The following is a 144,179-nucleotide window of genomic DNA, read 5'->3' on the forward strand; positions in this document are numbered from 1 at the left end:
CAATATGCCATTGAAGCATATTTTGCGATGGCCCCAACACCAGATAAACATACATAGATACATGCAAGTAAAACTACAACATATAGGTCTCATATAATTGTAGCAATTTAATACTGTGGTCTGTAGCATTCAGGACACTATCTATGTCAAACTTCCTATCCTCCAAAAACAAAAGGCCTAACTTAAAGTTAGTGGCAAAGGTGCAAGTGTACAATTACAAAAACTTGAAAAAGAAAGCTAATCTAGATAACATATACAACTCGTAGGATAGGATACTTTGGAATATATTTTTTTTAGTTAGCTGGAAGTCAATCAGATTTGTTTTCTGCATTTTGAGAAAACTATTATTAAATGTACTGACATACTTTCCTGTTTTAGTGACCAGAGTAAATGAAAATTTTTATTTTCAAACATTTATAGTGCCTGAGGTGATACTTATGCATGATTTACAATTTTAGAGAAATATAGCCAAGAGAACTGTATAGTTCAGTTCAGTCGCTCAGTCGTGTCTGACTCTTTGTCACCCCGGGAAGCACAGCATGCCAGGCCTCCCTGTCATCATCAGCTCCCAGAGTTTACCCAAACTCATGTTCATTGAGTCGGTGATGCCATCTAACCATCTCATCTTCTGTCGTCCCCTTCTCCTCCTGCCTTCAATCTTTCCCAACATCAGGGTCTTTTCAAATGAGTCAGCTCTTCGCATCAGGTGGCCAAAATATTGGAGTTTCAGCTTCAACATCAGTCCTTCCAATGAACACCCAGGACTGATTTCCTTTAGGCTGGACTGGTTGGATTTCCTTGCAGTCCAAGGAACTCTCAAGAAAGAGTCTTCTCCAACACCACACTTCAAAGGCTTCAATTCTTCTGCACTCAGCTTTCTTTATAGTCCAACTCTCACATCCATACATGACCACTGGAAAAACCATAGCCTTGAATAGACAGATCTTTGTTGACAAAGTAATGTCTCTGCTTTTGAATATGCTGTCTAGGTTGGTCATAACTGTCCTTCCAAGGAGTAAGTGCCTTTTAATTTCATGGCTGCAGTCACCATCTGTAGTGATTTTGGAGCCCCCCAAAATAAAGTCTGACACTGTTTCCACTGTTTCCCCGTCTATTTGCCATGAAGTGATGGGACCGGTCGGGAGCCACGTTAGGCATTACTGACAAAATGGAGGCACGGCCCCAACCACCTCTCCTCATCTCACAGGCAGGGTCCCAGGATGAAGGAGTTAGGCCTTGTGATTCTGACTTGTTCTTTCCTTTCTTCAGTTGAGTTGGCTGGAAAGAATGTTAAGGTGCTTGAGAGAAGCGTGATAAAGCACAAGGCCTTCTGCAGTTGTGCCCAGAAAATAATCTATAAAATAACCATTGACATTTGTTCAAGGATCTTTACAAAGAATGTCCCAGGATGAGCACGTAGGCCACAGCTTGAGGCCATGTGAAGGATTATTTTCTGAGACCTGTTTGTGAGGGAAATATTTATGGCAAAAGAAGTTTGCTGAGTTTAGAGTTTAGGAATAATTAAGAATAGCTAGAAGCCTTTTTTTCACTCTCCTCTTTCACTTTCATCAAGAGGCTTTTTAGTTCCTCTTTACTTTCTGCCATAAGGGTGGTGTCATCTGCATATCTGAGGTTATTGATATTTCTTCCTGCAATCTTGATTCCAGCTTCTTCCAGACCAGGATTTCTCATGATGTACTCTGCATATAAGTTAAATAAGCAGGGTGACAATATACATCCTTGACGTACTCCTTTTCCTATTTGGAACCAGTCTGTTGTTCCATGTCCAGTTCTAACTGTTGCTTCTTGACCTGCATATAGGTTTCTCAAGAGGCAGGTCAAGTGGTCTGGTATTCCCATCTCTTTCAGAATTTTCCATAGTTTGTGGTGATCCACATAGTCAAAGGCTTTGGCATAGTTAATAAAGCAGAAATAGATGTTTTTCTGGAACTCTCTTGCTTTTTCTATGATCCAGCAGATGTTGGCAATTTGGTCTCTTGTTCCTCCGCCTTTTCTAGAACCAGCTTGAACAACTGGAAGTTCACAGTTCACGTATTGCTGAAGTCTGGCTTGGAGAATTTTGAGCATTACTTTACTAGCGTGTGAGATGAGTGCAATTGTGCAGTAGTTTGATGAAAGTGAAAGAGTAGAGTGAAAAAAATTGGCTTAAAGCTCAACATTCAGAAAATGAAGATCATGGCATCCGGTCCCATCACTTCATGGGAAATATATGGGGAAATAGTGGAAACAGTGTCAGACTTTATTTTTGGGGGCTCCAAAATCATTGCAGATGGTGACTGCAGCCATGAAATTAAAAGACGCTTACTCCTTGGAAGGAAAGTTATGACGAACCTAGATAGCATATTCAAAAGCAGAGATATTACTTTGCCAACAAAGGTCCGTCTAGTCAAGGCTATGGTTTTTCCAGTGGTCATGTATGGATGTGAGAGTTGGACTGTGAAGAAAGCTGAGCACCAAAGAATTGATGCTTTTGAACTGTGGTGTTGGAGAAGACTCTTGAGAGTCCCTTGGACTGCAAGGAGACACAACCAGTCCATTCTGAAGATCAGCCCTGGTGTTCTTTGGAAGGACTGATGCTAAAGCTGAAACTCCAATACTTTGGCCACCTCATGTGAGGAGATGACTCATTGGAAAAGACTCTGATGCTGGGAGGGATTGGGGGCAAGAGGAGAAGGGGACGACAGAGGATGAGATGGCTGGATGGCATCACCGACTCGATGGACGTGAATTTGAGTGAATTCCGGGAGATGGTTATGGACAGGGAGGCCTGGCGTGCTGCGATTCATGGGGTCACAAAGAGTCGGACACGACTGTGCGACTGAACTGAACTGAACTGAGAAGGCTTTTTACAAGATAGTGATCTTAAGATGCTAGGGGCAAACAGGATTTAGAAAGATAAGAAATAAACTGAGGAATGTAGCATGAGTTACAGTGTAATCACAAGTTAAGTATAAGACACATAAGAGAAAGTAGATAATAGATAGTAAAGCCAATTCTGAGAGAATCGCTGAAACAGGAACTCTGTAGGGCAACAATAATTTCTGGAGACAGTAAATCTGGGTGGGGGAAACTAAAACTGTCAAACCTCTGACCTAATGCTTTTGTCAAAGTATAAAAGAAAACCGGAAGCTTGAAATAAACATGTAGTTCCTTACTATGAGTCAGAGGCTACATCATCGTCTGCCGACACCACTCACCCCTTCAGGCTGATTCCCTGGCTGCTGGAGCTGGACTCTGGCAGGGACCGGATACCATGATCTTAGGTTTCTGAATGTTGAGCTTTAAGCCAACTTTGTCACTCTCCTCTTTCATTTTCATCAAGAGGCTTTTTAGTTCTTCTTCACTTTCTGCCATAAAGGTGGTGTCATCTGTATATCTGAAGTTATTGATATTTCTCCTGGCAATCTTGATTCCCGCTTGTGCTTCATCCAGCCTAGTGTTTCTCATGAGGTACTCTGCATATAAGTTAAATAAGCAGGGTGACAATATACAGCCTTGATGTACTCCTTTTCCTATTTGGAACCAGTCTGTTGTTCCATGCCAAGTTTTAACCGTTGCTTCCTGACCTTGCATACAGGTTTCTCAAGAGGCAGGTCAAGTGGCCTGGTATTCCCATCTCTTTCAGAATTTTCCACAGTTTGTGGTGATCCACACAGTCAAAGGCTTTGGCATAGTCAATAAAGCAGAAATAGATGTTTTTCTGGAACTCTTGCTTTTTCAATGATCCAGTAGATGTTGGCAATTTGATCTCTGGTTCCTCTGCCTTTCCTAAAACCAGCTTGAACATCTGGAAGTTCACGGTTCACATATTGCTGAAGCCTGGCTTGGAGAATTTTGAGCGTTACTTTACTAGCGTGTGAGATGAGTGTAATTATGTGGTAGTTTGAGCATTCTTTGGCATTGCCTTTCTTTGGGACTGGAATGAAAACTGACCTTTTCCAGTCCTGTTCGCCACTGCTGAGTTTTCCAAATTTGCTGGCATATTGAGTGCAGCACTTTCACAGCATCATCTTTCAGGATTTGAAATAGCTCAACTGGAATTCCATCACTTCCATTAGCTTTGTCCATAGTGATACTTCCTAAGGCCCACTTGACTTCACATTCCAGGATGTCTGGCTCTAGGTGAGTGATCACACCGTCATGATTATCTGGGTCATGAAGATCTTTTTTGTCCAGTCTTTTACAACTTTTCTTAATATTTTCTGCTTCTGTTAGGTCCATACCATTTCTGTCCTTTATTGAGCTCATCTTTGCATGAAATGTTCCCTTGGTATCTCTAATTTTCTTGAAGAGATCTCTAGTCTTCCCTATTCTATTGTTTTCCTCTATTTCTTTGCATTTATCACTGAGGAAGGCTTTCTTATCTCTCCTTGCTATTCTTTGGAACTCTGCATTCAAATGGAAATATCTTTCCTTTTCTCCTTTGCTTTTTGCTTCTCTTCTTTTCACAGCATTTGTAAGGCCTCCTCAGACAGCTATTTTGCTTTTTTGCATTTCTTTTTCTTGGGGATGTTCTTGATCCCTGTGTAGAATGTCATCTAAATTGAAGACATAACCTTGAAAGTTGCTTATGACCAAGATTGTTTATTTTTGCTTTTGTCTTCTGGATTGCGTTTTGTGTGTGTTCCTTCAATAACTATGATGCTTAAATAATTTTTCAAGGTACGTGAAGGTGCTATTATTTTTCAAGTATAGTAAACCGAAGCATACTATATTATTATATTAAGGTTTGAATGAAGGTATCTTTATATTTATGGAAGTAGAAGTAAAACTTCTAACTTCCCTGGTGGCTCAGACAGTAAAGAATCTGCCGGCAATGTGGGAGACCTAGGTAAACTAAGTAAAACTAAAGTCCAAATATCTGTCAGTGTTAACAAGCTAGGCCATTGTTAACTCTCAAAACGATTGGCTATGAAAATGCAGCCATATAATGTCATCCTTTAATAGTTCGTTATTTAAAGTTTTAAATGTCTGCTTATTCTTTTTAAGACTTAGTTTTAACTAATATTGACATTATCAAGAATTTAGACAACAGCTGCAACAGACTTCAGAAGGAGTGAAGACTTCCTAGTATCATGGAACTGTTTTAATACAGTGCTATTTCCAGACTTTTTTCCAATATATTGTAAGAAGAGTGGAAATATGTACATATCACATGAATATTTCAGTCACTTCAATACTTAGAAGAGACATCATCATAAGCTATTAAAGATAATAAATGTCAAGCTTACTTTTTAAAGAGTATTATTTTCATGCAGGAAACAAAAGTAAAAACTTAGGTTGTGGTTAGAAGTTTTGAAACTCAAAAACATCTTTAAAAAGTGAGGTATTTGTTTCTACTATTCAATCCTATATATTTTTGATCAGTTATTTTCAATTATATTCAAAAATCAATAAGGAATACTATTGTGAGCCTAGATGGGAAGAATCAAATGAAAACAAAGCATATTATTGGTATCCAAAGTAATGTTATTTATGTATGTGTGTGTGTTGCTTAGTTGTGTACAACTTTTTGCTAACACATGGACTGTAGCCCCCCAGGATCCTGTATCCATGGAATTCTCCAGGCAGCAATCCTGGAGTGGGTTGCCATTCCCTTCTCCAGGGGATCTTCCCGACCCAGGGATCAAACCCAGGTTTCTGCATTGCAGGCAGATTGTTTACCATCTGACCCATCAGTGAAGCCCAATTGGTTATAAAGAAGCTTGAATTCCCTTGCTACATCATAAATGTTTAAGTTATTTTGTCTTGAGATCAGTTATAGATAGTTACATACTGTTTTATTTCCCACTGAATTTTATAATTTTATTATGTTTATGAGTCTTTTCATGATATTTGTGGGGGAAAGAACAAAAATGACTTTTAAAAAAATAACAAAATCAATCTACTCACTAGTTTAAATAAAGGTATAAATTATGTAAAAATATTAAAAACTTAGAGGTTTTTAAAAATTGATGCTATTCCTCTGATATATTGGGTTGGCCAAAAACTTCCTTTAGTTTTTAGGTAAAAATAAAAGACATACTTTTCATTTTCACCAAGAACCTATTGAACAACATATTCACCATTTTATTCCACTATCTTCTGACATATTTCAGGCAACTTCATAATTCCATCTTTCCAAAACTTTATATTTTTGAGCAAAGAACTGTTCCAGGTGTCTTTTATAGTTTTCCAGGGAATTGAAATTTTTTCCATTAAGAGGATTCTGTAAAGACCAAAATAAATGGAAATCTGAAGGTGCAGTATCTGGTTAACACAGCAGAGGAATCAGAACTTCTCCAGCAAGTTGTAACAGTTTTTGCCTGGTCATCAAAGAAACATGTGGTCTTGAGTTATCCTGATGGAAGACTATTCCTTTTCTGTTGACTAATTCTGGATGCTTTTCACTGAGTGCTGCTTTCAATTAGTCTAATTGGGAGCAGTACTTTTTAGAATTAATCGTTTGGTTTTCTGGAAGGAGCTCATAATCAGGACTCCCTTTCAATCCCACCATATACACAATATCAACTTCTTTGGATGAAGACCAGCCTTTGGTGTGGTTGTTGGTGGTTCATTTTGCATGCCCAACAATTTTTTTGTTTCACATTATTGTACAGGATCCACTTTTCATCACCTGTCCCATGTGTTTTAAAAATGGAATGTTTTCATTACATTTAAGTAGAGAATTGCACTGTGGAAATGTGGTCAAGAGGTTTTATTTTAACTTATGTGGAACCCAAACATCAAAGCGATTAACATAACCAAGGTGGCACAAATGATTTTCAGTGTTTGCTTTGGCTATTTTGAGTATGTTGGCTCTCTCTGAGTTGTATAACATTGACTGTTCTCAATTAATATCTTGACTTGATAACTATCAACTTCAGCTGGTCTACCTGACCATGAAGCAGCATCCACTGAGAAATCTCTGGCATGAAAGTTCATTTTTGACACATTTGATCAGTCACAGTACTTTCTCCATACGCTGCACAAATCTTTTTTAGGGTTTCAATTGTGTTTTTACCTTTTGTGAAATAATGAAGCATAATATGCCAAAAAATTTAGTTTTTTTTCTTCTATCTTCAATATTAAAATAGTTACACAAAAATTCACTGATTTTTGATAAGTTCCTTTTTAAATGCACAATGATATGACAGTTATCACAATACAATGTAACAAAATTATTTTGAATGAAATTAGACAACTAAGCACTGCTAGAGCCATCTTACAGAAAAAAGCCAATTTTCTGGCCAACCCAATAAATTTGCTTATATGTTTGGATAGGTGATTGAGCTTACTATAGCTAAATGGCCTATGTGTTAAAGAATTAAGCACATGAGTAATGTTACAGCAGAGAATAGAAGATATACACTAAGAAAATAATGATATAAATAAAACTGTCCAGCAACATTGCTGCTGCTGCTGCTAAGTCACTTCAGTTGTGTCTGACTTTGTGCGGCCCCATAGACGGCAGCCCACTAGGCTCCTCTGTCCCTGGGATTCTCCAGGAAAGAGCACTAGAGCGGATTGCCATTTCCTTCTCCAATGCATGAAAGTGAAAAGTGAAAGTAAAGTTGCTCAGTCATGCCTGACTCTTAGCGACCTCATGGACTGCAACCTACCAGGCTTCTCCGTCCATGGGATTTTCCAGGCAAGAGTACTGGAGTGAGGTGCCGTTGCCTTCTCTGGTCCAACTACATTGGATCACTTCTATTTCATGACATCATAGTTTTATTATTCTATTTATAAAAGATGTACACATCACCAGTTTGGAAACCCAATCAGTTACATACAATATCTTATCAAATTTTCAGATGATCAGACTATACTACAAAGCTATAGTAATCAAAACAGTATGGTATTGACATAAAGACAGACACATAGATCAATGGAACAGAATAGGGAGCCCAGAAATAAACCCACATACAATGGTCAACTAATTTACAACAAAGGAGGTAAGAATATACAGTGGAGAAAAGATAGTCTTTTCAGTAAATGGTGCTGGGACAACTGGACTCTCTTTAGTTGCTAAGTTATGTCTGACTCTTGCAACCCCATGGACGATAGCTGACCAGGCTCCTCTATCATGGGATTCTCCATGCAAGAATACTTGGGTGGGCTGCTGTTTCCTTCTCCAGGGGATCTTTCCAACACAGGGATCAAACCCAGGTCTCCTGCACTGCAGGCAAATTCTTTACCAACTAAGCTATGATGGAAGCCCAGGGACAATTGGACAGCTACATGTAAAACAATGAAATTAGGGCATTTCCTCACATTAAAAAACAAACAAACAAACTCAAAATTGATTACAGACATAAATGTAAGACCTGAAAACAAAACTCCCAGAAGAGAATAAAGGTGGAACACTCTGACGTATATTGTAGTGATATTTTTTGAATCTGTTTCCTAACACAAAAGAAATAAAGGTAAAAATAAACAAATGGGGCCTAATTAAAGTTTTTGCACAGCAAAGGAAACAACAAAATGAAAAATTTGTGAAATTAGAGAAAGTATTTGCAAATGATATGACCAATAAGAGGTTAATATCCAAAATATATAAACAGCTCCAATATAAAAAAAAACTAACATAATTAAAATATGGCCAAAAACCTAGGTAGACATTTTTCCAAAGAAGACATATGGATAGCCAAAAGACATATGAAAAAATGTTCAATATCACTAATCATCAGAGAAATGTAAATCAAAATCACAATAAGATATCACCTCATACCTGTCAAAATGGCTATTATCAGGAAGTCTAAATATAAAAAATGAGATGAGGACACGGAGAAAATGAAACCCTAGTACACAGTTGTTGGGACTGTAAATTGTAGTCACTATGGAAAATGGTATGGAGTTTCCTCAAAGAATTAAAAGTAGAAGCTTCACTACTGGGTATATATCCAAAGAAAACAAAAATACTAATTTGAAAGGATATATTCACCCCAATGTTCAAGGCAGCATTATTTATATAGCTGTTGCTAAGTCACTTCAGTCGTGTCCGACTCTGTGCAACCCCATAGACGGCAGCCCACCAGGCTCCCCCGTCCCTGGGATTCTCCAGGCAAGAACACTGGAGTGGCTTGCCATTTCCTTCTCCAATGCATGAAAGTGAAAAGTGAAAGTGAAGTTGCTCAGTCGTGTCTGACTCTTCGCGATCCCATGGACTGCAGCCTACCAGGCTCCTCTGTCCATGGGATTTTCCAGGCAACAGTACTGGAGTGGGGTGCCATCACCTTCTCCGATTTATATAGCTAATATGTTCTAATTAGCTATTATAAATAGCTAATATGCTTCCACAACCTAAGTACCCATCAACAGACACATGGAAAAAAAAGATATGGGAATTTAAGGAATTCTAATTCCTTGTTTCTTACATTGCTATGGACCAAGAAGTTTTATTCTGCACAAAAAGAAAAGTGAGATTAGAACTAAGAGTCAACACAGTCATTCCTGGCTCCCATCAAGAATCATACTGACTCCCCAGATAGAGATAACTGAATCATATATCTGGTTTTTCTCAGATGAAGCAGAAAATGCCAGAATTTAACATTTGCACATAATTTTTCCTGTATCTTCCATAAAGCATTTCAATCATTTTTTCAACCCACTGTTGAAAAGAATTTCTAATCAGGTTCATATTTATAGATGTTTGTTTCTAATCAGAGTATATAATTTTCCCCTGCATTCAAAAGACTGTGTGACATAATAAGAAATATATTTAGTCTTTCTCTCTGGCTCCTGTCATAAAGCTCCTAAAACCCTTGGAACTTCCTGAGTGATAGGAGTGTCTTTTGTCATTCATAAAGAGCCCCTTTAGAGCACAACAGAGTTTATACTAACAGATTACTTGGAGCTGAGTCCTGGATAGTTTACACTAATGAGATAACCTAAGGTGATGACCTAGGAACTGGTCACCAGAAAGACCAAGTAACTAGTTAGAGTTGGAACTTTCAAATCCATCTCCAACTTCTGGGAGAGAAAGAGAAGTGAGGGTTGGAGATTAAAGATCTACAACAATGCTTTAACAATGAGGGTTTGATGAGCTTCCAGGCTAGTAAACACTTCCATGTGGTGGGAGGGTGATGCCATCCAGATCCATGGGACAGAATCTCCTGTGTTTGGGACCCTTCTGGACCCCACTCCATGTACCTCTTCATCTGTATCCTTTATAATGTCTCTCATAATAAACTGGCAAACATAAATGTTTCTGAGTTTTGTGAGCCACTCTCGCAAATTGATTAGTCCTGACGAGAGGGTTGTGGGAACCTCCAGTTTATAGGCAGTGATCAGAAGCACAGGTAACGACCTGATATAACAATTGGTGTTTAAAGTGAACATCCTTACCCTGTGGCACCTGATACCATCTCCAGAGAGATAGTGTCAGAATTGATTTCAATTTGTAGGACATCTAGTCAGTGTCTCCAGACAAAAATGCTTGGTGGTATGGGGGAAACAAACATATTGAAGTGTGTGAAGAATACTGAAGGCTATCCAAATACCACAGTAATAATTATTGCAGATAAAAATCATCTATGGATACTAAAATTAGTAGATGGCAGAACAAATTTGTATATTTGAATGGTCTCTAAGAATTTCCCCACAAGATACTTTTTCATTACGAATAGAAAAATAGAACCTTTATTGTAGAAAAAGATTGTTCTATCTCAGGGAATGCTATGCTAAGTCACTTCAGTTGTGTCCAACTCTGTGCGACCCCATGGACTGCAGCCCACCAGGCTCCTCTGTCCATGGGATTCTCCAGGCAAGAACAATGGAGTGGGCTGCCACTTCCTCCTCCAATGCATGAAAGTGAAAATTGAAAGTGAAGTCATTCAGTCGTGTCCGACTCTTAGCGACCCCATGGACTGCAGCCTACCAGGCTCCTCCATCCATGGGATTTTCCAGGCAAGAGTACTGGAGTGGGGTGCCATTGCCTTCTCCATTGGACAATGTTACTAACTCTTAATTATCATTTTATTGATGCTTTATGTGTAGGAGTAAAACTATAATTAAGCCAAATTACCACTGTATTTCACACATTCTTCATGAAATTGGGGGTTCAGGAAGGTCTTAGGGATCTTCTGAATTTTATTTTCATATCAGAATCAACAAGTAATACAGTTTATTTTAAAATATGCCTTCCTTTCATGAGAGCTTAACTCATTATGAAGTCATGATATTTTTTAAAAAACTGATTAGCAATTTTTGGTAAGGAAATTTAACCACTCTATTCAGGGAACTAAAATAAGTACAATTATACAATAAAAAACTTTATAATTACCAAAAAAAGATTTTTTATTACAAAAGAAGCACTATTTGGGGGGTTTTTTGTTTCAAGGTTTTACTCTACTAATTAATTGAACTAAAAATCTACAAAGTAGTACTAGAACAAAAACCAAACCATGTCTTAGCTACAAAGATGAGAAATTAGTGACATAGCTTAGAAGAAGTGGTAATTGTGGAGGAGACAGTTAGTTACCACTCAGCATCTGTTCTGTCATTCTCCTGTAGTAGAAGAACTCATTATTAGAGAGGCATAGTGTTTCTCCTGCGTTAAGGGTGACTATTTGTTTCGGCCAGTGACATACACGGGCTAGCGTTGTATGGAAACTTCCTGAAAGTCTCCTTAAAAAGGAAAACAGTATCCCTTTCGTCCATCCTGTGGTATAGAATAAGAATATGATGGAAGAGCTCTAGCTCGATAAGGAGAGAAAAGACCATAGGGAGGATGGCATAATAAAATGGATGGACCCACCAGCCCATGTTCAGTGCAGCTCAGTTCAATCGCTCAGTCATGTCTGACTCTTTGTGACCCCGTGGATTGCAGCACACCAGGCTTCCCTGTCCATCACCAACTCCCAGAACTTGCTCAAAATCATGTCCATTGAGTCAGTAATGTTATCCAACCATCTCATCCTCTGTCATCCCTTTCTCCTCCCTGCTTCAATCTTTCCCAGCATCAGGGTCTTTTCCAATGAGTCAGTTCTTCGCATCAAGTGGCCAAAGTATTGGAGCTTCAGCTTCAGCATCAGTCCTTCCAATGAATATTCAGGACTGATTTCCTTTAGGATTGACTGGTTTGATCTCCTTGCTGTCCAAGGGATTTTCAAAGGGTCTTCTCCCAACACCACAGTTCAAAAGCATCAATTCTTTCACATTCAGCTTTCTTTATGGTCCAACTTTCACATCCACACACTTCTACTGGAAAAACCATAGCTTTGACTAGACAGACCTTTGTCAGTAAAGTAATGTCTGCCATACTAACCCTGGAACACCTAAACCCAGATCTATTCTATATGGCAGAGAAATAAATTTATACTTTATTAAACCATCATCGCTATGATGTACCTGTTACATGAAGTTCAACCTATTCCTAACTGATTCAGGAACATTACCAGAAAAGAGATGCAAAGGACTTTTATATTAACATCTTAGCAGACAATTATGACTCAGTGATAATTGAGAAAGAAAGCAAAGAAGAAATGTAGATCTTAGGGAATAGCATAAAATGGAGGATAAAAAATGAAGGCAGGAACTGGTTTTGAATGAGTTATATTAGACGGTCACTGCAAAGTCCTTTAGTATCAGTATAATGGGGGAGAGGGCATAGAAGAACAATCTCTAGAATTACAATCTATTAAATACATTAAGATGAAAAAGGAATCATACTTAAATTCACCACTTTAAATTCTCTACAGTCCATGGGGTTGCAGAGAGTCTGACATGACTGAGCAACTAAGCACAGCATATGTATGGATGTGAGTTGGACCATAAAGAAAGCTGAGCACCGAAGAATTGAAGAATTGATGCTTTTGAACTGTGGTGTTGGAGAAGACTCTTGAGAGTCCCTTGGACTGCAAGGAGATCAAACCAGTCAACCTTAAAGGAAATCAGTTCTCAACATTCATTGGAAAGACTGATGCTGAAGCTGAAGCTCCAATACTTTGGCCACCTGATGTGAAGAACTTACTCATTGGAAAAGACCCTGATGCTGGGAAAGATTGAAGGCAGAAGAAGAGAGAGACAGAGGATGAGATGGTTGGATGGCATCACTGACTCAATAGACATGTTTGAGCAAGCTCTGGGAATTGGTGATGGACAGGGAACCCTGGCGTGCTGCAATCCATGGGTTGCAAAGAGTAGGACATGACTGAGCAACTGAACTGATTGAACATAGTATAAAGTGGGTATACTAGACTATGAACATTATTCCTTTTGTCTACCCAGGTAATTCCTTCCCCCCACCCCTTTCTTCAGATTCCTTTGGGAACTGCTCCTTGACTCTATGTGTTACTACTGGGGCTGCTGACCATAGGGGTGGGCACACAGGACCTGGAATTGAGATACAGACCATGAGAGAGAGCTCTTTATTTCCTCCACAGCAATTGCTTAACCATGAGGATGTGAGTCTGAAGCCTCTGAAGGTATTTGTCTGCCACTAGGAGAAAATCTCGGATAAAGCAATGGCACCCCACTCCAGTACTCTTGCCTGGAAAATCCCATGGATGGAGGAGCCTGGTAGGCTGCAGTCCATGGGGTCGCTAAGAGCCAGACATGACTGAGCGACTTCACTTTCACTTTTCACTTTCATGCATTGGAGAAGGAAATGGCAACCCACTCCAGTGTTCTTGCCTGGAGAATCCCAGGGATGGGGGAGCCTGCTGGGCTGCTGTCTATGGGTCACACAGAGTTGGACATGACTGAAGTGACTTAGCAGCAGCAGCAGCAGGAGAAAATCTATTTGAAGAATAAAATAAAGCAAACCAAGAGATGGAGAAAGTCTTGACAGTGGTATTTGAGTCTCTGGTTGCAGTCTTTCCTTTAGATCTACCCTAGGACTTCTCAATTACATAAGCCAATAAATCTTTTTGAAAGTGAATGAGTGAAAGTGAAAGTCACTCAGTTATGCATGACTCTTTGTGACTCCATGGACCGCAGTCCACCAGGCTCCTCTCACCATGGAGTTCTCCAGGCAAGAATACTGGAGTGGGTAGCCATTTTCTTCTCCAGGGGATCTTCCCAAGCCAGGGATCAAATCTGGGTCTCCTGCATTGAAGTAGGATTTTTTACCTTCTAAGTCACCAGGGAAGTCCAATATAAATCCTTTTAGGGGGTTCAATTTCTCTCATTTGCAATCAGAAGTGTCCCGAGTGTAATGCAAAAGATCTAGAAGATAATATTGTCTCTATTTTGAGTCCTATAAAGAAAGAGTAATTTGAAAAAATATAATTCCCTCTCTTCCTATCGGGGAAGTAGAAAGGATATTTGGGCACCAATTCACAAAAGATGAAGCACTAAAAAAAGTTCAAAAAGTAGATTAGTTTTAAAAGTAAAGGAAATGCATCTTCTCTAAGCATCAAAGGAACTAGGCTTGCAAAAAGTTGTGACATTAACAATTGCTTGAATAAGTCAAAAGCAGAAGTAAAGACTTAGATTTAAGCTATACCATAGGAAATTCATGTCTGATATAAGAATTTCCTGGGCTTCCCAGGTGGCACTAGTGGTAAAGAACCCACCTGCCAATGCAGGAGACAAAAGGGACTCAGGTTCAATCCCTGGGTTGGGAAGATCCACTGGAGGAGGGCATGGCAATCCATTCCAGTATTCTTGCCTGGAAAATCCCATGGACAGAGGAGCCTGGTGGGCTACAGTCCATAAGGTTGCAAAGTGTCGAACACGACTGGAGCGACTTAGCACACAGCACATAGGAAATTCATGTTTGATGTAAGAATTTCCTAGTAGAAAATAAATAATTGAATGTTTCATAAGATTAATTTTTTAAAAAAAGATTAGAATCTGGCTTGCTTGACATAGTATAAAGTTTAAATAACATTGTAATAAAAGTAAAGAATCAGACACAACTGAAGCAACTTAGCACAGCACAAAAATAAAGGCATCCATTCTAGTCATGTCGATCATTATCTGTCTATACGATCTTAAGTTCTCTGTACCCCTGGTTTTTCACCTCTAACACAAGCATCTCTTTCACCTCTAAATTGTGACTAAGCATTCAAAGCTCATTTTGGTCTCACAATTACATCTTTGTAAACTACCAACATATATGCGCTTAGAAAATTATGACAAATAAACAGGATAGATTTCAAATCATTAATTTGAGAATAATATTGGGTAGAATTTGGTGATGTTCATTTTAAAAATTATTTTTCCAACTACATTATGCACTTCATTTTTTTATTGTCATGTACTCTTAAATCTACTAACTCTACAGACTAACTCTCTTTTCAACTTCAGACACATATCTAGGAATCCATTCATAACTTGGGACCTCTTCTTAAAAAGTTTTCATTGTAGTAAAATATACAACATGAAATTTACCATTTTAACCATTTTTATTTTTTAATTGTGGTGAAAAATACATACAATTTACCATCTGAACCATATTTACTTGTACAGTGCCAGTGGCATTAAGTACGCTTACAGTGTTGCACAACCATCTATCTAGAACTCTTTTCACCTTGCAAAACTGATATTCCATTGTAATAATATTCCATTTTAATTATAGAACATATTTTGCCTATCCATTCATCTATTGATGGACATTTGGTTTGTTTCTACCTTCTGGCTATTGTGAAATAATGCTGTTATGAACACCACTGTAAAAGTATCTGTTCAAGTCCCTGTCTTCAATTATTTTGGGACTATACCCAGAAATAGAATTTCTGAATCATATGGTAATTTCAAATTTAATTTTTCTGAGGAACCACCATATTGTTTTCCACAGCAGCTGCACCATTTTATTATTCTAATCATCAGTGCACAAGGGCTCCAGCTTGGGAAAACGTTTATACATTAAAGTAGTAATTATTTTTAAAATAATATACCGTGCTTCCAAAACAAACATTGAAATGATCATCTAAAACACCACCATGCTAATACAACTATCATTTAAAAAAATCCAAGTGTTTTCTCACTTGTATATTTTTACAGAATTACACTTTACATAACTTTTGTTTTCACATTATAAATCTAAGCATTTTCCATATTAGAGCACAATTAACATTTTAATGTTTGAATTACATTCAACTAAAGAGAAATATTTTCTTAATCATACCTTTGAATATTCAAATTGCTTCCAATTTTATATCACAAGAAATATGCAATAAACACATACAGATATAAATCCTTTTTCTTCTGTTGAATATTTTCCATGCTGCTGCTGCTGCTGCTAAGTTGCTTCAGTCGTGTCCAACTCTGTGCAACCCCGTAGACGGCAGCCCACCAGGCTCCCCCGTCCCTGGGATTCTCCAGGTAAGAACACTGGAGTGGGTTGCCATTTCCTTCTCCAATGCATGAAAGTGAAAAGTGAAAGTGAAGTCGCTCAGTTGTGTCCGACTCTTAGCGACCCCATGGACTGCAGCCTACCAGGCTCCTCCATCCATGGGATTTTCCAGGCAAGAGTACTGGAGTGGGGTGCCATTGCCTTCTCTGGAATATTTTCCATAGGAGGTATTAATCAGCTAAAAGTTATGCACTTTTTATAGAAGTGTTGATAAATATCACTAATTTTTTTTTTTTAACAAAGGGATTATATACTTTTGCTTCACCCCAGCACTCTCACCAGAAGCTGTGATGGGTAGTATTGTTATCCTTCTTTATATCACTAATTCTCTAACATTTATCACCTTATAAACACATAAAACATGTTTACTAATGGCATTCATGAATTAATGAGAATGCCATTTAATTGAATCCTATCACTGAATCTTATTTTGTTTGTTAAAATAAGAGAAACCTCTTGTGGCTCAGCTGGTAAAGAATCCGTCTGCAATGTGGGTTCCCTCCCTGGGTTGGGAAGATCCCCTGGAGAAGGGAAAGGCTACCCATTCCAGTATTCTGGCCTGGAGAATTCCATGGACTATATAATCCATGGGCTCGCAAAGAGTTGGACACGACTGAGCGACTTGCACTTTACACTAGTACATTTTGGACTGGTTTAAACTATTTTAACACAATTAAAAATTCAGCCTTCAAGTCAGGAGGTCCATAAAAAATGACAATATGTAGGCCTTCTTGGCATTTAAACATTTTTCTATGCATTTCTAATGTGTAAGTCTTCCTGGTATTTAAACATTTTCCTATACATTTCTAAATGTAACATAATTCCACTCAATTATAACCTTTCTTTCTAAACATAAAATATGATTGTGGGACCACTTTCCTAACTTCCCACAGTTTATAGTATTAGGTAAAAATAGATTCTATTTCAGCATTTATGTATAAGAAAATGAAACAGTATCAACCACACTCACCTTATCATGACCAAAATGTAATTGGCTCTAAGTTTTGTTTGTTCTTTGGTCTTGTGAATTTTCTATTGATTAAACAGTTGAGTCCTTTGACATTAAATGTGCTTCTTTCTATCCTTCTATCTGCAAAACTGACTAGCACAAAAAAGGATCTACACATGGTAGGTATCAGTAAAAATTCTGGTATATTTATTATGCTATATATTTTCTACTTGATCTAGTTGAGAATAGTTTTAAAGAATCAAGATAAAAATAAATTATATATGCATTAAAAATACACATGACAAAGATCCCCTCTTTATGTTAAAGTAGTAGAATAAAACTATCAGATGAAAAGGAAGCTTTAAACTCTCCTGACGCTCAAGGTAGTATTCAATTCTTCTTCATAGATTGTAAATTATAATGGGAATGTTACTAGAACTGTCAAATTCTTCCCAAAGCAATCTTCAAGCTAATCAACATAGACAATCACCCTTTCCATTTCTATAGCAATAAGAAAATGTTAAGCAATATCTTTTGACTATCTTGAAAATTGCTTAGTTGGAGGCTTTATTTTTAAATGCAATAAGCCTGAAATATTTAACACAATTTGCAATACAACCTAGAGAAAGAATGAAACATTTGGTAAATTTTTCCTAATTGTTTCTGATTGCTGCCTGGGTAGCTCCTGCACTTCTCCTTCTTGAAAATCACCTCTGAGGATTTCAAATCTTTTGACCACTGCTTTTAATCAAAGAGGCTAAACATAAAATAATTGGACTATTATGTGGCAAAAATCCTAACAACACTGGCTTTCACAATTTTATTTAATTGACCTTAAAGAGATATTCCTCAGAAAGTAAATTGTTGGCACTTAATGAACTCTGATAAAGGTGACATGTTACCCGATGTTAACATTGACAGAAATCTCTCTTTCAGGAAAAGTGGTCAATAATGAAGTTTTTTCCAATGATAATTTAGTTTAGTTTAGTTTTCCAATGATAACTATGTTTGCTCTGGTCCGCTTAACAATAAATAAAACTTGCTCTTTTGTTAAAGCATTGTTACCTACAAAACTCATATAGCTTAAAACAAAATGCACACACAAAATTATCATCGCCTGTCTTTATTTCCACCCATACCATGAGACTTTTAACACATAAATAACACAAAAGCAGAAATACAGAATTAAATGGAAATTCAAGAAATGCAGCCTAGTCTCTTAAAAGGAGGAAAGTGAAGTCTGGAGAGTTTATATGTCTTGTTCAATGTCAAGTTATTGAGTTTCTCGCAGAGAGTGAATTATAGTTCAGATCTCATTATTTCTGATTAAATATGCTTTCTATAGTTCATGAAAATCACTGGCCTTGCCCTTCACACTAAGAGCACTGTTTTCTTAATTTTCCACTATTTTAATCTGTAATAAAGTTCCCACATCCATTTATCCAACATGGAAGAAGAAAGCAAATATTGAGTTCATGCTTTGGTTAGGAGTAAGGAAAATATTGCTTTAGTAAATGGAGGTTATGAAAAGAGGGCAAAATATTTCAGAATGTTGTCAGGTAGAGCTGCTTTTATTTCTGAATAGGAGTCATACTCTTTGGGAGGAGACAGTAATGGATGGAATATTGGTGCTATAGTTGAAAGGAGGAGAAAACCAGCTCAAGACCCTCCTCATTGTTCTTAAAGACTGTTCAGTCTAATAAGGCAAACCTATTCGCTGTATGCATCAGGAGAAAAAGGAATAAATTCTCCTTCTGGAAGAATCCATATTACCTTCAGGTTTGTATTTTTAATATGTACTATAATTTTAAAGAAAAGGTATACTGGAGAAAAGAGACATATATGAACAAAGGAAGTCTTTATAGAGTAAATGTAACTTTGGGCATATCAACATACAGAAACAAGTGGCCAAGGGATCCTGGATTGTGGAATTCAGAGTGGATGCCTCTACACTAACTGGGCCATTCAGGGGGAAAAAAATGTTTCATTTAATTTTTTTTAGTAGAGAGTATGAGTATTTGCTTGGTTTTACTACATGTATTAGGAAGAGCATATATGCATTTAAAAGAAAGCTTCTCTCTAAAATTTTATTCATTATTGTTGCATGGAGAAAAGGTTATAAGGAAAAAATCCATAATCCAGTTTTATATAAAAACCACAAATAAAATAAATTTTTCCTTAATAAATGGTTATTTCCACAAGTAAAGGCATCTCTTTCTTGCATGCTGCTATTTACTGATGTAGACATTTCTCACTAATTACAAAGTCTTTTAGGAGAAAAATTTCTATGTAAAAACATGAATCTAGTATTTGGCTTGAAAATTATAGACAGAATTTTTTAATAATTGTTCTGATATTCATTTCTATACACTTGGTTTTCATTTAAACCAAGAACCTAAAAAGCAGATCTAATAATATTTTAATGATTAGCATAAATTTTATTAAAAATTGTTATGTTTAAAATAATATTGCTAAAGACAACACATATGAAAGTTTCTTCCATTAATACCTAGTCATTGCTGGTTCAATAAAATAGGATTCCCATGTATTTTATTTTATAAGTTATATACAACATATACTTTTGATATATAAGTATTTTACATCTATATCTGTATGTATATACTAATATATGTATATTTTATGTATATACTAAAATTAGGATTTTATATCTTACATTAGAAAGAAATCCTAATAATCTTGAGCATGTATTCATAAATTCAGTAAATATTCTCATTTAGCATAAAATGAACTAACTTTAAGGATTCCTATTGATATAACACCAAAATGGTCAATATTCTAGGCAGTCTCTGGGCTCAAAATTTACCAGTACACCAAATGACTTATTGTAACTTTTAACTGTAATATAACACTAAAAACTAATATAGCTTTTCTCCCTAGGAAAGCATCATTGCTGTAATTTATTCACAGAAACTAGTAACTATATTTTTTAATTATTCTTTGGATAAAAGTGTTATTATAAAAACAAAAATCCACTATGCCAGTTTTCTAGTTATATAGCAGCTTGATGGGTTTGAGGGAGGGTATTTTTGATTGTCAATTTATTTTTGTTTGCTGGCTATTTTATTAAGATTATCAAAGCTACACATATTGATTAAAAATATATTACCAGCACAAGAGTAATGGTAAAAAGTAAAAGTCCCCTTCCTATCAAACCCCAGTTAGCCTCTTTAGAGGTTGAATTCTATCAGTTTCCTATGTGTCTATTAAAGGTAAGTATATACAAAGCATGCTCATGCATACATTTACTTTTTATATAAGATCACAGTAATTTAAAAAAATTTTACTTAGAAGTTGGACATGCCAAAAATGTACATTCTTTTAAATGTATTTAAAACTATCCCCTATTTAAGGATGTTTTGCATTTTGCTATTGCAAATGTTCTAAGTACATCTTTGTACAAATATCATTACATACTTAGGTGAGATATCTGTAAAGGAAGATATCTGTAAGGTATTTCTATAGATAAAACTTTTATCAAAGGGAACTGCATTTAAAATTTTGCTTGATAGAGTCAAGTTTCATATGTACCTCTAAAATGCCATCCCACCAAAGTTGATTATTGTTGATATTGTTATTTATATTTGATGTACAACTGTATTTGCCAAATATGGTTTCATTTCCCCTAAATTATTTATCTGTGCTGCTAAGTCACTTCAGTCGTGTTCGACTCTGTGCGACCCCATAGACGGCAGCCCACCAGGCTCCCCCGTCCCTGGGATTCTCCAGGCAAGAACACTGGAGTGGGTTGCCATTTCCTTCTCCAATGCATGAAAGTGAAAAGTGAAAGTGAAGTCGCTCAGTCGTGCTGACTCCTAGCGACCCCATGGACTGCAGCCCACCAGGCCGCTCGGTCCATGGGATTTTCCAGGCAAGAGTACTAGAGTGGGCTGCCACTGCCTTCTCCAATGAGTAACTTCCAATTTTCATGTTTTAAATATGAAGAGGGCATATTTTAAACCTGAAGAGGGCATCACAATGCAAGCTCTAGGAAATAATTCTAACCAGTGGACATTTCCATTCAACAGCAATAGTATCATGAGTCTGGAGACACTATGAGAGGGTATATTACCTTTACGCAAATTATACCCAACTCTCCCCCACTGTCACATTCTTACTTAAATACAACTTCAAATGGAAATTTTATCAGAGAATTTATTTACTGCATTTCCTTATACTAGATTCATTCTAGGAAACTGAAAATAATGTTCACACAATTCTAAACAATTGGTTCACTTATAAGCAAAAAAGTTAGCAGGCAAATGCCAGGAAAAGAACATTTACTTGAGGCTACCAACTTCAGTTTTAGCTTTAGAAATTAATATTACTAATAAGACATTGTAATTGTTGGTAAAACTGTCAATAAAAGAAGTTAACTAATGTTCCAAACTTAATACAGGAGACCAGGGATAAAGATTTTGAAATCTGCACAGTCAACACTTAATTATATATGCCAAAATAAAGGAAAATCATTATTAATTCATGTGGAATATAATTTAATTTTCATAAAGATTAAAATTGTAAATATGCCCATCGATATTTACAGAGTTTGGTTACTCTTAAAATTTGATCTTTTAGTGAAGTTATATTCACAAACTTTTACAAAATGTAACAACATGAAAACACTTTTAAATACTTCAATTTAGTAATTTTTCAGGCTACCAATAATTGTTCTCTTTTTAAATGACTCTAAAGTAAGTTCCAGTGGTGATAGCTTTTTAAAACAATATTAATTGAAAAGTTCTAAAATTTAAAAAATCTAAGCTATGAAGTTACTGATGTGAAATAATTAAATTTAAAAACTGCATAATAAAATTCAAAATTCTTCATCAAAATCAAAACCTGAGAAATTTTATCTATTCACCCTACACTTCTCACAAGAATTACTGTAAGATTTTCAGAACTATAATTTAAAATGCATTGTCTTTTATAACAAAGCATAAAACCAATTAATGGCAAAGCTATGATTACATTATATATTATTTGATGATTCTACTTATAAATACTTATGTGGTCTGAGACTTCTTTCTATAACAAAGAAAGTTTCAGTAGGAAACTGCAGTTAACTATTGGTTACTCCCTGTCTTTAATGTTGCCTAACCCACATGCCTGTAAATATGCCAGAACATTAAAATTTCTACTGATCACATAAACCCATTCACTTAATATATATTTATTATATATACAATATACATTTATTATACAACATACATTATATATATAATATATATTTATTATATATACAGTATACATTGTAATATATAATATACATTATATACATGAAATATACATTTCATACATATACAATATAAAATTTCTACCGATCACATAAACCCATTCACTTTGTATACATTTACATGCATATCATTATCTGTGATACAAAACCAATGAGATGAATTTCAATGGAAATCCATCATTTTATAGTCCCTTTCTTCTCTCCTGATGCTTTTCTTTGCAGTCAATAATATCCAAACCTTGGCATTCTCTTCCAATCTTGTGATTTCAACTTTATTTTAAATGTAGAATACTCCCAAATCTCTGTCTCTATCTCTATGACCTCACTCCCAAAGTCCAATCATATGTTTCTAACAAGACATATCTCATAAGCCTATCAATCACGTCTCAAAATGGATTATCTTCTTCTGTGCTTTACCTGAGTTGTTATTGCTATTTAGTTGCTACTCTTTGCAACCCCTAATCTGCAGCACACCAAGCTTCCCTGTCCCTCACTATCTCCCTGAGTTTGCTCAAACTCATTTCCATTGAGTCAGTGATGCCATCCAACTGTCTCATCCTCTGTTGCCCTCTTCTCCTCTGGCCTTCAATCTTTCCCAGCATCAGGGTCTTTTTCAAAGAGTCGGCTCTTCCCATCAGGTGACCAGAGTATTGGAGCTTCAGCTTCTGCATTAGTCCTTCCAATGAATATTCAGGACTGATTTCCTTTAGAATGGACTGGTTGAATCTCCTTGCAGTCCAAGGGACTCTCAAGAGTCTTCTCCGGCACCACAGTTCCAAAGCATCAACTCTTTGGCATTCAGCCTTTTTTATGGACCAGCTCTCACATCTTTACATGACTGCCAGAAAACCAGTAACTTTGACTATATGGGCCTTTGTCAGCAAAGTGATGTCTCTGCTATTAAATATGCTACCTAGGTTTATCATAGCTTTTCTTCCAAGGAGCAAGCATCTTTTATTTTCGTGGCTGCAGTCAATATCTACAGTGATTTCTGAGCCCAAGAAAATAAAATCTATCATTGTTCCCACGTTTTCCCATTTTTTTACCATTAAGTGATGTGACCAGATGCCATGATCTTCATTTTTTGAATGCTGAATTTTAAGCCAGCTTTTTTGCTCTCTTCTTTCACCTTCACCAAAAGGCTCTTTAGACCTTTCTTGCTTTCTGCCATTAAGGTGTTATCATCTGCATTTCTGAGGTTGTTGGTATTTCTCCTGGCAATCTCGATTCCAGGTTGTCAGTCATCCAACTTGGCATTTTGCACGATGAACTCTGCATATACGTTAAATAGTCAGGGTGACAATATACAGCTTTGATGTATTCCTTTCTCAATTTTGAATCAGTCTGTTGTTCCATGTCCAGTTCTACTTCTTGACCTGCATACAGGAGGCAGGGAAGGTGGCCTGGTATTCCCATCTCTTGAAGAATTTTCCACAGTTTATTATGATCCACACAAGCAAAGGCTTTAGCATAGTCAATGAAGTATATATTTTTTGGAATTCCTTTACTTTTTCTATGATCCTGTGGATGTTGGCAATTTGATCTCTGGTTCCTTTGCCTTTTCTAAATCCAGCTTGAACATCTGGAAGTTCTTGGATCACATACTGCTGAAGCCTAGTTTGAAGGATTTTGAGCATGACCTTGCTAGCATGTGAAATGAGTGCAAATGTACAGCAATTTGAACATTCTATGGCATTGCCTTTCTTTGGGATTGGAATGAAAACTGACCTTTTCCAATCTGTGGCCACCGCTGAGTTTTCTGAATTTGCTGGCATATTGAGTGCATCACTTTCACAGCATCATCTTTTAGGATTTTAAATAGCTCAGCTGGAATTCCATCAGCTCCACTAGCTTTGTTCATAGTAATGCTTCCTAAAGTCCACTTGACTTCACACTCCAGGATGTCTAGCTTTAGGTGATTGACCACACCATTGCGGTTATCCAGGTCATTAAGACATTTTTTTGTACAGTTCTTCTGTGTATTCTTGCCACCTCTTCTTAATATCTTCTGCCTCTGTTAGGTACATACCATTTTTGTCCTTTATTGTTCCCATCTTTGCATGAAATGTCCCCTTGGTATCTCTGATTTTCTTGAAAATATCTCTAGTCTTTCCCATTATATTGTTTTCCTTTATGTCTTTGCACTGTTCAATAAGAAGGCTTTCTCATCTCTCCTTGCTATTCTCTAGAACTCTGCATTCAGTTGGGTATTATCTTTCCCTTTCTCCTTTGCCTTTTGCTTCTCTTCCCAGCTACTTATAAGGCCTTCTCAGACAATCATTTTGTCTTCTTGCATTTTTCTTGGGAATAGTTTTGGACACCACCAACTGTACCATGTTACAAACCTACATCCATAGTTCTTCACACACTCTATCAGATCTAATCCCTTGAATCTGTTTGTCACCTCCACTGTATAAGCATAATGGATTTGATTTAGGTTATATCTGAATGGCCTAGTGATTTTCCCTACTTTTTTCAATTTGAGCCTGAATTTTGCAATAAGGAGCTGAACATCTGAGCTCCAGGTCCTGTTTTTGCTGAGTGTATAGAGCTTCTCCATCTTTGGCTATAAAGAATATAATCAAACTGATTTCAGTATTGACCATCTGGTGATGTCCCTGTACAGAGTTGTCTGTGTGTTGTTGGAAGAGGGTGTTTGCTATGACCAGTGCGTTCTCTTGGCAAAACTGTTAGCCTTTGCCCTACTTCATTTTGTACTCCATGGCCAAACTTGCCTGTTATTCCAGGTATCTCTTGACTTCCTACTTTTGCATTCCAGTCCCCTATGACAAAAGGACATCTTTTTTGCTGTTAGTTCTAGAAAAAGTCTTGTAGGTCTTCATAGGACTGTTCAACTTCATCTTCTTTGGCATTAGTAGTTGGGGCATAGACTTGGATCACTGTGATGTTGAATGGTTTGCCTTGGAAATGAATGGAGATCATTCTGTCGTTTTGAGATTGCATCCAAGTACTGTATTTCAGACTCTTTTGTTGACTCTGAGGGCTACTCCATTTCTTCTAAGGGATTCTTGACCACAGTAGTAGATATAATGGTCATCTGAATTAAATTTGCCCATTCCTGTCCATTATTTACTTTAGAATACTTTATGGTCAGACTTTGTAGTCACCCAGTTTCAAAGCTGGGTTCATCCTATTTTTTTTAGGTCTCCTTACCACTGCACCCCATTCTTAGCCAAATGCAACACTTTAACAAATTTTAGTATTCTATTCGTCTGCCCTGAAAGTTCAACTTTATAATTCCCAAGGCCATTTCACCTTTCTTTAACCTGTGATGCAGACCTGCATGGTTTTTTCATACCCATGGTCAGATCACGGTCAGAGACCTCTGGGAAATGGGGAAGAGTTAGGGGTTTATGTGTGGTAGCTTTTTTCCCCTCACTTTTAGGCAAGAGGAGTGACTTGGGTATAAACTGCCTTACACAGGCAATATCATTACACAAAAAAATGTATGCCATGATAATATATGGATAAACATCTTCTCTTAAACAAGCAGCTCCATATTGTTAATGTTTCATTTTATGTGAATCAGCAGAATAAGAGAGAAAATATGGATCTTGGAGACATGCAGATATGTGCCCAGTTCCAGATCTTAACTGTATTTTACTTTTCTGAAGCTTGGATTGCTTATTTGAAATGAAAAAAACAATAAGCTACCTCATAAGGTTAAGACTAAATAAAGCACTTGTGTACCTGGCTCTATGTATGATCTCAATATTTGTTGAATGGAAACATGAATATATCCCTACCTGGGTCACCTCTGCCACACTTTCATCCAGCTAATTTCTACTTATCTTTTGAAACTCAACTGCATTCATTTCAATTTCCCCAGAATGATTTCTGTATTTCTGTAGCTCAGGTACATATCTGCTTATCATACCCTTTGTAATTACTGATGTCCTTATTGGTTTCCCAAGTCATATTTTGGTAAATTCCTTGAGGATAGGGGTCATATTTGACTTTGTATTTGCAGCAATCAGTGTGGTTTCTGGAAAATAGCATCCACTATTTCAACAAATACTGAATCAATATATACAAGTAACCAAAGACCTTGTACCATAAGTTTTATTAATTTTATTCTAAAAAAGTAAAACGTACAAATATATTGGGAAAAAAAATTAAGCACCAGCTATCTAGAGCAGGTATTTCAACAACAAAAATGTTCATTCTGGTTGCACACATGCTGAGTCACTTCAGTCATGTTGATTCCTTGTGACCGCATGTACTACAGCCCTCCAGGCTCTTCTGTCCATGGGATTATCCAGGCAAGAATACTGGAGTGGGTTGCCATTTCCTTCTCCAGGGGATCTTTCCAACCCAGGGATTGAACCCACATCACTTTGGGTCATATGTAATGTGGGTGACAAAAAATGGGAATTATAAATAGAGCCTTTGTGCATCTAGACAATTGTCCATCGACTCAGTGATGCCATCCAACCATCTCGTCCTTTGTCATTTCCTTCTCCTCCTGCCTTCAGACTTTCCCAGCATCAGGGTCTTTTCTCATGAGTCGGCTCTTCACATCAAGTAGGCAAAGTATTGGAGCTTCATCTTCAGCATCAGTCCTTCCAATGATTATTCAGGACTGATTTCCTTTAGGACTAACTGGTTGGATCTCCTTGCAGTCCAAGCGACTCTCAAGAGTCTTCTTTGACACCACAGTTCAAAAGCATCAATTCTTTGGTGCTCAGCTTTATGGTACAACTCTCACATCTATTTATGACTACTGGAAAAACCATAGCTTTGACTAGATGGAACTTTTTTGGCAAAGTAATGTCTCTGTATTTTAATATGTTGTCTAGGTGGGTCATAACTTTTCTTCCAAGGAGCAAGCGTCTTTTAATTTCATGGCTGCAGTCACCATTTGCAGTGATTCTGGAGCCCAAGAAAATAAAGTCTCTCACTGTTTCCATTGCTTCCCCATCTATTTGCCATGAAGTGATGGGACCAGATGCCATGATTTTAGTTTTCTGAATGCTGAGTTTTAAAACAACTTTTTCACTCTCCTCTTTCACTTTCATTAAGAGGCTCTTTAGTTCTTCTTCACTTTCTGCCATAAGGGTGGTGTCATCTGCATATCTGAAGTTATTGATATTTCTCCCTGCAATCTTGATTCCAGCTTGTACCACATCCAGCCCAGCATTTCACATGATATACTCTGCATATAAGTTAAATAATAAGGGTGACAATAAAGGAGACTTGACGTACTCCTTTTCTGATTTGGAACCACTCTCTTGTTCCATGTCCAGTTCTAACTGTTGCTTCTCGACCTTCATACAGATTTCTGAGAAGGCAGATAAAGTGGTCTGGTATTCCCATTTCTTTAAGAATTTTCCACGGTTTGTTGTGATCCACAGAATCAAAGGCTTTAGCATAGTCAATGAAGCAGAAGTAGACTTTTTATGGAACTCTCTTGCTTTTTCAACAATCCAATAGATGATGGCAATTTGATCTCTGGTTCCTCTGCCTTTTCTAAATCCAGCTTGAACATCTGGAAGTTCATGGTTCACATACTGTTGAAGCCTGGCTTGGAGAATTTTGAGCATTACTTTGCTAGCATGTGAAATGAGTGCAATTGTGTGGTAGTTTGAACATTCTTTGGCATTGCCTTTCTTTGAGATTGAAATGAAGACTTTACCAGTCCTGTGGCCACTGCCGAGTTTTACAAATTTGCTGGCATATTGAGTGCAACACTTTCACAGCATCATCCTTCAGGATTTGAAATAGCTCAACTGGAATTCCATCACCTCCACTAGCTTTCTCACAGTGATGCTGTGTAAGGCCCACTTGACTTCGTATTCCAGGATGTCTGGCTCAAGGTGAGTGATCACACCATCATGGTTATCTGGGTCATGAAGATTTTTTTGTATACTTCTGTGTATTCTTGCCACCTCTTCTTAATATCTCATGCTTCTATTAGGTCCATACCATTTCTGACCTTTATTGTGCCCATCTTTGCATGAAATGTTACCTTGGTATCTTGAGTTTTCTTGAACAGATTTCTTCTCTTTTCCTTATTTCTTTGCATTGTTCACTGAGGAAGGCTTTCTTACCTCTCCTTGCTATTCTTTGGAACTCTGCATTCAGATGGGTATATCTTTCCTTTTCTCCTTTGCCTTTCCCTTCTCTTCTTTTCTCAGCTATTTGTAAGGCCTCCTCAGACAACCATTTGCTGTTTTTGCATTTCTTTTTCTTGGGGATGGTCTTGATCACTGCTTTCTGTACAATGTCACAAACTTCTATCCATAGTTCTTCAGGCACTCTGTCTATCAGATCTAATCCCTTGAATCTACTTGTCACTTCCACTGTATAATCATAAGGGATTTGATTTAGGTCATACCTGAATGGTCGAGTGGTTTTCCTTACTTTCTTCAATTTAAGTCTGAACTTGGCAATAAGGAATTCATGATCTGAGCCACAGTCAGCTCTGGGTTCGAAGTAGGTAGTAAGTTAAATAACAAGTTTTGTTTATACATATTTCTCTGCCTGTCTCTAGTGATAAGGATGTCTTTCTACTTTCTAGTACAGGGAGGGTACCTTTCACATGGGAGCTTTAGTTCCTGGTTTCAGGGACACTGAGAGGAGGTTCAAAGGTCCCTCTGGCACCCACCACTCCTTTAATAACTTTAATTCAAAATAATCAATATGACACTGGGGCATATTTTGAGGTGGCCTGCCCAAGGTCCAAGTAGTTTTAACTCAGGTTTCTGGATCGCAGAGCATCTACTCTTTACCACTCTATACTGACTTCCTAGGAGTAGCTGATGTGCTTCAAAGATGCTTAATGTGGTACCATGACCCATGATGACTGAAGTTATATCTTCCCCAAAAGACTGTAAAAGATTAGGGATGAACCAAATACATACTTCCTCTTCACAACAAACTAGGAAAAGTTCTATTTCCAAATTATATCCTTGAAAGCAAGTATGTATGTATGTTAATGAAATGGGAACTGAGTTCTTGCCCTCAGATCCGAAGAAGGAAATCCACAAACACTCACAGTAGCAAGTGAATAGGATTTTTTAAAGAGGAAGAAAGTACAAAGCTCTCAGCATAGACATTGAGATGGGGTAAAGAGTCCCCCACAAGGCCAGACTTACAGTAGTTTTTATATCCTTCCTTAAATCATGTTATTTCTAACCAATCAAGTTAAAGGTCAAGATACTTAACAACTTTGTGACTTCTCTTTATCCTCCACTGGGGAAACAATGGAAACAGTGACAGACTTTATTTTTTTGGGCTCCAGAATCACTGCAGATGGTGACTGCAGCCATGAAATTAAAAGATGCTTGCTCCTTGGAAGAAAAGCTATGACCAATCTAGGCAGCATATTAAAAAGCAGAGACATTACTTTATCTACAAAGGTCCTATAGTCAAAGCTATGGTTTTTCCAGTAGTCATGTATGGATGTTAAGAGTTGGATGATAAAGAAAGCTGCGTACCAAAGAATTGATGTTTTTGAGCTGTGGTGTTGGAGAAGACTCCTGAGAGTCGCTTGGACTGCAAGATCCAACCAGTTAGTCCTAAAGGAAATCAGTCCTAAATAATCATTGGAAGGACTGATGCTGAAGCTGAAACTCCAATACTTTGGATGAGAAGAACTGACTCATTGGAAAAGACCCCGATGCTGAGAAAGATTTAAAGCAGGATGGGAAAGATACAACAGAGGATGAGATGGTTGGATGACATCACTGAGTCAAGGGACATGAGTTTGGGCAACCTCTGGAAGGTCGTGAGAGACGGGGGGAGCCTGGTGTGCTGCAATCCATGGAGTAGCAAAGAGTCATACAGGCCTGAGCAACTTAACTGATCCTTGGATTAAGTCACCACTCTTTTTCATTCCTCCTGGCCATTTTACAATGGACCAGATGTATGGGTTTAAGATTAACAATCACCAGTTGCTTTTCCCTCACGCATATGGAACAGAAGCTAATTACTGCCCTCCCTTGCGACTCAGCTAGTGAAGAATCCGCCTGCAATGTGGGAGACCTGGGTTCCGATCCCTGGGTTGGAAAGGTTCCCTGGAGAAGGTAACTGGCTACCCACTCCAGTATTCTGGCCTGGAGAATTCCATGGATGGTACAGTCCATGGTGTCACAGAGAGTCCAACACCACTGAGTGACTTTCACTTTCCCTGGATCTGGGTGCTGATAATTGATCAGACCAAAGACACATTCCAGAAATTCAGGACAATGGAGCAGGACGTTTATTGAAAAAAAGTCCAGAGGTCTCAGAGGTCTACACTGACTGCCTAGTAATTTCTACCTCATTATCGCCATGGATGGTGCAAAGGGTTTTCTTCCACATGATTTCAATAAACTACACTATTCCTCTGGATAGATTTGTATCTTTTTTTTATTAGCCTTGGCTTTCTTTTCAGTTCAGTCACTCAGTCCTGTCCGACTTTGCCACTCCATGGACTGCAGCACGCCAGGCTTCCCCATCCATCACCAACTCCCAAGCTTGTTCAAACTCATGGCCATGGAGTTGGTGATGCCATCCAAACATCTCGTCTTCTGTCCTCTCCTCCTCTTGCCTTCAATCTTTCCCAGCATCACTTCAGTCGTGTCCGACTCTGTGCGACCCCATAGACGGCAGCTCCCCAGGCTGCGCCGTGCCTTGTATTCTCCAGCCAAGAACACTGGAGTGGGTTGCCATTTCCTTCTCCAATGCATGAAAGTGAAAAGTGAAAGTGAAGTCGCTCAGTCGTGTCCGACTTCTAGCGACCCCATGGACTGCAGCCCACCAGGCCGCTCCGTCCATGGGATTTTCCAGGCAAGAGTACTGGAGTGGGGTGCCATTGCCTTCTCCGAGCAGCAATAATAGTCCGCCATTATTTAAAAAATAGCTTTTTTAAAAAATTGGAAAACGGTAACTTTGGCTGACTTTATTAATAAACAGATACCTTGGTGGCATGTTTCACTTATGGGTACTTTGGTTCATAGTATTTAAAATGCAGTCACAAATCCACTCTTGGGGGAAAAATACAATAAAGGGGCGACAGCGAACACGTATATGTATGAAGTATCACTTACACCCATTTATTACCGTCAGTGTATTGGGTGGCGACGGCCAAAGTGCGGCTGTGGTTAACGTAGGTCGCGGGACCCTGAGCGGTTGAAGTCTCACTACACCCAGACTCGTCAGTCAAGCCACTTACTGCTACACGCTCTCAAAATGGCGCCGGCTCTTAAAATCTCTCTATCAGCCTGAGCGCTCTACTCTCCGGAGGAACGTCGCGTCACCAGGGCAACGACGCTCTTGCGTAGAGGCGCGACGCGGGTGAAAGTTCAGAGCTAGAGCGGCGATCCCCCACCGCCGTTTCTGGGCTTTAGGCGAGGCCCGAGCCCACGCAAGTCCCATAGTCCCGGGTCACGCGATCGTTGGCCCAGAGCTGGAGCGATCCGAGCGCGCCTTTCCCCACTCTCGGCCTTGCCTGGTCAGGCTGAGGCCCAGAGGTAACCTCAGGCCGAGGGGCGGGACGAGCCGAGCGCGCGGCCCGCCCCCGAGGTCCGTTCCGCGCCCTGGGGCGCCTGCTGGAGTTGACGTTAGCCATGGAAACGAGGTGCCGGTCGCGACGCCACCGCGGTGAGCTGGTTGCCGTGGCCGCCACAGGTCCTCTGCCTTGGCGTTCGGACCGCAGGCAGCCTTCCGGCGGGAGCGCGCACCCCGGGTATACCTGCAGAAGTGCCCTCACCGGGATGCCTTCGCTTCGCCTCTTCCCTCAGGTGACTCCAGGTACGTTAGATCCCTGATACCCACCTTGGCCGCTTTAATTTCCAAGCCTATGCAGAGTGATGATTGCATTTTTTAAGACATGAGATGAGCTCTGTCTCTAGAGTTCATCAATCTGGTGTGCTTTTAACTTCTTTCGTAAGGCTTCTTTAGACTGTTGAATTTTATTTTTGAGAGATACTTGGGAAATGGAAAATGGCCCTTTCAGTCTTGGTTTAGGAATGGGCTTGTTAGCCAACTAAAGATTACGAACTATGGCCCTTACTACTGTATTAATTTTCTCCTTTTCTCCACTTTTGCTCTAAATCAGTCAAATCACGGACTCCTCAATAGGAACAACTCTTTCCCCACCGATCTGCACTGTCTCTCCACAATCCTGTGTTTATCAAGGACCAACATTTACTTCAATGAAGTCTACTCTGCCAGAAGTTACTTAATCAGGCCTCTGAATTGTTTTTTTCTCTTATTCACTTGTATAATCTTAGGTGGATTTTTTTCTCATTCCTGCAATTAGGGCAGAGCCCATCCTTTATATTATTGGATGTCTACCATCACCCATGCCAAATCTTCACATCTTTATCATAGCAATCAAAGCCAGTTCAGATGTTGCCATTTTAGTCGTTTAATTGTTTGGACACCTGACCATCACTTTATTTAATATCCGACTTAAAGAACTGCCTGCTAGTTATTAGCTGCCACAGAAAGTACCAGGTGGGGGACCTTTTCTGTTTCTTTTTCTTTTGTAAGAACTTTATTGAGATTAAAATTCATATTCCATACAATTCAAATTTAAAACATTTTCATCACGCCCCCAAAAAGCTCTGTATCCTTTAGCAGCCATTCTCCCTGTCCCCACCAGCCCTAGGCAAACCCTAATCTGTTTTCTGTCCTTATAGATTTGCTCTGGATGTTTCACATAAATGGAATTGTACAGTATGTGGCCTTTTGTGATTGGCTTCTTCCACTTAGCATTGTTTTTAGGGTTCATTCATGTTGTATTAATAGCGTGCATCAGTATTTCACTGTTGTTTGTAGTCTTATTAATATTCCAATGTATGGCTATATCTGGAGAAGGAAATGGCAGCCCACTCCACTGTTCTTGCCTGGAGAATCTCATGGACAGAGGAGCTTGGCAGGCTGCAGTTCATGGGGTCACAGGGAGTAGGACACGACTGAAGCGACTGGGCATGCACCTATGGATACATCACGTTTTATTTCATCTGTTGATGGCCATTTATGTTGTTTCCATTTGAGGCTATTAATAATATTTCTTCTATGAATGTTCATGTACAAATACTTGTGTAGACTAATGTTTTCTTTTCTCATGGGTAAGTACCTAGGAATGAAACTGCTAGGTCATATGGGGTGTGTGTGTGTGTGTGTGTGTGTTAGTCACTCAGTTGTGTCCAACTCGTTGAGACCCCATGGACTGTGGCCTGCCAGGCTTCTCTGTCCATGGAATTCTCCAGGCAAGAAGACTGGAGTGGAATATGATAACTATGTTTAGCCTTTTAAGGAACTGCCAGACTATTTCCAAAGCAGCTGTACCATTTTACATTATCATTTGAGTGTTCTGATTTCTCTGTAACTTTGGCAGTACTTCTTATTGTTTGTCTTTTAGATAGCCAGTCAAGTGGATTTGAAGATATCTCATTGTGGTTTTGGTTTGCACTTCCCCAATGAGTAATGTTGTTGAACATCATTTCGTATGCTTATGTTAGCCATTTGTATATTATCTATGGAGAAATGTCTATTCAGATATTTTGGCCAGTTTTAAATTATTTGTATTTTCATTAAGTTGTAAGACATTTTTCTATATTTTCTACAAGTCCCATAACGAATATATAATTTGCAGAAATTTTCTCCCATTTGATGAATGGTTTTGCCTTTTTTCCATTACCTTTTACTTTTTATTTTATTCTACTTTTCTTTAATTGGGTTATAGTTGTTTTATACTGCTGTGTCAGTTTCTGCTGTACAGCAAAGCGCATCGTCCATATAGACATATGCCTCCTCTTTTTCGGATTTCCTTCCCATGTAGGTCACCACAGAGCACAGAGCAGAGTTCCCTGGGCCATACAGTAGGTTCTCATTTGTTATCTGTTTTATATATAGTAGTGTATATATGTGAATCCCAGTCTCCCAATTTGTCCTACCCCCACCCCTGCCTTGTTTTCACTTTCTTGATGGTGAGAACTTTTTCTTTTAGACACTTTCCCCTCTTGTATGTGTTTGTCTTATCAAGTAGTCCTACCTGCCATTGCCATGCTGGCTTAGGTAACAAAAGCTTCCTATTTTGACATTTGTAGATTTCTCTCAGGCCCACCCTTCTCTGAAAACCCCTTTTCCAAATTTATCCTTCTGTTTCTCAATTCACGCACAAAAAACCCCCAAAACTTCCATTTCATATGTCAGTAGCTTGGTGTGATTGAAAAACTCTTAGATGTAGGCCATTTTGTTTTCCTAACATGAAGTTTATCTTTTTTTATTGAAGAATAATTGCTTTACAGAATTTTGTTGCTTTCTGTCAAACCTCAACATGAATCAGCCATAGGTATACGTATATCCCCTCCCTTTCAACCTCCCTCCCATCTACCTCCCCATCCCACCCTTCTAGGTTGATACAGAGCCCCTGAGCCTCTGTTTGAGTTTCCTGAGCCATACAGCAAATTCCCTTTGCCTATCTATTTTACATATGGTAATGTAAGTTTCCATGTTACTCTTTCCATACATCTCACCCTCTCCTCCCCTCTCCCCATGTCCATAAGTCTATTCTCTATGTCTGTTTCTCCACTGTTGCCCTGTAAATAAATTCTTCAGAACCATTTTTCTAGATTCTATATGTGCATTAGAAACAATATTTATCTTTCTCTTTCTGACTCACTTCATTCTGTATAATAGGTTCTAGGTTCATCCACCTCATCAGAACTGACTCAAATGCATTCCTTTTTATGGCTGAGTAGTATTCCATTGTGTATATGTACCACAACTTCATTATCCATTCATCTGTCAGTGGGCATCTAGGTTGCTTCCATGTTCTAGCTGTTGTAAATAGTGCTTCAGTGAACAATGTGATTCATGTGTCTTTTTTAATTCTGGTTTCCTCACGGTATATGCCTAGGAGTGGGATTGCTGGGTCATATGGTGATTTTATTCCTAGTTTTTAAGGAATCTCCATACTGTCTTCCATAGTGGCTGTATCAGTTTACATTCCAACCAACAGTGCAAGAGCATTCCCTTTCCTCCACACCCTCTCCAGCATTTATTGTTTGTAGACTTTTTGGTGATGGCCATTCTGACCAGTTTGAAGTGATATATCTCATTGTGGTTTTGATTTGCATTTCTCTAACAATGAGCAATGCTGAGCATCCTTTCCTGTGTTTGTTAGCCATCTGTATGTCTCCTTTGGAGAAATGTCTGTTTAGGTCTTTTTCACACTTTTTGATTGGGTTGTTTGTTTTTCTGGTATTGAGTTGTATGAGCTGCTTGTATATTTTGGAAATTAATCCTTTGTCAGTTGTTTCATTTGCTGTTATTTTCTCCCATTCCAAGGGTTGTCTTTTCACCTTGCTTATAGTTTCCTTTGCTGTGCAAAAGCTTTTTACGTTTAATCAGGTCCCACTTGTTTACTTTTGTTTTTATTTCCATTACTCTAGAAGGTGGGTCATAGAGGATCTTACTTTGATTTCTGTCATCAAGTGTTCTGCCTATGTTTTCCTCTAAAAGTTTTATAGCTTCTGGCCTTATATTTAGGTCATTAATCCATTTTGAGTTTATTTTGTGTATGGTGTTAGGAAGTGTTCTAATTTCATTCTTTTACATGTAAATGTCCAGTTTTCCCAGTACCATTTATTTAATAGGCTGTCTTCGCCCCATTGTATCTTCTTGCCTCCTTTGTCAAAAATAAGGTACCCATAAGTGCATGGGTTTATTCTGGGCTTTCTGTCTTGTTCCATTGGTCTATATTTCTGTTTTTGTGCCAGTACTGTACTGTCGTGATGACTGTAGCTTTGTAGTATAATCTGAAGTCAGGAAGGTGGATTCCTCCAGCTGCATTCTTCTTTCTTAAGACTTCTTTGGCTATTCAGGGTCTTTTGTGTTTCCATATGAATTGTGAAATTTTTTGTTCTAGTTCTGTGAAAAATGCCATGGGTAATTTGATAGGGATCACATTGAATCGGTAGATTGTGTTTGGTAGTATAGTCGTTTTCACAAAATTGATTCTTCATACCCAGGAATGTGAAATACCTCTCCATCTGTTTATGTTGTCTTTGATTTCTTTCATTAGTGTCTTATAATTTTCTGTGTACAGTTCTTTTTCCTAACTTTTGAATTTTTTTGTCTTCCGAATTAGTAAAGGTGATTATGCTTAGAAAAGTAGAACTTTTGTATATTTCCTTTCATATTTTAAAAATAATTTAATTTTTTTATTTTGGCTGTGCTGGTCTTTCTTGCTGCGCAGGCTTTTCTCTAGTTGCAGAGAGCTGGGGCAGCTCTCAAGTTGTGGTGCACAGGCTGTTCATTGCCATGACTCCTCTTGTTGTGGAGCACGAGCTCTAGGGTGCCCAGGTTTTTGTAGTTGCCACATGTGGGCTTACTAGTTGCAGCTTCTGGGCTCTGGAGCACAGATTGAATGGTTGAGGCGTACAGATTTAGTTGCTTCCCAGCATATGGGATCTTTCCAGACCAGGGATTAAACCTATGTCTACACTGGCAGGTGGATTCTTCACCACTTAATCACCAGGGAAGCCCCTCCTTTCAAATTTCAAAAAAAAAAAATACTTTTTTGGAACATGGATGGGCACATTCTATTCATTACTGACAAAGATTGTGTTGGCATTTTTAAATATAACAGGAATTTCTTCTTCTTGACAAATTTAATTTTTTTTAATATTTTTACTTGTAAACTTTCTGTTCTTTGCTTACTCTGTGATCTTGATAATGAAAATTAAAATAATTCCAGAGTTGCTTTTAACAGTAACAATTATTTGGGAGGAAAATTATCTCTCTTCTACTTGGTGTAAACTCCTTTGAGTCAGACAGCAGTGTTTGTACCATCACCTAACACGTTGTAGATCATCAAACGTTATTCCAGTGTTTCAGTTCAGTTCAGTTCAGTCACGAGTCATGTCCGCCTCTTTGTGACCCCATGAATCGCAGCACACCAGGCCTCCCTGTCCATCACCAACTCCCAGAGTTCACTCAAACTCAAGTCCATTGAGTAGGTGATGCCATCCAGCCATCTCATCCTCTGTTGTCCCCTTCTCCTCCTGCCCCCAATCCCTCCCAGCATCAGAGTCTTTTCCAGTGAGTCAACTCTTCGCATGAGGTGGCCAAAGTACTGGAGTTTCAGCTTTAGCATCATTCCTTCCAAAGAAGTCCTAGGGCTGATCTCCTTCAGAATGGACTGGTTGGATCTCCTTGCAGTCCAAGGAACTCTCAAGGGTCTTCTCCAACACCACAGTTCAAAAGCATCAATTCTTCGGCGCTCAGCCTTCTTCACAGTCCAACTCTCACATCCATACATGACCACTGGAAAAAACGATAGCCTTGACTAGACGGACCTTTGTTGGCAAAGTAATGTCTCTGATTTTGAATATGCTATCTAGGTTGGTCATAACTTTCCTTTCAAGGAGTAAGCATCTTTTAATTTCATGGCTGCAGTCACCATCTGCAGTGGTTTTGGAGCCCAGAAAAATAAAGTCTGACACTGTTTCCACTGTTTCCCCATCTATTTGCCATGAAGTGATGGGACCAGATGCCGTGATCTTTGTTTTCTGAATGTTGAGCTTTAAGCCAACTTTGTCACTCTCCTCTTTCACTTTCATCAAGAGGCTTTTTAGTTCCTCTTCACTTTCTGCCATAAGGGTGGTGTCATCTGCATATCTGAGGTTATTGATATTTCTCCCAGCAATCTTGATTCCAGCTTGTGCTTCTTCCAGCCCAGGATTTCTCATGGTGTACTCTGCATAGAAGGTAAATAAGCAGGGTGACAATATATAGCCTTGACATACTCCTTTTCCTATTTGGAGCCAGTCTGTTGTTCTATGTCCAGTTCTAACTGTTGCTTCCTGACCTGCATACAAATTTCTCAAGAGGCAGGTCAGGTGGTCTGATATTCCCATCTCTTTCAGAATTTTCCACAGTTTATTGTGATCCACACAGTCAAAGGCTTTGGCATAGTCAATAAAGCAGAAATAGATGTTTCTCTGGAACTCTCTTGCTTTTTCCATGATCCAGCGAATGTTGGCAATTTGATCTCTGCTTCCTCTTCCTTTTCTAAAACCAGCTTGAACATCTGGAAGTTCACGGTTCACATATTGCTGAAGCCTTAGTTGGAGAATTTTGAGCATTGCTTTACTAGCGTGTGAGATGATTGCAATTGTGCGGTAGTTTGAGCATTCTTTGGCATTGCCTTTCTTTGGGATTAGAATGAAAACTGCCCTTTTCCAGTCCTGTGGCCATTGCTGAGTTTTCCAAATTTGTTGGCATATCGAGTGCAGCACTTTCACAGCATCATCTTCCAGGATTTGAAATAGCTCAACTGGAATTCCATCACCTCCACTAGCTTTGTTGGTAGTGATGCTTTCTAAGGCCCACTTGACTTCACATTCCAGGATGTCTGGCTCTAGGTCAGTGATCACACCATCGTGATTATCTGGGTCGTGAAGATCTTTTTTGTACAGTTCTTCTGTGTATTCTTGCCACCCCTTCTTAATATCTTCTGCTTCATACCATTTCTGTCCTTTATCGAGCCCATCTTTGCATGAAATGTTCCCTTGGTATCTCTGATTTTCTTGAAGAGATCCCTAGTCTTTCCCATTCTGTTGTTTTCCTCTATTTCTTTGCATTGATCGCTGAGGAAGGCTTTCTTATCTCTTCTTGCTATTCTTTGGAACTCTGCATTCAGATGTTTGTATCTTTCCTTTTCTCCTTTGCTTTTCACTTCTATTCTTTTCACAGCTATTTGTAAGACCTCCCCAGACAGCCATTTTGCTTTTCTGCATTTCTTTTCCATGGGGATGGTCTTAATCCCTGTCTCCTGTACAGTGTCACGAACCTCAGTCCATAGTTCATCAGGCACTCTATCTATCAGATCTAGGTCCTTAAATCTATTTCTCACTTCCACTGTATAATGATAAGGGATTTGATTTAGGTCATACCTGAATGGTCTAGTGGTTTTCCCTACTTTCTTCAGTTTAAGTCTGAATTTGGTAGTAATCAGTTCATGATCTGAGCCACAGTCAGCTCCTGGCCTTGTTTTTGTTGACTGTATAGAGCTTCTCCATCTTTGGCTGCAAAGAATATAATCAATCTAATTCGGTATTGACCATCTGGTGATGTCCATGTGTAGAGTCTTCTCTTGTGGTGTTGTAAGAGGGTGTTTGCTACTACCAGTGCATTCTCTTGGCAAAACTCTATTAGCCTTTGCCCTTCTTCATTCCGTATTCCAAGGCCAAATTTGCCTGTTACTCCAGGTGTTTCTTGACTTCCTACTTTTGCATTCCAGTCCCCTATATTGAACAGGACATCTTTTTTGGGGGTTACTTCTAAAAGGTCTTGTAGGCCTTCATAGAACCGTTCAACTTCAGCTTCTTCAGCGTTACTGGTTGGGGCATAGACTTGGATTACTCTGATATTGAATGGTTTGCCTTGGAAACCAACAGAGATCATTCTGTCGTTTTTGAGATTGCATCTAAGTACTGCATTTCGGACTCTTTTGTTGACCATGATGGCTACTCCATTTATTCTGAGGGATTCCTGCCCGCAGTAGTAGATATAATGGTCATCTGAGTTAAATTCTCCCATTCCAGTCCATTTCAGTTCACTGATTCCTAGAATGTCGACATTCACTCTTGCCATGTCCTGTTTGACCACTTCCAATTTGCCTTGATTCATGGACTTGACATTCCAGGTTCCTATACAATATTGCTCTTTACAGCATCAGACCTTGCTTCTATCACCAGTCACATCCACAACTGGGTATTGTTTGTGCTTTGGCTCCATCCCTTCATTCTTTCTGGAGTTATTTTTCTACTGATCTCCAGTAGCATATTGGGCACCTACTGACTTGGGGAGTTTCTCTTTCAGTATCCTATCATTTTGCCTTTTCATACTGTTCATGGGGTTCTTAAGGCAAGAATACTGAAGTGGTTCGCCATTCCCTTCTACAGTGGACCACATTCTGTCAGACCTCTCCACCATGACCCACCCGTCTTGGGTGGCCCCACGGGCATGGCTTAGTTCATTGAGTTAGATAAGGCTGTGGTCCTAGTGTGATTAAATTGACTGTCTTACTTGGATTTCTCTTACCTTGGACGTGGGGTACCTCTTCACGGCTGCTCCAGCAAAGCACAGCCGGTGCTCCTTACCTTGGACGAGGGGTATCTCCTCACCACCGCCTCTCCTGACTTTGAACGTCCACAATGTTTACATTTGTGGAAAGTACTAATTTATCATTTAGCTGTTTCTCTGTGAAAGGAAGAATTTAGTCTAACAACTATTAAAATGTAATGGTTAATCCTTGCCAGCATCTTCTAACAGTGCTTCAAGAGCAAGTTAACATAATGGGGGGAAAGGGTTGTAACATAAGTCACAGTTAATATCCTTCATATATAAAAAGTTTTTTAAAATAAGAAGGTGAATACTTCAGTAGAAAAGAGGCCAAGGACATGAGGCAATTACAAAAAATATGTGACATTTACCTACACACACAACATATATACATATATGTAATGAATATTCTCAGAGAGATAGAGCATATTTATAAAATAATAATAGTATTCTATAAAAAGCAATATTTAGGGATGAAAAAGTGCTTTTAGAAGTTAAAAATAGGAGAGCAAAGATTTACTGTAACTTGATGTTCCTCAAAGTACAACAGAACTTTAGTAGAGGTACAGTGAACAAGTGCTCCTTGGATATCACCTCATACCTGTTAGGATAGCTGTTAAAAAAAAAAGATAGCAAGTGTTGGGGAGGATGTGGAGAAATTGGAACCTTCCCACTGTTAGTGGGAATACAAAATGGCACATTGCACAAAAGTAGTACAGTGGTACTGAAAACATTTTATGAAGAGTCCTTGAAAAATTAAAAATGGAACTGCCATGTGATCCAGTAATTCCATTTCTGGGTATTTATCCAAATGAATTGAAAGCAAGATCTTTCAATATATTTGCACTTTCTTGTTTACTGAAGCATTATTCATAATAGCCAAAAAGTAGAGGAAACCAAGTGTCCATCATCTGATGAATGGATAAAGAGCATGTGATATGTACATAAAATGGAATATTAATAAGCCCTAAAAAAGAAATCCTGCCAGATGTGACAACATGGATGAGCCTTAAAGACATGATAAATTATATAAACAAGTCACAGAAAGGCAAATACTACATGATTCCACTTACATAAGGTATCTAAAATCATCAAAGTCCTAGAAACAGGGAATAGAATGATATGCCAGGCACTTGGGGGAGGAATAAATGGAAAGTTACTATTTAGCAAGTTTTAGTTACACAAGATGAATAAGTTCTAGAGACTTACTGTACAACATTACCGTGGTAGTTAACAATGCTGCATTGTACACTTAAAAATCTAAGAGGGTAGATCTTATGTTAGTATCTTTTTCATTAAGAAAAAATTCTAATCTAGTGGAAAATAAATGTGTGGATTCAATGAATGAAACCAACAATAAAAGCAGTATGCTAGATTTTTTTTTTTTTTAAGTAACCTTTGCTAACCAAAATCAGGCAATTGCTAAAACTTCTATTTCTAAGAATTCTTTTTGTCAAATATAGAGAACTATGAATTCAGAATAATCCCCCCAAACTGCCACTTTTTGTTATCTCTTTCTTTGTTTTAAGGGATTTTCAGGCTGATATCTTGCATGATTACCAAAGTTAAGATTTTGGTAACTAAGTACTCCCATCTGTACCATTGCCAAATTGATCTCTGTTTCCTATTGGGTAACCGGTAAAAAATGTGACTCAGATTCCAAATAAAGCAACCTATTTATGGCTGTTTTGTTGGCCTGCTTTCAGAGTAGCATATGAAGAAAGCATACGGCTTAAATCATTGTTGTGGCAACCATCTTTATCCCTTAACTTCTCTTTTCACAGCTTTTACATTTTTTTCCCCTGAAGCCTTGAGCCATTATTCATTTTAACATATTGTAAGTAGCAGCCATATAAATACATTAGTCTGTCTTTAACAGTCTCTCAAAGTGTGCCAAATTTTCATTTAGGGAGTTAGTTTTAATCTGATTCTATTTTTCATGCTAGTAATCCAGATTAGGATTTAGAAAATCTGTCTATATAAATGTAACTGTCATTTCATACAAAGATGTTTTTAAAGTAATCCAGGATCTGTAATAAAGTAAAAGCCAAACAGTACTAATTTATCATAATTTTTGCCTAAATGAATTTACAGCATTTGTCATGTAATACTCTTTTATTCTTACAGTATGAGAAAAAAAAAAACCTGATGTACTTGCTGCCTATGAAATTTCTATTTATTTATTTTTTCTTGTGTACCTTCATTTGTGACATTCTTCTTTAAATGGTATATCTTTTTTAACTCCACCTGGCTAAATATTTAAGGTTCCAACTGAAGCCCAGGCCAATATTTCTGAAAGCAATTTCCATAAAACACTGCACACGTGATCCGTTATTAGATATCAAGGGGAAAATAGGTTCCAAGGTCAAATAAGTTTGGAAAACTTAAATGATATATTTTAAGCAGATTTGAAATGGTGTTTTGTTTTGTTTTTAACTCGAAGATGTCTCAGAATCTTTGGTCCGCTGATATCCATTATGACTCTTCAAGATGACAGTCTGGTATAATAGTTTCTCAAACTTCTCTAACCATAGACATCTGTTTAAGAAACATTCTGTAGGGCAAACAGTCCTGTATCTTTCAGCCTTTCTTTTTATATCCCTTTAAAATAAAGCGCCATCCTAGTATCCTCCCCTAGTGTTTGTATACTTACACACGTGGAATAACCATGTATACCTGAAAGTGTGCATACTTTTTTTTTTCTGTTACATATGGGATCATCAATGTGTTTATTTTACTTTGCAATATATTGTGGGCATCTTTCCAAGTTTCCAAGTCAACAATAGATCTTCTTTAGACTATTCCACTCTTTGGAATATAATCACAGAATATTCAACCAAATGGGCGAGAACATTTAAATTTACAGAAGACTCAAAAGTACTAAAAGGTAATTGAATATGGGCAGTAACATGCAGCTAGATAATCTAGTTTATAAGGTATTTTCAATTTGTGGCTTCCTTTCCCGGCAAGTCATCTCACATTGTTCCTGACTTCCCTTAGTGGAGAAGGAGGGGTCAGCTTTTAAATGCCCAAGCCAGTCATCCAAGCTCTTTTTCCTATCTGAGAGCATCATCCATAGGTAACTGAAATTAGAATCTTTGCCCACCTGCCCATGGTTCTGCTGAACAAGCATATCAGAACACAGTACACTGACATCAGTATGCAGGAGATAAGCTCATTCAGAGGGCGAGGAGGCAGTCTGCATTTTCTGAGGTTAAACTATCAACGAATAAGGTTCCATCTGGCCCTCTGGTTCTGTTATTTTGTGAGTACTTGCAGGGCTGTGATGTGATTAAAAGCTATGACCTTCTGTGCAGAACTAAGACCAGTAGCTGGAAGATATAAGACAATAGCTATTTACAGGATAAAGAACTTCCCAGCTTCCCAAGATGTGCTGTAAGGTAGTTATTCTCAATGGTGACCCAAAAGCTCTCTCCAGGGCTGATAACTGGTTGGGTAGGAGGACCTTTCAGAAAGACTCTCTTAAACTGATGTGAAGAAAAGTTACTTTAAGATGGCTTTAAGTTTTTTGTGTGTGGTAAAATACATAGAACATAAAATTTACCATCTTCACCATTTCCAAGTGTACAGTTCAGTGGTACTCTGCAGTCACATTGTTGTGCCATGAATTTCATGAAGTGGTTTGCATGTGGTAACCTAGTTAATAATATGCATGTAAACTGGCCCTTAGAGTCTTTGGTTTCCAGTTGTTCTTTCTACTACATGTTGAGTTGCAAATGGCTTTTTATTGAACTACTATTTTAGCAGAATTTGACTTTTTAAATTAGCAGAAAACCTAAATTTACTATAATTGTTAAGAGATGCGACTACTAACAGTATCTCTATTTTCCACCTCTATTTCCATTTCACTTCAAGGGAATTACAGAGAATATCCTTATTTTATAGAGCAGAGGTTGGCAAACTGTGGCCCACAGGCTCATCTGGCCCACAGCCTGTTTGGGTAAAGACTGTAAAGTTATATTGAAACGTGACTACTAATATCCACTTATGTATATATTATCTATGGTTGCTTTTCTGCAACAACAGCCGGGTTGAGTCACTGAAACAGAGACCATATGGTCCACAAAGCCTAAAATATTTACTATTTGACCCTTTATAGAAAAACTTTGCTCACCCTTGTAATAGAAAAGTATAAAAGAACAAACAACAGAAACACTCAGGGAAATAATCGGTTAAACCACTAACAGATTCGAGTTGAGAGTACTGGCTTTTTGAACTTGCCTTTGACCTTAGAATCTGAAAATGTGAGTTACTTAAGAAATTCTAAGTTTATCTAAGTTCTGTGTAAATTAATAGTGAATATTTTTTTTTCATATTCACTTAAAAAGCACTTAGCAACTGTTTGTTTTGTGCCAAGTACGTGTCAGGCAATGGAAAGGAGATAGAGAAGTGAAGATACAAATCCTGCCCTAAGGAACTAACTAATGGAAATGTGGATTTTTTTCTCCCTTATGTTTTAAGTATGATGTTTTCAAATAGTGATTTTTTTCTTTTTCTTAGTGACTGCTGTATTACAGAAAAGAAAGTGACTTTCAGAATAATCTGAGTGAGAAGGATGAGTCCAGATGTGCCTCTGCTGAACGATTACAAACAGGACTTCTTCCTGAAGCGCTTTCCACAGACTGTTCTTGGAGGCCCTCGACTCAAACTGGGCTATTGTGCCCCTCCTTACATATATGTTCATCAGATTGTCCTTTTTTTGGTGCCATGGATTTTAGGCGGAATAGGAACACTTTTGTACCAATTAGGCATCCTGGAAGACTATCACACAGCAGCGCTTTCAGGTGGACTGATGCTTTTCACTGCGTTTGTCATCCAGTTCACAAGTTTATACGCCAGAAACAAATCAGTAACAGTGGAGAGAATGCTGACCACAGACATTTTAGCAGAGGAAGATGAGCATGAGTTTACAGGTTGTGCTGGTGCTGAGACCATCAAATTTCTGATTCCTGGCAAAAAACATACGGCCAACACAGTTTTTCATTCTGTTCTTGCTGGACTACTGTGTGGTCTTGGAACATGGTATTTGCTCCCGCATAGAATAACCCTGCTGTATGGCAGTGCGGGAGGCACTGTTCTACTCTTTGTCTTTGGATGGATGACGCTGTGTATAGGAGAATATTCTTTAATCGTAAACACACCTACAGAGTCTGCAACTTTCCAAACCCAGGATGCTTATGAAATCACTCCTCTTCTGAGACCTGTTTATATTTTTTTCTTCATTTCTATAGATCTTGCACACAGGTAATAAACTATCAAATACTTTATAACTTTCTTTATTTTTAAGCAATGTCCTTAGTATTTAAAAAAAAGAAGAATCTATGAATTAAGTCACCAAACCATTGAGTGATAAGTTGTTTTGATAATTAATCTCATAGGACTAATCTTTGTTAAACATTCATTCTAAAGCAGTAGTTAAATCTTATTGAAGAGTAAAAAGAAAATCCTTTATAAGTAAAGTTTAATTCCTGTATTTACTTTAAATAAGGAGCCATGAATCTGTAGCATAGCCTGGCTAAAACCTGTGAAAAGAGAACTTTCCTGTGAGGGGAAACAGAAATTTAAAATTGATACTGATAAATGTTATACATAGATTGAATGGATTTAAAATGGATAGAATAACTTACTTAATTTTGTTGTAACTATAGAAAATAATTGATTTTTTAAAATCAATTTACTATGGAAGAAAAAGAGAAAATAGCCATTGTAAACACAATTATTTGACCTCTTTGGCTTGCCTTTTCTAAATCTGACATTTCTTTCTATAGTTTGTAGTTTTCTCTTTCACCAGTAGAAATGTAGAGGCACCACTTACAGCACCACTGAATGTTTGTGCCCCTCCATTCATATGTTGGAAAAGGAAATGGCAACTGACTCCAGTATTCTTGTCCGGAAAATGCCGTGGACAGAGGAGCCTTGTGGGCTACAGTTCATGGGGTCGCAAAGAGTTGGACACAACTGAGTGACTGAGCACATTCATACGTTAAATCCCTAACCTGCATTGTGGTGGTATTTTGAGATGGAGTTTTTGGAAGCTGATTAGGACAATAAGGGTGGGGCCCTAGTGGGATGGGATTAATACCCTTATAGGAAGAGACACCAGAGAGTCTGATTTCTCCCTTTAACATATGAAGGTAAAGGGAGAAGGCAGCTGCCTGCAAGCCAGAAAGAGTTTTCACCATACCTTAATCATGGTGGCACTCTGATCTCAGACTTTAAGATCTGTAAGAAATAAATTTCAGTTGTTTAAGCCATTCAGACTATTTCTTTAGGAGCTAACTAAGATTTTGATACCAGGAAGCTGGGGTGAAAGTGAAAGTGTTAGATGCTCAGTCATGTCCGACTCTGTGATCTCATGGACTGTAGCCTGACAGACTCCTCTGTCCATGGAATTCTCCAGGCAAGAATACTGGAATGAATTGTCATTTCCTTCTCCAGGGACCTTTCTGACCCAGGGATTGAACCCGGGTTTCCTGCAATGTGGGCAGATTCTTTACCATTTGAGCCACCAAAGATTCTTTTAGAAGATGGTGTACTCCAATAACAAATACCTAAAAGTATAGAAGCAGCTTTGGAACTGGATAATGGGTAGAGGCTAGAAGAGTTTTGAAGTGAGTGCTAGAAATATGGACATTAAAGGCAATTCTGGTGAGCTCTTAAGACAGCAGTGAGAACAGGTTATAGAAAACTAGAGGAAAGGGCAGTCCTTGTTAGAAAGTCGCAAAGAATTTGTAAAGAACTTTTTCTGAAGTTTTGTGAAAGGTAGAACTTGAGAGTAATGAATTAGGACATATAGCTGAGGAGATACCTAAGCAAAGTGTTGAATGAACAGCTTAATTTCTCCTGACTGCTTATAATAAAATATAAAGAAGAGAGATGAATTGAAGTAGGAATTGCTAAGCAAAATGGAACAAGAGGTTGAAGGTTTAGGAAACTGTCAGCCTGTCCATATTGTGAAAAATGAGAAAGCATATTCTGAAGGGAACACCAAAGGTGTGGCCAGACTGTCACTCATGAATTTAACGAGTTCTGGGATTATATGAGTAGACACACGGAAACAAACATACAATGAACGAAGGCTGTTCAGCTTCTTAAATTTGACAGGACAGGGATATTAGAGTTATTTGGCTGTGAACATGTGTTTTTCTTTAAGAAGAGAGAAAAGTGACCTCAAAAGTGATTCTGAGATTATCAGGTTTCAGCAGGCTAGAAGGTCTCTGCTGGAAGCGTTGGGTCTGGTACTGCTCTGTAGAGCTATGGTGCATAGAACCCACACCTAGAGCTCTTTGGGTCACCTGCCACTCTGGGGACCTGGAGAGCAGAGTATGAAACCAAGGAGGATTATTCTCCAACCTTTAAATCTAATGAAATTTGCCTTGCCAGATGTTGGACTTCTTTAGGACCAAACACCCCTTCTTTCTTTCCTGTTTCTCCCTTTGGGAATGGGAATGTCCATCTTTTGCCTGTCCCACCACTGGGTTTTGGAAGCACATGACTTGTCTGGTTTCATAGGTTCACACTGGAGAGGATTTTGTCTCAGGATAAGTCATACCTCAAGTCTTACCTGTATATGATTTAGATGATATTTAGATATAACTTTGGACTTCAGAGTTGATGCTGGAATGAGTTAAGAATTTTGTGGCTGTCGAGAAGGAATGAATATATTTTTCAGATAAGAAGAACATGAATTTGGGAGACTGGGGTGGAATGTTACAGACTGACTGTATGTCTCTTCAAAACTCATATGTTGAAGCCCTAACCCCCCAGTGTAGTGATATTTTGTGAGGGTCTTTGGGAGGTAATTAGTTGGGGTAGTCCTAGTCCCTAATGGAATTGGTGCCCTTGTGGAGACACTAGAGTTTTTCATCTCTTTCCACCACGTGAGGATGCAGTGAGAAATTGGCTTCCTGAAGCCAGAAAGAGAGTTCTCGTTAGAACCCAATCATAATGGCATTCTGATCTCAGACTGTGAGAAATAAATTTCTATTGTTTGAGCTGCTTGTCTTAGGATACTTTGTTATGTACCGGAACTGTGAGAAGTTTCTATTGTTTGAGCCATCTAATCTATCCTACTTTGTTATGGTAGCCTAAAAGAAAACAAGGCATTTAAAAATGTGTAGCCAGTTTGTGTACTGAAACGGACTGATTCTTAGACGTCTAATGTTCCTTAGCTCTTAATCTTTTCTAATTGTGTTACATTGATGGACCAGAGGACACTATAACAGCTTTATAGTTATTCAGCTAATCATATATGTAAAGAGAGAATTTATGGAAATTCTGTTATAATTGATTTCTGAGTACCACTAGAATTTCTAACTATAAAATATGTTAATTGCTTGATTTTGAGAAGTTAACAAAATCAAGTTTAAATGTATATTTATACATTTGACCCTTTTTAAAAGATTTAAGTTTATAAGATTATTATTTTCAGAATGTAAATTATTGAGTTATTGTCTCACTGTAGGTGAGATAACTGCAGATAAATACTATATGAAATGTGTATTCAAATTTGGAGAGTTGTCAGATATGTCAAGTTGTATCTTAAGTTCCTTTCAGAGAATATTAAAGTTTAAGAGATAAGCCATACAGTGTAGTAAATTTCTCTTTCTTCATCCTTTATTCTACCTAGTATAGTTGTATATTAATAATTTTTAAATGATTTTTTCTAACATTTTTATTAAAGACAAATGTTAAACCTACAATTCTTAATTCATAGACTCTCAGGAACTGTTTGAATGAATGATACATATTTATATCATCTTATTCACTATGTATTAAGAACATCTTTTTCTAGGTACGTGGATTGTGAGTGAGTGTACAGAACTTGAAATATTTTTATGGTTGTTAGAAAAACAGGTTTTTTTCTTGCAGGCTTGGATTTTTTTTTTTTTTGCTCTAGAAAATTCCTGTTATGTTATCAGAAACTTTAATATTTAAACATTTTTCTGTATGAAAGAACCACATTAATCATGTTTGATTATCCTGAATCATACACATAGGAAAGTAATCACAATGTTTGGTTACTTCAATTATGTGTTCTTATTTATTTGTGATATATTTATACCTTCTGTACTATTGCTTGTTGTTTACTTTAAGGACAAAAACAGATTGGAGGGGCAGGAATAGAACTTGGGTAAATATTTCCTGAGTATACATTATTTTTATACAAATTATCCTTTCTTTGAATATGTTAGCAAGGGAACTGTTGTATTTTTAAAAAAAAAAACAAAAATAGCTGTACAAATCTACATGTTTTCCTTGACCTTCTACGGCATATTGTTTGTGGTTTGATTTTCTTTTTTGTTACTGGAGTGTTTTCATCTCAGAATGAAATGAATTTTATTTTAAAACTACACTACAGCAAGTATTATCCTCTAATGTAGCATCACATTGTTAATTAATTGTGTTCATTAATTCTCTGCTTATAAAAATTTGAAGGACATACATTATGAAGCAGAGTACATTAGCTTGCATCATCCTGGTATTTGTGTGAGGAAGCACATTTATACCATTATTATAATCGTAGTTGCTATGCATTTGTTTCTGGGCTGTTAATTTAGACTAAAGTGGATAATTACTGAAGTTGCCTTTCTGCGTGACTTTGGTTCCTAGCAGCTCAGATATTCAAGTACAATTACTATGCTCTAAGTTTTGAGATTTAGTTATCTCTTCTGAAAATTGTCTTTGGATCTCTGTAAGTACTACAGCATTGTTGGTTTCCAGGCAAGGTGTTTGGTTAACTTTATGCCAAGAACTTAACAACATATAGATAATGTTTATTCTTCTGTGCTTTAAAGTTTTTATCAAATTATTTGAAGCAATTTTATGGTAAGTGCTGTACCAAAAACCAGTTTCTCAACTTAAGATAGAAGACTTCACTCATTAATGAGATTGTGCTGTACAAGTTTCTGTTCCCAAATCTGTACCACTGTTTATTCAAAATAGAAATAGTATATTCTGGTTAAGTTCCCAGGCTAAACCACAGAGATGTGTTCATAACCTCAGGTTGCTGACCTCTGATATTGAATGTACTGACTTGAAATTCTAGGACCTGGGAGCAAGACAGTACAGGAAAGAGTCGGAGGAAAAGAAGAGCTTTCTCTCTTTGCTAGCTGCTAATGTATGAACCCTAGGAAGTCTTTGGCTTTTCTAGAGTTGCCTGCAATTTTAAATTAAAAAATTTCAAACTGTAAAGACTCATTAGTGGAATTGTAGCCAATGTAATTGGAGCCATGTTTAAACATTTAAGGGAGAAGTATTTTTGCCATGGGCTCAGTTTAGTTTTACAAATCCCTAAACTCAGTTTTATTTAGTTAATTACTTAGTCCTTCTTTTCACATTTGAATACATATATTTTCTAAGTACTACACTTGTATACAATTGACTACTTGCTGGTATAGAAGGACAGTGAGCACAGTTTGTGTTTTTGATATTTTGCAGTGTGGTACTAGGACCTTTTTGTACATGTATTTCTTGTTTCAGGGTGGAGGTAGGGTGTAGAGGAAAATGTATGTGTTTTGTTTTTCCTGGAAAGATCTTCTATTTATTGTTTTGTATGATTTAAATACTTTCTTTTTATTGTAGGTTTATGGTAAATATACCAGCTCTAGAACAGATGAATCAGATTTTACACATCTTGTTTATATTTTTACCCTTTTTTTGGGCATTCGGGACCCTACCCCCACCTGATGCACTTTTCTTATGGGCAATGGAGCAGGTTTTAGAGTTCGGCCTTGGAGGCTCATCTATGTCAACTCACCTACGGTAATTATTTTCAGTATTAAAGCGATAGTGTAATTTATTCTCAAGGAACATTTTTTTTTCTTTTCAAGCAGATCTTTTTTTTCTTTCCCCCCTCTGCAGGTTGTTAATAATGTTCATCATTTCTGCTGGAACAGCTGTAGCATCTTATTTCATTCCCAGCACTGTTGGTGTGGTTCTTTTCATGACTGGACTTGGGTTCTTACTGAGTCTTAACCTAAGTGAGATGGTTCTTGTCTTCAAACACAGTGTGACCAGACACAGAGTTGGAACCAAATCTAATGCTTTATCCAGTGGTTCAGAAATCCGGTTTACTTGGAGGGAATACCTTTTCTACAGCGTTGTATTAGTCTTGGCCCTCTTAGAAACTGGTTTGTTGCATCACTTTGCTAGTTTCTCACAGACTTCCAAAAACAGTCCTCAGGCTGTTGTTGGCTATACTTTGATGATATTATTTATAATACTGTGGATACTTAAAGAAATTCAAAGTATCTATATCTTTGGAATTTTCCGGAACCCTTTCTATCCAAAGGATGTGCAAACTGTGACTTTATTCCTAGAGAAGCAGACAAAGCTTATGAAGATTGGTGTTGTCAGACGGATTTTAATAAATCTAGGTAGGCAGATAAAACATAATAAACTTGCATTATATCTAGGAAGTATACAAAAATATTACAGAATTCCTGTATTTGTATAATGTTATATTGCATATAGATATTCCTTTATGTTTTGGTTTGTTTGCTTATTCTTTTTTAATTAATTGCTTGAATGTGCTCATAAAAATACAGGCCAAAATTAAATATGGTAAAAGGTTACTTTGCCTTCATTAAATTTGTCTCTTTTTTGTCTTAGTGTCACCTTTGGCTATGATAGCATTTCTTTCACTGGACAGTTCCTTACAAAGGCTTCACTCTGTATCTGTCTCCATTGGATTCACAAGAGCTTTTAGAATGGTAATACTAGTATGCACTTAATAGTATGTTCCTGTTCCCAAATTATGATTTTGTTTAGCAGTTTACTTAAATTACCAAATTCTGCCTAGTAAAATGGTTAATTTGTATACTGCAGGTATGGCAAAATACAGAAAATGCTTTATTGGAGACAGTCATTGTATCAGCAGTGCACTTGCTGATCTCCAATACAGACCTATGGTGGAGCAGAAGCCTGGATACAGGAATCAAACTCTTACTGGTGATTATGTTTTTTTAACATCTTTAATGAGATGTATTTCATATACCATAAAATCATTCACTTAAAGTCTGAAGTTCTGTGGTACATATTCAGAACTTTGCAGCCATCACCACAATCTTAGATAATTTTCAACATCCCAGAAAGAAACCTCATACACATTAATAGTCATTTCCATTCCACTCTCCATCCATTCTACTACTCCAGCCCCAGCAACTATTAATCTACTGTTTCCAAGGACTTTCTAGTTCTGGACATTTCACATGATCAAAATTATCTAGTATGTTGTCTTTTGCATTTGGCAAAAGACACCAACAGTTGTATTACTTTTTCACTATAGGATTTTCATTAATGTGAACTCTATTTTTGTGATTTTAATAGTGCATTTCTCTGAATGCTAATGGTTCATCTCTATGCATTTTTATTGGCCATTTATGTATGTTTTTGAAGGAAATGTCTATTCAAATTCTTTGTCCATTTTTACCCGGGTTATTTGCCTTTTTACTGTTAAGTTTAATAAGAGTTCTTCATATATTCTGCATAAGTTCCTTGACAGATATATGATCAGGAAAAATTTTCTCCCATTATGTAGGTTTTCTTTAGCTTACTTGATAATGTCCTTTGAAGCAAAAAAGTTTTAATTTTTATGAAGTTCTATTTATTTCTGTTGTTGCTTGTATTTTTTTGGTGTCATATCTAATAAACACTGCTTTCAAGATCATAAAGATTTACTATGTCTTCTAGTTCTTACACTTGATTCTGTGATCTACTTGGAATTAATTTTTGTGTATATTATGAGGTAAATTTCCAAGTCCATTCTTTTGTATATGGATGTACAGTGGTTTCAGTATCATTTATTCAAAAAGCTATTTTTCCCTCAGTGACTTCTCTTGGCACCTTGTTGAAAGTCAAGTAACAAATATAAGGGTTCATTTCTGGACACTCATTCTCTTTTCCATTCGTCTATATATCTGTCCTTATGCCAGTACAACACTGTCTTGATTACAATACTAGCTTTGTAGTAGTTTTAAAATTGGGAAGTGTGGATCTTATGACTTTGTGGGTTTTTTTCAAGATTGTTTGACTATATTAATAATTCTTAAATGTTTATAGTATTCAGTATGTATCTTATTTTGTACTATGTAGTATTTTGTAGTATTGAAGCTATCAGCTTTTCTCTTTGGGAAGCTTTTAAATTACTAATTCAGTTTCTCTACTTGTTATATGTGTAGTCAGATTTTCTCTTTTTTCTTGAATCAGTTTTGGTAATTTATGTCTTTTTCTTAGAAGTTGTCAATTTTATCTAAGTGACCTAATTTTTTGGCATATGGTTTTTCATAATATTCTCTTTATGTTTTTTTCTGTAAGAGAAAAAACAGTTTTTTGCTGGTAATGTTATCTGTTTCATTCCTGATTTTAGTAATTTACATCTTCTATGTATTTTTCTTGGTCAGTCTGACTAAAAGTTTGTCAGTTTTGTTGATCTCCTCAAAAAAAAAAAAAAAAAAAAAACAGCTTTTGGTTTCATTGATTTTATCTATAATTTTTCTATCCTCTATTTTACTAATTTCTACTCTAGTCTTTATTATTTCTCTACCTCTGCTTACGTGAGATTTAGTTGCTCTTTGTTCTCTAGTTTCCTAAGATGGAAGATTAGGTTACTGGTTTAAGATACTTCTGTTCTTTTAATATATACAGTTGTAACTATAAATTTCCCTCTGAGGATTATTTTTGCTTTGTCACAAGTTTTGATTTGTGTTTCATTCATCTGAAAATGTTTTGTTATTTATCTTGTGATTTCTTCTTTGACCTGTTGTTTATTTAGGAATATGTCTTTTAATTTCAACATTTCATTCTGTTGTTGATTTAATTCAGTTTTGATTGAAGAACATACTTTTATGATTGTATAAATATATTTAGTATGATTTCAGTCAGTTGAGATTTGTCGTTTGGCATGGTGTATAATTAAGATTAAGATTTCTTAATCTGTAAAGTATTCTCTAAAATAAGGATAAATTAAGTATAGTTGCTTAACTATTCACTACTTCTAGTTCTTATGACTTAACAAGCATGTAACGCAGAGCTTAATCAACCATAAGATAGATGTAGCACTCTGTCATTTCTCTTTAGTACTACTTTTTTTTAAGAGAGTCTAAACTTTTAAAAATATAGTCTCATTTGCTAATTGTGGGAATCAAGAAAATTATAACAGAGAATCTTACATTAGGGCAATCCTCTCAGAAATCTTGGGGCAATGATAAAATTATATTTATTGTTTTTCTTATATGATCTTGAAAATTCATGATAAGTATTTAAGAATAAAAAAGTCGTTTTTATGTCTCTCCAGGTTGGTATCATGCGTGATCGTCTGATTCAGTTCATCGCTAAATTGCAGTTTGCTGTGACTGTGTTTGTGGCATCGTGGACAGAGAAAAAACGTAGAAAATCAGCCACCACTTTGGGTGTACTCAACATTGTCTTCTCTCCATTCATGTTGGTCTTCATAGTTTTTTCTACACTGCTCTCCTCTCCCTTACTCCCCCTCTTTACCCTTCCTTTGTTCTTGGTGGGGTTTCCTCGACCTATTCAGAGTTGGCCAGGAGTGGTGGGCACCACAGCCTGTGTGTGTGCAGATACAGTGTACTATTGCCAGATGGTCCCAGGTTTAACCACTGCGCTGCAGTCTGCAATGGCAGCTGGGAGTTTAGGTAAGTGAAAGGGTTGTACTTAAGACATCTTCAGTAATATATTTGAAGTATAGGAAAATGAACACACAGAAAAACAGTATTTTGATCCAACTATTATACAGATTCTAATACTTTGATGTGCAGGCAGACAGACTAAATATGAAGAAGTATATCTTCTTGTTTTGAGGTAAATAAAGTCATAAAATAAAAATACTGAGTGAAAATTTCATTAACACCTTAATTTTGGCAATTTTTAAGAAACATTTTCTTGACTCAAATCAGGTTATAGTCCCACCATGATGCATGAAAACACCTTATTTTCCAAAATTTTCATGAATTTATGATGAGTTCATGTCAGGTAGAAGTAACAGCTTAAGCCCATAGAGTGAAAACCAGTTTTATATATCAAATTGAAGAACTTAAAGAAGTGTGCTTGTGTCTTACTAGTTACTATAACCAGTATTACGTATCAAATTGAAGAACTTAAAGAAGTGTGCTGTGTATTACTAGTTACTATCTACCAACTGCAGCAGTCTGACAAGGCTAGAGGCAAGGTAGCATAAAAGCTTTGGTCCGTGATCCATAGCCTTCCAAAATGAAGTGCTGTATGAATATTAGCAAGATTTTTGATGAGAATGGACTAATATTATAATCATAATTTTGTGATAGCTTTCTAATTTCATCATACACTATGTAAGTTCAACTATTTTATATTTCTCAAGATTGGCTTTAGAGAAGGTACAAACTGATGACAATAGTTCGTTGTCTCCTGCCATATACCTTAGCCGCGTATTTGGTTTAAATATGGCCAGTGACTTCCTAGCACACTGACTCCGCTAGCAAAGAATAGCAATTTAAAATTGGAATTGTTATGTTTACTTGGGTTGAGTTTTTAACATTATCTATTAAGTGAGATAATTTAGTAAAAACTTTTTGTAATACAAATTTTTCATGAATAGTCATTTTCCTTTCTTATAGGAAATATTCTACACTTTAAATACTTTATCCAGTTCCAATTAATTTTTATTATTTAGTGCAGTGCCACTTTTTAAAATACCTGTAAGGTTAAACTCACATCTGAAATAATAAATACCTTATACCTTATTATCAAATCAATTATATTCATCCAGTAAGTGTATTTTAAGTATTTCCTGGAGAAAAAGCAAACAAACAACAGTGAGGTAACATTTCACACACATCTGATTGGCAAAATGTAAAAAAAAAAAAAGCCTGATATTAACAAGTGTTAGCTATGGAGTGGAAATAGAAACTCTCAAACCTTGCTGGAAGGGAATGTGTAAATTCATACAGCTATCTTGACGAGTACATTTAATAGTCTGTAGTAATGATGTACATATCTCATGACCTAAGGAGTCCAGTTTTAGATTTTATGGTCCAGTGACTCCAGTTCTAGAGAAACTCTTGCACATGTGTTTTGGGGGTCCCAGGTTTGATGATTTTCTAGGACACATAGGACTCAGCATATGGTTGTGCTCATATCTAAGATTTAATATAGCAAAAGGATGCAAAACAAAGACAGCAAAGGAAAATCACATAGGGTGAAAAGACTGGAAAGCTTCCAGGCATCCTCTCCCAGTGGGGTTACACAGAACGTGTTTAATTTCCCAGCAACTTGTTGTGACAGTATGTGTGATATGTTGACTACTGGGGAAGCTTATTTGAGACTCAGTGCCTAAACCTTATATTGAGGGGTGGTCATGTAGGCCCCTCTGCCTACCACAGGCCAAAATTCCAGCCTCCCAAAAGGAAAGCAAGTGTTCAGTATAAACTGTATTATTTGCACAAACAGTTTAGGCCCAAAGAGAGACTGTTTATCAGTTAGGGTAGTGAAATACAAGTTTCCAAGGCCAACTTTGTAAGCAGACCTTTTATTTGATAGCAGTACAAACAGATTTGTACAAAGTAATTTATACAGCTTTATTTATAATAGGGAAAAATTGGAAAACATGAAGTGTTTATTACCAGGGAAATGAATATTTAAATTTAGCTACATTCATACAATGAATTCTCAGTGCTGTTACAGTGAATGAGCTTTGTAGTCAATAAAATATCTCAGAGACATAATGTTAAGAGAAAAACTAAGTTTTAAGAGTATTTGTATTATAGTCTGGTAGGTAGCATTTTATGTAAGTTTTTAACAGCACAAATCACTTTTATAGGCATGTATAAAAATGTCCAAAATATGTTTGTTTTCCTAATATATTTAGCATGTATTTAGAATTTTATGTAAGAGGTTCTCATTTGTTGTTTTTATGGAAAATATATTCTTAAATTCTTATTAATTATCACCTATAGTTTTCTCTTCCAACTGTTCTGTAAAAAGCTTAATTTCTCCTGATATGCAATGGATAGTCATTTGTATTTTTGACATAAAAAGAGGGTAGAAAGAGTTGTGAATTAGTTCCTAGTGTTTTATCAATTTTTTAAAAATTCACATGGCAAAATAAAACAAGCTTGAACAATTACTTACTTTTTTTTCTAATTTGTTTTAGGTCTCCTCTTACCTGGGTCTCATTACTTGGGCCGTTTTCAGGATCGTTTAATATGGATAATGATTCTAGAATGTGGTTATACTTATTGCTGTGTTAACATTAAGGTCATTGTGCATTTGAAATCTCTTTTACAAGTTAAAATTTTTGTTAAGCACACATCAGAGACTTAATAGCTCACTTTGAAAGAGTATCTTTTAATTATTTGTGAAACACCTAGGATTGTATATTTCAGTATGCACATATTGATAGACTAGTGTTGACTATATGATAGAGCATAATAACAAAGTATACTTGCCCCTTTTTTATCCAGTCTTATTCTTTTTATCCTTATCTGGTTGAGCATCTCAAAAAGGTGACTGAGTAATATTTTCTTCACTCCTATATCATATAAGCATTCTCAACTTAATAAAAACCTTCTTTTGACCCCACTTCCCTTGCCTGCTAACACTCTGTTTTTCTCCTTTCAGAGCAAAATGCTTTATTAGAATTGCTTATCATCATGTCTACAATTTTCATTTCTCCCATTTTCTCTTTAATTACCCTAGTTTTTGACCCTTTCTATTACGCTACTGAAAAACCACTAATGTCAAGGTCTCCAATGACTGAGGATTGCTTAATCCAGTGATCAGTTCTTACACCTGGTCTTATTTGACCTGTCAGAAGCATTTGACACAGTTGATCTCTTCAGTTGTTTCATGGATTAATCCTTGACAGTCTCTTCTGATGGTACCTTCCCTCTTCCTTGACTTCTTAATATCAGACTGGCCCAGTTCTTGCTGACAATTCCATCCTTCTGGTAGCTCAGCTCAAAAACATTTGGGCTTTAGTGATATTTGATTCCTTGTTTACTTCTATACCCCACATCCAATCCAGTAAGAAATCTTATTGGCTCCGCCTTTGTCATCCTGTATCCCACTACTTCTCACCTCCCTGCCCTCAGCCCCTTTCATCCTTTTCATGGGTAACTGCAATTGCTTCCTAATTGGGTCTCTGCTTCTACTTCTGGTCCCACAACTAGCCTATTACCACCCAGAATGATCTTTAATATCTAAGTCAGATCATGCCACCTCTCTACTCAAAATTCTACAGAGGATTTCTTCTTTTGTTCAGAGTAAAAGCCAAGGCCCTAAATGGTCAAGCTCCCTGTTTTCTGTTTTGTTTCATCTGCTGCTTTAACTGTCTCACTCCACTCCAGCATACTGGCTGTTCCTTCTGCCTGGAACACCCTTCTTTCAGGTAGCCACACAGCTAACTCTCTCATCGGCTTTAAGGCTTTGCTCAAATGTCACCTCAGTAAGGTCTACTATGACTATTCTGTTTAAAATTGTATACCCACTCCCATCCTGACTGCACTTCCAATCCTCCTGGCTTGCTTTACTTTTTCTCTGTTTTTATAGCTCTTATACCTTCTAATAAATTGTGTAATTTACTTATTAATTTTATTGTTGATTACCTGTGTCCCCCCAATTTTCTTTTTTTTTTTTTTTTTTGTTCTATCAGTTTATTGCTACCAACCCATCTCCCTCCACCCTCATGCACTCATGCTCAGTCGTGTAACCCCATAGACTGCTGTCCACCAGGCTCCTCTGTCCATGGACTTTTCCAGGCAAGAATACTAGAGTGGGTTGCCATTTCCTTCTCCACCCCCCCAATTTTCTAACATAAAAGTCACAAGAGCAAGGATCTTTGTTTTTATTTGGAGACTATATCCTAAGCCATTGGAACAGTGCCTGGCACATAGTAGGCCTTTACTAAGTATTTGTTGAATGAATAGTGAATGAATGAATTTTTTTGTCTTAGCACAGATTGGATAAAATTTCTTTGATTAGAAAGCTGTTCCTTTAGTCCAGTGGTTCTCAAAATCCAGTTCTTCAGATTAGTAATTTTATCATCTCCTTGGAACTTATTAGAAATGCAATTTTGAGGCCTCAACCCAGACCTACTGAATCAGAAACTCTGGGTCAGTGCCCAGCAATCTGTTTTAACAAGCCTCCCGTGCTTCTGACTCACCTAAAGTTTGAGAACTAGCTTTCTAGTCTAACATGTACAAGTAGGAGAAGGCAAAAAATCATGCAAAATATGGAGGATATTTTCATTGCTTAGTTTAGTTCTGTTTTTTAAATGGTATGGTTTTAAAATATCTAATTATGCAGGTCCTTTTATAATCTTTTGTGCTTCATGTAACACTTTAAAAATTTGACAAAGCACTTTCATTACTTAATTTAATCTTCACAGTCCTATATGCCAGGGCTATTTTTCTTTGAAAGAGAAGCAAAAGGAATCTCAGAAGGTTAGTGACCTACTCAGGATTGTGTACTAGCATCTGAGCAGAGCCATTATTTAAAAGTAGTTTCTAATGTCACATTCCATGTTCTTTCCCTGGATCACAGTACAACCTACCAGCATTGCCTTTTATTAAAAACACTGGTAGTTTTGAGAAAATGTATAAATAAGCAATAATTACAATAATAATAATAGTAAAGAATGACCTGATGTATCCTCTTCAGGTGATTCATTTTAGGGAGGTAATCAAAATGTGTTTAAAATTTATATAGGAATATATTCAAAGTATTCATTCTTTCAGTATATATTTGTTGCATACCTACTGTGTGCCAGACACTGCTTTAGGCACTGAGGATATAGGAGTAACCAAAAGAGAGCTGATTTATGGAGTTTATATTGTAGTTGGAGGAGATAGAAAATAATCAAATACATACATCTATATTATTATTTTTATGTTATTATAATTTTTAAAAACTTGAACAGGGTACTGGTTAAATAAATTATGACATCTATACAGTAGAATAATGCTCTTATATAAAGTAGAATGGAAAGGATACAAAATTATGTGCATACTGTATATTTCCAATTTTGCTCCTTCCCAAATTTTTATAATTTAAAAAAGTTTTTAATAAGTGTGATTCAGTCTTGACCTACAGTCTTAAAATTATGGTCATACTCATTAAAATTGTTTTGCCAATTTCTATTGGAATTTCTATAATGTCTTTATTTTTTTTTTTTTCATGAACTCTGGAATTTCTATAATGTCTTTAAAAATGCAGCATTATTTTTCATTTCCTTAACCAACATAAAGTGTGTCATTAAGTTTGAATTAATATGTAGCTATCAGGTTAAATAATTTTTTTTCATTTTATATATTTTTATTATGAGAATGCAATCCATGAACAGTTATAAAACTGGTTACTTTTCTTTTTGTAAGAAGTGATCATAACCTCAAGTACTTTTTAATTTCTTCTTTAGGGGTTAGAATTGCAAGAGACATCCTGTCACACTGCTGAAGCTCGAAGAGTTGACGAAGTTTTTGAAAGTGCCTTTGAACAAGAAGAATATGTAAAACTATGTTCCATTAATGAACACTTTGGAAATGTTTTGACACCCTGTACTGTGTTGCCTGTGAAACTCTATTCTGATGCCAGGAATGTCCTGTCTGGCATAATTGATTCTCATGATAACTTAAAAGAATTTAAATGTGACCTTGTTAAAGTACTTGTATGGATACTTGTTCAGTACTGTTCTAGAAGGCCTAGCATGCTGGAGAATGTTCACAAAACTGAAAATAAAGGAAAAGCATCTCTAATAATCCTGCCTGCTTTGAATACTGAACCACAAACTGAATCTCCAGAAGACACAGATAGTTTAAATTCAGAAAATTTGGATGATTGGTCTGATGATGTTTTTGGCGAAGAGCCAACTATCAAAAAAGGAAAAGATGAAAAAGATCAGTTGAAAGTATTGCCAGGTATAAATTTGCCTATTCCCGGATCAGTAGAATCACAGAATGTTGAAAGTCATTCTACAAACACCGAAAAGAGTCTTTACCAAGCAGTTGCACTTGGATACCCTGCCATTGACAAAGGAAAACAGGAAGCGATGGCATTTATCCCTCTCATGGAGTTCAGTTGTTCTCATTCTCACTTATTAAGCTTGCCTGAAGAGTGGATGTCTAACTGTTTGCCTAATTCTAAAATGAAGGAGATGAGTTCATTATTTCCAGAAGACTGGTACCAGTTTATTTTAAGGCAGTTGAAATGTTTTCCTTCAAAAGAAAATGCCTCAAATGTAGTGGAAGAAATTGCAAAGGACAGAGTTCTAAAAGACTTTTATGTTCATGCAGTAATGACTTGTTACTTTAGTTTGTTTGGGGTAGACAATATGATTCCTAGTCCTGGTCATATATTGAGAGTTTACAGTGGTGTTTTGCCTTGGTCTCTTGCCTTGGATTGGCTCACAGAAAAACCAGACCTGTTCCAACTAGCCCTGAAAGCTTTCAGGTAGTTTATTTTGATTACATACAAGTTTTAATATTGGCGGGAAAATGTTGATTTTTTTAAAAAATAACTAAAAAAAAAATAACTTAGAAGGAGATGCTCTTCCATTTTTAATTTTAAAAAATGATCACTTTCCCAAAAATGAAAAAAAAATGCTTGGTATGTACTATGATTATATCAGGAATACACTTAAACATTATGTACTACTTTTTTTTTATATGGAGCATCTATGTTTTGTATGGCTTTCTGGATTTTTTTGCTTTAACTCTTATCATGTCTCTTTTTCTCTGAAATATGTATGATTGTAATTTAATATCTTAAAAATATTGATCAAACTTAAAATTCTTTGTGTCTCCATTTTTTAAGGTACACTCTGAAACTAATGATCGATAAAGCAAGTTTGGGTCCAATAGAAGACTTTAAAGAGTTGATTAACTGCCTTGAAGAATATGAAAGTGACTGGTACATAGGTTTGGTATCTGATGAAAAGTGGAAGGAAGCAGTTTTACAAGAAAAACCATACTTGTTTTCTCTGGGATATGATCCTAATATGGTAAGGTTAAAAATGTGTTCTTAAACATTTTTGTATATAAATCTTAAAGAATAGAAATCAGTTATAAAGTATTTAACCTCAGTGATGGAGATAACGTTCTAGGTATAAATATATCGATTATATTGGGACTTCCCTGGTGGTCAAGTGGTTAAGACTCCATACTCCCAATGTAGGCAGCACAGGTTCAACCCTGGTTGGGGAACTAAAATCCCACATGCCACACAGTACAGCCAAAAATTAAAAGAATAAATAATCAACATCCTAAAAGAAAGGGCAGATTCTTAGAAAGGTACAATCTCCCAAGACTGAACCAGAAACACAAACTATGAACTGAGATTGAAACTGTGATTTTAAAATGCACAAGAAACAGAAGTTCAAGACCAGATAGCTTCACAGGTAAATTCTGTCATTTAGAGAAGAGGTCACACCTATCCATCTGAAACTCTTCCAGAAAATTGCAGAGGAAGGAACACTGCTAAGCTCATTCTGTGAGGCCACCACCTGATACCCAAACCAGACAAAGATACCATTAAAAAAAAAAAAAAAAAAACAGGCCAGAACAAAAACTCTAGATTCCTGGTTGGTGACCTCATCAATGTACTGGAAGGATAAGGCACCTTGACTCCATAGGGAGAGGGCTTGGAAGCTCTGCAGAACCTCCCAGACCTCATCCAAAACTACAAGTGTCTTTAACAAGATTCTCCCTCTACCAGTGGTTAATGACTGGGACACCTTAACAAGGAGGAACCTCCACAATAAAGAAGAACCACAAACTTCCAGCATACAGAAAGGCCACCCCAAACACAGCAACCTAAATAAGATGAAAAGGCAGAGAAATATTCAGCAGGTAAAGGAACATGATCAAATCCCACCAAACCAAACAAAAGAGGAGGAGATAGGGAGTCTAACTGAAAAAGAATTCAGAATATTGATAGTAAAAATGATGCAAAATTTTGAAAACAAAATAGAGTTACAGGTAAATAGTCTGGAGACAAGGATTGAGAAGATGCAAGAAAAGTTTAACAAGGACCTAGAAGAAATAAATAGTAATGAATAATGCAGTAACTGAGATCAAAAGCATTCTGGAGGGAACCAACAGTAGAATAACTGAGGCAGAAGATAGGATAAGTGAGGTGGAAGATAGAATGGTGGAAATAAATGAAGCAGAGAGGAAAAAAGAATTAAATGAGGACAACCTCAGAGACCTCTGGCACAATGTTAAATACCCCAACATTCAAATCATAGGAGTCCCAGGAGAAGACAACAAAAAGAAAGGCCATGAGAAAATACTTGAGGAGATAATAGTTGAAAACTTCCCTAAAATGGAGAAGGAAATAGCTACCCAAGTCCAAGAAACCCAGAGAGTCCCAAAGAGGATAAACCCAAGGTGAAACACCCCAAGACACATATTAATCAAGTTAACAAAGATCAAACACAACAAATATTAAAAGCAGTAAGGGAAAAGCAACAAATAACCCACAAGGGGATTCCCATAAGGATAACAGCTGATCTTTCAATAAAAACTCTTCAAGGCAGAAGGGAATAGCAGGACATACTTAAAGTGATGAAAGAGAAAAACTTACAAACCAGATTACTGTACCCAGCAAGGGTCTCATTCACATATGAAGGAGAGATCAAAAGCTTTACAGATAAGCAAAAGCTCAGAGAATTCAGCACCACCAAACCAGCTCTTCAGCAAATGCTAAAGGATCTTCTCTGGACAGGAAACATAGAAAAGGTTTATAAACTCAAACCCAAAACAACAAAGTAAATGACAATAGGATCATACTTATCAATAATTACCTTAAACGTAAATGGGTTGAATGCCCCAACCAAAAGACAAAGACTGGCTGAATGGATACAAAAAACAACCCCTATATATGCTGTCTACAAGAGACCCACCTTAAACCTAGGGACACATACAGACTTAAAGTGAAGGGCTAGAAAAAGATATTTCATGCAAATGGAGACCAAAAGAAAGCAGGATTAGCAATACTCATATCAGATAAAATAGACTTTGAAATAAAGGCCATGAAAAGAGACAAAGAAGGACACTACATAATGATCAAAGGATCAATCCAAGAAGATATAACAATTATAAATATATATGCACCCAACATAGGAGCACCACAATATGTAAGGCAAATGCTAACAAATATGAAAGGGAAAATTAACAGTAACATAATAATAGTGGGAGACTTTAATACCCCACTCACACCTATGGATAGATCAACTAAACAGAAAATTAGCAAGGAAACACAAACTTTAAATGATACAATGGACCAGTTAGACCTAATTGATATCTATAGGACATTTCACCCTAAAACAATGAATTTCACCTTTTTCTCAAGTGCACACAGAACCTTCTCCAGGATCACATCCTGGGCCATAAATCTAGCCTTGGTAAATTCAAAAAAATTGAAATCATCTCAAACATCTTTTCTGATCACAATGTGGTAAGATTAGATGTCAACTACAGGGGAAGAAAAACTATTAAAAATACAAACATATGGATCTAAACAACATACTTCTGAATAACCAACAAATCACAGAAGAAATCAAAAAAGAAATCAAAATATGCATAGAAATGAATGAAAATGAAAACACAACAACCCAAAACCTATGGGATTCAGTAAAAGCAGTGCTAAGGGGAAGGTTCATAGCAATACAAGCATACTTCAAGGAACAGGAGAGAAAACAAATAACCTAACTCTATACCTAAAACAACTAGAAAAGGAAGAAATTAAGAACCCCAGTGTTAGTAGAAGGAAAGAAATCACAAAAATTAGGGCAGAAATAAATGCAAAAGAAACAAAAGAGACCATAGCAAAAATCAACAAAACTAAAAGCTGGTTCTTTAGAAGTTAAATAGACAAACCATTAGCCTGACTCATCAAGAAACAAAGGGAGAAGAATCAAATCAACAAACTTATAAATGAAAATGGAGAAATCACAACAACACAGAAATACAAACGATCATAAGAGACTACTATAAGCAACTATATGCCAATAAAATGGACAACTTGGAAGAAATGGACAAATTCTTAGAAAACTATAACTTTCCAAAACTGAACCAGGAAGAATTAGAAAATCTTAACAGACCCACCACAAGGACAGAAATCGAAACAGTAATCAGAAATCTTCCAACAAACAAAAGCCTAGGACCAGATGGCTTCACAGCTGAATCCTACCAAAAATTTAGAGAAGAGCTAACACCTATTCTACTCAAACTCTTCCAGAAAATTGCACAGAAAGGTAAACTTCCAAACTCATTCTATGAGGCCACCATCACCCTAATACCAAAACCAGACAAAGATGCCACAAAAAAAGAAAACTACAGGCCAATATCACCGATGAACATAGATGCAAAAATCCTTAATAAAATTCTAGCAAACAGAATCCAACAACATATTAAAAAGATCATACATCATGATCCAAGTGGGCTTTATCCCAAGGATGCAAGGATTCTTCAATATTCACAAATCAATCAATGTGATACACATTAGCAAAAGATAAAAACCATATGATTATCTCAATAGATGCAGAGAAAGCCTTTGACAAAATTCAGTATCCAAAAAAAAAAAAAATTCAACATCCATTTATGGTAAAAACCCTCCAGAAAGCAGGCATAGAAGGAACATACCTCAACATATAAAAGCCATATATATGATAAACCTACAGCAAACATTTCCCCTAAAGTCAGGAACAAGACAAGGATGCCCACTCTCACCACTACTATTCAACATAGTTTTGGCCACAGCAATCAGGGCAGAAAAAGAAATAAAAGGAATCCAGATTGGAAAAGAAGAAGTAAAACTCTCACTGTTTGCAGATGACATGATCCTCTGCATAGAAAATCCTAAAGACTCCACCAGAAAATTACTAGAGCTAATCAATGAATACAGTAAAGTTGCAGGATATAAAATTAACACACAGAAATCCCTTGTATTCCTATACACTAACAATGAGAAAACAGAAATTAAGGAAACAGTTCCATTCAGCATTGCAATGAAAAGAATAAAATACTTAGGAATAAATCTACCTAAAGAAACAAAAGACCTATCTATAGAAAACTATAAAACACTGAAGAAAGAAATCAAAGATGACACAAATAGATGGAGAAATATACCATGTTCATGAATCGAAAGAATCAATATAGTGAAAATTAGTATACTACCCAAAGCAATCTATAGATTCAGTGCAATCCCTAATCAAGCTACCAATGGGATTTTTCAGAGAATTAGAACAAATAATTTCACAATTTCTATGGAATTACAAAAAACCTCGAATAGCCAAAGCAATCTTGAGGAAGAATGGAAGTGGAGGAATCAATCTGCCTGACCTCAGGCTATACTACAAAGCAGCAGTCATCAAGACAGTATGGTACTGGCACAAAGACAGAAACATAGATCAGTGGAACAAAATAGAAAGCCCAGAGATAAATCCACGCACCTATGGACACCTTATCCTTGACAAAGGAGGCAAGAATATACAATGGAGAAAAGACAATCTCTTTAACCTCTTTAACAGTGCTGGGGAAACTGGTCAACCACTTGTAGAAGAATGAAACTAGAACACTTTCTAACAGCATACACAAAAATAAACTAAAAATGGATTAAAGATCTAAATGTAAGACCAGAAACTATAAAACTCCTAGAGGAAAACATATGCAAAACACTCTGACATAAATCATAGCAGGATTATCTATGACCCACCTCCCAGAGTAATGGAAATAAAAGCAAAAATAAACAAATGGGACCTAATTAATCTTAAATGCTTTTGCACAACAAAAGAAACTAGAAGCAAGGTGAAAAGATAACCTTCAGAATGGGAGAAAATAATAGCAAATGAAGCAACTGACAAAGAATTAATCTCAAAAATATATAAGCAACTCCTGAAGCTCAATTCCAGAAAAATAAGTGACCCAATCCAAAAATGGGCCAAAGAACTAAACAGACATTTCTCCAAAGAAGAGATACAAATGGCTAACAAACACATGAAAAGAGGATGCTCAACATCACTCATTATCAGAGAAATGCAAATCAAAACCACAATGAGGTACCATCTCACGCTGGACAGCATGGCAGCTATCAAAAAGTCTACAAATAACAAATGCTGGAGAAGGTGCGGAGAAAAAGAACCCTCTTACACTGTTGGTGGGAATGCAAACTAGTACAGCCACTATGGAGAACAATGTGGAGATTCCTTAAAAAACTGGAAATAGAACTGCCATACGACCCAGCAATCCCACTGCTGGGCATACACACCAAGGAAACCAGAATTGAGAGAGACACGTGTACCCCAGTGTTCATTGCAGCACTGTTTACAATAGCCAGGACATGGAAGCAACCTAGATGTCCATCGGCATATGAATGGATAAGAAAGTTGTAGTACCAAAAAAAGAAAGCTGTGGTACATATACACAATGGAATATTACTCAACTGTTAAAAAGAATGCATTTGAATCAGTTCTAATGAGGTGGATGTAACTGGAACCTATTATACAGAGTGAAGTAAGTCAGAAAGAAAAGCACCAAAACAGTATATTAACTCATATATATGGAATTTAGAAAGATGGTAATGATGACCCTATATGTGATACACAGATGTAAAGAACAGACTATTGGACTTTGTAGGAGAAGGTGAGGGAGGGATGATTTGAGAGACTAGCATTGAAACATGAATATTATCATATGTGAAATAGATCACCAGTCCAGGTTTGATGCATGAGGCAGGTGCTCAGGGTTGGTGCACTGGGATAACCCTGAGGGATGGGATGGGAAGGCAGTGGGAGGGAGGGTAAGGATGGGGAACACATGTACACCCATGGCTGATTCATGTCAATGTATGGCAAAAACCACCACAGTATTGTAATTAGCCTCCAAAAAAATAAAACAGGCCAGTATCAATGATGAACATAGATGTAAAAATTTTCATTGAAATACTAGTCCACTTATCCCAACAATACATTTAGAAGATCATATACCATGATCAAGTGGGATTTTTCTGAGGAATGCAAGGATTCTTTAATATCCACAAAAAAATAAATGTGATACACTACATTAACAAATTAAAATATTTGATAATCTCAATAAATGCAGAAAAGGGTTTTGACAAAATTCACCATCCATTTATGGTAAATACTTTCCAGAAGGTAGGGGTATAAAGGGAACATACCTCAACATAATAAAGGCCACATATGACACTCGTAGCTAACATCATACTCATGGTATCAGGGAACATGAAAAATGTTCGGTATTGCCAGTTACTAGAGAAACATAAATCAAAACTGCAATGAGATATCACCTCAGACCAGTCAAAATAGCGAATATCAAAAAAATCCACAAATAATAAATGCTGGAGAGAGTGTGGAGAGTTCAAGGAACCCTCTTATATTGTTGGTGGGGAGGTAAATAGGTACAGCCACTATGGAGAGCAATACAAAAGTTCCTTAAAGAACTAAAAATAGTTACCATATGATCCAGTAATCCTAGTCCTGGACATATATCTGAAAGAAGACAAAAACTCTAATCAAGAAGATCCATGCACCCTAGTGTTATAGCAGCACTCTTTACCAATAGCCAAGACATGGAAGCAACCTAAATATCCACTGACAGCTGAATGGATAAAGATGTACACACACACGAATACTACTCAACCATTAGTGGTTGCTTATGACTGGGGGAATTAGGGATAGGAGGGTGATAGCTTAAGAGTACAGTTTCTTTTTGAGGTCCTGAAAATATCCAGAAATTGTGAAGATGGTTACACATATCTGAATATACTAAAACACCATTAAATTATTTGGAATATGAAATATATCTCAATAATTGGATGATTGTTCACTGACTAATATTTATGACTTACATTTTGCTGAGGCCACATGGAGTGAGGGAATAGAGAAGAAAGTAAGAAGTGAGTACAGTGTCTGTCAGGAAATTTTTTTATTTCACGCTTAGTCGGAGAGCAACCAAATAGAAGTGATTCTTGATTTTGAAGACAAGCAACTCGTGTACATTTTGATATACCACTTTCTATTTAAGTTTGCTTAACTACAATGGAGTTTTTCTCTAAGTTTATAAATAAAGGCCTGAATATAATCTTCTCTTCTTTTTCTTTGCCTTCAACCTCCTTTCTTCTTTACAGGGAGTTTACACTGGGAGAGTACTTACCCTTCAAGAATTATTGATCCATGTTGGGAAGTTAAATGCTGAAGCTGTTAGAGGTCAGTGGGCCAATCTTTCATGGGAATTGCTTTATGCCACAAATGATGATGAGGAACGTTATAGTATACAAGCTCATCCACTACTTTTAAGGAACCTTACAATACAAGCAGCTGATCCTCCCCTGGGATATCCAATTTATTCTTCAAAACCTCTCCATATACATTTGGTTTAGAGGCCATTTGACTTGTAAATGTATTGTGAGCAAATGAGATGTGTTTATTTTTTCATTCTAGAAAAGTTATCATTGTGATTCCTTGTACTTCACTGGACTTCCCTCTCTCCTCCCACAAGTCAGATGCCTGAGAAAAGCTAAGCTCTATAAAGTTGATTTTCTTAGATAACGTAGTGGTATAAAACAACAACTTTATGTATAACATAAAAGTTAGAATTAGTTGGCCAATATTTGTGCCCTATGGATTGTGGTAGGCTTTGGTAAATATAAAACATTTGTATAAGATTATAAAATGAATTTTTTAATGCTTTCTTTAATGTGTGATAAGTGACTTGCCTTAGAGTAGTCAACAACTATGTAATTTTTACATGCTTAAAAGATATACATATCAGTGTTTTTTATGTAATAATAATGGATCCTACTGAAGGTTACAAAATGTATATATATTTATTTGAAATATATTAAATTTTATAGTATTTTCAAACTTTGTGCTATTTATTTTAACATTTAACATGCTCTGAATGTTTTCATATAATCTATTCAGTTTCTTTTCATATACTTCAATTCAGAAACCTTAAAAACTTTGAATAAAGTCTCTTCCAAAAATTTTTAAAATTTTTTTCTAAATATCCTTTTGATATATTTAAAAGGAAAAGGGTTCATCCCATTCATCATGTGAATACTTAGCAGAATTAGCAACATTAAGGTAATCTGATTATGACTGTTAGAGGCCATTCTGTAGATCTGGCTCATTGTGCATTTCTTTTCCACTGAATATACTGATTCTGAAGAATCACTTGCCCAATACGACTACCAGTTACTATTGTCTTAAGTTGTTTGAACTCAAGCCAAAAACAGATAGGAGAAAAATTTTCATAATGTGATCAGGGTTTTATTTTCATTCTTTTGCTGCTTAGGAACTTTTTACAGGAACTTACAAGGAGGATAAATAATGAATCTGCATCATTTGAGATGAATTTTCTCTACACCTTTATTTTCCTCTATGTTGTTGTTCAGTCTCTCAGTCGTGTCCAACTCTTTGTGACCCCATGGATTGCAGCATACCAGGCTTCCCTGTCCTTTACAAACTCCCAGAGCTTGCTCAAACTCATGTCCATTGAGTTGGTGATGGCATCCAACCATCTAATTCTCTGTCATCCCCTTCTCCTCCTGCCTTCAGTCTTTCCCAGCATTAGGGTCTTTTCTCATGAGTCAGCTCTTCACATCAGATGGCCAAAGTATTGGAGCTTCAGCTTCAGCATCAGTCCTTCCAATGAATATTCAGTACTGATTTCCTTTAGGATGGACTGGTTGGATCTCCTTGCAGTCCAAGGGACTCTCAAGAGTCTTCTCCAACACCACAGTTCAAAAACATCAATTCTTTGGCACTCAGCCTTCTTTATGGTCCAACTCTGGAAAAACCATAGCTTTGATATATGGACCTTTGTTGGCAAAGTAATGTCTCTGCTTTTTAATATACTGTCATATTTTTAATATGGTGGTCATAGCTTTTCTTCCAAGGAGCAAGCATTTTTTAATTTCACGGCTGCAGTCACCATCTGCAGTGATTTTTGAGCCCAAGAAAATAAAGTCTCTCACTGTTTCAGTTGTTTCCCCATCTATTTGCCATGAGGTGATGGGACCAGATGCCATGAGCTTAGTTTTCTGAATGTTGAATTTTAAGCCAACTTTTTCACTGTCCTTTCACCTTCATCAAGAGGCTCTTTAGTTCCTCTTCACTTTCTGCCATAAGAGTGGTGTCATCTGCAGTTCTGAGGTTATTGATATTTCTCCTGGCAATCTTGATTCCAGCTATGCTTCATCCAGCCCAGCATTTTGTATGATGTACTCTGCATATAAGTTAAATAAGCAGGGTGACAATATACAGCCTTGACGTATTCCTTTCCCAATTTGGAACCGGTCCATTGTTCCATGTCTGGTTCTAGCTGTTACTTCTTGACCTGCATACAGATTTCTCAGGATGCAAGTAAGGCAGTCTGGTATTCCCATCTCTTTAAGAATCTTCCACAGTTTGTTGAGATCCACACAGTCAAAGGCTTTAGCGTAATCAAAGATGCAGATGTTTTCCTGAAATTCTCTTGCTTTTTCTATAATCCAACGAATGTGGCAATTTGATCTCTGGTTCCTCTGCCTTTTCTAAATCCAGCTTGAACATCAGGAAGTTCTTGGTTCACATACTGTTGAAGCCTAGCTTGGAGAATTTTGAGCATTACTTTACTAGTATGTGAAATGAATGCAATTGTGCAGGAGTTTGAACATTCTTTGGCATTGCCTTTCTTTGAGATTGGAATGAAAACTGACCTTTTCCAGTCCTGTGGCTGTTGCTGAGTTTTCCAAATTTGCTGGCATATTCAGTGCAGCACTTTCACAGTAGCATCATAGGATTTGAAATAGCTCAGCTGGAATTCCATCACCTCTACTAGCTTTGTTTGTAGTGATGCTTCCTAAGGACCACTTCACTTTGCATTCCAGAATGTCTGGCTCTAGGTGAGTGATCACACCATCATGGTTATCTGGGTCATTAAGATATCTTTTGCATAGTTGGTCTGTGTATTCTTGCCACCTTTTCTTAATATCTTCTGCTTCTGTTACGCCCATACCATTTCTGTCCTTTATTGTGCCTTTATTCTACCTTTATTCTGTCCTTTATTGTTTTCATCTATAGTATCCTTTATTTAGTCTGTAGTAGCCTCCTGGCTTGGGAGTACAATAATACATTCTCTATAGTAATGACTGAAATTATTTGAAATGTACCAATTAGGTTTTTATTACTCTTATTCCTTTATTATGTGGAACAGTTCAGTACAGCAATGTTAAAGGATACTTCTTTGGACTAATTTCAGTTAATGAATTCACAAGATTTGTGTGTTAGTCATTTTGGGGAAAGCAATATAGTATAGTTATTAAAATGGGATTTGGTGTTACATCTGAGTTTGGATCTCAGGCTTATGATTTATGTAATTGAGATGTATTAGCTGGAAAAAAAATACATATATATACATATAGACAGAGAAGTCTGGCGGGCTACAGTCCATGGAGTTGCAAAAGTTGAACACGACTCAGTAACTAAACAGCAACAGTACATACATACACACACACATATATTTATTATGTATATATCTTTTTTGTCACTGACGGAAATTTTCTCATATCATTAAGAAACACTAATTATCTGTTTTAGTGATCATATAACTTTGATAGATATAAATAACAGTATTAGAGTATCCCTCAAATAATAGGCATTTTAAGTGGTTTAAAGATTTACACTACTATAATAGTGCCATGCCACGCTTTCCCTTTACCATGGATTCTTCTCAAACTGCCACAATGTCTCCATTCATTCATGGCCAAGTTTTCTCACCTTCATTCACTTATCAAAGTGTTCCTGTTTGGATTCCATTTCTACTGTTCCCCCAAAATAAAGTTTTTATTAAACTCATTATTTACTTTCATATCATCAAACCAACTACAGTTGACCCTTGAACAACGTAGGTTTGAACTGTGCAGGTTCACTTGTACATGGATTCTTTTCATTAGTAAATGCTAAGCTACTACAGGTCTGAAATCGTTTTCATGGAAACATAGGGCCTACTATAAATTATATACAGCACTGTTCAAGGGTGCACTATAGTTACTTTTATGTTCCTGTCTTTTTTTTTTTTTTTAAACTTTACATAATTGTATTAGTTTTGCCAAATATCAAAATGAATCCATCACAGGTATACATGTGCTCCCCATCCTGAACCCTCCTCCCTCCTGCCTCCCCATACCATCCCTCTGGGTCGTCCCAGTGCACCAACCCCAAGCATCCAGTATCGTGCATTGAACCTGGACTGGCATCTCGTTTCATACATGATATTTTACATGTTTCAATGCCATTCTCCCAAATCTTCCCACCCTCTCCCTCTCCCAGAGTCCATAAGACTGTTCCATACATCAGCGTCACTTTTGCTGTCTCGTACACAGGGTTATTGTTATCATCTTTCTAAATTCCATATATATGCGTTAGTATACTGTATTGATGTTTTTCCTTCTGGCTTACTTCACTCTGTATAATAGGCTCCAGTTTCATCCACCTCATTAGAACTGATTCAAATGTATTCTTTTTAATGGCTGAGTAATACTCCATTGTGTATATGTACCACAGCTTTCTTATCCATTCATCTGCTGATGGACATCTAGGTTGCTTCCATGTCCTGGCTATTATAAACAGTGCTGCGATGAACATTGGGGTACACGTGTCTCTTTCCCTTCTGGTTTCCTCAGTGTGTATACCCAGCAGTGGGACTGCGGGATCATAAGGCAGTTCTATTTCCAGTTTTTTAAGGAATCTCCACACTGTTCTCCATAGTGGCTGTACTAGTTTGCATTCCCACCAACAGTGTAAGAGGGTTCCCTTTCCTCCACACCCTCTCCAACATTTATTATTTGTAGACTTTTGGATCGCAGCCATTCTGACTGGTGTGAAATGGTACCTCATAGTGGTCTTGATTTGCATTTCTCTGATAATGAGTGATGTTGAGCATCTTTTCATGTGTTTGTTAGCCATCTGTATGTCTTCTTTGGAGAAATGTCTATTTAGTTCTTTGGCCCATTTTTTGATTGGGTCATTTATTTTTCTGGAGTTGAGCTGGAGGAGTTGCTTGTTTATTTTTGAGATTAGTTGTTTGTCAGTTGCTTCATTTGCTATTATTTTCTCCCATTCTGAAGGCTGTCTTTTCACCTTGCTGACAGTTTCCTTTGATGTGCAGAAGCTTTTAAGGTTAATTAGGTCCCATTTGTTTATTTTTGCTTTTATTTCCGATATTCTGGGAGGTGGGTCATAGAGGATCCTGCTGTGATGTATGTTGGAGAGTGTTTTGCCTATGTTCTCCTCTAGGAGTTTTATAGTTTCTGGTCTTATGTTTAGATCTTTAATCCATTTTGAGTTTATTTTTGTGTATGGTGTTAGAAAGTGTTCTAGTTTCATTATTTTACAAGTGGTTGACCAGTTTTCCCAGCACCAGTTGTTAAAGAGATTGTCTTTAATCCATTGTATATTCTTGCATCCTTTGTCAAAGATAAGGGTGTCCATATGTGTGTGGATTTATCTCTGGGCTTTCTATTTTGTTCCATTGATCTATATTTCTGTCTTTGTGCCAGTACCATACTGTCTTGATAACTGTGGCTTTGTAGTAGAGCCTGAAGTCAGGTAGGTTGATTCCTCCAGTTCCATTCTTCTTTCTCAAGATCGCTTTGGCTATTCGACGTTTTTTGTATTTCCATACAATTGTGAAATTATTTGTTCTAGCTCTGTGAAGAATACTGTTGGTAGCTTGATAGGGATTGCATTGAATCTATAGATTGCTTTGGGTAGTGTACTCATTTTCAGTATATTGATTCTTCCAATCCATGAACATGGTATATTTCTCCATCTATTAGTGTCCTCTTTGATTTCTTTCACCAGTGTTTTATAGTTTTCTATATATAGGTCTTTAGTTTCTTTAGGTAGATATATTCCTAAGTATTTTATTCTTTCCGTTGCAATGGTGAATGGAATTGTTTCCTTAATTTCTCTTTCTGTTTTCTCATTATTAGTGTATAGGAATGCAAGGGATTTCTGTGTGTTGATCTTATATCCTGCAACTTTACTATAGTCATTGATTAGTTCTAGTAATTTTCTGGTGGAGTCTTTAGGGTTTTCTATGTAGAGGATCATGTCATCTGCAAATAGTGAGAGTTTTACTTCTTCTTTTCCAATTTGGATTCCTTTTATTTCTTTTTCTGCCCTGATTGCTGTGGCCAAAACTTCCAAAACTATGTTGAATAGTAATGGTGAAAGTGGGCACCCTTGTCTTGTTCCTGACTTTAGAGGAAATGCGTTCAATTTTTCACCATTGAGGATAATGTTTGCTGTGGGTTTGTCATATATAGCTTTTATTATGTTGAGGTATGTTCCTTCTATTCCTGCTTTCTAGAGAGTTTTTATCATAAATGGGTGTTGAATTTTGTCAAAGGCTTTCTCTGCATCTATTGAGATAATCATATGGTTTTTATTTTTCAATTTGTTAATGTGGTGTATTACATTGATTGATTTGCGGATATTGAAGAATCCTTGCATCCCTGGGATAAAGCCCACTTGGTCATGGTGTATGATCTTTTTAATGTGTTGTTGGATTCTGGTTGCTAGAATTTTGTTAAGGATTTTTGCATCTATGTTCATCAGTGATATTGGCCTGTAGTTTTCTTTTTTTGTGGGATCTTTGTCAGGTTTTGGTATTAGGGTGATGGTGGCCTCATAGAATGAGTTTGGAAGTTTACCTTCCTCTGCAATTTTCTGGAAGAGTTTGAGCAGGATAGGTGTTAGCTCTCCTCTAAATTTTTGGTAGAATTCAGCTGTGAAGCCATCTGGACCTGGACTTTTGTTTGCTGGAAGATTTTTGATTACAGTTTCAATTTCCGTGCTTGTGATGGGTCTGTTAAGATTTTCTATTTCTTCCTGGTCAAGTTTTGGAAAGTTGTACTTTTCTAAGAATTTGTCCATTTCTTCCACGTTGTCCATTTTATTGGCATATAATTGTTGATAGTAGTCTCTTATGATCCTTTGTATTTCTGTGTTGTCTGTTGTGATCTCTCCATTTTCATTTCTAATTTTATTGATTTGATTTTTCTCCCTTTGTTTCTTGATGAGTCTGGCTAATGGTTTGTCAATTTTATTTATCCTTTCAAAGAACCAGCTTTTGGTTTTGTTGATTTTTGCTATGGTCTCTTTTGTTTCTTTTGCATTTATTTCTGCTCTAATTTTTAAGATTTCTTTCCTTCTACTAACCCTGGGGTTCTTCATTTCTTCCTTTTCTAGTTGCTTTAGGTGTAGAGTTAGGTTATTTATTTGACTTTTTTCTTGTTTCTTGAGGTGTGCCTGTATTGCTATGAACTTTCCCCTTAGGAGTGCTTTTACCGTGTCCCACAGGTTTTGGGTTGTTGTGTTTTCATTTTCATTCGTTTCTATGCATTTTGATTTCTTTTTTGATTTCTTCTATGATTTGTTGGTTATTCAGCAGCGTGTTGTTCAGCCTCCATATGTTGGAATTTTTAATAGTTTTTCTCCTGTAATTTGAGATCTAATCTTACTGCATTGTGGTCAGAAAAGATGCTTGGAATGATTTCTATTTTTTTGAATTTACCAAGGCTAGCTTTATGGCCCAGGATGTGATCTATCCTGGAGAAGGTTCCATGTGCGCTTGAGAAAAAGGTGAAATTCATTGTTTTGGGATGAAATGTCCTATAGATATCAATTAGGTCTAACTGGTCTACTGTATCATTTAAAGTTTGTGTTTCCTTGTTAATTTTCTGTTTAGTTGATCTATCCATAGGTGTGAGTGGGGTATTAAAGTCTCCCACTATTATTGTGTTATTGTTAATTTCTCCTTTCATACTTGTTAGTATTTGTCTTACATACTGTGGTGCTCCCGTGTTGGGTGCATATATATTTATCATTGTTATATCTTCTTCTTGGATTGATCCTTTGATCATTATGTAGTGACCTTCTTTGTCTCTCTTCACAGCCTTTGTTTTAAAGTCTATTTTATCTGATATGAGTATTGCTACTCCTGCTTTCTTTTGGTCCCTATTTGCATGGAAAATCTTTTTCCAGCCCTTCACTTTCAGTCTGTATGTGTCCCTTGTTTTGAGGTGGGTCTCTTGTAGACAACATATGTAGGGGTCTTGTTTTTGTATCCATTCAGCCAGTCTTTGTCTTTTGGTTGGGGCATTCAACCCATTTACGTTTAAGGTAATTACTGATAAGTATGATCCCATTGCCATTTACTTTATTGTTTTGGGTTCGAACTTATACACCGTTTTTGTGTTTCCTGTCTAGAGAATATCCTTTAGTATTTGTTGGAGAGCTGGTTTGGTGGTGCAGAATTCTCTCAGCTTTTGCTTGTCTGAAAAGCTTTTGATTTCTCCTTCATACTTGAATGAAATCCTTGCTGGGTACAATAATCTGGGCTGTAGGTTATTTTCTTTCATTGCTTTAAGTATGTCTTGCCATTCCCTCCTGGCTTGAAGAGTTTCTATTGAAAGATCAGCTGTTATCCTTACGGGAATTCCCTTGTGTGTTATTTGTTGTTTTTCCCTTGCTGCTTTTAATATTTGTTCTTTGTGTTTGATCTTTGTTAATTTGATTAATATGTGTCTTGGGGTGTTTCGCCTTGGGTTTATCCTGTTTGGGACTCTCTGGGTTTCTTGGACTTGGGTGATTATTTCCTTCCCCATTTTAGGGAAGTTTTCAACTATTATCTCCTCAAGTATTTTCTCATGGTCTTTCTTTTTGTCTTCTTCTTCTGGGACCTCTATGATTCGAATGTTGTAGCGTTTAATATTGTCCTGGAGGTCTCTGAGATTGTCCTCATTTCTTTTAATTCGTTTTTCTTTTATCCTCTCTGATTCATTTATTTCTACCATTCTATCTTCTAATTCACTAATCCTATCTTCTGCCTCTGTTATTCTACTATTTGTTGCCTCCAGAGTGTTTTTAATTTCATTTATTGCATTATTCATTTTATATTGACTCTCTTTTATTTCTTCTAGGTCCTTGTTAAACCTTTCTTGCATCTTCTCAATCTTAGTCTCCAAGCTATTTATCTGTGATTCCATTTTGATTTCAAGATTTTGGATCAATTTCACTATCATTATTCAGAATTCTTTATCAGGTAGATTCCCTATCTCTTCCTCTTTTGTTTGGTTTGGTGGGCTTTTATCCTGTTCCTTTATCTGCTGGGTATTCCTCTGTCTCTTCATCTTGTTTAAATTGCTGAGTTTGGGGTGTCCTTTCTATATTCTGGCAGTTAGTGGAGTTCTCTTTATTGTGGCTTTTCCTCGCTGTGTGTGGGTTTGTACAGGTGGCTTGTCAAGGTTTCCTGGTTAGGGAAGCTTGTGTCAGTGTTCTGGTGGGTGTCCAGTAATGAGTTATGAGATGTCTATGGTTTGGGGATGACTTTGGGCAGCTTGTATCTTGAAGCTCAGGGCTGTGCTCCTTTGTTGCTGGAGAATTTGCTTGGTATGTCTTGCCCTGGAACTTGTTAGCCCTTGTGTGGTGCTTGGTTTCAGTGTCGGTTTGGAGGCGTTTGATGAGCTCCTGTCAATTAATGTTCCTTGGAGTCAGGAGTTCCCTGGAGTCAGGGTTTGGACTTAAGCCTCCTGCTTCCAGTTATCGGTCTTATTTTTACAGTAGTTTCAAAACTTCTCCTTCTATACAGCACCATTGATAAAACATCTGCGTTAAAGATGAAAAGTTTCTCTACTGTGAGGGTCACTCAGAGAGGTTCACAGCGTTACATGGAGAAGAGAAGAGGGAGGAGGGAGTTAGAGGTGACCCAATTGAGATGAGGTGGAATCAATAGTGGAGAGTGGGGTAGCCAGTAGTCACTTCCTTATGTGCACTCCACAACTGGACCACTCAGAGATGTTCACGGAGTTATACAGAGAAGAGAAGAAGGAGGAAGGAGACAGAGGTGGCCAGAGGGATAAAAGGGGGGAATGAAAAGGAGGGAGACAGATCCAGCCAGTAATCAGTTCCCTAAGTGTTCTCCACCATCTGGAACACACATAAACTCACAGAGTTGGGTAGAGTAGAGAGGGGTTAGGGAGGAGACACAGGCGACCTGGTGGAGAAAAAGGAGAGTCCAAAGGGAGAGAGAGCAGTCAAGCCAGTAATCTCGCTCCGTAGTGAAAAATGGGTCCTGAACATTGGGTTCTTAAAGGTACAAAATTGGTAACAAATACATAAAAGCAAAAATTAAAAATCTAGAGTAGAGTTTGGAATTTCAAAAATACGATGTTAAAGAAAAGAAGGAAAAGAAAGAGAGAAAAAACGAACAAAGAAAAACAAGGTCGCGAAAATTATAAAGAAAATACAGGTACCAATTTGATAACTAATACCAAAAAGCAAAAATTAAAAATCTAGAGTAGAGTTTGGAATTTCAAAAATACAATGTTAAAAAAAAGGAAGAAGAAACATAAAGAGAGAAAACAAACAAACAAAAACAATGTCGCAAAAATTATAAAGAAAATACAGGTACAAATTTGATATCAAATACCAAAAAGCATAAATTAAAAATCTAGAGTAGAGTTTGGAATTTCAGATATACAATGTTATATAAAAGAAGAGAATGAAACAGAAAAAAAAAAAAAAAAGAGTCACAGAAATTATAAAGAAAAACTGTAGGTACAAAATTGATAACATATACCAAAAAGCTAAAATTAAAAAACTAGAGTAGAGTTTGGAATTTCAAAAATACAATGTTAAAAGAAGAAGAAGAAGAAAAAAAAACAACAAGGTCAAAAAATTATAAAATATATATATATGAAGTTTGCTGAAGAAGAAAAAAATTGGGTCTTTTTTTTTTTTTTTTTTGCAAAGTAATAGGTTATAAAAGTGAAAATTAAAGGAACAATAGAGGACTTAAAAAAAATTTTTTTTAATTAAAAAAAAAAAGAATGATCATAAAAATAGTAAAAATATATCTAGGACTTTCTCTGGTTTTGTTGTATGGTGGGTTCAGTTCATTTTTGGCTAGTTCCTTGGTCCGACTTATATTTCTCAAGATCTATAGGCCCCTTCCTATGTAGTCCGTAGTAACCACGGGGTTTTAATCTATTGCCTGTAGCTTCCAAGGCATTTTCCTCTGTTATAACTTCTGTTTGCTGGTCTCTTCAGTGTCTGGCTTCCGTCCTGACACAAAGGAGACGGTGGGGGAAACTTTTTTTTTTTTTTTTAGGCTCACTTGTTCAGTCGCGCTGTGGGGAGGGAGGGAGGGATGCTGCAAACAAATAGCACTGGCGTGCGCTCGCAGTGCCTCAGCCACACTGGGTCTGCCCCCATTCACGGCGCGTGTAGCCTCCCTGCCCACACTGCTCGGGCTCTAGGTTGTTCCGCTGAGAACAATCCGAGGCCGGCCCTGGGCTGCATGTACCTCCCAGGTCCAAGCCGCTCAGGTTCAGGCACTCGGGTAGTCCTGAGAGGCGCAAACTCTGTTGGGCCTGCATTTTGTGCTCTTCCCAGGTTCAAGCAGCTCAGGTGATGAGGTGTTTGGCGAACGCCAATGCTGCGACTTATCGCCTCCCCGCCACTCAGTTATCTGGGTGTAAAACCGGCGCACCTTCTCAGGCAGATGTTGACCATCCAGACCCCCAAGAAGTTTTAGTTAGCAAAGAAGCCTGCTTACAGTTTTATAGATAATGTCTCTCTGGGGCTGCGATTGTCCCCTGCCAGCTCTGGCTGCCTGTTACCGGAGGGGGAAGGTCTGCAGCCGGCTATCTCTGTTCAGTCCTTTGTTCCGTGCACGGGCCTGGCGGTGTCTTAGGTTGGGGCTGGCTTTTCGCGTGGTAGATATCCCACAGTCTGGTTTGCTAGCCCAAATTATTTCGCTCAGATAGTGCTCAGGGTATTCAGGCCAGATTCTTACTCTGAGTGATGCAGCCCCAACGCGCCTCCCTGCCCAGCCCCTGCTTGCTAATGGCGCGTGCAGGCGTCTGCGCTGCTTATCCGCTGGGGGAGTTACCGTAGGGCTCGCAATCTGCGAGTTTTAATTGTTTACTTTTTCTCCCTGTTATGTTGCCCTCTGTGCTTCCAAAGCTCGGCACAGATTCGGCAGTGAGAAGGTTTCCTGGTGTTTGGAAACTTCTCTGTTTTTAAGACTCCCTTCCCGGGACGGAACTCCGTCCCTCCCTCTTTGTCTCTTTTTTTTTGTCTTTTATATTTTTTCCTACCTCCTTTCGAAGAGTTGGGTTGCTTTTCTGGGTGCCTGATGTCCTCTGCCAGCATTCAGAAGTTGTTTTGTGGAATTTACTCGACATTTAAATGCTCTTTTGATGAATTTGTGGGGGAGAAAGTGTTCTTCCTGTCCCACTCCTCCGCCATCTTGGCTCCTCCCTCCTATGTTCCTGTCTTATTTGGCAACCCACTCCAGTATTCTTGCCTGGGAAAAACCCGTGGACAGAGGATCCTGGTAGGCTACAGTCCATGGGGTCACAAAGAGTCTGATATGACTGAGCAACTTCACTTTCTTAAGCAGCACTTGACACTTTTGACAACTGCTTGAGTCACCTTCTTTATTTCTTTTGGACTTCCCTGACACCACATGATCTTTATTTTCTTCTTGTCTCCCTGACTACTCCTCAGTCGCCTTTGCTGCTTTTCCTTTTCTGTCTGACCTCTGTCTGAATTTTGGAATTTCTTCATAAATGGTTCAGGCCACCTCTTCTTATTCTACATTTCATCATAGACAATCGCATTCACTCCCAAAACCTTACATATCATCAATAAATTAATGATGTTCAAATACATGTACTCAACCTCTCTTAGCACTGCATCTGTGTATGTAACCATTTATCTCCATCTGATACAATCAAAATAGCTTGACCTTATTGAACTTGCCCTGAAACCAGCTTCTCTGACTTCCACTTTTAGTAGTACACACATAATTCACATCAAACTTCTCACAGAGAACTGTGGAAGCTGTGCAAAAAAATTTTAAATCTGTGTCAAAAGTATCAGTGAATCAAGAAGACAGTGAAGGATTATATCACCAAGACCCAAGGTAGAATGAAACTTCAAGACCTGAGCTCAGCATTTGAGCTGCTTTTCTTCTAGGAACATTGGCTGATTCAGGAGGAGGTGGCTGGGAAGACAACTAACACTTTTGGCAGACTTCCTACTAAGTTAAAGCATTAAAGATGGAGTCCGGGGCTCTCCAAAGAAGGAGGGTGAAAAAAAAATTGATCAATTTTGAATCTTTGCAATCTTGTCAAGGGGGCTTCCCTGGTAGCTCACCTGGTAAAGAATCTGCCTGCAATGCAGGAGACCCTGGTTTGATTCTGGATCGGGAAGACCTCCTAGAGAAGGAAATGGCAGCCCACTCCAATATTATTGCCTGGAAAATCCCAAGGACAGAGGAGCCTGGTGGGCTCCAGTCCGTTGGGTCGCAAAGAGTCAGACACGACTGAACTAAGCCCAAATCTTTTCAAAACTGGATTAAGGTGATCCTGGATTTGTAGTGTACCTAGCTACTACCCTGAGCAAATATAAATCTTCTCTGGACCTTATAATTATTTTTATAATTTTTCATATTTATGTTGGAAAATCTAAAAACACCTGAGGAGATAAGACAACATGATCAAAATCCAAGAAAAACAACAGACAATGGGAACAAACCCACAGGGGTTTATAACTAGAGGTTTGTACCTCTGAATCCCCTTCACCTATTTTGCCCCCTCCCATCAGTCACCTGTTTGTTGTCTGTGGCTATGTGTCTGTTGTTTTGTTTTGTTTTTTAGATTACACATATAAGTGAGATTATGTGGTAGTTTTCTTTGTCTGACACATTTCACTTAGCATAATACCCCTCTAGATCCATCCATGTTGTCTCAAGTGGCAAGATTTTTTTAATGGCCGAGTTATTGCATTGTATCAATATTTATATACCACATTTTCTTTATCCATCAATGGACACAGGTTGCTGCTGAAATTCTCCATCTTGTGTTTCAAAATCTTTAAATAAACCAAACATAGTTTTCCAGCCTGTGTCTAATCGCATTATCTGGGATTCCCTGTGGGCAAAATGAACACTATCTTCTATGCACATAAATTTAAGTGTATCTAAACAGAATTGTGTTATAGTTCATCATTTGCTTTCTTCACTCATCACTGTGCTCTAGGATGTTGCCATGTGTGCATTTATTCCATTGCTTTTACTTGCTTTATGTTGTACCCCATGCTGTACTCCATGGTGTCACTCTACCATTTACACCTTCCACATTTCCCAGTGGTAGCCACCAGGGTGGCTTCCAGCCTCTCCAACAACTATTCCAGTTATTTTATGGGTGTTAATCAAGATTGCTGGGAGAAATATCAATAACCTCAGATACGCAAATGACACCACCCTTATGACAGAAAGTGAAGAAGAACTAAAGAGCCTCTTGATGAAAGTGAAAAACTCAACATTCAGAAAACTAAGATCATGGCATCCGGTCCCATTACTTCATGGCAAATAGATGGGGAAACAATGGAAACAGTGTCAGACTTTATTTTGGGGGGCTCCAAAATCATTGCAGATGGTGACTGTAGCCATGAACTTAAAAAACGCTTGTTCCTTGGAAGGAATGTTGTGACCAACCTAGTAGTGGTGGTGGTTTAGTCGCTAAGTTGTGTCCGACTCTAGTGACCCCATGGATTGTAGCCTGCCAGGCTCCTCTGTCCATTGGATTCTCCAGGCAAGAATACTGGAGTGGGCTGCCATTTCGTTCTCCAGGGGATCGTCCCATCCCAAGGATTGAACCCAGGTCTCCTGCATTGCACTCAGATTCTTTACCAACCTAGACAGCATATTAAAAAGCAGAAACATTACTTTGCCAACAAAGTTCCATCTAGTCAAAGCTATGGTTTTTCCAGTAGTCATGTATGAATGTGAGAGTTGGACCATAAAGAAACCTAAGTGCCAAAGAATTGATACTTTTAAACTGTGGTGTTGGAGAAGACCCTTGAGAGTCCCTTGGACTGCAAGGAGATCCAACCTTAGGATTTAGTCAATCCTAAAGGAAATCAGTCCTGAATATTCATTGGAAGGACTGATGGCTCTGGGACTTTGGCCACCTGATGCAAAGAACGGACTCATTGGAAAAGACCCTGGTGCTGGGAAAGATTGAAGGCAGGAGGAGAAGGGGTGACAGAGGATGAGATGGTTGGATGGCATCACCGACTTGATGGACATGAGTTTGAACAAGCTCTGGGAATTGGTGATGGACAGGGAAGCCTGGCGTGCTGCAGTCTGTGGGATCGCAAAGAGTTGGACACTACTGAGTGACTGAACTGAACTGAACCTTGTCTATAACTAAAATGTGAACCACTTATCAGTGAGAACCATGTTTTTCTTCCCCTGTTCTTCTCCCTTGATAGTAAATAGTCAAGGAAAGTTTGTTGGTTTTCTGTTGTAGCCTATGCACGTTTTCTACTGTAAGACTCTAAAGGTTAAAGTAAAATTAACAATAATAACTAAAGTAAGAAAGTCACCAATGGAATCTTCCTGAGCTGACTTTAACCCAGTCTTTACCCATTACTAGCTCTGTGACCTTGGGAAAGTAGCATCTACTTGCTTTGGGCATTTCTTTCTTCATCTACAAAGGTGGATAATACCACCTACCTTAGAGGGCTGTTATGAGGAATAAGTTAATTAACTAATTACAAACCACCTCAGTACAGTAAATGACATATAACAGGTTTTTAAAAATAATGGCTGCTATGAGTCCTACCTACGGTGTCAAATTCCAGTCATTTGTACCTGTGAATTCTTCCAAGAGAGTGTAAGCAACTTGGAAGCAGGACCTTTTCAGACACTTCTTTGTATCCGCCCGCTATCCAGCACTATGCTTCATGTAATAGCCCGTGCATTTGTGGTAAATGGATTACTGTAATTCTTTGGTTAGCATTCTGCTAACCTAGATTTTAAGCATATATACTAGAGTACGTTACCCAGGAATATAATATGTGTTAACATATTTATTGCAAGACTCCTGTCATTCTTGTTATTACATATTGAAAGGAAAGTTGTATCTATTAAATAAAATGACAAATTATTCTTCAATGTGTAAGAAGATCACTGTTTTTCATATTTTCCATTTCTCTTTCCAGTGGCTTGAAAAATGCAAATACTCCTTCAGTCATGTTTTTTTTTCACGCTTCTAAAATAAGAGGAATCTGCATCCTATAACAGAATAACAGAAATATGAATCAGTTTCTTCTACCCCAGGTTTTGACAATTAATTCCTTCTGTTTTGAGGAGCTATATCATTATGATTCACTGTTAAGAATCCTTATAAATCCTTGGAAAAATACTTAAATAGGAATAAAAATCATAGCCAAAATTCTCAAGCTACGCAAAATATCTCTAAGGGGCTTAGCAACGTTATTTCCCTGTCATTTGTTAACATCTGAGTATGCCATTTCATAAATGCTGAAATTTCTACTATTACTCTTCTGATCAGCAGGTTATACCTACACTGGCTTGCTTTAATAAATACAAAGGGTCTTTAGAATTAAAATACTTGAAAGGTAGTAAAACAAGGCAATTTAATAATTTCTAAGAGGTGACATTTCATCTGGGAAGATACCCATTTACCACTCTCAAGAATATATACTAAATAAGACAAAAGCAAATTATAACACAAAATTCAATGCTGTTATTGTTTTTGATGCCTAAAATTAATAACTTCATCAAAACAAAGTTCCAGACATACTGTTCCTAGCCTAAAGAACAGAAACAAATTTGTGCCTAGACAACCTCATGGACAGTATGAAAAGGCAAAAAGATAGGACACCAGAAAATGGGCCCCCTAAGGTCACAGAGGCTTCCCTGGTGGCTCAGACAGTAAAGCGTCTGCCTACAATGTGGGAGACCCGGGTTCAATCCCTGGGTTGGGGAGACCTGGAGAAGGCAATGGCACCCCACTCCAGTATCCTTGCCTGGAAAATCCCATGGACGGAGGAGCCTGGTAGGCTACAGTCCATGGGGTCGCAAAGAGTCGGACACGACTGAGCAACTTCATTTCAGGGTCACAGGGTGTCCACTATGCTACTGGGGAAGAGCAAAGGGCAATTACTAGTAGCTCCATAAAGAATTAAGTCGCTGGGCCAAAGTGGGAACAACATTCAGTTGTGGATGTGTCTGGTGGTGAAAGTAAAGTCTAATGCTGTAAAGAACAATATTGTATAGGAACCTGGAACGTTAGATCCATGAATCAAGGTAAATTGAATGTGGTCAAGCAGGAGATGACAAGAAAACAACAGAATGATCTTGGTTCATTTGGCGATGCCAAAGAATGTTCCAACTACTGTACAACTGTGCTCATTTCATGTGCCAGCAAGGATATGCTCAAAATCCTTCAAGCTAGGCTTTAGCAGTATGCAAACCAAGAACTTCCAGATGTACAAGCTGGGTTTCAAAGAGGCAGAGGACCCAGAGATCAAATTGCCAACATTTGTTGGATCATCGAGAAAGCAAGGGAATTCCAGAAAAGCATCTATTTCTGCTTCACTGACTACACTAAAGCCTTTGTGTGGATCACAGCAAACTGCAGAAAATTCTTTAAGAGACCACCTTACCTGTCTCCTGAGAAAGCTGGATGTGGGTCAAGATGAAACAGAACTGGATGTTGAACAGCTGGTTCCAAATTGGGAAAGGAGTACAACACGGCTGTGTATTGTTTATTTAACATCTAAGCAGAGTACATCATGTAAAATGCTGGGCTGGATAAATCACCAGCCGAAATCAAGATCGCTGGGAGAAATATCAAGAATCCCAGATATGTAGATGATACCATTCTAATGGCAGAAAGTAAAAAGGAACTAAAGAGCCTCTTGGTAAATGTGAAAGAGAAGAGTGAAGAAACTGGCTTAAAACTCAGCATTCAAAGAACTAAGATCATGGGATCTGGTCCCATCACTTCATGGCAAATAGAAGGGGAAAAAGTGGAAGCACTGACACATATTCTTTTCTTGGGCTCCAAAATCACTGTGGACAGTGACTGCAGTCATGCAATTAAAAGACTTGCTCCTTGGAAGGAAAGCTATGATGAACCTAGACAATATATTAAAAAGCAGAGACATCACTTTGCCAACAAAGGTCCATATAGTCTAAGTCATAGTTTTTCCAGTAGTCATGTATGGATTTGAGAGGTGGATCATGAAGAAGATTGAACACCAAAGAACTGATGCTTTCAAATTGTGGTGCTGGAGAAGACTTTTGAGAGTCATGTGGACTGCAAGGAGATCAATCTAATCAATCCTAAAGGAAAGCAACCCTTAATATTCATTGGGAGGACTGATGTTAAGGCTGCAGCTCCAAGACTTTGGCCACCTGATGAGAAGAGCTGACTCATTGGGAAAGACCCTGATGCTAGGAAATATTGAAAGCAAAAGAAAAGGGGGCAACAGACGATGAGATGGTTAGATAGCACCACCGACTCAATGAACATGGATATGAGCAAACTCCAGGAGATAGTGAAGGACAGAAAAGCCTGGGGAGCTATAATCCATGAGATCGTAGAGGCAGACACAACTTAGTGACTGAATAACAACAATGTTTAGTTTGGGAATAATAGTGGCATTCTCTTAACTGAGATTCTTACAAACAAATTTCAATAAGGAGATGAATATACACAATACAAAATAACAGTAGGGAGGAAAGAGCAATGAGGAGAGAAGTAAAAAAAATGAACAACTTTTTAAAGTTTCTAGGGTTTTGTGTAAAGAATAAGATATATCTCAGAATGATTTGGGGAGATGAATGGATGCCCAGTTTATCATAAAGTGATAAAGCAATGAGACCATGTAATAAGCAATAATTCAAATACGTTGGTAGGAAGAGAGAAGTCATGATTTTTAGCAAAAGTTAGATGTAATGCAATACCTATATTTACAGTGCTGTTTAGTTGCTAACTCATGTCCGACATTTTTGCTACCCCATGGTATATAGCCCATCAGGCTCTGCTGTCCATGGGATTTCCCAGGCAAGAATACTGGAGTGGGTTACCATTTCCTTCTCCAGGGGATCTTCCTGACCCAGGTATCAAACCTGCATCTCCCGCCTTGGCAGGTGGATTCTTTACTGAGGCACTAGGGAAGCCCAAGATTTACATTAGGTATTCTGTTGGTATTCTGTAAACAAAACAAAATAACCTTCTTATGAACAACTGCTACAATGGGAATGAAACTCTAGCCCCTAATCCTTCTTTCCCCTCAGAAACGGTGATTTCTATAATGCATTCTCCCTCTGCCATATTATTTAATTCTTTAATCTTTACTGTCTGTTTGCTAAATATCCTCCTGCCATCAAAACAAAAGCAGTAACAGCTAATACTTAATGAGTATAACACACCATGGTATGTTTTAAGAGCTTTCCACATACTAACTCATTTAATCCCCATAACAATCCTATGACTAGGTGCTAATATCAACAGTAATCTTCCATTTTGTAGATGGTTCAGTTCAGTTCACTCAGTTGGGTCTGTCTCTTTGCAACCCCATGGACTGCAGCACACCAGGCTTCCCTGTCCATCACCAATTCCCAGCTTGCTCAAACTTATGTCCATTAAGTCGGTGATGCCATCCAACCATCTCATCCTCTGTCATCCCCTTCTCCTGCCTTTAGTCTTTCCCAGCATCAGGGTCTTTTCCAATGAGTCAGTTCTTCGCATCAGGTGGCCAAAGTATTATAGATGGGGAGACTGAGATATAGAGAAATAACCTGCCTGGGATCATATGATGAGTACGGGGTAGAGCTGGGATTTCAGCCTAGGTAGCCCAGCATCGTGCTTCATGCTTTTAACCAGAATGTTGGTTCACTCTTTAGTAAGGTGGCCTTTCCCCTCAACTCTTATCTATCACTGGGCACAGTGCCACTTTATCTGCTGTCCTCTAAATTTCAGACTCTGATGCAATATTTGATGAAGCTCTACCTTTAAAACCACCCCACAGTACCAAGTTCCAGCATTAGGAAATCACTTATAAATGTTTTGACCCAAAACAAACTGGTTAGTATAAAATGAATAGCCCTCTTCGTGATTTTTCAAGTTTTAAACATGTTAGTGCATATTGAAGGTTTTATAACCTTTAAGTCTCTTTAAGTATTTTGTTTGGGTTTTTGGGTTTTTGTTTCTTTTTTCACCAGTTCATTTAACATTCCTCACTTTTCTGGAAAAATGAGTGCTGAAAGAATAAGCTATCAGCAAGTTTTCCTAAACACGGACACAGGCACATTTCAGATGTGCAAACTGACCTTCTGGAACAAAGTCAAAGGAACCAGTACTACAGATGGGACTACATCTCTTAATAGTGTGGAAGTGCTTTGACAGAGGGCTGACGTGCACCCAGTCCTGGAGAGAAATGGGGGGGGAGGCCAGGTATCAACCCAAGGAGGTGACACAGAATGTAGAGACTTGCAGGATGGATTGGAGTTTGTGGGGAGACATGGTGGAGAAAAAGCATTTTGGCACATACACTGGCCAGACAGCAACATAGAAGAAAAAAATGGCAATCTTTGATTTAATTTTTACCTTGTAGAAAACTTTCTCCAAGACCAGTAGTAATTTACAGTAAACCGAAAGATATGCATTGGGGATGGAAAACCTTTTATATCTTTTGTATTTATTAATATATCATGAGATTGGCAGACAGTTGGTAAGAACATTTTTAAGAATTGGAAATTTTCATGCTTTCCTACAAGATTGATATGAATTCAGAAATGTATAAATTGGACTTACCACTCCACTCTTGAAGTTCTCAATCCTTCTCTTTGCTGCTTTGTTGGTTAACCACCAGGCCAAAGTTGGCATATATTGCCACAAATAGATCATTAGCAAAAAAGGCTGATCAGAGATCCAAACTTCCTTCAAATCATTGGCCATGGCGACTAACATCAGCCGCACACAACGACTGGTTGCCATCTTGTAGGACTGGTCTGCAGTGCTGCCTGTAGGCTAAGAAAATTTTGAAAAATTCGTGAGTGATAAGTATTTATCTAGGGTATCTCACAGAACTTTTAGGAGACATCCAGTTGAGTGATTCTTTTACTGTGACCTCATGCCCCTCAGGAGTCCCCATAGGCACTAAGGGGTGCCTGTAAACTATTTATGGGCTTCCCAGGTGGCACAGGATCTGCCTGCCATTGAAAGCGATACAAGAGATGTGGGTTCGATCCCTAGGTCCGGAAGATGCCCCGAAGGAGGAAATGGCAACCCACTTCAGTAATCTTGCCTGGAAAATTACATGAACAGAGGAGCCTAGTGAGCTGCAGTCCATGGGGTCACAGAGTCAGACCTGACTAAGCATGCACACATAAGCTGTATATTTCAGAAAACCTAATGGAATTCATATACTTAACCAGATAAGTGTGCAGGCTAACTAAAAGACAACAGTTATTCACTTTTAGTTAGTATTGCACCATCTTAAAGTACTTAATGATAACTCTATGTCATTTTAATAATAAAAATCTTAAAACAAATTATTAATACATACATTTAGCAAATGAAGTTCTATAAAACATGAAGTCCGTGAGGATGAAATAGAGAAAGAAGATAAAAGTGGTTTCTTGATATCGAAAAAATTTGGAACTGCTACTCTAGTTAACCCACTGCTGTTTTATGAATAAACTGAGGCCCAGAAATATAGTAACTTTTATCTGTGCTCACACAGACCATTTAGTAGTAATCAGTTCTATATTCTAGGTCCCCTGATTCCTGTAACATTGTGCTCATTCTATTTTACTATAGTGCCTCCATAGAAAATGCAAAATATAAATTGTATATGTAAACATGTACATGGAAACATATAGATTTATATCTCAGTAGAAATATTAGTGGAGAAGAAGGAAAATTTCATGGTCTTTAGAGAGTTTTTTATATTATGGAGTGATACTGGATTCTTCATGAGACATTTATTATTCATTTGGTAGATTAATTACTTGTAATCTGTGAGCTGAGGGAAGCACAGGCCTGGGTGAGGCCAACCTAAAACTATTACATCTCAACAGGGGGGGTTTTGCTAAGTTCCTTCACCATAATCCCTTTTAAAATCCCAGTAAAATTTAATTTACTAAAATTCAGCCACACAGAACTTTCAACATTGCTATGATTTGTGAATTGATTAAAACTGGGTTTTTAAAATATTGATAGCCCACATAATAGTGGATCACTTATAAGCAGTATCTTAGTAATTTCTTTAGCTATTACTAAAGCTGGATCCCAAAGCACTAACAACTAACCTTAACGATTTTCCTAATGCTGAGTTATGTAAATAATTCATAAGGGATTCTAACATGAAAATCCTGAGGCATAGTGATGTAAGGCCAGGGTATGACTACTAAAGCATTCAAATTATTTCCCATCTAGAAATTTTACCTTTGTGACTTCTTCAGTTAGGGCATTTTTCACAATATTTGATTGCACAGGTCCCGGGCAAATGTTAGAAATTGTTATACCTGGGTAGGTGGCAAGTTCACTTCGGAGGGTATTAAAAAATCCCTAATAGACAAAAAAAAAAAAAAAAAAAAACAAATAAATACAGACACATATCTCATGTTTAATAGTAAGAAATTACTTTTCTTCAACTTTTTATGAAGGACAATAGCAGCACATTATCAAAATGTGTTCTGAAATGCCTGAGTAAAGGACAGGGAATGTAATTACACAAGATGAGGCATTTTTAAACATAAGACCGCAGGCAATCTATAACAGGCATTCTTAACTCCTGCTAGGTATGAGTGGTTCATCCCCCCAATGGCAGTGGTTTAGCTTGTGCCATCAGTGATTTTGCACCGGATTAGTGAGAGACTACCCTTGAAGAGTCTGATACCCAGTCGCCAGCTCCCCGCTCCAAAAGGGTTGCATGTTCTCGGAGCATCATTGAGGCTGGATTTCTTTTGATGATCCCTCAAAGTGGCCTAAAGTACAGATGGTAGGGCAACAGGGAGCAAGTTGGAATTAATACTTAAGGGAAACTATCATAGAGGAACAGTTCCATTTTTTCAATTACTATCTGAAGAGACTATTAGTTTCAGCAAAAATTTTTATTTTAGGTGTAGTAAGACAGTACACGGCTAGTTAAAAATGTAATATGATTGCTTACTCAATGACTTTTGTAAAAACAAGCTAGACCCTCTAGACTTAAAAGATACTGCCCATTTCTAAACCAAACAGGAAGTAAACATCTACTTCTCCTCATCTCTTCTCCTAAATCAGGAAATATCCCAAGACTACATTGTGATAAACTGAGTTAACTTTGAAAAGCCTAAGCAGCCAACATAGGTACATTCATTTATGATCCAATAACATTAAACAGTTACCAGCCTTTAATGCTGATGCCTAACAAACACCAGGCCTTTGAGGGTTTGTGCTGTCTGAGACTAATGCAGTGCCTGACTCAGATGGACAGGAAAAAGGCTTCGTAAATGGATGAATGAACTTTAACCTTCTGCCCCTCTATAGCAAAAGAGGGGAGAGGACACCATGAAAGCCAATACTCCAGACACTAAAACCTCTCCTTGCTTGAAATCACATCTAGTATAGTGTGTGACCTTTTCAACAAGTAAGTTCACTCTCTAGCTTGCTGAGTATCAGGGAAGGAAATGTGCCCTTCAAAAAGAGACTCCTGGTTTCAGTGTTTGGCTACTGGTATAAATAGATCTCAACTTGACACATGGTATCAGACAATCAAATCCAGTACAAAACAGTCTTGGAGGGCAGGCCAGACAACTTCTACTGTGTTTGAAAGTATCCTGCATGTCTTATGGGATACTGGGTACCAAACAGATGGGGTGGCCACCTTCCCTCATGTGCCTGCCTGAGAGTTGTCCAACTGACACCCTATTACCAAATATGAGGAAATCATCCGTGCAGTATTTCATTTCATCACTCTCTGCAATTGTCTGCTCTTCACAGCAGAAAGAGGATCCTATGGAACCAAACCTTCAAATTTTCATGAAACTGATGACCATTCAGCTATTGCATCTTATTATTCCAACGGTGAAACATTCTACGTAAACTGACCTTCAATGGCATTAATTATATATCACGTGTCTCTATTAATCATTTTCCTCCTACTGGCCTTACAATTTAATTTGCTCCATGTTATAGTGTATATAGTTACAGTTTCTTCTTATCCATTCTTAAGCCAACATTAAAAATTTATTCATTTCTAGTACTCATATCTCATAAGTTACACAAGCCAAATTAAACTTCCTCCTAGACTCTGCCTTAACTAGATTTTCTTCTTCTAATGAAGTCAGAGTAAACAGAATCAAGGCTAGACCCAGTAGGGATTTGACACTCAGGGCTAATCACCCCGTGGGAAGTTTCTATTTCTGATAGGCATGTACATTTAGAAATTCAGGTTAAAAAAACACCAACAAGAAAGGGGAAGGAAACAAAGTCACAGAAATGAGAAGGACAAGTAAATGTATGTAGAATCCTGAAATGTGTGTAGAATAAACAGAGGTAGACCCCAAATTTGCCATGAAGTTGTGGTAGAAATGAGGACAAGGTAAAGGGTGACATGTCAGCTAGACTATACAGTTAGTAAGGGCAGGGACCATATCATCCTTATACTCCCAGGATATGTTGCAGTGTATGACACAGTGTAGGTGCTCATTGCATATTTGCAGAATTAGGAAGAGGCATGTGGACTCAAGTCCTTTTAGCATCTTCTGGGTGAGTCTTCTACCCAAGATCTTCTTAGGTCTCTCTGTCTCCAAACATGACTACCTAGTTCCAATGATCTCTTGCAGTAAATATTTCATACACACGTTCAGGTCAGTTCTATCAGAGTTAAGTTTTGACAGCCTTACCCGAAGAGCATGTTTGCTGGCACAGTATCCAGTAGAAAGGGGTGCAGCTATAATTCCCACCATGCTATTCACAGTAACAATTTTTCCTTGCTTCCTCTCAATCATGTGAGGCAGAACACACTTTGTCAAGGACACCGTCCCTAAGTAGTTAAGCTCTATTAGCTCCTTGAAGACATCCAGGCTGGTGTCCACACACAAAGCACGCTGGGATACTCCACCATTGTTGACCAGAATGTCAATCTAAGTAAAGAAAATCAGAAAGGGGGTACTTTAGGGATGACTTAGATGGACTGTTGGAATTCCTAGGGATGGTTGGTTATATTGTTAACTTGATGAATCGATGGAACAGGACAGTACATTTCCAGAGGTCAACAATAGAAAAGATAAAACTAAAATTCACCTATGGAATTAAATTCCCACCTTAAGTTACTTTTTATGGAAAATAATGTAACAGAAATAAAAGGCTCAGTGAATCTTTAGCTTCTTTTGTTCTACATGGAGGAGTTAATTTATTAAGGTAGGAAAAGTTCCAATTATTAATACATGAAGCCACAGATTCAGAGATTAAGAAACCCAGCTGGGCCCTTGAGATGAAGTGAGATGCTTCATGAACCCATTTGCCTACAGCACCACAGATGGGAATCTCTTTTACAGCTACTTCAGAGCAAGATTCATGCACTCAAAATGCTACTTACTCTGCCAAACTCCTGGAGAACTGCTTTGGTAGCCATTTCATGGGAACTTCTGTCAGTCAGGTCAAGGGGCAAAATGAGTATATCTTTTTCTTTCAAATTACCATTCTCTAAATAAAGACACTTAAAATTAATATGGAAGTCATGTGCTATTCACATTACATTTAACACCCACCCTACAACCACACTTAGCAATGAGCTCATTTCTGGGTGAAGCCCTGTGGATGAGGTTCTCTTTAAGGACCAAGAAGTGGATTGACAAGGATATGGGCAACATCTTATCAAACAAAAAACTGGCTGGGTACACAGGAAACAGAATTCCTTTCTTCTACTTAAATATATACAGCCTAACATTGGACCGGGCTTCCATGACAGCTCAGTTGGTTGGTAAAGAGATCGCCTGCAGTGCAGGAGACTCTGGTTCGATTCCTGGGTCAGGAAGATCTGCTGGAGAAGGGATAGGCTACCCACTTTAGTATTGGAACAGCCTCTAGAAGGAATCAAGATTATACTACAAACTAAAAAAAGCAAACATTTTAGATCAATTCCTTTAGAGGTACAGAGGTATTTCTGTACATCTGTTATATGATAGGTTCACTGCTTGATTTTTAAACACAATTTTAAAAAATTTATGCTGAAAATCAATGAGAATTTGGGTCTTCCAGTCACGTGACACAGAAAAGATTCCTTTCAGAGGCTAAGGATTCCAGGAGGTGAATAAGGAAAAGGACACAATTCTGAAATTCCCAACCAAGAAACACACTGGGCTGTAATGGCCTCTCTATTTCTGTTATCAAAAGAACAGTTCAAACTAATTTCCTTGAATTCTAGCCCTGAAATGCAACAAAGTTGTATTTTGGTAAGAAAAACAAGTAAGTAGAGAAGAGGTGAAAAGGCTTTATGGGCAGAGGAGTAAATTGTGAAATATTAACTGTTTTTCAAAAGCAATAGAAAAGTCTGCACCCATGATATGACAGATAAAAGGAAAACAATCTTACTCAAGCTAAGAAACACTGTTACACTCCATTTCTTCCCATGCAAGTCTCAACAGCAGAGGAGCAACTGTCAAAAGAAGTGGCCCAGTGGAAAAACACAAGAGGCCTTTAAGAGCAATATCGTGAAAGAGGGCTTGTGGCCTTATCAGCTAACTCCATATCTGGGTGATTAGTTCCATCAGCAAAGTGAAAGAAAGATTTTTAAAGAATGACAAGTAGATGACAAAACAACAACAACAACAACAATCTTCTGGAAATTTCAAAATTATTTCAGTGTAGATAATAAATTTCCTATGAGAAATAATAACTGTATTACTTGAGACTGCTTTTACTGTGAACTACACCAAAACCCAAACAGATAAACAAAAACACTATTGTCCTGTATATATGAAAAATATTATATCAAGTTGCATTTCTCAAACTTAATTCTACTCCAGGATTTCCCTGGTGGTCCAGTGGTTAAGAGTCCACACTTCCACTGCAGGGGCACTGGTTCAATCCCTGGTCAGGGAACTAAGATCCCACATGCTGCACAGCATGTCCAGAAAAAAAATTTAATTCCACTCCTGTTTTTTTGTCCTTTACAACAAAAATCTTATATTATTTCATATGACTTTAATATCGGACATTTTAACAAAATATCAATTAAATTTCTATGGTAACGTATATGTATGTCATTCATAAGAACCAAATTGTTCTTTGTCTAAGATAAAAATGTAAGACATTCATGTGGTCACTAAAAATCCAAAGCAGCATTTGAGAGAACTGATGATCAATCCCTAATGCTAAGAATTAGTGTAAAAAAAAAAAAAAAAGGTAGAAAGATGGCAGAAAAAGAAGAAAAAGGTCAGGCCAGCTAACTAAGAAGTGACAAAAGGAAAAGGAGTTGGATCAAAGCACTCAGCATTTGGAACCAGAGTCTACTGCCCATGAAAACCCCCCTCTTCCCTCTAAAATTCCCAAATTTTGACTCTGGGCTCTGATTTACTTCTAGGCAGCACTGCTGGTATTTTAGATTTACTCACCAAGGCACTTTCTTTTCACCCTTTCCAACTCATGCATTCTTCTGGCTGACAGCACAAGAGAAACTCCTAGTTTGGACAGCTGGTAAGCCAGTTCCTCTCCAATCCCACTTGATGCTCCAGTCACCCACACCACCATATCAGTCAGCTCCCATTCTATTGAAAAGGGGGCAGGGATTGAGGGGGGAAAATAAGCTATGGGTTACATCCATAAATCAAAGATTGACCAAAGGAAAAAAATAGTTTTAAACAATATCATTGAATATGAAGACATAATATGTGGAACTTAAAAATTTAAGTATCCTATGTTTACAGCCCTGATTGTGGTGATGATCTCACAGGTGTATACTTACCCCAAACTCATCCAGTTGTGTACCTTAAATATGGACGGTTTCTTATATGACAATCATACCTCAATAAAGTGGTTTAAAAATTTTTTTAATTAAATATCTTAAGGAAACACTTTCTACCTAGTGTTAGAAATCATATTAGTAACAGTTTATTACTAACTGTATTATTTTGTGTATTCTAGACTCTTTGAGAGTTTTCCAGACTTTACATCAAGGTAAGCCTTACAACTCCATGGTCTGACTCTAAGGCTCTATCTGCATACTTGATCATGAAAAGTAAGGGTAAGTAGATAGAAAGTATCTGGACTCATTTTCTCACCTTCCTTATTCATAAATGAGGGCTTCAGATAAGATGATCATTTATAGCTCCATCCAGTTTTCTATTCTGTTATTCTAATTGCTCACATTGGTGGTATTGATGATAAATCTGAGTATACCAAGTTCTACTCTATGGTATGGTAGAATCACCCTGAATTTTTGAAGTCATGTTTTCCCCATTTGTCAATCATAATCTGATGCCTAGCAACTAACTAAAGGTCATTTTGTAGAAGAGCTTTCCAAATGCCTGAGCCTTCATCTTAGAAGAATCTAGTAGTTCACCCAAGATGAAATACATATGAGAGCGAGATGAAATGTTATACTCTGCTTGCCAGGTATCATCTTGTTAAAGATTGTAAAAATGTGAAATAAAGCACTGACAAGTGGTTTATTCTCCAACGAAAAACTTATTTGTACTGCAGCACATGATAGCCACTGTCCATCTGAATCCATCGAGTCAGGGCAGTGCAATGCTCCTGTGTACCTTAGTAAAATGTGTTATTTGTCAAAAATAGGAAACAAGGTATTATTTAAGATACACATTGCTGATTTTGGATCAGAAAAGTTAGAATCAGGAAGCCAGTTTACTATTTTAGTCAAACAATTCTAAAGTCTAAGTGTTGGTGAGTCAGTATGTGCTCTGGTTGTTCTAACTCCCAGGGTTCAAGTGCCAGCTGTGTCACACACAGCAGTGAAATGCTCCCATGTGGGAACTCAATGCCTTCATTTTCCAAAAGTGGAAAATTGAGTTAATAATAAAACCTCCTTCATAGAATTGTTGAGAGAAATGAGTTAAAACATGTAAAGCACTCAGAACAGTGACTGACACACGTGTGGGAGTGTGAGCTAAGTTGCTTTAGTCATGTCCAACTCTTTGCCATCCATGGACTGTAGCCCGCCAGGCTCCTCTGTCCGTAGGATTTTCAAGATAAGAATACTGGAATGGGTTGCCATGCCCTCCTCCAGGGGACTCAGTGCATAATAAAATGTCAACTCTAACTGTTGCAAAATTATTTAACAAATGGATTTTGGCAGCAAAACATTGAATGCTCTAATTTCTCCAGCCAGGGTCAATGGGATTACTAACTTCAATGGCTTAACATTTTTCCATTGCTTCCTATGTGCTTAAACATATTACCTTATTAAAATCTTCACAAGAACTTTATGAAACAGGAATTATCTCAGTTTTACAAGAAAGGAAACTGAGGTTTACAGAGATTGATTTACACCACTAGACTGTAAATTTCCTTAAGGCTGGGACCCTGTCTCCTTTATTCATTGCTGTGTCCTCAGTGCCTAGCACAGAAACTCACTTAGAGAAAGGACTCCACCCAAGAATCCTGGCAGAGCTAGGATATTTGTCGAGGTATGTCTGACCTCTAGCCTAAGCTGCCACATTTTAATATGGTCAACATTGTAGACCCAACTATCTTAGCCATTCGAGAAAATATCCTCAGGAAAGCGATTTCATGTAAATATCTAAACGAAGGACAGAAACATCCCAAATACTATGTCTGGGCTACAGTGCTTTCCTATCATCTATTGCACTATGTATTTTGTTTGTTTTTTGGCTTGTAAGATTTCAGTTCCCTGACCAGGAATTGAACCCAGGCCACAGTAGTCAAAGCTCTGAGTCCTAACCACTAGACCACCAGGGAACTTCTAAATCTGATGCACTTTTATGGAAAGGCTCAACTGAGCAACTCTGCAGATTTTTTGGGAAATTGTTGTTCAGTAGCTAAGTTATCTCTGACTCTTTGCGACCCCATGGACTGCAGTACACCAAGTGTCTCTGTCATTCACTATCTCACTGAGTTTGCTCAAACTCATGTCCGTTGAGTCAGTGATGCCATCGAACCATCTCATCCTCTGTCACCCCCTTCTCCTCTTGCCCTCAATCTTTCCCAGCATCAGGGTCGTTTAAAATGAGTTGGCTCTTTGCATCAGGTGACCAAAGTATTGGAGCTTCAACATCAGTCTTTCCAGTGAATATTCAGAGTTGATTCCTTCAGGATTGACTTGTTTGATCTCCTACTCATTGTTCCAAAGTTCTGCAGTATACAAGACTCCAAGGTGAATATAATTTGTTTGTAACTGTTTACTAGCTAGCATAGTAGTAAAGATTTCATTTGTGCATGCATGCGTGCATGCTCAGTCACTTCAGTCATGTCCAACTCTTTGTGACTCTATGGACCATAGCCCACCAGGCTCCTCTGTCTATGGGATTCTCCAGGCAAGAATACTGCAGTGAGTTGCCATGCCCTCCTTCACGGAATCTTCCCGACCCAGGGATTGAACCTGAGTCTACCACACTGCAGGCAGACTCTTTACCCACTGAACCATCTGGGAAGCCCTCTTCATTTGTATGCTGCTGCTGCTGCTAAGTCGCTTCAGTCATGTCCGACTCTGTGTGACCTCAGAGACGGCAGCCCACCATGCTCCCCCGTCCCTGGGATTCTCCAGGCAAGAACACTGGAGTGGGTTGCCATTTCCTTCTCCAATACATGAAAGTGAAAAGTGTATACCAATATACAAATATTAATACAACAATGAAAACTATCAGGCTCACATTTACCTTAGTACATCTGCAGTTCTGATACCCTTCCTCCCACTCTGGAGAAGAAAAACTTTTTAACTTAGCACCAATTATTTAACAATTCTACAGGGACTTCCCTGGCAGTCCAGGAGTTCAGACTTCACCTTCCAATGCAGAGGGTGTGGATTTAATCCCTGGTCAGGCAATGTTCCCATATGCCTCGGGGCCAGAAAAAAAAACAAAAAAATAAAACAGAAGCAATATTGCAACAAAATCAATAAAGACTTTTAAAACAAATAAAATAAAATAAATAAATAAAATGTGAAAAAAAAAAAAAACAAACAATTCGACAGAATCTGGCATACATCATGGCCTCCCCTAAAGAGCCTCTGAAAGCAGATTCTCAGAGTTGAAAGGAAACTTAGAGTTCAACCCCCAACCCACGTTAAGAATTCTCCCCTCAAGCTATTGACCATTTAACTCCCTCACAGGATGAGTAATCTAGTTACCTCTGAGGCACCAGCTCATTTGGGAGGGGTAAGTCTAATCATTGAGTTAGACATTGAGTTAGAGTTAGACAAGGCTGTGGTCCTAGTGTGATTAGATTGACTAGTTTTCTGTGAGTATGGTTTCAGTGTGTCTGCCCTCTGATGCCCTCTTGCAACACCTACTGTCTTACTTGGGTTTCTCTACCTTGGACGTGGGGTAGCTCTTCAAGGCTGCTCCAGCAAAGCGCAGCCGCTGCTCTCTACCTTGGAGGAGGGGAATCTCCTCACCGCCTCCCCTTCTGACCTTGAACGTGAAATAGCTCCTCTAGGCCCTCCTGCGCCCGCAAAGCCACCGCTCCTTGGAGGTGGGGTTGCTCCTCCCGGCCTCCGCCCCTGACCTTGGATGTGGGGTAGCTCCTCTCCGCCATTCCTGCGCCGTCACAGCCTGGCACTCTCGGCCACTGCCCCTGACCTCGGACGTGGGGTAACTCCTCTTGGCTGCCTCCCCTCGGGCATGCGGTCCTCCCGGCTTCCACCCCTGACCTCGGACGTGGGGTAGCTCCTCTTGGCCGCGCTAAGTGCGCTGGTCACAGCCACCCGTGCTAAAAATTAGTCAATCGAATCACTAGGACCACAGCCTTGTCTAACTCAATGAAACTAAGCCATGCCCGTGGGGCCACCCATGAGGGGCGGGTCATGGTGGAGAGCTCTGACAGAATGTGGTCCACTGAAGAAGGGAATGGCAAATCACTTCAGTATTCTTGCCTTGAGAACTCATGAACAGTATGAAAAGGCAAAATGATAGGATACTGAAAGAGGAACTCCCCAGGTCAGTAGGTGCCCAATATGCTACTGGAGATCAGTGGAGAAATAACTCCAGAAAGAATGAAGGGATGGAGCCAAACCAAAAACAATACCCAGTTGTGGATGTGACTGGTAATAGAAGCAAGGTCCAATGCTGTAAAGACCAATATTGCATAGGAATCTGGAACGTCAGGTCCATGAATCAAGGCAACTTGGAAGTGGTCAAACAAGAGATGGCAAGAGTGAATGTCGACATTCTAGGAATCAGCAAACTGAAATGGACTGGAATGGGTGAATTTAACTCAGATGACCATGACATCTACTACTGCAGGCAAGAATCCCTCAGAAGAAATGGAGTAGCCATCATGGTCAACAAAAGAGTCCGAAATGCAGTACTTGGATGCAATCTCAAAAACAACAGAATGGTCTCTGTTCGTTTCCAAGGCAAACCATTCAATATCACAGTAATCCAAGTCTATGCCCCAACCAGTAACGCTGAAGAACCTGAAGTTGAACGGTTCTATGAAGACCTACAAGACCTTTTAGAACTAACACCCAAAAAGGATGTCCTTTTCATTATAGGGGACTGGAATGCAAAAGTAGGAAGTCAAGAAACACCTGGAGTAACAGGCAAATTTGGCCTTGGAATATGGAATGAAGTTGGGCAAAGACGAATAGAGTTTTGCCAAGAGGAATACACTGGTCATAGCAAACACCCTCTTCCAACAACACAAGAGAAGACTCTACACATGGACATCACCAGATGGTCAACACCAAAATCAGATTGATTATACTCTTTTCAGCCAAATATGGAGAAGCTCTATACAGTCAGCAAAAACAAGACCAGGAGCTGACTGTGGCTCAGATCATGAACTCCTTATTGCCAAATTCAGACTAAAATTGAAGGAAGTAGGGAAAACCACTAGACCATTCAGGTATGACCTAAATCAAATCCCTTATGATTATACAGTGGAAGTGAGAAATAGATATTAGGGACTATATCTAATAGATAGAATGCCTAATGAAGTATGGACTGAGGTTCATGACATTGTACAGGAGACAGGGATTAAGACCATCCCCATGGAAAAGAAATGCAAAAAAGCAAAATGGCTGTCTGGGGAGGCCTTACAAATAGCTGTGAAAAGAAGAGAAGTGAAAAGCAAAGGAGAAAAGGAAAGATATAAGCATCTGAATGCAGAGTTCCAAAGAATAGCAAGAAGAGATAAGAAAGCCTTCCTCAGCGATCAATGCAAAGAAATAGAGGAAAACAACAGAATGGGAAAGACTAGGGATCTCTTCAAGAAAATTAGAGATACCAAGGGAACATTTTGTGCAAAGATGGGCACAATAAAGGACAGAAATGGTATGGACCTAACAGAAGCAGAAGACATTAAGAAGAGGTGGCAAGAATACACAAAAGAACTGTACAAAAAAGATCTTCATGACAAAGATAATCACGATGGTGTGATCACTCACCTAGAGCCAGATATCCTGGAATGTGAAGTCAAGTGGGCCTTAGAAAGCATCACTACCAACAAAGCTAGTGGAGGTGATGGAATTCCAGTTGAGCTATTTCAAATCCTGAAAGATGATGCTGTGAAAGTGCTGCCCTCAATATGCCATCAAATTTGGAAAACTCAGCAGTGACCACAGGACTGGAAAAGGTCAGTTTTCATTCTAATCCCAAAGAAAGGCAATGCCAAAGAATGCTCAAACTACCGCACAATTGCACTCATCTCACACACTAGTAAAGTAATGCTCAAAATTCTCCAAGCCAGGCTTCAGCAATACGTGAACCATGAACTTCCAAATGTTCAAGCTAGTTTTAGAAAAGGCAGAGGAACCAGAAACCAAATTGCCAAAATCCACTGGATCATCGAAAAAGCAAAAGAGTTCCAGAAAAACATCTATTTCTGCTTTATTGACTATGCCAAAACCTTTGACTGTGTGGATCACAATAAACTGTGGAAAATTCTGAAAGAGATGGGAATACCAGACCACCTGACCTGCCTCTTGAGAAATCTGTATGCAGGTCAGGAAGCAACAGTTAGAACTGGACAGGGAACAACTGGTTTCAAATAGGAAAAGGAGTACGTCAAGGATGTATATTGTCATCCTGCTTATTTAACTTATATGCAGAGTACATCATGAGAAATGCTGGGCTGGAAGAAGCACAAGCTGGAATCAAGATTGCTGGGAGAAATATCAGTCACCTTAGATATGCAGATGACACCACCCTTATGGCAGAAAGTGAAGACGAACTAAAAAGCCTCTTGATGAAAGTGAAAGTGGAGAGTGAAAAAGTTGGCTTAAAGCTCAACATTCAGAAAACGAAGATCATGGCATCTGGTCCCATCACTTCATGGCAAATAGATGGGGAAACAGTGGAAACAGTGTCAGACTTTATTTTTCTGGGCTCCAAAATCACTGCAGATGGTGATTGCAGCCATGAAATTAAAAGACGCTTACTCCTTGGAAGGAAAGTTATGACCAACCTAGATAGCATATTCAAAAGCAGAGACATTACTTTGCTAACTAAGGTCCGTTAGTCAGGGCTATGGTTTTCCCAGTGGTCATGTATAGATGTGAGAGTTGGACTGTGAGGAAAGCTGAGCGCCGAAGAATTGATGCTTTTGAACTGTGGTGTTGGAGAAGACTCTTGAGAGTCCCTTGGACTGCAAGGAGATCCAACCAGTCCATTCTGTTTGAGATCAGCCCTGGGATTTCTTTGGAAATGATGCTGAAGCTGAAACTCCAGTACTTTGGACATCTCATGTGAAGAGTTGACTCATTGGAAAAGACCTTGATGCTGGGAGGGATTGGAGGCAGGAGAAGGGGACAACAGAGGATGAGATGGCTGGATGGTATCACTGACTCGATGGACGTGAGTCTGGGTGAACTCCGGGAGTTGGTGATGGACAGGGAGGCCTGGCGTGCTGCGATTCATGGGGTCGTGAAGAGTCGGACATGACTGAGCGACTGAACTGAACTGAAGTCTAATCATTCAAGATGAGTTTCCCGGATGGCTCAGGGTAAAGAATCCACCTGTGATGCAGAAGACACAGGAGACCCAGGTTCTATCCCTGGGTTGGGAAGATCCCCTGGAGGAGGGTATGACCGCCCACTCCAGTATTCTTGCCTGGAAAATCCCATGGACAGAGGAACCTGGCAGGCTGCAGTCCATAGGGTCACAAAGAGTCAGGTATGACTGAAGCGACTGAGCACTGAGCACAATCATTCAAGGGCTTCAGGAATTTTCCTATACTGATACCTTTAACTTCTACAGACCGGCAGCAGCTGGCAGCAGTTCTGCCTTGTGGTGTCAGGAAGGATAAATCAGGCCTGTCTTGAACATGACAGTGTCTCATCTGTTTGAAGGCTCTGTCCTCCCTAAGTCCTTGCATCTCTTGCTTCTCTAAGGCTAAATAAACACCTCCAATTTCTGCTACTTTCCCTCAGATGACACGGCATCTGGTTTCGTCACCCTTCTTCTCACACCCTCTGTACGAGCTCCCACTGGTCAATGTTCTATTGAAAGGAGCTGGCCAGAGCAGGATACAGGATTCCCAGGGGTCTCAACAGCTCCAAGTAGGGTGACTTGACTAAACCACTTCCCTTGTCTTTCAGAAGGGACATGCCATGAAGGCCCAGACAGTGGCTGGCTCAGTCACTGCTGTGTCCCCAGTGCCCAGCACAGAGGCCAACACAAGCAGGTATTCAGAAAACATCTTTTGTTGTTTGCAGTTTGTTACATAAGACACGAAACAGCTCCACAAGGTTGCCTAATCTTTCCTGGCACTGCTCAGTTGACCCTCATTGAGGTCACTGTCAAATAAGAGCTGTTTTCCTCACATATGTTCTGCTGTTGAGACTTTTCCTACTCTGGACTAGTGCTATGGATTTTTCTAGATCTATGTGAAGTACCTAAAATTAGTCACTCTGAAATTTTACCATGTGAGATACATGCTTGGAGACACAGAAGGTATCTCTAGATGGATACATAAAAGGCAGGAAATGGTGGTTGCCTCCAAAAAGGCACACTGGGCAGCTGGGAGACAAGAGTGAGAGAGAGCTTTACTTGTCACCATGTATCCTTTTGTATTTTTAAAAGTTGCCTTATGTGAGTATATTGTCAACATTTTAAAGTGACACTTCATGGCAAATAGACGGGGAAAAAGTGGAAACGGTGACAGATTTTATTTTCTTGGGCTCCAAAATCACTGTGGACAGTGACTGCAGCCATGAAATTAAGACGTTTGCTCCTTGGAAGAAAAGCTATTTGTTGGCAAAGACATTGCTTTGCCAACAGAGGTCCATAGAGTCAAAGCTATGGTTTTTCCAGTAGTTATGCTTGGGTGTGAGAGCTGGACCATAAAGAAGGCTGAGTGCTGAAGAATTAATGCTTTCAAACTGTGGTGTTAGAGTCCCTTGGACTGCAAGGAGGTCAAACCAGTCAATCCTACAGGATATCAACCCTGAATATTCACTGGAAGGACTGATGCTGAAGCTGAAGTTCCAATACTTTGGCCACTTGATGCAAAGAGCCGATTCACTGGAAAAGACCCTGATGCTGGGAAAGATTGAGGGCAAGAGGAGAAGGGGGCAACAGAAGATGAGATGATTGGATGGCATCACTGATTCAATGGACATGAATTTAAGCAAACTCAGGGAAATAGCAAAAGGCAGGGAAGCCTAGCGTGCTGCAGTCCAGGGGGTTGTAGAGAGTTGGACATGACTTCACAACTGAACAACAACAACATAAAAATGAAAAAGAGGATAATTTTTTTTTTTAAACCTTAATAGAGTCTGCCCATCTTTCCAATCTGAGCTGTTTTTGGAACTTGAATCTATCTTCATGTTCCTTTAACTCTATTTCATTATCTCCCTCACCTCGCTTCCAACTCTCTCACCCCCTAATACCTCCCTCCCGGAGCCCCTAGAAGTCTTTTTAGTCATTTTTCCTAATAACATCCCTAATAACATTTTAATTTCACAAATATACTGCATATCTGTTTATGTATCTTCATATATCTGCGTGCCAAGTTGCTTCAGTCATATCCAACTCTTTGCGACCCTATGGACCATAGTCTGCCAGGCTCCTTTGTCCATGGGATTCTCCAGGTAAGAATATTGGAGTGGGTTGCCATACCATCCTCCAAGGATCTTGCCCATCCAGGGATAGAACCTGCGTCTCTTGTGTCTCTTGCATTGGCAGGCAGGTTCTTTACCACTAGTGCCACCTGGGAAGCCCTTGCATGTATGTGTCTATGCTTTAGACATAAAAGGAGTTCTATAAAGTTTATTCTTCAGTAAGTGCAGGTGTAAGCATGGTGAAATTGAAAAGTTAAAAGTTAAATTAAAATTTTAAAGCTATTGACATTTAACTTTACAAGTGTAAATTTACAAAAGTTATTTTACTGAATAACATGTATTTACATGAACTGCAATGTATCATATTACATTTGTAAATCAGCAAATTATATAACTACATGATAATAATAGCAAAGTAATTAAATGTTTAAAAATCCTTCAAAACTGATATTTTCCCAGCAAAAGTAAAACACTGAAAACACCAAATGAATTTCTTCACAGTTATCTTTAGTCACCCTAACTTTTGCTTGATATGTGAAAATAACTTTTCATTTAACTAGCTGCTAGATATTGTCAACGTTTTTTCTCTTCAGCACTTGACATCAGTTGAGTAACTTTTGTAGAACAGTAAAATATAAAGTATTTTTATGTAATTCTCGAAGTCCAAGTTAACACTAAGCACAAATAAGATCAAACACTGAAGTCGACAAAGCAGCCAACAGGTACATGCATTCCATCTGCTGAGATGGGCCAATGACCAAGAGAAAGTCTGCCAATCACAGCCATCTATTTGCCATAGTTTTGTAACCCTGATCTTGCACATGTTTTACATATTTTCCGTGAACTCAGTGTAAGTGCTACACCCCCTCCAAGAAAAGAAACAAGAAAAATGAAATACTAAGGAATAATACTTTGTCAGTTAGGGTTGAGCTTAGGAGGGGCATAAAACATTGTTTCATCTAAGATTTTTTTCAGTCCCCAAGAACCAATTTTCACCCCCATGTGAGTGATAGGGCTCCCCTTCCCTCTCTGGCTCCATTTTTAAAGTTATCACTTCCACGGCTTCTCTGGTGGCTCAGACAGTAAAGAATCTGCCTGCAGTGCAGATCAGGACTTTGATCCCTGGGTTTGGAAGATACTCTGGAGGAGGGAAGGGCAATCCACTCCAGGATTCTTGCCTGGAGAATTCCATGGGCAGAGAAGCCTGACGGGCTACAGTCCATGAGGTCCCAAAGAGTTGGAAGCGACTGAGCAACTAACACTTTCACTTTTTCACTTAATCACTTCCAAGCAAACCTCCTCACAAGATTTAGATATTTTCATGGGGGGAAACTAGGTCCAGGGAAACCCCACTTCCTGCTGGCCCTTGTAGACCCAAAGGCTAGCTCTGGACAGCCCACTGAACTTCTCTGAGCATTATGAAAATCAGATTAATAATGCCTACTTTATAAGAGTCATTGTAAAGGTGAACAGTCAAAAATGAAAAGGGCCTGGTGCACTGCTTAACACATAGAATGCGTTTAGTAAACGACCATCAAATATTAAGCTGAGCATAGATAAAAGGTAGAATGTCTTTTAGTATGCCAATAATGTGCTTTTCCTTCAGGCAAAGCACCCAAAATTCAGTTCTTTATTTTTATCCCAATGGATAGGCAGCTTTGTAGGTGACTGTATTATCTCAAATTCCATTTCACTACTCTTGAGTAGAGTGAGAGATGGCAGATAAACAACTTCAGGAAGTAGCCTCAAAGGACACTCCTTTACAAGCGCAGTTTCTCCAAGTACTGCCCTCCCACGCTGCTTCAGAATCCCTGGGAGCCAGGCGGAGAACTCAGAGACCTGAAGGCGCCCCCGCCGATACCAAGGCTCTTTAACTTCAGCAAGTAAAAGCAAGTCCGTAGGGACCGGGACGGAAGACAAAAGGCCCCGGCCCCTTCCACCCCGAACCAGAGCCCTTGAGAAAGGCGCATCCTCGCCGCCCGGAAGCTCCACGCCACCCGGATGAACGCAGGGGCAGCGGAAATCCGACCGCACGGAACCGGGCTCCCAGTGCAGACAGGCGGCAGCAGGTCCTCACCTGGTCGTCGCCCCTGCCACTCGGCCCACAGCAGGGTGAGGTCCGCGTCGGCACGTAGGAAGCGCAGTAGCTGCACCACGAGCGCCAGCAGCGCGCACAGCGCCAGCAACCAGAGCAGCAGCTCCCAGCTCATCGCGCCCTGCTCCACGGGAGGAAGATAGACTGACAAGCCAACTCCAGACTGCGCCTAGGCCGCCTGACAGCGATCTCGCGTCCGCACCACCGCCCTCCCCGCGGCCCCGGCCAGCCCAGAGAGCAGGCAGGAGGGAGGAGCCGCAAGGCGCGCCCCGAACCCCGCCTCGGGGAGCCCTCCCCCGTTCTACCCGCAATGGGCGTGGGGCGCCCAGCTCGGAGATCGCTGCCCAGGTTTTGTCCGCCTGGGCGCCCAGTAAGGGGTTGTAGAACAGTGGGAACAAAAGGCGTCGGTCACTTAAGCACTTGGAGATATTCCTATTCGTAAGGTAGTCACAGCATTTGTAATCTCAAGACCGATTCTTTTACAGTTGTTTTGAAATGCAAATAGTTTTCGAAGCTCAAGAAGAGTACAAATATTCCAGCCTATGAATTCGGCCTCCTCCTCTCCCTTCTTATCTTTAACCACAGGGACCTAACAGACCACCCGTTTGTTTGTTTGTTCGTTTTTCCACTCCGCGCTATCGCCACTCCCTCACCAAATTGACCAAGTATATGAATAGGATTGGCCCTGTGTCCACCTACATTTGGAAAGCCCCTTGCAAGTGATTCTAGTGTGATTGTTGAATAGGAAAGTGCAGCTTGGGCAACACTTGCCCTTGAGCCTAGTGCCAGGAGCGTTTTCTGAGGACTTCAGTTCAGTTCAGTTCAGTCGCTCAGTCGTGTCCGACTCTTTGCGACCCCGTGAATCGCAGCACACCAGGCCTCCCTGTCCATCACCAACTCCCAGAGTTCACTCAGACTCATGTCCATTGAGTCAGTGATGCCATCCAGCCATCTCATCCTCGGTCATCCCCTCCTCCTGCCCCCAATCCCTCCCAGCATCAGAGTCTTTTCTAATGAGTCAACTCTTCGCATGAGGTGGCCAAAGTATTGGAGTTTCAGCTTTAGCATCATTCCCTCCAAAGAAATCCCAGGGCTGATCTCCTCCAGAATGGACTGGTTGGATCTCCTTGCAGTCCAAGGGACTCTTAAGGGTCTTCTCCAACACCACAGTTCAAAAGCATCAATTCTTCGGCACTCAGCCTGCTTCACAGTCCAACTCTTACATCCATACATGACCACTGGAAAAACCATAGCCTTGACTAGACGGACCTTTGTTGGCAAAGTAATGTCTCTGCTTTTGAATATGCTATCTAGGTTGGTCATAACTTTCCTTCCAAGGAGTAAGCGTCTTTAATTTCATGGCTACAGTCACCATCTGCAGTGATTTTGGAGCCCAGAAAAATAAAGTCTGACGCTGTTTCCACTGTTTCCCCATCTATTTCCCATGAAGTGATGGGACCAGATGCCATGATCTTTGTTTTCTGAATGTTGAGCTTTAAGCCAACTTTTTCACTCTCCACTTTCACTTTCATCAAGAGGCTTTTGAGTTCCTCTTCACTTTCTGCCATAAGGGTGGTGTCATCTGCATATCTGAGGTTATTGATATTTCTCCCAGCAATCTTGATTCCAGCTTGTGAAGTCTGAGGACTTCAGCCAACTCCAACTCGGTTGGAATCCAGGTAGCCCAGCCTCAGTGACCCTAATTTTTTTCCTTATCTGTACCCACGAAGAATATATAATTTAAATGAAAAAAAAAAAAAAAAAGCCTGTGAAGGGCACAGTGGCTCATACACAGTAATAATATTTGTTTTTTCTTTTGTAGTTCTTAGAATTAATTAGTATTATTTATTATTTCTATTATAAATACCATTTTGAGAGAGTCAATTCTTAGGTAGGTTGATAAGAAGTCCAGTGCCCCAAGGAGGAGAAAGGGGTTTGGGGCTCTTAAGGAGAAAAGGACAAATTTTTTTTTACATTGCTTTCTCTTAGTCACATGAAACATTTTGTTTTTGTTTGTTTTCTTTCTTTAAGCCCAAAGCTAATGATTACACAACAAAACAACTCATTTTAAACTCTGTTCAATTCAGTTCAGTTGCTCAGTTGTGTCTGACTCTTTGCGAGCCCATGCAGTGCAGCACTACAGGTGTCCCTGTCCATCACCAACACCCAGAGCTTGCTCAAACTCATGTCCATCAAGTTGGTGATGCCATCCAACCATCTCATCTTCTGTCATCCCCTTATTCTCCTGCCTTCAATCCTTCCCAGAATCAGGCAGAATCAGGGTCTTTTCCAATGAGTCAGTTCTTTGCATCAAGTGGCCAAAGTATTGGAGTTTCAGCTTCAGCATCAGCCCTTCCAATGAACACCCAGGACTGATTTCCTTTAAGATGGACTGGTTGGATCTCCTTGCAGTCCAAGCAACTCTCAAGAGTCTTCTCCAGCACCACAGTTCAAAAGCATCAATTCTTTGGCTCTCAGCTTTCTTTATTGTCCAGCTCTCACATCCATACATGACTACTGGAAAACCATAGCTTTAACTAGATGGACCTTTGTTGGCAAAGTAATGTCTCTGCTTTTTAATATGCTGTCTAGGTTGGTCATAGTTTTTCTTCCAAGGAGCAAGCGTCTTTTAATTTCATGGCTGCAGTCACCATCTATAGTGATTCTGGAGCCCCAAAAAGTAAAGTCTCATTGTTTCCACTGTTTCCCCATCTATTTGTCATAAACTGATGGGACCAGATGGCATGATCTTAGTTTTCTTAATGTTTTCACTCTCCTCTTTTATGTTCATCAAGAGGCTCTTTAATTCTTCTTTGCTTCCTGCCGTAAGGGTGGTGTCATCTGCATATCTGAGGTTATTGATATTTCTCCCAGCAATCTTGATTCCAGCTTGTGCTTCATCCAACCTGGCATTTCTCATGATGTACTCTGCATAGAAGTTAAATAAGCAGGGTGACAATATACAGCCTTGATGTACTCCTTTCCCAATTTGGAACCAGTCTGTTGTTCCATGTCCAGTTCTAACTGTTGCTTCTTGACCTGCATACAGATTTCTCAGGAGGCAGGTCAGGTGGTCTGGTATTCCCATCTCTTTCAGAATTTTCCACAGTTTTTTGTGATCCACACAAAGCCTTTGGCATAGTCAATAAAGCAGAAATAGACATTTTTCTGGAACTCTCTTGCTTTTTCTGTGATCCAATGGATGATCCAATGGATCTCCTGTTTGACCACTTCCAACTTGCCTTGATTCATGGACCTAACATTCCAGGTTCCTATGCAACACTGTTCTTTACAGCAACTGACTTTGCTTCCATCACCAGACACATCCACAACTGGGTATTATTTTCACTTTGGCTCAGCCTCTTCATTCTTTCCTGAGCTATTGTCTGCTCTTCTCCAGTAGCATATTGGGCACCTACCGACCTGGGGAGTTCATCTTTCAGTGTCATATCTTTTTGCCTTTTCATACTATTCATGGGGTTCTCAAGGCAAGAATACTAAAGTGGTTTGCCATTCCCTTCTCCACTGTAAACTCTGAGCTAAGGTTTATATAACAACAAAGTATCCTGCTTGAGAACTTGTTTCTCCTTCTTAAGAACCTTCTGACTGATCTGTTATCTTAAAATGTGTATTATGGGAGTGGGTGTAGTAAGATCTTTCTATTGTTAGTTCTAATCCCATTGTCTTAAAATGTAAATTGTGGGAGTGGTTCTGGTAAGACCTTTACAACCTTGAGACATTCTTTTGATTTACTGTAATAACCAATTGAAAAACTAAGATTAGCAAATTAGGCACTCTCCGTCCCCCTTCTAATGTCTGTGTCAGAAGTTTTCTCTGTCCCTTTTCACTGTAATAAAACTTCTGCTACACAAGAGACCTGAGCCTAGCCCCTGATCCTGAAGCTAAATCTTCTTCTTTAGAGATTACGAATCATTCAGTGTAAGCTATAAATTTCTTAGACTCCAACATGAAAGGCAGGGGCTTTGTTTATAAACTCTATATCCTGCACCTAGAGTTACACCCTTACACCTGAAAGCCATAAAAATGTTTACACTGTGTGAATCAGAAATTGTATATTGTTCTGTGTTCCTGGAGAAAGCTGTGTCCTACTTAGCTAAACCTTGACCCTGACTGATAGTTTATCCCAGTCACAACTTGGAATAATGTTGCTCAAGAGTTACCCTTATTGCCTTGTCACCTTTGCAATATAGGTGTTTTTTTCCTTATGATAAATGTAAATGATTTTTCAAATAAGGTGCTTTAAAATACTATTGCCAGCTGGAGCTGGAACCAAACTGAGGTTCAACTGCTCCTGCTCAGAGTTGGTAGAAATACGTGCTTTATTTAGGAAGCCAGTAACCTGGGGAGATGGTAGACTAGCACTCCCCAAACCATCTCCCAGTTGTCAGTTAGAGGGAAAGGGTTTTAAAGGGAAAAGGGGGAAGTTTCAGGAGTGTGCAGAACAGCAGTCAACTCCAACAATTCTCTTGAAACTGGTCATGTGATAGTCTGGTCAGTGTCATCTTGATTGTTGTAAGTGCAGTTAATCTTCAGTTCCAGAGTTGGTTTGTCCCCTTTTCCTTGAAGTCAGTTCTTGGAATTGTGCAAGATGGATAAGCTTATGTCACAGCTATAGTCCAGTCATCATGCAGTTAGCTTTTTCTATGTGGTGGTGGTTTTAGTATCCTGCAAAAAACAACTCAGGAATAGACATCAGGCACTATTATCTATGTCCTTCAGAGAGGAACTAAAGATTCTGTGATACTATCACCCTAACCACAAACTGCTTGAGCCTGCTTTTTTGTGACTCAATGAGGCCAGGGAGACTACAGCTTTACCGCAAGTAAGAAACAGGGAACATGGAGGCTTTATTGTACCTGGGAGGGCCCCGCCGAGTCCTGCTCTGTTTCAGTACTACACTGAGTCTCACTACTGTGAACAAATTCTAGTCAAGTTTCCTCTGTGCCTTTTCCCCTTCTGTAAAATGAAAGGCTTGAGTTAGACTTAGTGTCCCCAGCTAGATCATCCCATGGATGGGTACACTGTATTCTCCATCCCAGACTCCAGCTGTGGGGGTGGTTGTGAAAGGGGATAGATCTGCAAATGGCAATTGGATTGGGAGCTGGGACAGCAGGCCCAGGATTGGGAAAACTGGCCCAAAGAATATAATCTCTGTCCATTCCTGGAGAATACAAAGTCTACATGAGCTCTGAACATCTAAGTCTCAAAAAATATGTCTTTGTCTTTTTTCATGGAAGAGCATTTTATTTTAAATATAGCAGTGTGTGCATGTTAATCCCAAACTCCCAATCTATCCCTATGTCTTTGTCTCTTAATTTGATGATTTGGTCTAATGTAAATATCTTGTTTATTCCAGGGTATGTACTTGTAAACTTGTGTACATTTATTATCTGACAAGATATAATGGTTAACTTTATGTGTTGACTTGGCTAGGCCATGGTGCCCAGTTTCTGGTTAAGCATTCAGCTAGATATTGCTATGAAGGGATTTTTTTGTTGGTACACTTTATATAAAGCAGACTAGCCTCCATAACATGGCTGGGTCTCATCCAATAAGTTAAAGACCTTAAGTGAAAAAAGACAGAGGTCCCGAGAAGAGAGAATTCTAACTCCAGACTGCCTTTGAACTTGGGTTGCAATGTCAACTCTTCCCTGAGTCTCCAGCCTGCCAGTCTGCCCTGCAAATTTCATACTTAGTCCCCCAAATTGTGAGTTATTTCCTTAAAATAAATCTCTCTCTCTCTCTCTGTCTCTGTCTCTCTGTATATGCATAGGTATATATATATACACTAGGTTGGCCAAAAAGTTCATTTGGGTTTTTCCATAACCATTTACCAAAAAAAAGCAAACAAAAGTTTTGGCCAAACCAATGTGTGTGTGTGTGTGTATCTCTTATTGGTTCTGTTTTTATGGAGAACACTAACTAACACACAGGTATAATAAAACCACATAGTCATGTCATCTCACCAGCAGTTCTTGCATTGGAAAATGAAAACAACAAATTAATGTACAACTTTCCATATCAGAAATTTTATTTTACCTAAACAGAAGTATTTTTAGAATTCAACTATATGTATAAAGATTCAGTTAACCATCATCAGAAAAAAATAACTATTATAACTAACATCTTTGCAGTATAAAATGTCCTCATCTGTTCTATTCTCCAGTGAGAAAAATCCACTTTCAGAATCTTCTACCTCAGTAAAGATACTCAGCAAGTTCTTCTCATAAATAACATCCATTCCAGTTGCCTCTTCTCATTGCACAGAATTTACCTTAAAACTTGGAGCCAAAGCATTCAAAGCAAATGAAAGACAGATGAACAGATGAAGGCATTCTTCTGAGACCAGTGGGGGAGAGAGTCAGAGCAGTGGAAATCTGGCCTCTCTTGAAGCAGCCCATCCATGAGCTGACCAAATTTCAACCATTGAAATATAACATTCCAATAGTGTTTTTAAAAAATCTTATTTAAATATAAGCTGATGAAGCACAAGATGGAATCAGGATTGCCAGGAGAAATATCAGTAACCTCAGATACACAGATGACACCACCCTTATGGCAGAAAGTGAAGAACTAAAGAAACTCTTGATGAAAGTAAAAGAGGAGAGTGAAAAAGTTGGCTTAAAACTCAACATTCAGGAAACTAAGATCATGGCATCTGGTCCCATCACTTCCTGGCAAATAGATGGGGAAACAGTGGCTGACTTTATTTTTCTGGGCTCCAAAATCACTGCAGATGGTGACTGCAGCCATGAAATTAAAAGATGCTTACTCCTTGGAAGAAAAGCTATGACCAAACTAGAAGCATATTAAAAAGCAGAGACATTACTTTGCCAACAAAGGTCCATTTAGTCAAATCTATGGTTTTTCCAATACTTGTGTATGGATGTGAGAGTTGGACTATAAAGAAAGCTAAGCACTAAAGAATTGGTGCTTTTTTAACTGTGGTGTTGGAGAAGACTCTTGAGAGTCCCTTGGACTGCAAGGAGATCCAATCAGTAAATCCCAAAGGAAATCAGTCCTGAATATTCATTGGAAGGACTGATGCTGAAGCTGAAACTCCAATACTTTGGCTACCTGATGCGAAGAACTGTCTCATTGGAAAAGACCTTGCTGCTGGGAAAGATTGAAGGTGGGAAGAGAAGGGGATGACAGAGGATGAGATCGTTGGGTAGCATCACCAACTCGATGGACATGAGTTTGAGCAAGCTCTGAGAGTTGGTGATGGACAGGGAAGACTGGTGTGTTGCAGTGCATGGGGATGCAAAGAGTCAGACACGACTGAGCAACTGAACTGAAACATAAGCTGCATTATTTCCTCTATGAACAGAGCAACTTAAACAATTGTCGAGAGACAAAGAAAGTATTACTGTCACTTCAGACCCCTTTCCATCCCCATTTTGGAAGAGCAGTGGCTGCTCCTTTTCTCAAGTCTCAGTATAGTCTTATGAGGCCAGGACAGTGCTGCTGAGTGGTAAGTGCAGGACAGTGCTGCTGAGTGTTAAGTCCAAGCCAAGGCAATGGTCTCTCAAATAGGTCAGGGACCTTTCATGATTAAAGAAAAAAGAGTGAAGCCATATACTATATTTCAGCACCTTACAACATGATTCTGCAAACACTAACTTGCTCTCAGCCAAAGTATCTGTTTCGGCAAATAAATCCTATTTGGTACTAAATCATCCCCTACTTCATGTCCTAGAGTACATGATTCATGTACTCTATGATTCATGTCCTAGAGCACACAGTGCAGTGAAAACAGAAAGTAATCAAAATACCACTGTCTAATTCACAAAGCATTAAAATACTGTTCTTGATTAATTTGCACTAGGAATATGCTTCAAAGCATTTAATTGTTTCTTCCTAAACACCTACTTTGGAGAAGGCTATGGCACCCCACTCCAGTACTCTTGCCTGGAAAATCCCACGGATGGAGGAGCCTGGTAGGCTGCAGTCCATGGAATCGCGAAGAGTCGGACACGACTGAGCGACTTCACTTTCACTTTTCACTTTCATGCATTGGAGAAGGAAATGGCAACCCACTCCAGTGTTCTTGCCTGGAGAATCCCAGGGACAGGGGAGCCTGGTGGGCTGCTGTCTATAGGGTCGCACAGAGTCAGACACGACTGAAGCGACTTAGCAGCAGCAGCAGCAGCAAACACCTACATAGGGCTTCCCAGGTGGCTCAAGTGGTAAAGAATCCACCTGTCAATGAAGGAGATGCAAGACACTTGGGTTTGATTCCTGGGTCAGGAAAGTGCCCTGGAGGAGGAAATGACAACCCACTCCAGTATTCTTGCCTGGGAAATCCCATGGACTGAGGAGCCTGGTGGGCTTCAGTCCATGGGGTTGCAAAGAGCTGGACAGGACTGAGCATGCAAACATACACAAACCCAGATACCTACAAGTGTTAGACAAGCAACAGCAGGAACTTTCTTATTCTTATGCATTTAAAAGCAAAAGAGTTTGCAATTCGCAAGCCTCATGAAGACCCAGTTCTGGTGCATAGAAACAAGGTTATACGTGATGACAGTAGTCAAATGGAGAATATTCTAGGCATGGATACAATAGAACTTCCATTCTCTCTAACTTCTGCAATGCGTTGCATTCTCTGACATCAAAGGCTGTTCTTTGGTAGGAGCCAAATATAACTTTAAAAGAACCACAAAAGTGAGATTGTGGCTTCCCTCCTCAAGGTTTCATTTTCCAATTACAAAACTTCCTTTTCTTTCCTCTTGAAATATTTTGAAGAATGTTGCTTGTAATAATTAAATTTCCTTAAACAGCTCTTTCTTCTCACTTTCCAGTCCCATTGCAAACGTCCTCCACCAACCCCTCCCACTTCAGTCTTCCTCTCGAAAGTTTTTTCTAGTTGGAGCCACATCACCTCCTCCCTAGTCTTACCTCTCTTTACAATTACCTCTGATGGGGACTATGTCTGATAGCTCAAGTTTTTTGTGGGGTTAATATAGTATTGCCTCAACAAAACTTTAAGTTTCTTGAGATAAAGGAACAAAGCCAATGTTTCTTTTGAAGGATCTATGATATTTAGCTATGATAACAAATGATAAACTCAAATTGAATTAAAATTTCCTTTCTTTGAAAGTTAAACCTCCATGAAATTCTCAGGTCAGGTCTCTGAGTGCCATTAAAATGCTTTGAATAAAGTTTGAAACCAGGCCTTTTGTATAATCTGTAACCTTAGTTTTCACTCCAGCTGTGGTAGAATGATACCCAACCTTCCCTCCTTTTAGTAATGATCACTTTTGACGGTATGTGGTCAGGACCAGTCAACACAGATCAGCCAAGATGGAAGCAGTGGTATATAAGAAAATTGTCTCCTTTCATAATAAAAGCATATATTAAAAACAACTTAGAAAATCCAGATCATCCAAGATTGGCAGTCTCTGGGAGAATAGAAGGTCAGGAAGGGCAGCGGTGAGGAGATACCCCTCGTCCAAGGTATGGAGCAATGGCTGCGCTTTGCTGGAGCAGCCGTGAGGAGATACCCCAGGCCCAAGGTAAGAGAAACCCAAGTAAGATGGTAGGTGTTGCAAGAGGGTCACAGAAAACTAGTCAATCTAATCATACTAGGACCACGGCCTTGTCTAACTCAATGAAACTAAGCCATGCCCGTGGGGCAACCCAAGACGGGCGGGTCATGGTGGAGAGGTCTGACAGAATGTGGTCCACTGGAGAAGGGAATGGCAAACCACCTCAGTATTCTTGCCTTGAGAACCCCATGAACAGTATGAAAGGCAAAATGATAGGATACTGAAAGAGAAACTCCCCAGGTCAGTAGGTGCCCAATATGCTACTGGAGATCAGTGGAGAAATAACTCCAGAAAGAATGAAGGGATGGAGCCAAAGCAAAAAGAATACCCAGCTGTGGATGTGACTGGTGATAGAAGCAAGATCCGATGCTGTAAAGAGCAATATTGTATAGGAACCTGGAATGTCAGGTCCATGAATCAAGGCAAATTGGAAGTGGTCAAATGAGATGGCAAGAGTGAATGTCGACATTCTAGGAATCAGCGAACTGAAATGGACTGGAATGGGTGAATTTAACTCAGATGACCATTATATCTACTACTATGGGCAGGAATCCCTCAGAAGAAATGGAATGGCCATCATGGTCAACAAAAGAGTCCGAAATGCAGTACTTGGATGCAATCTCAAAAACAACAGAATGATCTCTGTTCATTTCCAAGGCAAACCATTCAATATCACAGCAATCCAAGTCTATGCCCCAACCAGTAACGCTGAAGAAGCTGAAGATGAATGGTTCTATGAAGACCTACAAGACCTTTTAGAACTAACACCCAAAAAAGATGTCCTTTTCATTATAGGGGACTGGAATGCAAAAGTAGGAAGTCAAGAAACACCTGGAGTAACAGGCAAATTTGGCCTTGGAATATGGAATGAAGCAGGGCAAAGACTAATAGAGTTTTGCCAAGAAAATGCACTGGTCATAACAAACACCCTCATCCAACAACACAAGAGAAGACTCTATACATGGACATCACCAGATGGTCAATACCGAAATCAGATTGATTATATTCTTTGCAGCCAAAGATGGAGAAGCTCTATACGGTCAGCAAAAACAAGACCAGGAGCTGACTGTGGCTCAGACCATGAACTCCTTATTGCCAAATTCAGACTAAAACTAAAGAAAGTAGGGAAAACCACTAGACCATTCAGGTATGACCTAAATCAAATCCCTTATCATTATACAGTGGAAGTGAGAAATAGATTTAAGGGCCTAGATCTGACAGATAGAGTGCCTGATGAACTATGGACTGAGGTTCGTGACATTGTACAGGAGACAGGGATCAAGACCATCCCCATGGAAAAGAAATGCAAAAAAGCAAAATGATTGTCTGGGGCGGCCTTACAAATAGCTGTGAAAAGAAGAGAAGTGAAAAGCAAAGGAGAAAAGGAAAGATATAAACATCTGAATGCAGAGTTCCAAAGAATAGCAAGAAGAGATAAGAAAGCCTTCCTCAGTGATCAATGCAAAGAAATAGAGGAAAACAACAGAATGGGAAAGACTAGGGATCTCTTCAAGAAAATCAGAGATACCAAAGGAACATTTCATGCAAAGATGGGCTCGATAAAGGACAGAAATGGTAGGGACCTAACAGAAGCAGAAGATACTAAGAACAGATGGCAAGAATAAACAGAAGAACTATACAAAAAATATCTTCACGACCCAGATAATCACGATGGTGTGATCACTGACCTAGAGCCAGACATCCTGGAATGTGAAGTCAAGTGGGCCTTAGAAAGCATCACTACCAACAAAGCTAGTGGAGGTGATGGAATTCCAGTTGAGCTATTCCAAATCCTGAAAGATGATGCTGTGAAAGTGCTGCCCTCAATATGCCATCAAATTTGGAAAACTCAGCAGTGACCACAGGACTGGAAAAGGTCAGTTTTCATTTCAATCTCAAAGAAAGGCAATGCCAAAGAATGCTCAAACTATCACACAATTGCACTCATCTCACATGCTAGTAAAGTAATGCTCAAAATTCTCCAAGCCAGGCTTTAGCAATATGTGAACCGTAAACTTCCTGATGTTCAAGCTGGTTTTAGAAAAGGCAGAGGAACCAAAGATCAAATTGCCAACATCTGCTGGATCATGGAAAAAGCAAGAGAGTTCCAGAAAAACATCTATTTCTGCTTTATTGACTATGCCAAAGCCTTTGACTGTGTGGATCACAATAAACTGTGGAAAATTCTGAAAAAGGTGGGAATACCAGACCACCTGATCTGCCTCTTGAGAAATTTGTATGCAGGTCAGGAAGCAACAGTTAGAACTGGACATGGAACAACAGACTGGTTCCAAATAGGAAAAGGAATTCGTCAAGGCTGTATATTGTCACCCTGCTTATTTAACTTATATGCAGGGTACATCATGAGAAACGCTGGACTGGAAGAAGCACAAGCTGGAATCAAGATTGCCGGGAGAAATATCAATAACCTCAGATATGCAGATGCCACCACCCTTATGGCAGAAAGTGAAGAGGAACTAAAAAGCCTCTTGATGAAAGTGAAAGTGGAGAGTGAAAAAGTTGGCCTAAAGCTCAACATTCAGAAAACGAAGATCACGGCATCTGGTCCCATCACTTTATGGGAAATAGGTGGGGAAACAGTGGAAACAGTGTCAGACTTTATTTTTCTGGGCTCCAAAATCACTGCAGATGGTGATTGCAGCCATGAAATTAAAAGACGCTTACTCCTTGGAAGGAAAGTTATGACCAACCTAGATAGCATATTCAAAAGCAGAGACATCACTTTGCCAACAAAGGTTCATCTAGTCAAGGCTATGGTTTTTCCTGTGGTCATGTATGGATGTGAGAGTTGGACTGTGAAGAAGGCTGAGCGCCGAAGAATTGATGCTTTTGAACTATGGTGTTGGAGAAGACTCTTGAAAGTCCCTTGGACTGCAAGGAGATCCAACCAGTCCATTCTGAAGGAGATCAGCCCTGGGATTTCTTTGGAGGGAATGATGCTAAAGCTGAAACTCCAGTACTTTGGCCACCTCATGCGAAGAGTTGACTCATTGCAAAAGACTCTGATGCTGGGAGGGATTGGGGGCAAGAGGAGAAGAGGACGACAGAGGATGAGATGGCTGGATGGCATCACCGACTCGATGGACGTGAGTCTGAGTGAACTCCGGGAGATGGTGATGGACAGGGAGGCCTGGCGTGCTGCGATTCATTGGATCACAGAGTCGGACACGACTGAGCGACTGATCTGATCTGATCTGGGAGAATAGAAAAGAAAGGTAGACAATATGAGTGAAAACAGAGACTGAGGAAGTCTAGGGAGAGAATATTCTTCCTCAAGAACATGAAGGGATTTGTGGCTTTTGATTGACGACATGATTACAATACCCTGGATACTTTCGGAAATGTGTTGGATATGCTTTGCTTTCACAGTGCCTGGTGGCCACGGATCAGGTGTGCTAAAATCTGGGCAGCATGTAAAGGCAAACCCAATAAAGAGTTGTCTGGGCCCAAATGCCCACAGTTCCTGTCCAGAAGCACTACAGCCTGACTGTGGTGGAGAGAGGTTTCATGGTCTATTCCCTGCTTAAGGGAAGGATTCTTCCACACTCTCTGCATCTGTGGGCTATATTGCATGTACAGTTCAGTTCAGTTCAGTTGCTCAGTTATGTCTGACTCTTTGAGACCCCATGGACTGCAGCATGCCAGGCTTCCCTGTCCATCACCAATTCCCAGACCTTACTCAAACTCATGTCCATCACGTCGGTGATGCCATCCAACCATCTCATCCTCTGTCATTCCCTTCTCCTTCCACCTTCAATCTTTCCCAGCAGCAGGGTCTTTTCCAATGAGACAGTTCTTCGCATCAGGTGCCCAAAGTATTGGAGTTTCAGCTTCAGCATCAGTCCTTTCAATGACTATTCAGGACTGATGTCCTTCAGGATGGACTGGTTGGATCTCCTTGCAGTCCAAGGGACTCTCAAGAGTCTTCTCCAACACAATAGTTCAAAAGCATCAATTCTTTGGCACTCAGATTACTTTATAGTCCAACTCTCACATCCATACATAACTACTGGAAAAACCATAGCTTTGACTGGATGGACCTTTGTTGGCAAAGTAATGTCTCTGCGTTTCAATATGCTATCTAGGTTGGTCGTAACTTTTCTTCCAAGGAGCAAGCGTCTTTTAATTTCATGGCTACAGTCACCATCTGCAATGATTTTAGAGCCCCCAAAAATAAAGTCTCTCACTGTTTCCACTGTTTCCCCATCTATTTGCCATGAAATAATGGGACTAGATGCCATGATCTTAGTTTTCTCAATGTTGAGTTTTAAGCCAACTTTTTCATTCTCCTCTTTTACTTTCATCAAGAGGCTCTTTAGTTCTTCTTCAGTTTCTGCCATAGTGTGGTATCATCTACTTATCTAAGGTTACTGATATTTCTCCTGGCAATCTTGATTCCAGCTTGTGCTTCATCCAACCTGGCATTTCTCATGATGTACTCTGCATAGAAGTTAAATAAGCAGGGTGACAATATACAGCCTTGATGTACTCCTTTCCCAATTTGGAACCAGTCTGTTGTTCCATGTCCAGTTCTAACTGTTGCTTCTTGACCTGCATACAGATTTCTCAGGAGGTGGGTCAGGTGGTCTGCTATTCCCATCTCTTTCAGAATTTCTCACAGTTTGTTGTGATCCACACAATCAGAATCTTCAGTGTAGTCAATAAAGCAGAAGTAGATGTTTTTCTGGAACTCTCTTGCTTTTTCAATGATCCAATGGATGTTGGCAATTTGATCTCTGGTTCCTCTGCCTTTTCTAAATCCAGCTTGAACATCTAGAAGTTCATGCTTCACGTTCTGTTGAAGCCTGGCTTAGAGAATTTTGAGCATTACTTGGCTAGCTTGTGAGATGAGTGCAACTGTGTGATAGTTTGAGCATTCTTTGGGATTGGAATGAAAACTGACCTTTTCCAGTCCTGTGGCTGCTGTTGATTTTTCCAAATTTGCTGGCATATTGAGGGCAGCACTTTCACAGCATCATCTTTCAGGATTTGAAATGGCCCAACTGGAATTCCATCACCTCCACTAGCTTTGTTCACAGTGATGCTTCCTACGGCCCACTTGACCTCACATTCCAGGATGACTGGCTCTAGGTGAGTGATTACACCATTGTGATTATCTGGGTCATGAAGATCTTTTTTGTACAGTTTCTGTGTATTCTTACCACCTCTTCTTAATGTCTTCTGCTTCTGTTAGGTCCCTACCATTTCTGTCCTTTATTTTGCCCATCTTTGCATGAAATGTTCCCCTGGTTTCTCTAATTTTCTTGAAGATGACCCATGTCCAAGGGCAAAGAAGAAGCCCCGCAAGATGGTAGGAGGGACAAAATTGCTTTTAGACTCAAACCCCATACCTGTCAGAGATACTCAGAGGACTCAAACAAACCTGTGCACACCAGGACCCAGAGACCCCACAGAGACTTAGACAGAATTATGTTTGAGTGTCTCCTGTGGAGGTATGGGTCAGCAGTGGACTGCTGCAGGGGTAGGGGCTCTGGGTGCAGTAGACCTGGGTATGGCATAAACCCTTTTGGAGGAGGTTGCCATTAACCCCACAATAGAGCTGCCAGAACTTACACAGGACTGGGGAAACAGACTCTTGGAGGGCACAAACAAAACTCTGTGAGAAAGGAGCAGTGACCTCACAAGAAACTGACCCAGACTTGCCCCTGAGTGTCCAGGAGTCTCCAGCAGAGGCATGGGTTGGTGGTGGCCTGCTGCAGGGTCGGGGCACTCAGTGCAGCAGTGCATGCATGGGATCTTCTGAAGGATGTTTCCATTATCTTCATTGCCTCCACCATAGTTTGGCCTCAGGTCAAAGAACAGGGAGGGAACATAGCCCCACCCATTAACAGAAAATTGTATTACAGATTTACTAAGCATGGCCCAGCCCATCAGAATAAGACCCAGTTTCCCCCTTAGTCAGTCTCTCCCATCAGGAAGCTTCCATAAGCTTCTTATCCTTAGGGCCAACAGAATGAAAATGACAGTCATAGAAAACTAATCAAACTGATCACATGGGTGACAGCCTTGCCTAACTCAGTGAAACTACGAGCCGTGCCATGTAGGGCCACCCAAGACAGATGAGTCATGGTAGAGAGTTCTGACAAAATGCGGTCCACTGGAGAAGGGAATGGCAAACCACTTAAGTATTCTTGCCTTGAGAACACCATGAACAGTATGAAAAGGCAAACAGATAAGACACTGAAAGATGAACTCCCCAGGTCGGTAGGTGCCCAATACGCTACTGGAGATCAGTGGAGAAATAACTCCAAAAAGAATAAAAAGATGAATCCAAAGCAAAAACAATACCCAGTTGTGGATGTGACTGGTGATGGTAGTAAAGCCCAATGCTGTGAAGAACAATATTGCATAGGAACCTGGAATGTCAGGTTCATGAATCAAGGCAAATTGGAAGTGGTGAAAAAGGAGATGGCAAGAGTGAGCATCAACATTTTAGGAATCAGTGAACTAAAATGGTCTGGAATGGGTGAATTTAACTCAGATGACCATTATATCTACTACTGTGGGCAAAAATCCCGTAGAAGAAATGGAGTAGCCATCATAGTCAACAAAAGAGTCTGACATGCAGTACTTGGATGCAATCTCTAAAAGAACAGAATGATCTCTGTTCGTTTCCAAGGCAAACCAGTCAATATCACAGTAATCCAAGTCTATGCCCCAACCAGTAATGCTGCAGAAGCTGAAATTGAACAGTTATATGAAGACCTACAAGACCTTCTGGAACTAACACCCAAAAAAGGTGTCCTTTTCATTATAGGGGACTGGAATGCAAAAGTAGGAGGTCAAGAGATACCTAGAGTAACAGGCAAATTTGGCCTTGGACTACAAAATGAAGCAGATCAAAGGCTAACAGAGTTTTGCCAAGAGAACACACTGGTCATAGCAAACCTGGGCTGAGGTAGCACAGAAACCTGGGTGTTCAGAGTGTAAAGCTGATGACCATGCTTTTTATTTCCAACAGAGGCATTTTTGCTGAATTCAATGCATATAAGGTAAAATTACCTATTGTCTATCAGTGAATTCCTTAAAAAAAAAAAAAAAAAAAAGGCTTTCATTATTACATTTTGTGTCTTCTGTCGAAGGTATCCATGGATAAGTCAGCACTGCCCTCTACTGGATAATCTGTGTTTACTACTCTACTGTGTCCTCTGTGCTTAAGTTGCTCAGTCGTGTCTGACTCTTTCTCACGCCATGGACTGTAGCTCACCAGGCTCCTCTGTCCATGGGGATTCTTCATGCAAGAACACTGGAGTGGGTTGCCATGCCCTCCTCCAGGGGATATTCCCAATCCAGGGATGGAACCCAGATCTCCCACATTGCAGGTGGATTGGTTTAAATAGAATCTTTGATTTCTTCCCGCCCCCTGCCCCCTCCGCCACTGAATATCAGAGAAAGATGCATGGAAACCAACATGTTCAAGCTGTCTGGATATTCCTCCATGCTTATTAATATGGTCAGATAATATGTTTCTCAAAAGGGGGGCTTCCTTCTTTAATTTTGAGAATTGAAAGTTTTAAAAATTAATTCCAATCCATTAACATCAAAGAGAAAGAGTCAGAAAGATAGAGATAGAGATGAGGGAAAGAAACAGAGAGAGACAGGGAGGCAGAGACAGATAGAGAACCAGAGAATGAGAGCCAGTTCTCATCAGAGTAAATGAGTACTGGTTTCCTACTTTGGCAACCTCAAAAATAAACTCAAGTAAATGCTTTCTTTGTGACATCACCAGCTGCAGTTCTTATAATGTGTACACTAATTCTAGCTTAAGAGATTAACTTTTTATCTTCTTAAGACAAAATTTAAGTTATGAGCTTGGTCAACTATAATGATCAGTTTTCTGCCGTGAAAATGTTGCATTTCTACCAAAACAGGTTAAATTACGGTTGATTGGGAGTCAGCCAGCAACCTGCTGTATCCAACATAGTAACAGCATGGAAACAACTGATACTGAGTCCAAATTCAGACTTATAAAAAAATAGTAATTAAATGATGCTACTACATGAATAGTTCTTACCAGGGGGAGAAAAAGGAAAAAGAAAAGAATACCTAATCAAATTACAATATATGCCTAAATTATCGCAACAAGAACATCTGGATACAGCCTTAACAAGACAAATGCAAACCAGAATAAGCCATCATTTCTGGGTTAAAGATCCCAAATGAGACTCTCCAACCCTGACCCCCATCATCTCTCCCAGAAGCAGTCTCAAATCCTGGAAGGATCATTGCTTTAGCCTAAAAACCTGGATTCAAATTCCAGCTCTGCCATTATGTGGCTTTGAGAAAGACCTTGTTTTCCTTATCTGCAAGGTGGAGGTAATAAGACATAAATCATAGAGTCTGAGGAAATTTAAATGAAATGAAGCATGTAAATCACTTAGTATCTGGCATATATTTGGGTTTCAATAAAACTATGGTTTTCCCTTGTCCCTCTTCCTCCAAATTCTTTTAGCAACCAGGTTACTAGACAACTCTGGGTGCCACACAGGTCATCACTTCAAAGCAAAATATCTAAAATTCTTCTCCCTCTATGTCTTCTTCCCTAGTTGCTGCTACTGCTCTTCACCTGGCTGTCCAAATGAAACACCTGAACATCACCCCAGGTGCTATGTTCTTGCTCACTTCCATGTGTGTATTATAAAACTCCTCTGTCAGCTTCTCTGGAGGCTCAGTGGTAAAGAATCTGCCTGCCAATGCAGGAGACACAAATTCCATCCCTGGTCCAGGAATATGCCACATGCCACTGAACAGCTAGGCCCACGTGCTGCAAGCATTGAGCCTGTGCTCTAGACCCCGGAAGCTGCAACTGAATCCATGTGCCACAACCACTGAAGCCCACATGCCCTAGAGCCCACCGCGGTGAGAGAAGCTACCACAATGAGAAGCCTGGGCACCACAGTTAGAGAGTATCCCGGGCTCTCTGCAACTAGAGAAAAGCCCATGCAACAACGAAGACTCTGCACAGCCAAAAAGACACAAATAAATAAAATTATATAAATAAATAAAATAAAATTATATTAAAAAAATATCCTCTGCCTTCATGACTCAGTAGATGTTACCTCTCCTGGGAAAAGCCTGGATTTCTCTGATCCTCTCAGGCTAAGTTAAGATCTTGATCTGGTCCCATGTTCCCATAGATATGTCTATTAGAGAATAGGTTTTAATATGTTGTGACTTGTTTCTCTTTTCCACTGGGCTGTGAGTACTCTTAGAGCAGAGATTGTGTCATTCGAAGTTTTACTCCCAGGTACTAACATTGAACTTGCCACGTGAAGATGCCAAAAACCGTTTGTAGAATAAATGAATAGAGGTAAGGAGTAGTGAATATGTTCTTGGAGCTGCCAGAATGGTACCTCTTTCCCTTATGGAGCAACAGCGTTAGGAGTCAGATGGAGAATGTCATAGGAACCCACAAGCCAGGATCAGGCTTCCTATTCCTCCTCCAAGTTTAGATTTCTAGACCCTGGAAGTCAGACAAGAGCAGACATCATCCCACAGGGGAAGTGGTCATCTGCCTCATGTCTATTACATGTAGAGTAGAGAGAGTCTGCTTCTGGAAGCTTGTCCATCGGCCTTGACCCGGGGGTGCTTTCCCACAGAATCCAGGGCAGAGGGAAATGTATGCTTTTTGCAGGGAGGCCAGTTTTAAAACTGAGAATGCATGTATTAGTGCAAGTTGTTGGTGCCAGCTGCGGAAGGCAGTGATGCTGAAATCTAGCTCATACTCTGCTTGCTAAGCCGGGCATGCTAGCTTGAATCTGTGTTGAATAAAGATGCCATCTGCTTGGTGAGCCCTTTGTTTAGAGGGTTGTGTCCATCCAGAGTGGAACCTTTGTCTCATTTGCACAAAAGCTCCATGTGGACACATGGGGCCCTATTATATATCCTTTCCTCAAATCTCGCCAATCAGATGTATCTTTTCCCCTCCCTTGGAGAAGGTGTTAACAGACAGAAGAAAGTGTGGAAACTCCCTTCTCAATGCTTCCAAAAGGATGGATGTCTCATTTTTTTATGAGTGAGGAGAGGAAGGGAAGAGTTCTCCCTAAGAAAAATAGGTGGGGAGAATTAGCATTAAATGAACATCTACTATGTGCCAGATATTGGAGCACATGATTTGGATAAATCATTTCATATTCAAGCAAGTCTGTAAAGGGACTTCCCTGGTGGTCCAGTGGCTAAGACTCCATCTTCTCAATCCAGGGGGCCCAGGTTCCATCCCTGGTCAGGAAACTAGATCCCACATGCCTCAACTAAGAGTTCACATGCCACAGCTAAGACCCAGTGCAGCCAAATAAACATTAAAGGCTGGGGGGTTGGGGGGGTGGGAAGCAAGTCTGTAAAAACTGGTACCTTCAGATGATTATCCTGAGGATTAGAGCCAGGAAGACCACATATCCAAAAGTGATGACACTTGTTCCAAAGCCCACCATCTTACCCCACCCCATGATTCTTCATCTTCAGACAGAGATCTTACTAGTAGAGACTCGTTCCTAGTAGTTCCAGGAGCTAAAGGGCATGAAGCTGAACAATGCAGACACCTCTATTTTCCCAACGACCTGAACCAAGGAATGCCATTGAGGCAGCACCCAGCTTTCAAACAGGTACCTTCTAAAAGTTCATTCCAAGACTAAGACTTAACAAATACTTTTTCTAAGTTATAAATGAAGGTTAGATTCTTGGACTAGCTTACAGAACTGTTTTTAATATGGTTTGGAACCTGAAGCCCTGAAATAGAGCTTCTCTGATCCTCTGTGAACGCAGAGGCCTGTGGGCACCCTTATGAGCTGGTAAGCTCCAAGATGGACTGACTGTTTATGTATAAAGGAGGTTTGTAAGACAAGCAGCATAGAATGAAGGGCTTATGTAAAAAGTCCTACGAATAATGTTTTGAACATCTTTATTGCAGGCTTTCTCCATCCCAGCACAATCAACATTTGGGCCGTATAATTCTTTTTGTAGGGGAGCTGCTCAGGGCATTCCACAATTGTTCAGGGAACTGTTCACATTTAGCAGCATCTCTGGCCTTAGCCCACTAGATGCCAGTAACAGCATCTGAGCACCAGTTTTCTGTTTACAGGCAAGGAACTGTCCCCTGAGGGACCAAAACCACTCTTCACCGAGGCTTTGGAATTCAGTGGTCTCTGAATGATGGCTGACAACCACTTCAGTCCTCTGCAGCTCTCAAAGGCTAGAAACCCAAGCTTCTGTGGATAAACTACTAATGTGCAAAAACACATAACATTATTAAAGGAAAACACAGTTTTGAGGGTAGTGGAGGATCATTTGCAATATCTTTAACGCTTGAATACCTTTAATGACCTAGGTATTTTAATACCCTGGAAAGATTTAACACCATTTTCTTAAATAAGGGATGATTGAAAATTGCTTTTCAGTTTCAAATAAAATATACTGTTCCTCAGAAGAGTCTAAGACGTTTTAGGCGAATTATGGTACATTTGTTTTCAGGTGCTGATTTGGCATCAACAATGGGCCTTTTCTTTGGCTGTAAACAGAAAAATGTGGGTGTGGGCATAATGAAGCAATTGTACCGTTGGAAATAGTGAATAACCTACATCCTTCATAGAGAGGATCATGCTACCTTTACAGCACAGGCCAAGAAAATTCCCGTGATGCCCAGTCACAGAGAAGAGTTTCAGATTCCACAAAATACTCTGAGTCCTGTATTCCACTATTCTCTGCTTTCAAAGGAATGAAAAGTGAAGTTTCCTTCACAGGTCCTCATGCTAATGCCCAACTGCCCCCTGGGGAGGGTTCACCCTCTCTTTTATATGAAAATTAAAATTCTTATCCGATCAACGTCAAAATCTCCATTCACAGATGAATACAGAGGCAGTGAGTTGCTCTCAAAAGGTTACCCAAAGCAGAGGAAGGAATCAAATTCCAGGACTTAGATCTCCTGAGTCCTCTGTAGACATTATTATATAGTCTCCACCTGGACATTATTGTATTTCCTCCACCTGGGGGCAGAATTCTGGGAGTTAGCTATCACCATTAACCTGACCCCAGTCCTCGTCTGCATTCCTTACCAAGTTGAAACCATTCATAGTTTGTATACGAGCAGAGTGGAACAGTCAAGAGCAGGGATTCTAGAGCCAGATCTGGACCTGGATCCAGAAGTTCAGTTCTGTCACTTCCTGGCTCTGGAAGACCTTTTGTACCCTCACCTCAGCTTATGTGTGCCTGTTTCCTCATCTCTCCGAGACCACAAAAATGCCTATTTCCTAAAGTGGTTATGAGACATAAATGAGCAAATATTTGTAAAGTGCATAGAACAGTGTCTTACATCTAGCAAGTGCTATGAAAACATTTGTTAGACAAAATTATAAAATAAATAAGGCAACATGAGGCTTTGGTTCCATTATTACAATCAGGCAATGCCCTACAAGAAGAATTCAGAAATACGCGTTTTGTCTCCTACTGTACGTCCTTCTTTCAATCCCTTCTTCCTTTTTCTATGTTCATCTTGAGTCCCCTTTCCAGCTTCCTACCAGGGTGTTCAGTTCAGTTCAGTTGCTCAGTCGTGTCCGACTCTTTGCAACCCCATGAATCGCAGCACACCAGGCCTCCCTGTCCATCACCAACTCTCGGAGTTCACTCAAACTCATGTCCATCGAGTCAGTGATGCCATCCAGCCATCTCATCCTCTGTCGTCCTCTTCTCCTGCCGCCAATCCCTCCCAGCATCAGAGTCTTTTCCAATGAGTCAACTCTTCACATGAGGTGGCCAAAGTACTAGAGTTTCAGCTTTAGCATCATTGCTTCCAAAGAATACCTAGGACTGATCTCCTTTAGAATGGACTGGTTGGATCTCCTTGCAGTCCAAGGGACTCTCAACAGTCTTCTCCAACACCACAGTTCAAAAGCATCAATTCTTCGGCATTCATCTTTCTTCACAGTCCAAATCTCACATCCATACATGACCACTGTAAAAACCATAGCCTTGACTAGACAGACCTTTGTTGGCAAAGTAATGTCTTTGCTTTTTAATATGCTATCTAAGTTGTTAGCAGATGACAACTGGTAATGTTTGAAGGTGCCAGTCTAAGCTTCTTCTCGGAGAGACCTTTGAATTCTACAGAGACTATGAAAGGCTAAGAAGTTATCAGAGCTTAAAGAAATGAAGCTCCAACACTGACACATCAGCGAGGAGTTGTATTTTCAGTACAGGAGATACTTCCTTTATCTGGTCTGTACACTCCTGAGGCTGTCCCTGGGGCAAATGGTAATGTAAGTTAATAGTTCTGTGCTTAAAAATTAAATTTTAAAAATAAGCAGCCTCAAATTTCTGTATTCCAGCATATGGCAATTGTGGTACTGTCTGAAATGAGTCATCCTAAACCCAAGTTAGAAGCAAACATAAGTTTCCAGATGTTGAGAATGTTTTTTTATTTTTTACTAAATAAAAAAGCAAGATGAGTGTGTTTTTCATACTGCTTATTTTTACTAGCAGTTAATGTTTACTCACTTCTGATTTTCCTAAGATGATCTTCTTGTAAGCTGTGGCCTAAATGCATTTAAATTGCCTTTGAATATTCTAAGCAACCCTTACTACCATGGAAACAGAACCAAGGATATGCAACAAGTCTCCTCTGCAATGCAATTTGGTGCTTTAGATATTTTTGATTGGTTGCCCTTCTCTGAAATGCAGTCCTGTCGGTTGGATTTACTTTTATTATCCATGGGAGCACACAGTTCACCACATAGTGGAAAATGCCATTCATCCGACAAAGTCCTTCTAGAGACATTCCCAGTCATGGGCAGAACTAGCAGGGCCAAATCCACATGTGTCAGAAAACATGGGCAGGTCTAATCCAGAAAGATTTAGGCATTTGTCCAGTGGTCTATGAGGTAACCTGCACCTTTTGTACTTTTATTGGTAGAGGAGAAAAGATGATGTTCCAGGGCCCCAAAGAATGCTGCGTAATGCCCTGGCTCTTGAGGATGTGATTTGGCTGTTGTATAGTTCTGTATAAAGGGCATATGAGATAGTAATAGTAAGGGGTCAAAATTGAGAAAGAGAGAATTTCTGCCTCTGTTGATAAAGTGTTTATAAGCTTAATAAAATAATTTAGCTGTTCCTCCCCTGTGTAAAATGATTACTTATAGAGTGTAGACTTAGAGCTTGGGTTCAACTTGAGGTCAATGTTTGTAAACTAATGATCCTTTGGAGGAAAGATGAGACATAAAGAACAAAAAATATAGTTTCCTTTGTTTCATCAATCCAGGATGAAGATGGGAGAAAAATGTCAAGGTAAAGTCTGTCTGGTTCAAAAAATACCACCTGAGACATGATTAGAATCCATCTCAGTTATTTAAATGCACAGTGTTCTTATGCCTCCTAGAATAACTAGATCCATGAAACGTGCAAAGGCTTAAAACAAATACTTGTGATTTTTTAATTCATTTTTTCTTCTCTTTCTAGAGTTATGTGGAATTCTCTGGACATGTATCAAGAGACTAGCTGTTTATTAGACTAAATATCATGGCAATAAAAGGGCACAGAGGCCAAATAAGCCGAGTCTACCTGCCCTTTGCCCTGCATAGAAGTGATTGTGATATTTAGATGTTGAAAGATGAAAACACTGACAAGAAAGGTTAATCACTATTGCATATAAAAGGCCTGGCGTGCTGCGATTCATGGGGTCGCAAAGAGTCGGACACGACTGAGCGACTGAACTGAACTGAACTGACGCATCCATGAGAAATATATTAATAAATATATTCACAGGTTATAAAAGACGAAGGTGCACAGACAGTTTATGTGAATGGATATAAAATTGATGTATAGAAACTTGAAAGGAAATTTAATAAGTAACAATGGCATCCCACTCCAGTACTCTTGCCTGGAAAATCCCATGGACAGAGGAGCCTGGAAGGCTGCAGTCCATGGTGTCGCTGAGGGTCAGACACGACTTCACTTTCACTTTCACTTTTCACTTTCATGCATTGGAGAAGGAAATGGCAACCCACTCCAGTGTTCTTGCCTGGAGAATCCCAGGGACGGGGGAGCCTGGTGGGCTGCTGTCTATGGGGTCGCACAGAGTCGGACACGACTGAAGCGACTTAGCAGCAGCAGTAGCAGCAACCCGATAAATGAAAAAAGAACTATTTTATAACTGATTACCAAAAGCAATTTAATTATCTAATGCTGGTAGTTATGGAACGTGCGACATCTTTTGTCTGTGGCCACCAGCATCTTTGGAACTATCTTTGTACATTAGAGGAAGTTGTCAAGTTCTAAGTCCTACCTCTTAAGGAAAAATACAGAACTCATTTCCCCAAGCTCCTGTGCAACAAGGATATAGACATGTAACTTACAAATACATCCAATTAAGAATTTGATATAGAAGAGGAAATGTGTATCCATATATTCATCAATCCATGATGGAGATGGGAGAAAAATGTCAAGGTAAAGTCTGTCTCGTTCAAAAAATACCACCTGAGACATGATTCATTTTCACAGAACTTACTTTCTGATGGAGATGACAGCAGAGGTGAACAGCTTTGAGGACAGCAGAGTTTCTATCATCAACCAGTACACTGACTCAGCATGTGGGCTGCAGTGGTGTCTCCTGATCACAACAGAATCTTCTCTGGAACTGACGCATAGTGTGGTGTAGACATCCTTCATGGCTGTGGAGCCTCCAAGACATATTCGCTGAACCTCTGGAAGGGCCAATAAGGTCTTTAGTTTGCAACTAAAGACCTTGGTTAACGTAGTGTGCGCATTCATACATCCTTCATGCAAATGTAAATTGCAATGCCCCTTTTGTAAAGTGCTGTAGTATTGAATATCATGTATCAAGATCCATTAAAAACACTCATCCCTGACTCATTAACCCTCTTCTAAGTCTTTATGGTAAGGAAATAGCTCAAAGGAAGGAAAATGGCCCTGTGAATGGACATGATTCAAAATTTCAAAGGATTAGGAACAATCTGAAAGCTCAGCCACAGGGGACAATTGAGTTACAGTATACCCTTGGTAGTCAATAGAATCGCAGCATTGCTGCATGGTCAGGGCTTGCGATACACAATTTTGTTGGAGGGAGGTGAGGGGACTTAAAGCTGCATTTAGATAGAGTGTGTGCTCTTTTTCCTTTGACTGAATATTTATTTGAGGCTTTCTGTGGAAAACGAAGAATGAGATTTGTGCTTTTTGTGCTCAGTTGCTCAGTCGTGTCCAACTCTTTGCAGCCCCATGGACTGTAGCCTGCCAGGCTCCTCTGTCCACAGGGATTCTCCAGGCAAGAATACTGGAGTGGGTGGCACGAAAACCTACCTCAATTATCTCCTCCAGAGTTGCCACTATTGCAGATATTGCACAGTGAATAAAATAATTGTTAGGAAGCTTATGTAGTAAGGTATGAAGAAATGCTCATGGTATCTTGTCAAGGGAATAGAGTAAAGCACAAAATTATATCTATGTTGTGACTACAGTTATGTAAAAAAATGATAATAGTAAATTGAGCCAGGTCTGGAAGGAAGCACAGAAAGACAGTAGGATTCATTGAGTGATAGAATTGTCAATAAACATTTTGTTCTTATTTTCTGTGAAGGCCATTTAATGCAATAAATATTTTTATGCTTTACAAAATTATCTTCTAAGTGTTAAAATTATATCTTTTCTTTGACCATGTGTCTGTGATATTGTGGTAGTACTGTCACCTGCTCAGTGAGGATGACTTTGACACCTATTGTCTTTTGGCACAGTTAGATTCAATCTGGGCTCTGGGCGACCTGGCTACTTTTGATGTGCATGGATCCATAGGAGCAAAGGAAAAAGGCATCACTCTAGAAAATCACTAGCCGCATAGGCTTTTCCATCAGAGCTCTAAAAATATAACTGCTCACATAAAATGATGGGGACTGCTGGTGAGAGAGGAAACTGGCAAATCTCTTTGGCATTATCTACTAAAGTCGGAGATATCCTTACACTGTGACCCAGAAATTTCACTCCTCAGTATTTACCTTGGAGAAACTATTGGCACATTTGCAGCAGTAAATATGTACAAGAATCTTTATAGTTTATATTCCTATTCACTAAAACTGAAAAAAATGCCAGTGTTCATCAATGCTAGAATGGGTGAAAAAAATGAATAAGTGCATAGTGTCATCACATAGTACTGTATAGCAATGAATGTGCACAAACTACATTTAGACTCAACAAAATGAATGAAGCTCATAAACAAGCAAGATATGCGGTATGGCTGTTTATAAAGAGTTTAAAAGTAGGCAAAATTACGCTATGCTATTTAGGGATCCATACAAAATTGGTAAAACTCCAAAGTAAAGTAAGGAAAAGATGGACTCAAATGTCCAGAGAGTGGTTCCCTCTGGGGAGGGCAAGGAGTTGTGTTTGGAAGGAGGCATAGTGGGGCTTCTGGCCTAGCAATGTTCTTCCCTGATTAGTGGTGTTTGGCAGATTTTTCACTCCTTAATTTCACATTAAGCAGTGGTACATTTGTGTTTTGCACTCCTTTCTTTGTGTACAGGAAAGTTTATGTTTTGAAAAAAGAACGAGAGGAGACACTCATGTGTCAGTGAGGCGGTTATAAGAAGACATTTCTTCTAGAAACAGAAACCACTTTCAGTTCATCCAAGTAGAAATTAGAGAGTGGAGGAGTTTGTTGAGACCTTGATTAATGAAATGGAGCCACCCCCAGGATCTATTTATCTAGGAGCATGGTTCAGAAACAGTACTTAATGAATAAATGTAAGGTTTGAATTCCCCAAAGCAAGGTATTAGATGGACCACCAGGAACTGTGCCTTTGAAAAGCTCCAGGTAGTGGAAATGAGAGCCCTCTGGAGGCTGGTGCCCCAAGAGAAGGAGACCTCTTTAAGTTTCAGCCGCGGCCTTCTCTGGACAACAGAGAAGTTGAGGTTGCAGCCTCTGGATCCGAATTAGGGTTGGGTTATCCCTCACTGTCACGGATGCAGGCATGTGTGTTAACTGACCGATCTCCATGGGGCTTGGTGGCCCATGAAATTGATCTCAGATGAAGGAGGAAAGGGTCTCAGGGACTGCTAGCCTGAAGGCAGGACATCAACAATTTTAAATGGAACCTAGAAGGACAGAACAGTAAGAAGAGAGTTTTCACTACATCTTGCCATGACCAATGAGGACACCTGGCTCACTGCCCTGCTTATAAACTTCTGCCTGGAAAATTTAAGGGAAGTCTATTGAACCCTCCTCAAACTGACTTGGAAAGCAAACACTTAGCAATTTGCTCCTTGATAGGTCAACATCAACTGGATGGTCTGCCCTAAACTAAACAATCTACCAAGAACCGCGAGTTTGTATTGATTACCTGTGCATTTGAAATCTATTGTCTGGGCTACTTACAAATCTGTAGGAATGGAGGTGAATTTATACATTCTTGTCTGGTGGAGATGCAAATGATTTCTATCTGGTGGAAAAGATAATCCCAAAGGTTTTGGTATGGCCTTTTGGACATGAACTAGTTTTGTGTGTAACCCAGAAATTTTACACTAGCATTGTCAAAAAATACCTAGTTTCTTAAATGCATTTTGTGCTCAGTTGCTCAGTCACGTCTGTCTCTTTGCAACCCCATGGACTATAGCCTGCCAGGCTCCTCTGTCCATGGAATTTTCCAGGCAAGAATACTGGAAAGGGTCGCTATTTCTTCCTCCAGGGGATCTTCCCAACCTGGGGATTGAACCTGTGTCACTTGTGGCTCCTGCATTGGCAGGCTGATTCTTTAACACCGCGCCACCTGGAAAGTCTCAAATGCTCTTTGGACAAGTTTTAAAATAAATCGGAGGTGAAAGTGAAAGTTACTCAGTCTTGTCCCACTCTTTGCAACTCCATGAACTATACAGTCCATGGAATTCTCTAGATCATAATACTGGACTGGGGAGCCCTTCCCTTCTCCAGGGGATCACCAAACCCAGGGATCAAACCCAGGTCTCCCGCATTGCAGGTGGATTCTTTACCAGCTGAGTCAGGAGGGAAGTCTAAGAATACTGGAGTGGGTAGACTATGCCTTCTCCAGCAGATCTTCCTGACTCAGGAATCGAACTGGGGTCTCCTGCATTGCAGGCAGATTCTTTACCAAAGACAGCCTTCAGAATGGGAGAAAATAATAGCAAACAAAGCAACTGACAAAAAATTAATCTAAAAAATATACAAGCAACTCCTGCAGCTCAATTCCAGAAAAATAAATGACCCAATCAAAAAATGGGCCAAAGAACTAAACAGACAGTTCTCCAAAGAAGACATACGGATGGCTAACAAACACATGAAAAGATGCTCAACATCACTCACTATCAGAGAAATGCAAATCAAAACCACAATGAGGTACCATCTCACGTCGGTTAGAATGGCTGCTATCAAAAAGTCTACAAACAATAAATGCTGGAGAGGGTGCGGAGAAAAGGGAACCCTCTTACACTGTTGGTGGGAATGCAAACTAGTATAGCCACTATGGAGAATAGTGTGGAGATTTCTTAAAAAACTGGAAATAGAACTGCCATATGACCCAGCAATCCCACTGCTGGGCATAAACACTGAGGAAACCAGAATTGAAAGAGACACATGTGCCCTAATGTTCATTGCAGCACTGTTTATAATAGCCAGGACATGGAAGCAAACTAGATGTCCATCTGTAGATAAATGGATAAGAAAGCTGTGGTCCATATACACAATGGAGTATTACTCAGCCATTAAAAAGAATACATTTGAATCCATTCTAATGAGGTGGATGAAACTGGAGCCTATTGTACAGAGTGAAGTAAGCCAGAAAGAAAAACACCAATACAGTATACTAACACATATATATGGAATTTAGAAAGATGGTAACAATAACCCTCAGAGAAGGCAATGGCACCCCACTTCAGTACTCTTGCCTGGAAAATCCCATGGATGGAGGAGCCTGGTAGGCTACAGTCCACGGGGTCGCTAAGAGTCGGACATGACTAAGTGACTTCATTTTCACTTTTCACTTTCATGCATTGGAGAAGGAAATGGCAACCCATTCCAGTGTTCTTGCCTGGAGAATCCCAGGGACAGGGAAACCTGGTGGGCTGCCATCTATGGGGTTGCACAGAGTCAGACACAACTGAAGCGACTTTGCAGCAAGCAGCAGCAGCAACAATAACCCTATATGTGAGACAGCAAAAGAGACACAGATGTATAGAACAGTCTTTTGGACTCTGTGGGAGAAGGCGAGGGTGGGATGATCTGATAGAATAGTACTGAAACATGTATATTAAATATATGAAACAGATTTCCAGTCCAGGATTGATGCATGAGACAGAGCGCTCAGGGCTGGTGCACTGGAATGACCCAGAGGGATGGGATGGGGAGGGAGGTGGGAGGGCAGTTCAGGATGGGGAACACATGTTAAACCCATGGCTGACTCATATCAATGTATGGCAAAAACCACTACAATATTGTAAATAATTAGCCTCCAACTAAAATAAATAAATTAAAAAAATGGAAGAAATGATGAAAAAAGAAAGATTCTTTACACACTAAGCCATCAAATTCCTAAGGAAAAATAAAAGGAAGCTTCATGACAGACCATGTGAATCGGTTAAACAAGCTACAAATTGAAAGGGAATATTAGCAAACCACATATCCAGCAAAGACTCATATCTTAAATACATATAAAAATAAAAATTCAACACAAAAAAATCCCCCAAATAATCCAACTAGAAAATAGGTCAAAGTCATAAACATTTATTTCACTGAAGATGGTAAATAAGGACATCAAAAGATGTTCACCATCATTAGCTATTGGCGAAATTAAAATAAATCACAATAAGATATTACTATACACCCATCAGAATGGTAAAAATAAAAATTAGTGACAACACTAAACGCTGGTGAGGAATGCAGAGAAGCCGAATTACTCGTACATTGGTGGTGAGAAAGCAAAATGGCACAACCCCCTGGAAAACAGGTTAGTAGATTTTCAGAAAACTAAACACACAAATACCACAAGATGTAGCAATTCTATTCTTGGGCATTTACCCCAGAGAAATGAAAACTTATATCTAAATGAAAACCCATACACAAATGTTCATAGGAATTCATAGATTTGTGTACCCATAACATTTGAGTTCATAATAGCCCCAAACTGGAAACAGTCCAGAGGTCCTTCAGTGGCTGATAATTCAACAAACTGTGACACAGCCTTACCGTGAAATACTACTCAGCCAAAAAGAAAGAGAAAGCTACTGATACATGTGACAATTTGGATTAATCTCTAGGGAATTATGCTGAGTGGGGGGAAAAAAAAGAAGCCAGTCCTAAATGGTTACGTACAGTATGATTCTATTTATTTAACATTTAAATGTTAGCATTTAACATTTACATATTCAATACATACATTTTAACATTATGAACTTTTAACATTCATTTAACCTTCTATGTTTTACATTCTTTAACAAATCTAAACATTTATTCAACTTATTTAATATAACATTTTAGGAATAGAGAACAGATTAGTGATTTTCAGGGTTAGAGATCAGGAGGGTGGGTGGCAACACTCGGCAACTAGGGAGGAGCCCCCACTTACCATAACAGAGCAGCAAAGAAGACCCAGCACAGCCAAAAATAAAAACAAACAAACAAACAAAAAGAGAGGAGGGATATTTCTTACAGTAAAGAAACTGTTCTGTATTTTGCTTGTGGTGGTGGATTCATGAACCTACAAATGTGATAAATTATATAGAACTAAACACACACATGGAAGAGGATATGGCAACCCACCCTTGCCTGGAGAATCCCATGGACAGAGGAGCCTGGTAGGAGGCCGTCTATGGGTCGCACAGAGTCAGATACAACTGAAGTGACTTGGCAGCAGCAGCAGCAAACACACACATGGAGGAGGATATGGCAACCCACCCTTGCCTGGAGAATCCCATGGACAGAGGAGCCTGGCAGGCTACAGTCCATAGAGTCGCAAAGAGTCAGATATGACTCAGCACAAAACACACACATGCAAATGAGTACAACAGAATAAGAATTCCTGGTGGTCCAGTGGCTAGGACTTGGTGCTTTCACTACCAGAGCCCAGATTTGCTCCCTGGTCAGGAAACTAAGATGCTGCAAGAATACAATTATCTCAATTAACATTTCAGCCAAAATAACACCACTGAAGTGACTTAGCACACATGCATGTCCTTTAACCAGTTTTTTTGTTTCATTGTGCACTGTCTTTGCCTATTGATTTGTAAATGAGCTTTATGTATTAAGGCTCTTAACCCCATATGCAACATTTTTTCCAAATTTTTATTTTTTTCATTGTAAGTTATAAAATTTTGTGAAAGATCTTTATTTTTTTTATACAACTGTAAAAATTATATATTATACATTGCATGCCTGCTCAGTCTGTGGGAATTCCCCAGGCAAGAATACTGGAATGAGTTGCCATTTCCTACTTCAGGGCAAATGTTTACTTTAATTAAAAATTTTAATGTACAAATATATCTTTGTGTATTAAAATTAACTATTTTTTGTAGCTTCTTCCTTTTGTTTCAAGGTTATTAAGTCCTTTCTCATCCCAATGGCTGAATAATAGTTAACTTTGTCATTCATATTTGTTTTTCGTAATTTTATACTTTCATTTTTTTACATTTAGCTCTCTAATCCATCTGGATTTAGTGTAAATTGTAAAGAATAGATCTCTTTTCTTATTGTTTACTATTTGTCTCACCACTATTTTGGGGGAAGCTAAGTGTTTCTTACAAACTTTAAATGTCGATTTTCTCAGATACTAAATTCTTGTGTGTTTGGGGATTGCTTTCAAAGATCTCTATTCTGTTCCATTGTTCTGTTTATTGTTGCAGTGGTCTCACTTTCATTGATTGTATTGATGAATTTATTTATATATTATAATATATAATTATATACACTATATTTTACATTGCCTGGAAATTTAATCCTTCATTTTTTTACTGTTCATTTAAAAGTTCTCCTGACTATTTTTGCCATTTATGTATTGAATATATTTGCCAATATATTTCACAGATTTTTTTTTTTTTGCTGACTCAAGCATCCAACTAAATGCATATGTAGATATAATCTGTGCTTAGATTTCTTTCAGTTCAGTTCAGTCGCTCAGTTGTGTCTAACTCTTTGCAACCCCATGAACCACCACACGCCAGGCCTCCCTGTCCATCACCAACTCCCAGAGTTTACCCAAACTCCTGTCCATTGAATTGGTGATGCCATCTAATCATCTCATCCTCTGTCATCCCCTTCTCCTCCTGCCTTCAATCTTTCCCAACATCAGGGTCTTTTCAAATGAGTCAGCTCTTCACATCAGGTGGCCAAAATATTGGAGTTTCAGCTTCAACAACAGTCCTTCCAATGAACACCCAGAACTGATTTCCTTTAGGATGGACTGGTTGGATCTCCCTGCAGTCCAAGGGACTCTCAAGAGTCTTCTCCAACACCACAGTTCAAAAGCATCAATTCTTCAGCACCCAGGTTTCTTTCTGGTCCAACTCTCACATCCATACATGACTACTGGAAAAACCATAGCTTTGACTAGATGGAACTTTGTTGGCAAAGTAATGTCTCTGCTTTTGAATATGCTTTCTAGGTTGGTCATAACTTTCCTTCCAAGGAGTAAGCGTCTTTTAATTTCATGGCTGCAATCACCATCTGCAGTGATTTTGGAGCCCCCCAAAATAAAGTCTGACACTGTTTCCACTGTTTCCCCATCTATTTGCCATGAAGTGATGGGACCGGATTCCATGATTTTAGTTTTCTGAATGTTGAGCTTTAAGCCAACTTTTTCACTCTCCTCTTTCACTTCCATCAAGAGGCTTTTTAGTTCTTCTTCCTTTCTGCCATAAGGGTGGTGTCAAATGCATATCTAAGGTTATTGATATTTCTCCCGGCAATCTTGATTCCAGCTTGTGCTTCATCCAGCCCAACATTTCTCATGATGTATTCTGCATAGAAGTTAAATAAGCAGGGTGACAATATACAGCCTTGATGTACTCCTTTCCCTATTTGGAACCAGTCTGTTGTTCCATGTCCAGTTCTAACTGTTGCTTCCTGACCGGCATACAGATTTCTCAAGAGGCAGGTCAGGTAGGCTCGTATTCCCATCTCTTTCAGAATTTTCCACAGTTTATTGTTATCCACACTGTCAAAGGCTTTGGCATAGTCAATAAAGCAGAAATAGATGTGTTTCTGGAACTCTCTTGCTTTTTCCATGATCCATTGGATGTTGGCAATTTGATCTCTGGTTCCTCTGCCTTTTCTAAAACCAGCTTGAACATCTGGAATTTCATGGTTCATGTATTGCTGAAGCCTGGCTTGGAGAATTTTGAGCATTACTTTACTAGCGTGTGAGATGAGTGCAATTGTGCGGTAGTTTGAGCACAGTTTCTTTAGCTGCTGATTATAATAGGGAATATCTATTGAGTGCTTTGTACCAGGCACTGTTCTAAGTGTTTTTATTGCATTAGATCATTTGGTGCTTAGCAGCGACCCTATCAGGAGAAGGCAATGGCAGCCCACTCCAGTACTCTTGCCTGGAAAATCCATGGACGGAGGAGCCTGGTAGGCTGCAGTCCATGGGGTCGCTAAGAGTTGGACACAATGAGCAACTTCACTTTCACTTTTCACTTTCATGCATTGGAGAAGGAAATGGCAACCCACTCCAGTGTTCTTGCCTGGAGAATCCCAGGGATGGGGAAGCCTGGTGGGCTGCCGTCTATGGGGTCGCACAGAGTCAGACACGACTGAAGCGACTTAGCAGCAGCAGTGACCCTATCAAGTGGGTACTCTTACTGTCTGTGTCTTATGGAAGAGGACATAGAAGCATAGAGAGGTGAAGTAAACTTGCCCAAGGTCACAAAGCTGGCCTGTGGCTCGCTAGCTGTCACTCACCAAATCTAGGCATTTTGGCTCCAGAGCTCACTATCTGTCATTTTAGCAGGGATTAACATTATCTTGAACTTTTTTGCTTTAAATTGGAAATACTAGTATAATGTGATAAAACTTTGAGATACCACAATGACTAAAAACACTGTTCAAATCAGCTTTATATGCATATTCTATAGCAATATATTGTCTCCCTTTAAAGTCATGAAAGATGCAATTTTCTTTAAATTATAAAATAGTGCTAAGAGTACTGAATCTTAACGAAGAAGAAAACAAGAGGCAGTGAACTGTTACCGGAAGGGTCTTGGGCTGGGCAACAGGAAAACAAGGCTTTTAATCCTTTTTTTGTTGCTAACTAGCCTCCCCCCAACCCCCAAAATATCTTTCCAACTAGTCTGTAACTCTGGTTAAAATTTCACTATTAGAGATTGATTACTCCAGGTTAACTCTCTAATGAAACTAAATCTAGTGACATAATACTTGCCAGGGTATTGATTATCTACACTAGTGTGATTTCACTTGTTCCTAACCAGGAAACTAGCCCTGAGATAATAGGAGGTGCTTTGTGCTTTAGTCCCACAGGGAGATAGGAATAGAAAGCACTGCTACTTTGGAGCCTGGAGAGAAGGTGGGGCTCTTAGAGGAAGGTACATGGGGTAGGAGATCACCACTGACAAAAGCAGGCAATTTGAGCATAGGTGACAGAGGCTTCCCTCCTGGCTCAGACAGTAAAGCGTCTGCCTGCAGTATGAGAGACCCCGGTTCGATCCCTGGGTCAGGAAGATCCTCTGGAGAAGGAAATGGCAACCCTTTTCCAGTACCCTTGCCTGGAAAATCCCATGGACAGAGGGGACTGGTATGCTACAGTCCATGGGGTCGCAAAGAGTC

At 39.0% G+C, this 144,179-nt stretch overlaps 2 protein-coding genes across 3 annotated transcripts; one reads left to right on the top strand and one right to left on the bottom strand.

The window, feature by feature from the left end:
- Positions 1–31,804: 31,804 nt before the first annotated feature.
- PCNX4 (pecanex 4) lies at positions 31,805–70,039 on the top strand. 2 transcript variants are annotated; one of them, XM_003586585.6, is made up of 11 exons: positions 31,805–32,262; positions 45,115–45,858; positions 51,199–51,378; positions 51,478–51,992; positions 52,228–52,328; positions 52,444–52,566; positions 54,911–55,271; positions 57,764–57,867; positions 61,025–62,055; positions 62,419–62,605; positions 69,751–70,039. In XM_003586585.6, the coding sequence occupies exons 2-11, from the start codon at positions 45,170–45,172 to the stop codon at positions 70,000–70,002; spliced, it is 3,543 nt and encodes a 1,180-aa protein (XP_003586633.1). In that variant the 5' UTR covers positions 31,805–32,262; positions 45,115–45,169; the 3' UTR covers positions 70,003–70,039. The 2 variants fall into 2 exon arrangements, with proteins under 2 accessions (XP_003586633.1, XP_059746868.1); XM_059890885.1 differs by lacking the exons at positions 54,911–55,271; positions 57,764–57,867.
- A 15,501-nt stretch (positions 70,040–85,540) lies between these two features.
- DHRS7 (dehydrogenase/reductase 7) lies at positions 85,541–108,942 on the bottom strand. The gene is made up of 7 exons (NM_001046162.1): positions 108,771–108,942; positions 97,110–97,262; positions 95,093–95,199; positions 94,398–94,637; positions 91,954–92,076; positions 90,319–90,534; positions 85,541–85,763 (listed from the first exon to the last, which is right to left on the bottom strand). Exons 1-7 carry the CDS (start codon positions 108,901–108,903, stop codon positions 85,716–85,718), a joined length of 1,020 nt encoding a protein of 339 aa, NP_001039627.1. The 5' UTR covers positions 108,904–108,942; the 3' UTR covers positions 85,541–85,715.
- Positions 108,943–144,179: the final 35,237 nt, after the last annotated feature.

This window comes from Bos taurus, chromosome 10 (genome assembly GCF_002263795.3).
Source record: "Bos taurus isolate L1 Dominette 01449 registration number 42190680 breed Hereford chromosome 10, ARS-UCD2.0, whole genome shotgun sequence".
Taxonomy (NCBI): Eukaryota; Metazoa; Chordata; class Mammalia; order Artiodactyla; family Bovidae; genus Bos; species Bos taurus.

Bases quoted from the DNA above. Each gene is read 5' to 3' on its own strand.
- DHRS7 (NM_001046162.1), bottom strand. From the start codon at position 108,903: ATGAGCTGGGAGCTGCTGCTCTGGTTGCTGGCGCTGTGCGCGCTGCTG. The intron at 94,638-95,092 runs GTAAGTAGCATT...TTCTTTACTTAG, and splicing joins TTCTCCAGGAGTTTGGCAGA to ATTGACATTCTGGTCAACAA. The intron at 85,764-90,318 runs GTAAGTCCAATT...ATTCTGTTATAG, and splicing joins AGAACTTCAAGAGTGGAGTG to GATGCAGATTCCTCTTATTT.
- PCNX4 (XM_003586585.6), top strand. From the start codon at position 45,170: ATGAGTCCAGATGTGCCTCTGCTGAACGATTACAAACAGGACTTCTTC. The intron at 51,993-52,227 runs GTAGGCAGATAA...TTTTTGTCTTAG, and splicing joins ACGGATTTTAATAAATCTAG to TGTCACCTTTGGCTATGATA. The intron at 62,056-62,418 runs GTAGTTTATTTT...CCATTTTTTAAG, and splicing joins CTAGCCCTGAAAGCTTTCAG to GTACACTCTGAAACTAATGA.